Consider the following 144179-nt stretch of genomic DNA (forward strand, 5'->3'; position numbering starts at 1 on the left):
AGTCACAAGCTTGTGACAAGAAGGTCGCAGGTTAAATTCCCAGATTGGCAGGATTTAATCTGGGTGAGAAAAGGGAAATAACATTTACTCAAATCCACATCAACACCATTGTGGTACCCTTGGTGTGACTGTGTGATAAGGGATCAGGGAGTTCCTGTAAAAGAGAGCTCGCCTCTCAGTGAAACTAACCTGAATAAATGAAGGTTAAAAAAAAAAAAAGAAAATGATCAAACCTCTTTCTGTCTTCAAACTACAACAACAGCTGTTTTTTTCTATTCCAAAAAACTTAATGAAAAGTTGAAATGTAAAGTATCATCATTAATGGAAGTATTTGAGATGGGTACAATTAACAAAACATAAACATGGTAGAAAACAGGTGAGCTCTCAGGGGAGGCTCTGTGCTGCTTTGAACAGACTTTGTAAGCATTGTAACATTGCCACAAAACTCCTCACTCCTGCAACGTGTGTGTGTGTGTGTGTGTGTGTGTGTGTGTGTGTGTGTGTGTGTGTGTGTGTGTGTGTGTGTGTGTGTGTGTGTGTGTGTGTGTGTGTGTGTGTGATGGGCATAGGTGTGAAGGCCCATGCAGACATCCTGAGACTGGTGGCAACTCTTCTGGTTCTGCAGCTGATGAGGGTGGAGAAGCTGGAGGAAGGAGAACTGCTCTGCACCCTCTTCTGCCTGAACGACTCTCAGCCCAGGTCTGTCTTTAACCACACACGACAACACAACCATGGTGAAATGAATCACTTACGTTGTACGAACACGTCGACTGGGTGTAAACCTGAAGGCACACACTGCAGGCCAAACACATGTTCAAAACAGGGGACATGGACAAGTGTGGTGTCTTCTGTTAATGAAGCATTCAAAAATATGAGACATGATCAATCCAGAATGGAGCATAAAGTCTTGCATTGTCAGAGGAGGAACTGTCAGAGGAACCAAGCTATACATGCATCACCACTTTATACAAACATGACCTTGTGCAGATGTCTATATTAAGTGACATGTATAATTAGCTGAGGCTGTGCCGATTTTGTGATGTGTAAAACTTGATGATACTGTAAAGAATGACAACATTATTAGGCAAAACACAAACGTATGCATAAACGTAAAGCTCTTAATGTGAGTCTTTTCCTGCTTGTTTTCTGCTGTGGATGATTTCGTAAACCGCGCTGCCTCTTTTGGTAACGACTTGGTTTTTCTCTCAGGCCCGAGCGGTGGGAGAAGGTGAAGAAGGCGGTGGAGTGGGTTTGCTGGGGAGACAAGCAGTACCCGTGTGTCTACACCCGGCTGGAGTTTGGTCTGAGCTGGGAGTCATCCACCCGTCAGCTGCTGGGCTACGAAGGCCTCCCGCCCTTCTCACCTCTCTGTGGTCTGAACCTGCAGGGGACTGCACACTCCAAGGGTCCTTCATACAATTTGAGTGAAATTCAAACCAGTGTTTGAAGGGATGAGATTATCTTTTAGACTCAATTTACATAGATATGCCCTATATAAATCACTTTGAACTGTCTCTGTCAGTGTGTTTACAGGCACTTAAATAATGACATATAGTCGTCTTTCTGCAGCAAACTTATTTCTTAAACACCATTTCCTTAGTCTTGGTGGGAGACTGAAGATTTGACTCGTGAGATTTATCCTAAAGAAAAAGTGCTGTAAAAAATACAACAACTGAATATTTACCAACACAGTAAAAAAATTCATATGCAGGTGCCACACAGCAGCAGTGGAGCTCCAGACAAACAGGAACATCACCTCAACGTTCATCAAGACACGATGCCACCAAGACTTGAGGGGAGGCGCTACCCAGTATTAGTTTGTTGTTCCTAATAAAGTGCTCAGCGAATGTATACCGATTAACTGGGTTTCTAATCACCTTTTCAAAAGTTTCACTGACTAAAACTGAACCTAGAAGTCTATAAGGTCAGAGCAGTGGTTATCTGTGTCACCAGGTTTCTGTCTTTAAAATGCATGTACATGTACGGTGCACTTTAAAGGTATTTTTAAAACTGCCTTTCTTTCTTTACTGCATGGTAGAAGTTGAAAATTAAGGAAATAGAAATATAGAAAGGTACAGGAAGGATCATGTTTCTGCGTTAGATGTGTTTTAACAAGATTCCGCTTGAACAGACTGTTTTATGATCAGAAGGCTTCAATAAACACCTTCCTAAAAAAATTGTGAAATGTCAACTCTGCATGATAATGATCAGCAGATGGCAGAGCGTTTCAGATGGGGCTTTTTATGATCTGTAACTGTAATTTGGAGATCAGTGGTTTGCACAGGACATATGCAGTGTATATTCTGATAGAAATTACAAAAACTTAATTGCCTGTAACAGATTTGCACTATTAGATAGCTGCCTTCATCAAGTGTCACTCCTGTTCTTTGTGTTGGCTGTGGTTCAGATTGTTTGTATGTGTATGATCATGAACAGAATTAAAATGTTCCTCAAGTGTCTTATTATCTCTTCTTTTGTTTACCATTATATTAAACGTCTATTTTCTGCAGCTGTGTGGAAGGTGCGCGGCTGCTGCATGGGTCAGTAAGTTGATGTCTCTCTATTTAACATAATGGTTTAATTGGCACAATGTATGAGGGTCCAGCTTCACAACATTCACCTCAGATGCTACATGAGCTGTGAAAAGTCGGGAGAACACCACGGTTCATCCTGTAGGGGACATTAACGTCTGTGCCATCGAACAGCTGTTAAGAACACACTCAACCAAAACATCAGCCTTAGGGTGGTGGGGGAGGAAAAGTGTTAGGGGATTGACACTTCTGCTGCTGATCTCATTGTATAATAAAAAAAAAAGAGGCCAGTTTAGGGGGTATTGCCTACTTGCATTGACTTACTTGTGCTAAATGTAAATGTATGTTGACATCAGCCATTGTAGTCTTCGGAAAGTTGTGGAGTGACTCTGAAAATAATTTTGTCCTTTGTTTTATGGTTTTACCTCGTCCGCAGGTACTGAAAGTAACCGGATGTAAACATCCACGGCATTTAACTACTTCCGTTTTCGTGACGCGCAGCGTGAAAAGGGCCGATCACTATCTGCAATCTGTTTCCGCTCTAATTTTTTTTTTTTTTTTTGGCCCTTGACCGGAAGTTGATGTTCGTATCGTTCTGCCGCTTAAACTCTATTTTCCGGTGTTTGTCTGCTCGCCGCCATTGTAGACCCACAATGCTGTTTACCAATTGTGTCACAACTAATATGACTTGTTCCTTAGTTCATATGGAGTATTCATTTGGACATTGCTGTTATTTATTCCCGAGGTGCTATATGTGAGTGTTTTAATCAGAAAGTTAATTCGCAACTAACCAGCTAGCTCCGGCTCTGTTGTCCTGGTTGCAGCTGACTGAGTTAAGTAATGGTAATTTAAATTAATTTCAAGTTAAAAAAAAAAACGTACACAATACCGTATTGTGAAGAGCAGCCTAAAATGTCCTGTTTCCCAGCAATGGAAAGTTTATTTTATCTAGTGTAATTGTGTTTTCATAGGGATGCCAGAGCCCACCGCAGGCCAGTAGCACACTTTACCACAACCAGCAACAAATGGTAAGTCTTGCTGCATATTGGAGTCAAGAGGATTTTGAACTTGTAAAGTGATGTTGACAAATAATTACCAATGTTGTTGTATATCAACCTTTGTGAACCTGTTAAAAAAAAAAGTCTGCATGAGAAATTCAAGTTTGTACATGTGATGAAGAACTTTGTATTTGTTAAAAAAAAACAATGTGATTTAAAATTTGAACAAATGCCATTAGTGGTGAGATAACACAAAAAGAACTGAAACTGAAAGAAGTGCTTTTGTCAACATCTGTGTACATATAAAATGAAGAAAAACTGAACTAAGCCTTTCAGGATATGCTGTGGATATGAAGGAACAGAACCATCTGCCCTCTGATCGGACTGTCATTGTCCAGTTAGATTCAGGTGTAAAATATGGTCAAAATTCTACTTACAAGTTTATATATATATATATATATATATATATATATATATATATATATATATATATATATAAACTTGCTGTCTCTGATTTGTTTTTAAGGAACTTACTGTGATATAGTGATCAAGTAATGAGGAACTACTCGGTAGCAACTTTGATGTACCACTGACCAAAGCTCTACAAACTCAAAACTACTATTTAAACCACAACCAAGGAAAGGAAGTTTTAGCATAGCCTGCTTTATGCTGAGAAATGTGGTGTCAACATATGCACAGCAAAAATTGGGGAGTTAAAATTTCAGGGTTAAACATCTGGGAGTTGATTTTAACTCCGAAAGTGTAGAATGAACACATTTGGTTTAAAATGGTGTCCAGAGTCGGAGTTATATCAGAGAGTGAATCAGATCAGTGTTAGTTTAACTCTGCTAAGACGTAATTAAGCTCCGCCTTTGCTCCCTGAACTTCACTTCTTCAGCGAGAGAAGTGAGTCAGCGTCATTTTCCTACTAGCATCTAGCAACTAACATGCATCGCTCGTATCTTCGACACAGTTTTACCGGAGCTGTGATGTGAGGGAATAAACGATAGCGGCTGCAAGGCAGACTCAGAAGGCAAAACACACACCTAGCTCGGGGAGTGTCACCCACCTGGGGGAGGTGTCATCTCCCTTCATGACGACATCAAGGGAAAATCTCCAATTGACCTGTATGAGCACACATTTTCTGAAAGGTGGCGCAAGCAAAAGACGGAGAGGATGGACTTTTCTCATGTTTGGGGGGTTCGTAGACATGCCAGGGACACATATTACTGATAGAAAACCATGGAAAGTGCATTTTGCATAATATGTCCCCTTTAAGGTCACCAATCCAATCAGCTTCTCTATGATGATCAGCTGAAATCTTTCTGAAACAAGCATCAGTGCAGTGTTTATATTTAAAGAAAGTTCTCTAAATCTGTAAATTGAAATGACTTTACACATCTGCATCTTTTCATCTGACCGCTATTACACAGATGTAGAACAAAAACCAACGCCTGTGAAACCTGTGACTTCCTCAGAGGTTGAAATTGAACAGCAGCTTCATCGTTTACACTCTGTGTACTATAGTCCGTGTTGCAGCACTGAGCTTCCAGGAAACGGTTATCCTAATGAGCAATGGAGGAAATCTATAGCAATGTTCCACAAATGAAGCCTGTGAACCCAAAACCCTCAACAAATCCGACAGGTAAGAATAAACAGACTGAGCTGTGTATGGATGTATATTATCATCTGTCATTATACTGTTGTGTAGTTTACTGTCCTCTCTGTTCAGGTCCAAGCTCTGAGAGGAGATTTCATGGAGTCGTTCTCATTCTGGGCCTGCTGAGTGTTTTCCTGCTGGTTGGGCTCATCAGCCTCGGTGTCCGCTGTGAGTTTGGTTTTCTCTGAAAGATGCGCCTGGAGATTACCCCAGAAGAACATGTTTGCCTTTTGGAAGAATTCAGCAGTTACAAGGACGTTTTACTTGAAGAGTGAAACGATAAAAAAGGAAAAATTTTGAAAAAAAAAATGGCTGCGATCTCTAAAAACTTTCCCATCTCATGGCTCTCCTCATAACAATGTTAGCAAACCATAAATTATGTGCCATGTTTTCCTGTTTTTTTGGTGCTGCCTGCTACTGGCCAGCGCAGGTGTCATTGAATGTTACCATGGTAACATTGGTCTTAGGCCTGAGCTATCCTTGATAAGGTGTCTTAATGTTTTTGGCTTAAAATGAGCCAAAGTCTTTAATTTTATTAGACTCGTCTGTGAGCTCTTGACTTGGTGACATTCTCAAGGAAAAACCTCAAGCAGAACCAGGAAAAAGACGAGGAGATATTATCACACTAGATCAGTGTTTAGATATGTTGTCTCTCTCCTGATGACAGCTGTGCTGGATTGGTCCACTGATACATAACTGAGCTTCACTTCAGCTTCTGATGGATTGCTTAAACATAAATTTTGATTCTTGAACATACCTCTCATAACCCTGAGGCAAAATATGAAAATATTTTGACTTTGGACTAAAAGATTGATGCATTCATGTTGACACTTTGTTAGTGAATGCATTAAGTATTTCAGCATTTATCTCGATTTCTTTCAGTCCGTGACTCAGTACGTGATTCAGCCAACCTGACGGAGCGTCTCCAGGCCAGTGATGAAGAGAGAGACCTGCTGATTGCCAATCTGACTAAAGTGACTAAAGAGCTGACCAGGCTTCAGCGTTTGTCCAAACAGAGTGAGTGCCTGCCTGTGTGGTTTCTGAACAGGTGTCCCTTCATAAAAGGTCATTTATATATATGTATATATTTATATATATTTTATATATATTCATATAACACTGTCAGATCCTACTCTCAGCTCTGTAAACCATACCTTTCCACTCTGAATCTTACCAGCATCAGTTTCCCAACTAAAAACTCTGAAATAAAAAATATACAAGAATATAACATTTCCACTCAGCATCATGTTTTATTCTGCCCAGCAGCTGGTGTCAGTTACGACCACACAGATCCTCAGTTCTTCATTTTAAAGACTTTCACTTCCTCACAAGACTCTGATCTATTTAATGCAACTTCTTTACGTCCAAGCTGCATTTACCTATTGTTCTTCTGATGTGGATCCTTTGTTGTTAGAAATAGGTTCTTAGTCATTTGACCAACAGCAGCAAGTAACTGGTTCTGGTAACAGGTATTTTGTCCTATTCTGGGATATAGCTGTTTTGCTTCGTTGTACATTGTATAACACAGCTGTGAACTTCAGGTGCTATTGCATTGAAAACATTGTCATGTGTTGAACCCACACCACAACCTCTATAATGCCCTGTCTGATCTTTAGGGGCTTTTGTTTGACTCATCTTACAGAGAAAACGTGTCCTGCAGGATGGAGGATGTTCAGCGGTACCTGTTATCTCCTCTCCATTCAGTCTGCTTCTTGGGAAAAAGCCAGAGAGGACTGCAGAGCCAGAGGAGCAGATCTGGTGATCATAGACAGTCTTAAAGAACAGGTAGTGTGTGCTACTTTCTCTCTTTTATGTGGAGTTTTTCCTTGAATTAGTCTAAACTTGTCAAACTTGTCACCTTCCAGTGAAATTTGCTATTTCGAATAGGAACAAATTGGTGTATGGCGTGATTCCTGTGTGTCATATGTGCCAGATCGTCACTGTAAATGTCCTGGAAAACTCTTTCTGGAGAAGAGTGGGAACCTTGCCCTTATAGACGCTGTAACTGCAGAAAGGAGGATGATTTTCTACAACGTGGCAACCCATAAATTACTTACTTGCTGATAGATAGATAGATAGATAGATAGATAGATAGATAGATACTCTATTTATCCCCTAGCGGAAATTCATGTGTCAATTAGCTCATTGTTGATAATAATATTAAAAACAGTTAATAATAAATAAACAGTAATACTTAGATTAGTCCACTTCCTTTGGCTGAGGTGTTGTATAGCCGGATGGCAGTGGAAACAAAGGATCTCCTGAACCTCTCTGTTCTGCAGCGCAGTGAGATGAGAAGTTTGCTGCTTCTCTGTCCTGCCAGAATGTTGTGGAGAGGATGGTTGGTATTGTCCAAGATGGCCTCCATCTTACATTGTACGCATCTCTCCACAACAGTCCTGAGTGAGTCCAGACTCCTGCCAAGCACAGACCCAGCCTTTTTGACCAGCTTGTCCAGTCTCCTTGGGTTCATGTCGGACATGCTGCCGCCCCAGCAGACTGCAGCATTAAAGAGTACACTGGCCACCAGTCACTGATAAAACTTGTGCAGCATTTCACTGTAGACATGAAAGGACCTGTGTTTCCTGAGGAAAAAGAGCCAGCTTTTCCCCCTTTGGTAGATGGCATCTGTGCTATAAATAATGCCTCATCATTGCAGCCTTGTGACACTGGGCAGCGGTTCAGTGGCTCAGGTCAGGACTCAACACTATATACAATAGAAATCCAGGCTTTCTTTCCTTTATCTTGAACAGGAATTCCTCACTAAAGACATCATCAAGCAAGAAAGCTGGATTGGTTTGACCGACAGAAACCATGAGAAGACTTGGAAATGGATTGATGGAACTCCACTTACTCTGAAGTAAATCATACACTAGACTAACATCTCTACATGTGTACAACAACAATGTTGACGTGGGGAAAATTATGTGAAACTTGACTTTCTTAATAATCTCCTAGGTTCTGGCAAAAAGGGCAGCCGGATAAGGGTAATGGAAGTCCTAAGTGGGGTGAAGAGGACTGTGCAGTTATCCAACCAGGGATGAAAGCTGATGAGAACTGGAATGATCTGCGGTGTGATGCCTTTAGGCCATGGATCTGTGGAAAAAAGCTCTTTAGCATAAAATGAGTTTTGAAATAATACATGTGTTAATACTTTTTTTTACCATGTACATTAAGATTGTGCAAAGGGCCTTTGCTTGTGTGACTGAATGTGTGACAAATAAAGAGAGAGAGAGACGTACACTCACATTTACTGCTTTGGGTAATTTAGACTTTCTTACTTCATACCTAATAGCACAGTGAATCGATTTCCATGTAACTGTAAAGAACTTTAGACTGTTGTACTTTATCATTTCACTAAGCATCAAATTGTTGAGACCACAAATTTCCCGTTGCGGTTGCAAATCATTTGTATCAACCAACATATCAATATATATCTTATGCACTTAAATTGTACTCTAATCTTATGCGTTCATGTACTTAGTATTACAGCATATACTTGTGTTTCTTCCAAGTTCTGTGGAAACAGTGATAGAGGTGTAACTAGGAATGCGTTAACTCTGCGTACCAGAACTCTTATCATGAATAGGATAAGAGTTCTGGGAGAGGGGCCAGAGATTGTGAAGCATAGTTATTGAGAGACGGACTGCTTCCTGAGACCTTGATAATCATATTACCCAGGGATCAGAAATTCTTTGATCCACTCTACAAAAGGTATAAATTGGAGACATTCGGGGTTCAACTGTCAGCAGATACTTTGTTATCCAGCACTTGTGTTTAAATGAACTATACTCTGAATTGGCAAGACTATCTCAAAAATAATCTTTAAACTACTACACCGTTTTAAGTTGTGTGACAGTTTTTATCTGTTTTTTTTTTTTTTTTATAAACCACCTGTCACTTCCACAGAACTTCAGAGGAAATACTGAATCCAACAAGAGTTTAGTCATTTACATGCAGGATATCTCGTGTTGCAGCTGATCCTTGTGTAGTCGGTATCAATGGAGGAAATCTACATCAATGCAAAGCATGAGAGTCGAGAGTCAAGAATTTTAACAAATCAGCCAGGTAAGAATTATCAATCAGTCAGATTTGAGAATAAATTTGTGTAATCATCTGTTGTTACTGTATTTACTCACTGGTCTTTTCTCTGTTCAGGTCCCAGGAGCTCTGAGAGGAGATTTCATGGAGCTGTTGTTCTCTCTCTGAGTCTGCTGAGTGTTCTCCTGTTGGCTGGGATCATTGTCCTTGGAGTCCACCGTGAGTCTGGTTTACTCTGACAGATGCACCTGTTTCACCACAATGTCTTTTTGCCATTCTGGCTCTTCTGTGATCTATTGTTTTTTCGTGACTTTTTTTTTGCTTATTGTCCTTTTAACAGACTTTTTAGATCTGTCTGAGCACCACCAAAAAAAGAAGTTAGAAGTCAAAGTGAATTCATGATATAGGATGTTTATTCTGCTCTCTTTTTCTTCTATTCACCACCTACCTCAGTTTTCTCACATTTTTCAAAACGAATCCAAACAACTAAATCAAAACAGATTCTCATTTCAGCATTTAACCTCACTTCCCTTATTTCCTCACTGTCTGCCAAATGAGTAAATGTAAATGTAAGCATGAAGCTTTAGTTGATTTGTGATCATCTTTCATAATCACGGGGCAAAATAAGGAAATATGTGATCTAGTGAAATGCAGTAACTATGTGACATGAATGCAGGTGTGTCTTTGTATCTTGTGGTTCAGTGCATGGTTCGGCTGCAGAGCTCTCCATTGTCAAAGCCAACCTGACTGAGCGTATCCGGATCAGTGATGACAAGTTCTCGTCCCTGACTGAAGAGAGAGACCTGCTGAAAGCCAAGCTCGCTGAAACCACCAAAGATTGGGACAGGCTTCAGAGATTGTTCAAACGCAGTGAGTCCTTACTACTGTCTGGGATGTATAAAGCAAACGTTTTTAACTCAGAAATTCAGTTCCGGCACCGTGCATTGTCAGATTTAAATTAATGATGAAAATCTAGTCAATACATTGTTTTACGCTCTTCACCGCTCTTCAACCTTTAGTTGATTTGTGATCATCTTTCATAATGTCGGGGCAAAATAAAGAAATATGTGATCTTGTGAAATGCAGTAGCTGTGTGACGTGAATGCAGGTGTGTCTTTGTATCTTGTGGTTCAGTGCATTGTTCGGCTGCAGAGCTCTCCACTGTCAAAGCCATCCTGACTGAGCGTATCCGGATCAGTGATGACAAGTTCTCGTCCCTGACTGAAAAGAGAGACCTGCTGAAAGCCACGCTCGCTGAAACCACCAATGATCGGGACAGGCTTCAGAGATTGTCCAAACGCAGTGAGTCCTTACTGCTGTCTGGGATGTATAAATCAAACGTTTTTAACTCAGAAATTCAGTTCCGGCACCGTGCATTCTCAGATTTAAATTAATGATGAAAATCTAGTCCATACATTGTTTTACGCTCTTCACCGCTATTCAACCTTTAGTTGAGTTGTGATCATCTTTCATAATCACGAGGCAAAATAAGGAAATATGTGATCTTGTGAAATGCAGTAACTATGTGACATGAATGCAGGTGTGTCTTTGTATCTTGTGGTTCAGTGAATGATTCGGCTGCAGAGTTCTCCATTGTCAAAGCCAACCTGACTGAGCGTATCCGGATCAGTGATGACAAGTTCTCGTCCCTGACTGAAGAGAGAGACCTGCTGAAAGCCAAGCTCGCTGAAACCACCAAATATTGGGACAGGCTTCAGAGATTGTCCAAACGCAGTGAGTCCTTACTGCTGTCTGGGATGTATAAATCAAACGTTTTTAACTCAGAAATTCAGTTCCGGCACCGTGCATTCTCTGATTTAAATTAATGATGAAAATCTAGTCTATACATTATTTTACGCTCTTCACCGAGGACAGATTCTACAGTTTTTATACTGAATGTCAAATTGCCAAACTGCTGACTGTGCTATATATCACTTATTTGACCAGTTTTTGGAAGCTAATACCTGCTTAAGTATGGCCATGGCGATTCTTCCTCAGGAGGTTTATCCGTGATGACAAGGGATGGGAATTGATAAGACTTTATTGATAATGATGCCATTATCGATTCTGCTTGTCGATCCGATTCTTTATCGATTCCTGTGGATTTTCTTTGTTGTTGCTGGTGGTTCCAGTAAAAGCTGAAACTATCCAACAAAGTCATACCAACCAAATGAGCATCATTATTTGTGGCGTTAAAAAGTCTCTCATTGAAAACATTGACATCAGCAGAATTATCTTCAGAGCCAGAAGTGTTTTTGATCTTTGAAATGCCTCTTGTTGTGTCTCTTCTGCAGAGAAAACGTGTCCTGAAGGATGGAGGATGTTCAGTTGTACCTGTTATTTCATCTCCACTGAGCCCAAGTCCTGGGAACAAGCCAGAGAGGACTGCAGAGCCAGAGAAGCAGATCTGGTGATCATAGACAGTCCTGAGGAGCAGGTACAGTGTGTGTGTGTGTGTGTGTGTGTGTGTGTGTGTGGGGGGGGAGGGGTGGGGGTGGGTGGTGGGTGGGTGTGGGGGTGTGGGGTTAAACTCAAACACTGTATAATGTGGTTTGTTTATATTTACCAGACGTTTCTTTCTGGATTCATCTCTACATTCACTTGGATTGGTTTGAGTGACAGAGAGGAGGAGGGGGTCTGGAAATGGGTGGATGGAACTCCACTGAACCTGACGTGAGACTGTTTTTACTTTATTGACACAAGTAATGTAAACAAACAAAAAGGGTACAAGATGATCTGGATCGACAGTTACAACATGTGACAAACAAAATTTATATTTATTTTATTTTCACTTTAATCAGGAGAATGAGATCTATTCTTCATGAGAGACCTGAGAACAAAAAAAACATTCGTAATCAGACAAACACAGCCGGCAAACAGAAATAACACAAGACTAATAAAAACAACAGTGTTTGTTTGCACCTGGGTGAAAATAGTCATGCGGCAGCTATTCAGCTATTTACACCTGTATGGATCCCAATAAAAATCAGTTTGGAGTTTATTTATTTAAAAACAAGGGACAGTGCATATTTATGAACATATACATGTAAATATGCCAGATTATAGCCAAGCGGCTAATTTCCATCTGCAGTCCCTTTGGCAGGTTGATGTTAACAACGTGAAATAATAAAATCAATAAACAACAGTATATACAATATACAAACAATATTTTCCCAGTTTAAACGCTCATGTTTTTTTAATATCTGACAGTGATGGTACGTTTTCGTTTTTTTGTCTAATACTTTCAAAGCTTGTTTATAGACTGTTTCAATTGGCTTTAGTGTTGTCTTACTAGCCGACACCCAGCTTGTTACGCAATAGGACAGGTGTGACATAATCATACTGTCAAAATACATTTTAGCTGCCTCAGGGGTTAGGTTATTTCTAATAAACCTGAAGTTGGACAAGTTAAACTTAATTCTGTTCACAGTGTTTTTTATCTGTCGTTTAAAAAGAAGATGCGAGTCAAGAGTAACTCCAAAGTATTTAAACTGTTGTACCACCTCGATTGTTTTACCATGTACTAAAACTTTAGGATCGCTGTCAGAATTTGCTCTCTTTGAGAAGTACATACATACAGATTTCTCAAGCCAATTGTACACATTTGTCAAAGCATCCGTCAGTTCTTGTGCAGCATATATTTTATCGTTTGCATGGACATACAGAACAGCATCATCGGCATACATTTGGCAGGTGACATGCGAAGGACAAGAGCTTGGCAGATCATTTATAAACAAACTGAAAAGCAATTGACCTAGGACCGACCCCTGCGGTACCCCTAGATTGTTGTTACGTGAAGGTGACTTCATGTTCTGTATCCAACACACTGAGATCTTGCAGATATGTATGATTCAATCCATTTCAGAGTTAAACGTCTGTGAGGTTTGCCTGTACGAGATGAACAGTGCCATGATGCTCTTGTTCCCTGACCTCCCAGGTACTGGGCAGAAAAGCAGCCTGATAATGGTGGTGGAGACCCAAAGTTTGGTGAGGAGGACTGCGCACATCTCGGACATGATGGGAGCGCACATTGGAATGATATGCCGTGTGGTTCTGTCTTGCGGTGGATCTGTGAAGAAATGGCATGACACTGTCAAAAAAAGTTTTAAAGTGTGAGCTTTGATAATGCAAAGCTTTTTTAGTGAAGACTGCTCTTGTATGTTTGTTAAAAACGTAGCTCTGCGTATGTGTTTGACTCTGCTGAAGACTATACTTTATATATTCCAATGTCACACTTTTCACTTTCTAACATTGCAGCTTTAGGATAATAAAGAATAACAAAAAGAAAATATACATAATTATCCAAAGTAATGTTTTTGGCTGGACCTGCCACGGTGCAGCGCGACATCCTTGAATGTCCGTGAGAGAGTGTTGGAGGCCGTAACACCTTCAGAATGATTTGGCACGAACATTTTCTCTTACGTCATCAGGATTGTTTTACAGCGGATCCACAACAGTTTTTCATTTTTTCATTCTTCACATGACATGTCGCACTCCGAGGAAGGTCTGCGCGTCTTCTCTCTTAACTTGCTGCGAGATGAATTTGGGCATTAAACTGAAAACTGCTTCTAATTTGGTGTATTTGACAAGTAGATAACTTTTTGAATTCAGTGTTTGGATTTTTGTTTTTTCTCATAAAATATTTGTAGTTCTGTGAGAAATTGTGCATTTCCTGTTTAAATTTTCTGTTTCTGTGCACAAGAGGACGATGTTTAAATGGAAGTGAGCAGTTGATGGTAGATAAGCTATTCTGGCTCATCTGAAACTTCCTCAAAGGCTAAACTTCAACACACGGCCCAGTGTTTGGTCGTTATCCACTAATATAGGATGACTGCACAAAATTAAAATGAACATGCAGATTCCTTTTGTTTATTATTTTGTATTTCCTCAATGCATATTCATGACATTCACATTTTTTCAGTTCTTTTTCCTATGTCTCATTTTCATTTTCTTTATTTAAAACATAGTAAGTTATTGCTCTGTGCATGGCTGGAGATGGGGGGAATAAATAAGAAAAATAATAATAAAAGTTTTTATTCTGTAAAGCAGTTTGTGTCACAAGTTTTGTATGAAAAGTGCAGTACTAATAAAGTCTTATTGATTGCTCACCTGTTATGTTGTTATAACCACCTGTTATGTTGCTGGCTCGTTATCTTCCAGCGTATTGGTTTTACCAGCTGCTAAAATGAAGCTGCTTGTTCTTACATAGCTGATTTTCATCGACCGCTCTTCTGCGTTGATAGGTGTTTGTTAATAATGTTGGTTTCAAGGTCTGTGGCGGAGATTTGTTGCACACACCTCTTTGCACCTTTGTGACTTCCTCCTGAGTTGGTGAGAATGTGTCATGATTCAGAGCTGTCATTCTCTGAGAAAGTTGGACGCATTACGAGCGATGGAGGAAATCTATGTCAACGCTGAAGACATCAAACCTTCAATAAGTCAGACGGGTAAAAATGTTCAGACAATGAGACTGAGAATAAATCTGTGTAATCATCTGTCGTTACTGTATTTACTCACTGGTCTTTTCTCTGTTCAGGTCCCAGGAGCTCTGAGAGGAGATTTCATGGAGCTGTTGTTCTCTCTCTGAGTCTGCTGAGTGTTCTCCTGTTGGCTGGGATCATTGTCCTTGGAGTCCACCGTGAGTCTGGTTTACTCTGACAGATGCACCTGTTTCACCACAATGTCTTTTTGCCATTCTGGCTCTTCTGTGATCTATTGTTCTTTCGTGACTTTATTTTTGCTTATTGTCCTTTTAACAGACTTTTTAGATCTGTCTGAGCACCACCAAAAAAAGAATAAGTTAGAAGTCAAAGTCAATTCATGATTATAGGATGTTTATTCTGCTCTTAAAAGTGAACATGTTTCACATGGTTGCGTCGCTTTTTTTTTTTCTCTCTCGTCTCAGTTTTCTCACATTTTTCAAAACGAATCCAAACAACTAAATCAAAACAGATTCTCATTTCAGCATTTAACCTCACTTCCCTTATTTCCTCACTGTCTGCCAAATGAGTAAATGTAAATTTAAGCATGAAGCTTTAGTTGACTTGTGATCATCTTTCATAATCACGGGGCAAAATAAGGAAATATGTGATCTTGTGAAATGCAGTAACTATGTGACATGAATGCAGGTGTGTCTTTGTATCTTGTGGTTCAGTGAATGATTCGGCTGCAGAGCTCTCCACTGTCAAAGCCAACCTGACTGAGCGTATCCGGATCAGTGATGACAAGTTCTCGTCCCTGACTGAAGAGAGAGACCTGCTGAAAGCCAAGCTCGCTGAAACCACCAAATATTGGGACAGGCTTCAGAGATTGTCCAAACGCAGTGAGTCCTTACTGCTGTCTGGGATGTATAAATCAAACGTTTTTAACTCAGAAATTCAGTTCCGGCACCGTGCATTCTCTGATTTAAATTAATGATGAAAATCTAGTCTATACATTATTTTACGCTCTTCACCGAGGACAGATTCTACAGTTTTTATACTGAATGTCAAATTGCCAAACTGCTGACTGTGCTATATATCACTTACTTGACCAGTTTTTGGAAGCTAATACCTGCTTAAGTATGGCCATGGCGATTCTTCCTCAGGAGGTTTATCCGTGATGACAAGGGATGGGAATTGATAAGACTTTATTGATAATGATGCCATTATCGATTCTGCTTGTCGATCCGATTCTTTATCGATTCCTGTGGATTTTCTTTGTTGTTGCTGGTGGTTCCAGTAAAAGCTGAAACTATCCAACAAAGTCATACCAACCAAATGAGCATCATTATTTGTGGCGTTAAAAAGTCGCTCATTGAAAACATTGACATCAGCAGAATTATCTTCACAGCCAGAAGTGTTTTTGATCTTTGAAAAGCCTCTTGTTGTGTCTCTTCTGCAGAGAAAACGTGTCCTGAAGGATGGAGGATGTTCAGTTGTACCTGTTATTTCATCTCCACTGAGCCCAAGTCCTGGGAACAAGCCAGACAGGACTGCAGAGCCAGAGAAGCAGATCTGGTGATCATAGACAGTCCTGAGGAGCAGGTACAGTGTGTGTGTGTGTGTGTGTGTGTGTGTGTGTGTGTGTCTGTGTGGGGTTAAACTCAAACACTGTATAATGTGGTTTGTTTATATTTACCAGACGTTTCTTTCTGGATTCTTCTCTACATTCACTTGGATTGGTTTGAGTGACAGAGAGGAGGAGGGGGTCTGGAAATGGGTGGATGGAACTCCACTGAACCTGACGTGAGACTGTTTTTACTTTATTGACACAAGTAATGTAAACAAACAAAAAGGGTACAAGATGATCTGGATCGACAGTTACAACATGTGACAAACAAAATTTCTATTTACTTTATTTTTACTTTAATCAGGAGAATGAGATCTATCCTTCAAGAGAGACCTGAGAACAAAAAAAAACATTCGTAATCAGACAAACACAGCCGGCAAACAGAAATAACACAAGACTAATAAAAACAACAGTGTCCGTTTGCACCTGGGTGAAAATAGTCATGCGGCAGCTATTCGGCTATTTACACCTGTATGGATCCCAATAAAAATCAGTGTTAAATGTCTGTGAGGTTTGTGTAACAGGTCTCAGGCTTAGCACCGGTTGACAGATAAGGTTCCTGTAAAACAGGAGAAATAATGAGACAGGTGACTGTTGCTTCTCTTCAGTGCAGCTTCGCTCAGTAGAATTTATTTATCAATGTGCAAAATCTCTTTACCTTTCTCTGTTATCCCTTTTCTGTATTTTTATTTTTTCATATACAAATTTCATTTGACAATACAACATCCAGAATATCAGAAACAAAACCAAAATACATATAGGCTACCACACAATCCTCTTGCTTCTCAATCAAACACACATTTTCCACTTCTTCAAAAGGAGTCATCCTGAGTTCAGTGTGGAACTGTAGTAATACATCCTCATTCAATCAGTTAACTGAGCTACCATTTAGTTCACAACTACTGAAGACAATACCATAAAGACTGAAGACTTACAAAGTTTAACAATTTTAGCTGCTTACTATATTCAAATATACCAATATATGACTGTAACATTCAATTTACTTACACATTAACAAAATACTGTACCAACCGAACAGTTTTTAACCAAAAATATAATGCGCTGGAGCCAGAAGCTACGACGTAATTCAGTCACAAAAAAAATATATAGTGGTGCCATTTTGGCTCACCCGCGACACACAGAAAACTTGTATGGTTGCCACCTGTTCAGAAAACTATTCAAACACTTTCAGTATCCTTATAAAATCGATCTGACATCTTATTTAAATGTATAGTAACAAGTGTAGGTAGATATACAAATTTTAAAACACCACCAACCTGTAAAACAGGAGAAATAATGAGACAGGCGACCGTTGCTTCTGTTCAGTGCAGCTTCGCTCAGTAGAATGAGGAAGTAAACAAAAGCCCGCTCGCAAGGAGAGTGAGAGGAGAAGCAAACCGCCACACTGCCTCCTGCCAGTAACGCTAAATAGCTGTAAGTGCAACATATAAAGAACGCTTTTGCCCTTACCAAGAGATAATATTTGACCATTTTGGCACATATTAACATATTTCTTTCACTGAAATAATATTTTCAAAATAAAGCAAATAAAATTACTTAAAATGTGACCTGCATTTCATGAGTGTCACATTTGCCTGTACGAGATGAACAGTGCCATGATGCTCTTGTTCCCTGACCTCCCAGGTACTGGGCAGAAAAGCAGCCTGATAATGGTGGTGGAGACCCAAAGTTTGGTGAGGAGGACTGCGCACATCTCGGAAATGATGGGAGCGCACGTTGGAATGATCTGTCGTGTGGTTCTCTCTTGCGGTGGATCTGTGAAGAAATGGCATGACACTGTCAAAAAAAGTTTTAAAGTGTGAGCTTTGATAATGCAAAGCTTTTTTAGTGAAGACTGCTCTTGTATGTTTGTTAAAAACGTAGCTCTGCGTATGTGTTTGACTCTGCTGAAGACTATACTTTATATATTCCAATGTCAGACTTTTCACTTTCTAACGTTGCAGCTTTATGATAATAAAGAATAACAAAAAGAAAATATACATAATTATCCAAAGTAATGTTTTTGGCTGGACCTGCCACGGTGCAGCGCGACATCCTTGAATGTCCGTGAGAGAGTGTTGGAGGCCGTAACACCTTCAAAATGATTTGGCACGAACAGTTTCTCTTACGTCATCAGGATTGTTTTACAGCGGATCCACAACAGTTTTTCATTTTTTCATTCTTCACCTCTTCAAATCAGTTCACACTGTGGCTTCACATGACATGTCGCACTCCGAGGAAGGTCTGCGCGTCTTCTCTCTTAACTTGCTGCAAGATGAATTTGGGCATTAAACTGAAAACTGCTTCTAATTTGGTGTATTTGACAAGTAGATAACTTTTTGAATTCAGTGTTTGGATTTTTGTTTTTTCTCATAAAATATTTGTAGTTCTGTGAGAAATTGTGCATTTCCTGTTTAAATTTTCTGTTTCTTTGCACAAGAGGACGATGTTTAAATGGAAGTGAGCAGTTGATGGTAGATAAGCTATTCTGGCTCATCTGAAACTTCCTCAAAGGCTATAAATAAGAAGAATAAGAATAAAAGTTTTTATTCTGTAAAGCATTTTGTGTCACACGTTTTGTATGAAAAGTGCAGTACTAATAAAGTCTTATTGATTGCTTGACCACCAAAAATAAATGAGCAAATGTTTAAATACAGTAAGTTTAAAAATACTGGAATCAAATTTAAATGAAATAATTTATTGTAGATTTCTGTCTCCCCAAAGGTTGCGTAAGATACCCAGAAAAAAACGTAACCGAGAGGAAATGCTGTAGATGAAGCAACATGTGATTTGATTGGTCCACCATTAAAAAATATAAAGGATATTCATTGTGTAAAGAAACACCAACAATCAACCAGTCAGCACAAAACTGAGAAGTCGCGCCCTCGACCAAATCAATTTCAGGCATCTTCACCGGCCCTCGTGATAAGTCTGTATGAAGCTCGTGGCCCCGAACTCAGATTGAACAACAGAAGTTCTCACTCCACTGAGCGAACAGCCAGCGAGCGCTCGCCAGCACCAACTGCTCTCCTGCTCCGTCGTCACCATGACGACTCTGCTGTTGGCCTCTGCTCTTCATCTGCCGTCCCTGCTCCTCACCATGCTTCCTGCAGTTCCCTCTGGTGAGTGCAGCTCACTGTTGTGGTTCGCAGGTTTATACGTCTCTTATTTACCACGCAAGTGTCCAAACGGTGTCACGCTCTCTTCTTCCAGGCTCTTCACGTCACCTTGTGCTGAAATTAGGACCAAACTAGTGCCGCAGATCCCAGCCTTCAGCCCTCTGAGTGGCTGTGATGAGCGCCAGTATACGGTATGAACCAGTCTCCAAAATCTCTTCCAGTGAATAGATGTAATATATTTATCAGTGTCTCTATTATAATTCCTGTTCCAGCTTGTGTCAGCCACCCCTCTAACCATCCAAGCCAACCACAAAACCAGGACCACTTTATTTCAGATAGACCAGACTTGAAATGTGTCCTGCTCTGTTTACAATATGAAAATCAGTTTTTGTTTAGATTATTTATTTCTGCGGTCATACTTTACTTCAAAGTATAAAATTCAATTTATTTAGTTCATATGAAGGAATATTAGGAATTAATGTGTAACGATCTGATTTCCATCCACCTGTGTTTGTGAATGATTGTTTTGATTCTTGGAGCTGACCAATGAATGGGCTTGACTCGGCTACAGACTCTCCACCTGTAACACCTAACGAGCTCAGGTGCTGAAGTTACAGCTCGTTCAAAATGCCACTGTTTGTACCTTTCTTATAGAATAGTTCATAGTGGAACAGCGTCCTCGTTAGTCGTGGTAGTATTAATTGAAAACTGTTTTTTAGATTAGATTAGATTAGATTAGATTCAACTTTATTGTCATTGCACAGAGTACACGTACTAAGACAACGAAATGCAGTTAGTATCTAACCAGAAGTGCAAAAGAGCAGTTAAAGTGCAAGTGTGTGCTGTACAGGTATGTAAAGTGAGGGTGTGCATAAGTAAAGTGGAGATGTGCATATGTAGGGTACAATAAATTACACTGTGAATTACAATGAATTACAATGATGAGGTAGCGAATTACATGATGAGGTAGCGGGAATAAATACAGTGAGTGCTAGACAATGAGTAGAGACGGTTCAGAACAGTTCAGTGCAAGGTTAGGTGGCTGAGGGGGTTGGTGTGGCAGTCACAGTCTCTGGGTTGTGTGTGTGGGGGGGGGGACACCGGGGTTGTGAGTTCAGCAGGGTGACCGCTGCAGGGAAGAAGCTTTTCCTGAACCTGCTGGTCCTGGAGCGGAGAACCCTGTAGCGTTTCCCTGAGGGGAGGAGGGAAAACAGTCTGTGGCTGGGGTGAGAGCTGTCCCTCACGATGCTGCGCGCTTTCCGCAGACACCTCTTGCTCTGGACAGCCTCGATAGAGGGGAGGGGAGAACCGGTGATGCGTTGGGCGGTTTTCACCACCCTCTGGAGTGACTTCTGGTCCGCGATAGAGCAGCTACCATACCACACCGAGATGCAGTTGGTGAGGATGCTCTCGATGGTGCAGCGGTAGAAGTTCACCAGGATCTGAGGTGACAGGTGGGCCTTCTTGAGTCTCCTCAGGAAGAAGAGACGCTGGTGAGCCTTCTTGACCAGGGTTGAGGTGTTGAGAGACCAGGAGAGGTCCTCGGAGATGTGGACACCCAGGAACTTGAAGCTGGTGACACGCTCAACCTCCGTCTCGTTGATGAGCAGGGGGGCGGGTGTGTCACTCCTCTTCCTGAAGTCCACAATGAGTTCTTTGGTCTTCTTGATGTTGAGGGCCAGGTTGTTGTCAGCGCACCACTCTGCCAGATGCTGGACCTCTTCTCTGTACGCTGACTCATCGTTGTTTCTGATGAGGCCAATCACCGTTGTGTCGTCTGCAAACTTGACGATGGAGTTGGAACCATGTACAGGTGTGCAGTCGTAGGTGAAGAGGGAGTAGAGGAGAGGACTCAGCACGCAGCCTTGAGGGACGCCGGTGTTCAGGGTGAGGGTAGAGGAGGTGTGGTTTCCTAGCCTAACAGACTGGGGTCTGTTGGTCAAGAAGTCCAGTATCCAGTTACAGAGGGAAGCGTTGATACCCAGGTCGCTGAGTTTACTCTTGTAACCACCTGTTATGTTGCTGGCTTGTTATCTTCCAGCGTATTGGCTCTACCAGCTGCTCAAATGAAGCAGCTTGTTCTTACACAGCTGATTTTAAATGTGGCCTTGATGCTTGTACAGCACTTTGGTGAAGTTGTTATTGTTTTTAAATTGGCTTAATAAACAAATGTGACGGACTCTATCTTGTATCTAAGTCAACATTAGCAGAATAAACATGTTGCTATGAGCAACTAACAAAAAGCCCACATTTCCATCGGAGGATCATAAGAAATGAAACTTGTTGATTTCTAACTGCACTGTATAGGCCTCACAATGTTTAGTAACCTGTGTGGCAGGGGGGGGGGGGGGCACTAGGACCCATGAAGACCAATAGAAGAGCAGCAGCCAATTAAAGAGCATCAGCAAACTGATCATTAAGCCACCGGGGAGCAGGTGTTTCAGACTCCCTTCAGAGTCTGGACTGTCTGCTCCTCGTTGTGCTGCTCCCAATTTGTTTGTTCTGTGAACTGGTGGCTTAGGTCTTAATTAAATAAAATGTAAATTCAAATTGTAAAGGCAAAATGGCCCAAATATAAGGTTTATTAAACCATTTGATTCATGCAGCTCCAGAAATAAAGTAACAGCGTGGATACAGGTCCACAGAGAAGTAAAGTTTCTCAAAACGTCATCGAGCGCTCTTCTGTGTAGATAGATGTTTGATAATAATGTTGGTTTCAAAGTCTGTGGCAGAGAATTGTTGCACAAACCTCTTTGCACCTTTGTGACTTCCTCCTGAGTTGGTGAGAATGTGTCATGATTCAGAGCTGTCATTCTCTGAGAAAGCTGGACGCATTACGAGCGATGGAGGAAATCTATGTCAATGTTGAAGACATCAAACCTTCAATAAGTCAGACGAGTAAAAACGTTCAGACAATGTGACTGAGCTGAGAATAAATCTGTGTAATCATCTGTCGTTACTGTATTTACTCACTGGTCTTTTCTCTGTTCAGGTCCCAGGAGCTCTGAGAGGAGATTTCATGGAGCTGTTGTTCTCTCTCTGAGTCTGCTGAGTGTTCTCCTGTTGGCTGGGCTCATTGTCCTCGGTGTCCACTGTGAGTCTGGTTTCATGTTGTGTTGCCCTGCCTTTTATGTTCTTATTGCCCCCTTCAAGTACTCTTAACTGCTGCGTTGTTGTCACATCACAAAGTTACAGAAGTCCTTCAGCTGGTTTTAAGGTTCAGTGTCTGAATACAGGCTGTGTGCGTTTCTATGTGGACTGAGGCTTTGATACTTTCACAGTATTAATATAGAACCTAGACCTGATCTATAATCCAACAACACATGGAAATCTCACTTTATACAATATGGAACCTTAAGTGAAAAGTGTCATATAAAAAGTTCAATACTGATTTTAAAAAATAGGAATTTTTACCAAGGTAGTAGATATGCATATTCAAGCAGTTAAAACAGCAAATCTGTGTAAGTAGAGTTTTGTATCTTGTGTTAAGTAAACAAGTCTCTTTTGAGTATTCAAGTTTTTATTGGTACAAGGAAACAAACGACATCCATCTACATCCATCTACATACATATATATATTAATTCTGCATTAAAAAGGTGGCATTGCTTCAAAGTCATGGTTTTTCTAATATCTACTTTGAAATGAGGAACTAAGAAAACGAAGTACATAAGAGGAAATTCACATATCCAGACCATGTTTTAATCTAACGAGCGTGTACCCCATAGGATTCTTTTTGTCATGTTTTGCCATGGCAGACACTTTTTGTTAGTTTTGTTTTGGACTTTTGCACTTCCTGTTTTATTTTGTATTGGTTTCCTTGTGTGTCTGTGTTTTGCTTCTTGTCTTGGTCTCGCTTCTGTGTAGTAATTGTCTGCCCCGCCCTAATATGTTTCACCTGTGTGCAATCACCTTGCCTCCTGTGTCTATATAGTCTTTGTGCTCCCCTTTGTCTGGGTCGGTTCGCCTGTTATCTTCACGTTTTGTTCATGTCTGTTCATGTCACGTTCACGTCTGGATTTTTGGTTAAATAAACCTGCCTGCACTGTCTCCCAAGAATTGACTGCATTTGGGTCCAACTTACCTCAATACCTTGACACTTTTGTGTCTGGTTCTGTGATCTTGTAATAAACGTAAAGGCGTCTCTTGGTTTATTTCAGACCATAAAAATTCAAATACAGGACTCTCCGCTGGAGAAGCCAACCACACTGAGTGTCTTCAGGCCAGTGACATCAAACTCTCCTCCCTGACTGAAGAGAGAGACCAGCTGAATATCAGTCTCTCTGAAATGACTAAAGAGCTGAAGAGGCTTCAGAGTTTGTCCAAACAGAGTGAGTGTTTGCCTGTGTGGTTTCTGCACAGCTCTCTCTTTATATCTATGAAGCCTGAACGGATCCTCTGTTCTACAGTGTAAAGACTGTGATCTACTTAATGATGATGCAACTTGTGATATCCAAGTTACACTATTTTCACTTCCAAGGAACCTTTTTATTGTTCTGATGTGCATCATGTGTGTGTTAAGTTAGTAACTGGACTAAAAGTAAACAGCGAGGAGTCATTAGAAGCAGCATGACTTTGACTTTTGAGCGTTACAACACCTTCAAATGAGGAATTTGGAGTATTGACATATTGGACACATATGACTTTTGTTTGACTCATCTTACAGAGAAAACGTGTCCTGAAAAATGGAGGATGTTCAGCGGTACCTGTTATCTCCTCTCCACTCAGTCTGGTTCTTGGGAAAAAGGCAGAGAGGACTGCAGAGCCAGAGGAGCAGCTCTGGTGATCATAAACAGTCTTGAAGAGCAGGTACAATGTGTATATTTGGGCATTTTTAAATTTTTTTTAATCATTTTGTTCAGGGTTCAATGAAATACAATTCCTGATTGCTTTTCTGGTGAAAGTTATGAATGTGATTATGGATCTGTGAGACTGAAGATTGACCGTCGCTATGATCTCAATAGGAGGACTAATACCAAAAAGGTCTTAAAGGCAGAATCCAAATGTCCGAACCTCTGTGGGCAACAAACATTAGAACAAAAGAGCCTACTGTTTCTAAACAGGTCACATCCATTCTGTAAAGTTTTGCAAAGGCACATGGTGTTGTCCATGATGCTATGGCACAAATGTCTCCCAAAAGAACCCCCTTCAGTGCAGCCCATGCAGTAGCGACACTTCTTCATTGTTCACATAAGGTCTCGAGTGAAGGCAGAATGAAGGAACTAAGGAACAGAGTGAGGTCGAGACAGATCCACATTTAGCAGCGACTAAAGTAAAGTCGGACACCAGCATGTGTCGCATTGATCTCCTGTCTCTACCAGAGTTCCTGCACCGTGGTTTGGTAAACACATTTAGAGGATTAAATGAGCGCAGTGGTTTCATTTCAGTGATCTTGATTTTTGTGTTTGTTTGTTTGTTCTTTTCGGCTTGAAACAGACACTCCTTACTGGATTTGCTGCCGGAAAACGGTGGATTGGTTTGACTGACAGGGACGAGGAGGGGACCTGGAAATGGATTGATGGAACTCCATTGACTCAAAGGTCAGACTTGAATGTTTTTCTACTGAGTGCTTTTGGAGAGCGTTTGCTGTATAAGTGTGTAGTAAGACTGAAATACCTGTATGTTAATGTAATTTTAAATAATTATATATATCATATGACAGTGACGTAGCTCAATCACAGTGTTCCAGCATTTGGTGCAGACTTCTTTGACCACACCAGAGAGTGCTCTGTCCAAAGCACCATTTCATGTTTTATTTTAGACTGTTTTTTTTTTTGTTGTCCACACCAAATTGGAACTTATCACCAAATTTGATTTGCATCTCTGACTGGTGTCTTATCCAAAGCAATGACTGGTTAGGATCCTGTAGGTCTTTGTATTTAGAGTAAGAACAACTCCTTCAAATCAAACAATAATATATACTGTATGTTGTCAGTGCCCTATTTAGCAATGTTTGATTTTCTGTGCCTTCAAAATCCGTTGAAAATCACAGGCAAAAAAAGAAATCTGTTTTGCGGCAAATGCTTGAATGTCTTCAGGAACATTTCCAAACACATTCAAACGGGCTCAGGTAACTCCTCTGCTCGTAAAGCCCTCACTCGACCCTGCTCACTTGTAACTCACTTTGGATAAAAGCTTTTGTCGAATGAGACTCTGTTCATGTAAGAGGTTAATGTTGTTGTCATGCGCTTGTTCTTTAACCTTCTAGTTACTGGTGGGAAGGGCAGCCTGATAATGGTGGTGGAGATCCGCAGTGGGGGGAAGAAGACTGTGCACATATATACACTAGCAGGGATTTTGACAAAAACTGGAACGATCAGTCATGTACTGCTTCTATGAAATGGATCTGTGAGAAAATGGCTTAGCGCTGGTGTGTAATCTCCATTCATGCTTTTACAAAGACCTTTGGTATTGATTATCACTACTTCTCTACTTCTTTCTCATCAAAGTTTGGCATTGTTGAAGAACATTTCTGTGTAAACTTCTCTGCACCAGTGTGAGGATCCTCTTCCTCCATCTCTACTTTAATCATAAGTGTAATGTATATGTTTGATTGGTTATTAATGCAAGATTCTGATCATTCAACAAGTGGAAGTACACAACTGAAAGTTTCTGCCAGGCATCTGAAACTGTGTCATTTACATTGTCAATATTCCACTGCTCATGGTCTTTGGCCCACAGTTTACCACGATGCAAAAGCCACAACAAAAATACAAAAGACACAACACAAATACAAAAGATACAACACAAATACAAAAGCCACAATATAAATACAAAAGACACAACACAAATACAAAAGATACAATACAAATACAAAAGACACAACACAAATACAAAAGATACAACACAAATACAAAAGATACAATACAAATACAAAAGATACAATACAAATACAAAAGATACAACACAAATACAAAAGCCACAATATAAATACAAAAGACACAACACAAATACAAAAGATACAATACAAATACAAAAGACACAATAAACAATGCAAAAGCCACAACACAAATATAAAAGCAACAACCTGACTGCAAATCAACAACATGGATGCCACAACACTTTTGTATTTGTGTTATGGCTTTTGCACTGAGTTGACCAATCTGAGCCACCGTAGCTCTGCCCTTTTAAAGCTCTCTGTAACTCTGGTTTTTAAATTAGATGCTCACCCCTCATGGCAGAGGAACTTCATAAAGATATCAGTACATTGAAAAGTACAACAGACATTCAGTTTGTGTTTCTAATAAAGATTTATTGAAAGCTGAAATCTGTTTGAAAGTCCATCACTCTGGTTCAAGTGTTTTGTTTGAAAGCTGCTCCTACACAGTGTGACACTCGTAATTCAGTAAATTCTGTGTCTGTTACTTGACTTTTGGTTTGCATTGTGAGTCTATAAACTCCATGAAGGTAAACCAAACAACAGATCATAATTAAATATAATATATTAACTGCCTAATTAGGCGATAAAATATTTTCATTATCTTTTAAACATCATCGTGTGACACATTGCTGAAAACTGTGTTTTAAATCTAATAATCAACAAATTGTCAAATGACATAATGTTGTACAATGTGGGACCTTTTAATGTTTAGTGTAAATAACTGACAGTAGTTCAATCTGAAATATAATTGAGGATATGTAAACCTGCAACAAGCGATGTACTTATCCGATCAAAACCTTAAAACTGAACAAAAAACTTAAACATACAGACTTAACATGTGGTGTTAAAACAAGTTTGTGTCAGAATCAACAGCTGTCAGTATTTACCTTCTGCATGCTGCTCTTTAAACACTCCAAGAAAAGAGAAAACCACTGGATTTACAGAAGGAAATGAATATTTTATTTCGTTATTTTCTGAATCGTTAGTTGTTACTTTAACCAGTTTAGCAGCTACTATAAACTTCCAGCTGAGGTGAAGGCACACAGTCACATCAGGGTATTTAGAAAACCATAGATATGCTTATCCTTCTATACTTGAACACAACAGAATAAAGCATTCAACAATCACTTTCTATGTATCTAACAGGGACCTCCTGTGGCCAAGTGAATTATAACTGTTGTCTGTCAAGGACAAAAGGCGTTGTACACTCCACCTCCAACTATCATGGTCACTCCAAACTGTATTTTACAAATGTAGACTAGTTGTATACAAGCATCATTTGTAGAAGATCATATTAGACTGTTGTAAATAAGAAAATTCCTTTATAATATATAATTTTGCCATCGAATTTCTGGTTGACTAACTTACTCTGACTGTAGCTGCCTATTATCTTTGTAGCAGAATAACATTATATATGTGAACAGAAGGTGGTGCTAGTGTGGTGTCATCATGTAATGTATAGTGCTGTCCATTCAGACTGATGTGATGCAGTTACTGAGACATATCGCCAGTGAAGTGTGACTTTCATGTTGAGAAAGGAGGATGTAGTATGCAACACTTCATATGTAACTAAGACTAAGGGTGTCTTTGTTAAATGTTGAGCAGATGCAGTTAGTCCAGTCCAATAATTATGTTTCCTTCCACATTGTTGGTATCCATTATGTATTCACAGTTTTTAATTTATTATTAAATAATGTCCTAAAACAAATGATGGATAGACAGATGGAGATTTAGTCCTTTGTAAATGTAATTTAGTTTATCTGATAATAATGCTGCTTCAAAAAGTGTGGCAGTAATTGTCACTTAAAATATTCATGACTTCTTCAGAAGTTGAAGGTGAGAAATAGAAAAAAAACAAAACTTCAATCATTTACATGAACTGTGCTGCAGAGCTGTCATTCTCTGAGAAGGCTTGACATTCAGAGCGATGGACGAAATCTATGTCAACTTTGAACCCATCAAACCTGTCGACCCAAAACCTTCAACAACTCAGACAGGTAAAATTGTTCAGACATTGAGGCTGAGGATAAATCTGTGTAATCATCTGTTGTTACTGTATTTACTCACTGGTCTTTTCTCTGTTCAGGTCCCAGGAGCTCTGAGAGGAGATTTCATGGAGCTGTTGTTCTCTCTCTGAGTCTGCTGAGTGTTCTCCTGTTGGCTGGGCTCATTGTCCTCGGTGTCCACCGTGAGTCAGAAATCATTTTTGGAGCCTTATTCTGCTCATATTTTAATAAGATGCGTACTTTAGTTTGTCATCTATATTGTGTTATCCTGCCTTTATGCTTTTATTGCCCCCCCTCATGTTTTCTTAATTGGTTTCAGGCGTTTTCTCCGTTTTGTTTGTTTGTTTTGAAACTCAAAGCAGCTTTTTAATTGAAAAAGTTGAATACTGATGATTTATATCAATATATTTGCTGGGGAAAAGACAAGGTCCTATATTAAAAAAATGAACAGTGGTGTACCATTACTTGTATTTTACAATTTGATGATATGATTATTTTTATTCTACTTAATCAGAGGTGTTTGGATTTATTATCCACTGTGTAATACCTACTGTTCTTCAGGTGCTAATGCACTGAAAACATTTTCACCCACAGAAAGTGTTTAATCCACAACTTCTCAAGAAGGACATGCGTCTTTTCTGATCTTTAAAATCTTTTGTTGACTCATCTTACAGGCAGCGGTCAAGAGGAAGTCTGCAGCTCAGAGGCAGTTGTTCCCTCAGCCGGCACCTCCACCTACATCTGCCACATCGCCTGTTGTCCCCAACCGCGGCCCTGTCATCGCTCCATTTCTATTTCTAACCCCACAAGTACCTGGAGCCCAACAGATCGCTCCTTCTGGTCCGCCTCCCTCCCCACCACCTGCCGACAGGGCTTACACCCGGACAGTTGAAAAGAATAAATGTAGTCAGTGCCACCAGCCCAGTCAGTATTATGTGTTCGCCAATGCTGGATTACCAAGATGCCCACAGACCCCAGATCCCTTGGGGCCCCAAATGCTTCAGGCTTACTACATATAATTTGTGTCTACATAATTTGGCCTAGTTTGCTATCTTAAGCACATTGGACGTTAGACTGTCATAAAAACTACAATAAAAGTGTCCTGAAATCTGAAACAGAAGAGAAAACAATGGATTTTAATTTGAAAGAAAAGAAATCTGTGTGCCCTTCTTGAAGACCTAATAATTTTGTCTCTTGTTAAAACAATGTTAGAGGCCAGTTGTCATGTTCTGAGCACTTTAAAATCTTTGTCTATGTGATCATAAAAATTAAACTCAAAATCAAACCTTGCTGACAACTCCAGTACTAAATGAACCTTGAGGTGAGATTGTTTGTCTATATCTAATATTCATTGTGATTTTTAAAAGTTCTGTTAAGAGGATTCCTGAATTTATTCTGGTCCATCTTGAATAAACTGGTGCTATTTCACATGAATGCCACTAGATGGAGCTATTGAAAAGTGAAACATGTAGTGCCACAAAATGAGTTTGTGTATTTGCACAGAATAGGGAAGGCGTCCTGTGAACAATATTTACTGATTATATTGAATTTTGTGTGTTGCACTGGAAGTTAGCAGTATCCAGTGTCATGTTTACATGTCTTTGTGTATATTTGTGTTTGTATTTATTCTTGCCTTGCTTTATTTGTGGCTGGAGTTGATTTGCTTGATTGTTTTAATGATCTATATTTGCCTTTGTTATGTTGTTGTTATTAGGGCCTTGTGTTTTCTTGTCGCTTCATCCGTGCTCAGTTGTGCATTTTATGTTCATATTTATTATGCTCTTATCTTTTTGCCAACTGTTGCATATGTTGGTGAGTTTTATTTTTTTGCATTTGTGCTTGATTTGTATTTGTGTTTGCACTTTGCACTTGTATCTGTGTGTGTGTGTGTATGTGTGTGTGTGGGTGTACAGGTGTACTCTGTGGCCCTTGTGGACCCTCGACATGATTAGGGGTCCAGCAGGAGTCTCAGAGCAGGGAGCAGGAGCGCACAGGAGCTGATGGAGTCTTGAGCCTGGAGCTGGTTTCTATTGTCCCCAGTAATTGGATTTGGTCTGGGAGGAGAGATGACTGCCAGTGAGAGCCTGCGATCATTAGGTGTGAATGAGACGTGTGGTGCCAAGGCTGAACACACACACACACACACACACACAGACACACAGATTGGTATTGTGCTGCTCAATAGACACCAAATACACGCACACATGTGTCCACACTGCTCTGGTCCAAACTGAAATTGCTGTATTTATGTCAAGCAGCAGTCTACCTGTGTTTTCAGATATTTCTTTTAGAAGCTCACCTCCTCACTAAAACATTATAATAAACAGGACAACAGCTGAATCTCTTCATCATCTTCTTATGGTCACCTGCCGTAATAATATAGTAAAACCCACTGTATTTCTGAGTGTTTCATGAAGCAAGACAAGGAGTTAAGACAGGCTTACAGTACTTCAGTTAAATAGGCTTTTTAGCACAAAACTCCGTTTTTTTTTTTCATAGCAGTGGCTTTGTTCCTTCACCTACCTGCTGAGTCAATTTGGGACTTTACTGTTAACCTGAATGTTCGGAGTTGTCGTTCATACACCTGTGTGAAAGTACCGAAAACTTCTGCTTGTGTTGTGCTGCAGTTGAAGGTGAAGTTTGTGTCTGTGTAAGTGGGTCTTCATGAGGAGAGGGCAGGTCAAAATGTGCTTCCTCACAGGGCTGGCTGATTGTACGGCAGGTAAACAGTGGCTGTGACGTTTGGAAGAGAGAAGAGAGGATAAGCCTTTTGATTTATGTGACAGTCTGAGATTATCATTGATAAAATCGTAAGAAAAGGAGGGTTGGCAATTTTTTACATATATAAAGGGGTGCACAATGAGCATTGAGCTTCATGGAGTAATGCTTTTTCTTAAGCAGTAACAACAGCAGCACTCTTTCTCATAGACATCTTTAGCATAACACTTAGGCTACTTGTGTTAGTGTTTCCTCCTATGAAACCTGTCAGGTCATATAACCGACACGCAGCAGTTGCGTTGGAGGAGAGCAGATTATTTGCACGTAAAAAAAAAAAGAAACAGCTTTTGTTTTTGTATGTGCATGTCCAAGTTAATCAGTGAGGGAGAAACATTTTACTGAACACACACATACACGTGCAATGTTTCCATGGGGACCAAGCAGCCACTCTGTTCTTCAATAGCGGGTGAGTGAGTCGAGGTAGACGGCTATTGTGTTGTGTGTGTGTTCGGGGGGTCGGGGTGGCGGTTCGAGAGGGGTTAGGGGGAGCAGTATTAAACAACACACTAGACAGATGAAAGCACTGCACATCCTTAAATCTAATCATAATTTAGTCATCACTAGAAGATGGTATGATCAAAATAAAGCAGGAAATAGGCAAGACTGACAGGACAGAGAAATAGCTGAGTGCATGAGTCAAGGGAAGGGAGCTGTGAGATTGCTGTTTGATAGAAAATGATGGATCCTCATGGACAGAGATGGCCTTATTCCTAAAGCTGATGCTTATTTGTTGCATCAATCCCTATATCCAGGCAAAGGCACTTAGCCTGAAAGGATTTCTAAAGCTCAGATGTGGCTACACTGCTACAAAGACAGTGACTTAGTCTGAACCACTAAAATCTGGACTCCATTCATGCCTTTTATATGTAAAATTATGACCAAACAAATTACAAAAGCTACATGGAAATAGCAAGTAAAAGGGCCAAAATGTAGCAAATTTTCTCCAATAAGCAAAAATGTTTCTAAAAACAGAAAATTATATGTCCATTAAGAATTTTTGTGTTGAACAGAAAGCATGTTAATACTGGAATAAGATGTTCCTCCTCCTGTTTTTTTTTTTGCTTCTGCAAAACATGTTTCCAAACATTACAAATTCTGAAAAAAAAGGAAGAGAAACATCAGAAGATCACCAGGATCTACCACTTCATATCTGAGACATGTAGGACCATTATTGTGCAACAATGCTACAGACAAAGTAACACAGTAGAGCCCATCGGGGCGACATGACCCTCCTCGCCTCCACTGTGCAGAACTATTTAGACAAAGAGCACTCAGAGAAAAGATGAGGAGATGGGGGTCCATCTGGGGTTTTCTCAAATGGGCCTTTGAAAGCCAATAATGATATTTCTTGGATTAGACCTACTGTTAATAAGTAATTGGGGCTTTCAACTACTCAAATTTACTCTCTCCCTGATAAAACATCCAGATAATGATATTTTTGCCTTATTTTCCTGAGACTATTTTGTATTTTGTTTGTGAAACAGGATTGATTATTTATCATGGAACAAAGTTTAAAAAAAAGTGTGTAAAAGTATTAATTAAATTATTTCATTTTCCAGGACTGGGGCCCTGTTATGTTTTCGTAAATATATAACTAACTTGAATGATTGTTGATATTTTGGCACAAATCTGGTCATGGTTCACTTCGTTCATTCTCAGTTCAGTGTTCTTGTTTACAGTTTAATTTTCTCATTTATGAGTTCTTTTTAAATTCACGGTTTGTTATTTTTTTCTTCATCGATATTACTTGAGTTCAGTCACCAAGTAATTGATTTGGCGCAGATTTTTATGACAGGACTGCGTAATATTCGTAAACACTGGGTCATGACCGGAGTTACTGATGGTTAATTGGTCTGATGTTTCATCTGCAGCCCTAGTTCGCAGGGACGCTCATCATGTCCTGTGGATGCCTGTTGAATTAAGCAGAATATCAAAATTATGCCTACTGAGCAATTAAACAAATTAAAGCTAAATTTGACAGGGCCTTGAGATTATGTGGAAAAAAAGAAAAAAGAAATTCCTTTTTTTGTGTATTTGTTTGCATTTAAACAAACAAAATTGCAAAGTAATTTTTACCTTGGCCTTTGGTTTCCATGAAAGTCTTGGGGCACTTGTCGTCTTTGCATAATGAGCAATCCTGCCTTGTTCAAGCTTTTATATAGACAAAAACACAACTGGCTTGTCTGTGGAATTCAGAAAGAGTCTGTGGATAACTACTTTCCCTTTCACACTATTCAACAACTAGGTGGAAACAGGCCTCAAACAGCATTACAAAAAGGACCATGCAGATGCTCGGTGCAACATTCACCCATACGTACTCCCTCTATTTAGTTTTCTTAAAGTCAGCTACACCTGCAAATAGCGTTAATACAAGTCAAATTATTAACGCTGCCTATCTGTGATAACAGTCACATTCTGTTGATTTACAGATACATGTTTTGAACATCCTTTCAAAGTCCTTTATTGGCCCCACATATCAGTTTAGCTGTAGTTGGAACACAGGTTGTAGGAGGATTACAGTGTTCCTCTTGAATGATGTTTCTGTCTGTCGGACTGACACTTTGGGTGCTGGGGCAGCTTCAAGCAGCCCATTAGGGAGAAACTATTCTCCACCTCTGCTTTGTCCTCCACTCTCCAGTCCTCTTGCCATCTTGGTAGGATTCTTCTGTCGAATGTGTTGGGGCAGACGTAAACCACAACCTTTCTTTGTGAGACTAAAATAGTAGGGATTTTTTTTCATTATCCCATTTCATGATAATGAAAATAATGGAGATGTCCTTCGCATAAATCCAATAACAAAATTGGCTTGATGCGTAATAAGAATGACGAATATATATATATATAATATAGTCATGAGCTGAATGAAACAATGGTAATGAATGCTGTTGAGTTGGTAGTGAAGTATAATTTTGAGGTACTTGTACTTCTATATAGGTTATTATATACTTTTTACTCCAAAATATGTATTTGATAAAATAAATTATGATTTACTATTAAAGGCTAAGGTTAGATAAGACTGTATTGACAAGCTGCTCAGCAGTATATAAAGTAATTAAAATTAGACCCACCTTAAGCTGCACATTATGGTGATGTATAACTTAATACATCAAAATCTTCCAATAATTTCCAATACTATTTATTTATATATATACTATACTTTTCTATTTTTACATGAGTAAAACATCTAAGTACTTTCCACCACTGGTGCATATTGTAAGTAAACAACATTGTGTTTTATGTGTCACACGGAACCTTTATCATGAAGCCTCAGTTTCATTCCGGGGGTTTTATCGGTGCTGGACCGTCAAATGACATAATGGTAAACACAGTAAGGTGAGTCTCGGTTTATGTTTTACAGCTTGTGCACGGCACCAGTTTCACCACAAGACAAATCCGGTCCAGATCCACGGATACGTGGTTTTAATTTGAGCGAGCGACCGGTTTTTTATCTTTTGTTGAAACGACATTATTCGAGGATGGAGAGATGCTAGCGTTAGCTGCTAGCTAACTAGCCCCGGCTCACTTCACATTAGCTGGGGATAAAAACAGGCCTTGTTCGGCCAGCTGTGGGGACAGTTCCCCGATTTTACACATGTATACACGGCGTGTGTGTGTGTGTCGTGATAAACCGGGTCTATCAGCGAGGTAGCACATATAGCAGAGGTTGATGTGGCTAATGTGGCTGACCGTGGCTTCACCTCTGTCACTGTTTACTGCTGAGATGCTGACTATGTGTTTATAGATATTGGAGCAGAGACACACACACACACACACACACACAACAGTGCCGAGGCTTGAATGCGGTTGTTTTTCATTTCTAAATTGCTGCTAGCTTCATTATTATCATCACTGTGTATTTGTTTAAGGATTTAAAGAACATTATAAACAGATAATCCGCGTCAGAGCTCAGGACCAGTGATGTATTCAAAGTCTTAATATGAGCTATCCACTTCCTGTTTAAAAAGTTCTCATCACATTTTGTGTTGAAGTTCAAATTTGTCATTCCAGCTGTAAAAACATAAAAAAAAAAAAAAAAACATCTACACGATTTCAGTGCTTTAAAACAGTAAAATAACATATGAGTTTGGTGTCAGGTAATGTGCATACAGCTCAGTAAATACATACATTTATAGATTACATACATATTTACATAGTTCGGCTTGGTACACTTGTGCATCGTTTTTTAAGGCACTGGGCAGGTAGGCTGTTAAAAGCATCTTGGAGAGCTTGTCACGGTTCTTCTGGGGATTTAGTCTGTCTCAGTGTCGTCTGTCTTTTCATTTGATCCCAGACTGACTCCATGATGTTGAGATCAGGGCTCTGTGGGGCCCAGACCATCTGTTGCAGGACTCGTTGTTCTTCTGGTCTCTGAAGATAGTTCTTTATTAATCTGTGGCTGTTTGTTTGGGCTCGTTGTCATGATACAGAATAGATTAGACACCGCTGTGATTGTACAGCGTGATGGATACAGTTCTGTAGTAAACAAATTTCAAATAAGAAAGTGATCAAATGGTAGTTCAGTCTGATTGTCACTCAGGCTAAATTATGTGTAACCAATGCCATGTACAGATTTAGGCAACAGTGGCGAGGAGTGGAACTTGCGCTAAGTATTTATTGGACACGATCTGATTTGTCGAGTCCAGTGATTTGGCGGTTTTCCTTGTGATGAGCAGAGTCCAGGTCATTTTTTTGTCATATTTTCAAAAATCATCATTTGAAGAGAGAATGGATTCATGCTTTGAGTTTACCTCATCACTGATCAAACTATATCCGTCCCAGCTAATGTTGACTGTATTGGCCTGACAGCATGAGTGAGTCAACAGGAGGTTAGTGGGAAGATCGATGAGTAACTTACTCGATGACGATGCTCAGTGAGTTCAGAGCTGTATCTGCCGGCAGATGATGTCAGAGTAAATATGAACAATTTGTCATCTCGGGCGCAGTGAAGTTTTTATTTTATTGTCACTTTTTTCCTCAATTTTGTTTGTTTATCATCTAATGGAAATTAATGGGAAATATAATTTTACACAAAAGTAAAAAATGACTTTTAAATAGAAATTGATTCTCAACAAAATTCATTTGAGTGGTTCAGCTGCTTCATTGTAATGTTGGTACTGTTTACAGGCACAAAATGCCTTGGCGCTATGCCGCAGTCGATTGTGTGCTTTTGTGTGGTAAGCTTAATGCATGCAGTGTAAGCTAATAAATCCCCAAATAAAACCCATAAAGGCCATTAAAATCACTGTCATATCTGCGTTAATATCCTGTTTTTTTTTTTATTAACATGATAAATTGTAAGTATTCAATATGTTGGCCACCTGACGAGAAATTCAATTTCAGTGATGTAATGGCCTTTAAATAATTGATATGTGGAGAAAAGTAAAAGAGGCTGCGCTTTAGAAGAGAGGAAAATCAATGAGGAGGAGAGAGCACAAATGAGAAAGAGAGAGAGAGAGAGAGAGAGTGTGAGTGAGTGAGGGAGAGACAGAGACAGAGACAGAGGAGCAGAGAGAATCAGAAGAGACAGGCGGTCAAGCAGATGGATGGGAACCCCACCCAGGCCTGTTTCCTCTCTGCCTGCCCAGTCCAGTGATAAGCAGCAGAGGAGGAAGTCAAGTATTATTTCATCAGGACATGTGAGGGAGGATGATCATTTCTATTCGCTGCGGAAGAACCTGTGAAGCTGCAGTGTCAGTGTGAGGAAGATGCTGCAGGTGGGTAGGTAGTTCGACGCTTAAACTTGTTAAACTTGAGGCTTCAAAAACTGTCCAACTCTTAGCACAGATTTAAGGAAGCACCTGGAGCATGAGCTGGTTTTATGTATAAATTAATCACAGTATGTTTTTCTATCAGCTGTGTTTCCATTCTTTGTGTTTATTTCAGAAAGCTTCCTCTTTACTATTTCCTCATTCTCTCTTCCCTTTGTTACAGCCAAGCCACAAACAGTGTCCATCCGATGACCTCACAGCCACCTGACAGGCCAAAAGAGTGCCACTAATAAAGCTGACAGTCAGTTTTGGCTTCACATCCTCCAGAATTTGTCTCCGCTCCCTGAACATCTCAGACAGAGCAGAGGGATTTCACTGTTTTTGTAGCCCGAAGTGTGTGTATCTGGCTAAGTATCCTTTTGCCGTCCAAGTTGGCTCGATTTGGAGACTCTCAAGCTGCTGCCAGTCTTGTTTACCTCTGGCATCAAGCCGCAGTAGCTTTCTCCCTTGAGGTAGACACACACCATTGAAAAGGAAGACTAACCCTGGACGAGGGCCCTATCTCGAGGCGAGGAGCAGGACTTGGCTTCAGACATCAGTTTGTGAAGCCTGCAGACTGCTCGGATCTTCTTCACCCCTTCTTAGCTTGTCAGCATTCCTTAAACACTTGTATTTGTCCAGCTGACAGCTAGTTTGCTTTGTCGGACATGTGCATGCTGCTAACAGGGTTTTTGCGGCCATTTTGGAAAACTATCTAGTTGTGAGATTTACAGCTCAGGGGAAGACCGAGCCATGGAGGGTCTTGAGCAGCTTGACATGGTGGGTGATATCAGCCCAGCCTTGGAGGCCACAGAGGACTTTATCCACTGCATGGATGGGATACAAGGCCAAGGTCCGAGCCAGGCTCAAACAGGGAACGTCCAGCCTCCCAGGCAGCCGAAGCAGCTGCAGGAAGTGTCCAGTGCTGCGCTGGGGAAGCTGAGCTCCAGCGGTGTATGGAGCCTGCTGGCGGGGGAGCAGCCAGAAGTCGGGCCCTTGGGCCTGGCGTGGGCCGACAACTTCAGCGTGTTGGGTCTGGGGATGGGCTTGAGGCACGGCAAGAGAAGCCGGGCGCGCTCCACCAACGACCTGGCAGCCCACACCAAGGAGTGCACCAACAACACCGCCAACTCCTCGTCCAACTCCGCCTTCAAGAAGGGACACAACCGGTCCAGATCTGACGTCAACTACCGGCCGTCTGCCTACACTGACAACGGACTGCCCACAGTGGACTGCAACACCCTGAAGAACATGATCCTCAACCACCAGCAAGAGGGTGAGTACACATACACATGACTGTGAAAAAATACCTTGATTGAGTATTTTTTTTGATTGAATCAAGAAATGTATCATATCACGACACATATTTATGTCGCAATATAAAATGACATATACCATGATATAAGATTTTATCCACATTCCCTTTCCCTATTGAAAAGTATTTGATGTTAAAGGTAAGAAAACTGAAAACTTGTCACTGTCACATCTCTGGTTTTCACTGGTCCAAAATGTTTGACCAAAAAAGTTGTAATTTAGCAAATTTTTATTTATTTATTTATTTTTTTAAAAGTATATTTTTTGGGCTTTTTATGCCTTTATTTGATAGTATAGTGGAGAGAGACAGGAAACGGGGAGGCAGAGAGGGGGAATGACATGCAGCGAAGGGCCGTCCGATGCGGGATTCGAGCCGGGGCCAACTGCAGCGAGGACTGTAGCCTCTACACATGGGGCGCCTGCTTAGACCACTACGCTACACGACGCCCCTTTATTTTTTTTTTTATATTGGTCACTGATATCCTGAAATATCTTCTCCTGTGGCTGTCATGACATACCATGTGATCAGGGCGATACAGAGTACACGCTGATGCCGTCAGATCCATTCAGGTATAAAACATATTGACACACCCATCGGAAGCCTGTGGTAGTAAAATGAGACTGATGTGTTCTGATGTGTTGTGTGATGACGTCTCCTGGATTATCTAAAGTAGCTGTGTCACAGTTTCAGAATTTTTCAAGTGCAATATTTCACTGCTGTGGGCACCACAAACAAACATAACCACCGTGGCAGAAGTCTCAGCGGCAGACACATCAAAACCTTTAAATGAAAATACGACTTTCTGCAAAACTGGCACTAAAGAGAAGTGGGAAAATATGTTCATCTTGGGTGAACAGACTCTTTCCTAACTGGGCGTTTATGGTGTAGAGAGCTGTTGTTGCTTTGACTCATTAAACATGACGCCATGTCCTCAGGTGACGAACTCATTAAACCTGAAGTATTCCTAATTCAAGCCAAAAGGGCCGGCCCCTACCTGTCAGGAATATGTACACCTCCTCCTTGCTGCAACGCTCTGATCAACTGTCCATTCACTGGAAAGCTTTTCTCAGCCTTTGAGAGGCTTTTGGAGGACAGAAGTCCTGGACTATTTGTGCTGCAGATCGGGGCGTATGCTGTACTTATGTTGAAGCATCCTCAGAGAAAGCAATAATGACAGAAGATGATGATAACTTGAAATGACACAGCTGTGCTATGATAGTCAGTATTCAGGCAGAGAGCTCAAACACACACACACACACACACACACACACACACACACACACACACACAGACACACACACCATTTGTTTGTGTGTTTTGGCCATCTGAAGGCCTAAGGAGATCCTAAGGGATCCTGAGGGATAATAGCCTGTAATCCTGTCAGCAAATGGACTCAAATGAGGCGAGAGAAGAGGCAACCCAATTACCCGGCTCCTAACACTGGCAGGATTATTTAGTATTAGCATATGTGTGAAAAGGCATCAGGTTATTTAGTTTGGCTGGATGTGTATTGAAAGGAGAGAAGTAGGAAAAGGATGGTAATAAGCAGAAGGCAGAGTGATTTGGCTCGGCCTCGCTATGTCTCTTCATTCACACCGAAGAAAGTGGCCTGTTTGCCTTTCCATTAGTGACAGCTGGGGATGTTTAGATGGTAAATGGAAATGATGATGATTATTATCATGTACAGAATGTGTATATAAGACCAAACAGTATTTATTAAAGAACTCTGGGGGCTGCATTAATCTGATTTATATATTATGATTTTTATAAATAAAAGGTCTATTGTGGCTGCATGTTTAGTAGCAAGTAATTTTATTTTCATTAAAATTCAAGGTTTATGCAACAGTTTTGTTGGCAGCTTTAAATGTGAAATGATGCACCTGTTAATCAAACTGAAAAAGCAAAAAAAAAAAAAAAACAACTAAGGAGCTCACTAAGTTGCATTATGAGCAGGATTTAATACACCAGACGCCAAATGTTAACAGGAAATCTATTGGTAACGCACACTCTTTTCCAAATGAGAGTATATGGAAGAATTAAAAAAAAGTAATACAATTTTACATTCACTGATGCTACTTGTGCTGAAGCAGTTATTTAAATCAATCAACCACAAAACATTAATCAAACCATTTTGATAAATAATTTATTGTCTAAGTCGACAGTAAGAAACTATTTGAAGATGTGACCTTGGGCTCTGGTGATTGTGGCATTTTTCATTATTTTCTGACATTTTAAAGACTGAACAATTGAAAGTTTCAGATTGTATGACACACAAAAAGTTTGAGAAGCTCTGGCCTGTCAGACTTCCCAGCTGCAGGGGTGCAGACTGGTAGTTCAGCAGGAATGCATAGAGAAACAGTTATCTTTTCCAAGAGTCTTGTGCTGGCCTGAAAATGTGGTATTGCGGGATCCCAACACTGGTAACCCAGTGAACTAAATAACTAACTAATACAATGTTCAGATACAACGTGCAACAAATATTACCCTCAAAGTATTCAAGCAAGTTTGACCACTGATGTTTCTTTGGTCTTTGTTTATTATCTGCAAATAACCAGTAGACATGTGCCCTGACTAACAGTATGAATATTTGCCAAACAACACACACTGACTGCTTGTGTGTGTCTGTGTGTGTGTGTGTGTGTGTGTGTGAAGTTTCCGTGTGTACACAGAGCTTGTGCATACAGTAAAGTCTCATCTTGAGTAATTTTTAGTCATCCAAAGCAGGTCCAGTTGTTTCGCTTATTTTTCCACAGGTCTGTCTCTGTGTTGTTGCCTCTGGCTCAGTACAATAATTAAACGTAGTGGAATTTTCTCTGATTATGAAACATAAGTTTGGGACAAACCTGAAGATGGACTGAAACATGCAAAAACTGGACAAACCACATATACATATGGAGGTGGTTTCCGCCAATTTTTTTTTTTTTAGTTGGTTAGTCTTTGACGGTTGCGGAGGAGCATAAACTTATTTATATATTTGATTAAATCATCTGGAAACTCACGACCTTCTAGGCCTTCAGAGAAAGCCAAACTAATCAGAATTTTAAATGTTATATTTAATTTCTTTCATTTAATAATTATTCTCTTCTAATTTGAATTTTAGACTCATTTTCCATAAAGTTTGCTTCAGAAATGAAAGGGTTACTGTCCTGATGGCCGCATGTGTTTATTTAGAAAGTGGCAGGTGAATTAACCAATCACATTTTGAGTTATAGTGCATGGGATCAAAAATCATTGCCCTGGGCCCAAAGGCTCAAAGCCAGAGCTCTCTCAAAGAGTTTAGATTTAGTTTAGATTGGTGACTTCAGTCAGTCAGTCAGTCAGTCAGTCAGTCAGTCAGTCACAGCAGAGATGACGAAGTGATAGGACAGTCTGTGATGGGATTCATTTGACAATATTAATTTGGACCCTTACAGATTAAAGGAATATAACTGGCTCTGAAGCAGTCAACAGTGGTAGCGTGTTTCCCCCGCCGTTAAGGTCGCATCTTCATCATAGTTCATTTGCATCCTTATGCTGACTCTGCATGCATTCATGCTTCCTGTTTATTTCAGTGGATGAATCTCATTCATCCATTCATGAGCGTCACTAATTAGATGTCAGCAATTGGCTGGAGAGTCATAGTCACAGAATGTGCTGTATTTTCCTACAGACACATCTGTTGTTGTATCAGAAAGCACGTAACACGTCACTCATGACACGCTTCCTTTTTCCCAATAATTCTGACCTTACTCAATATGCTGATTTACCAATGTACTTAGTCCCAGATGATGTCCTCTCTCACTCACACACACACACACACACACACACACACACACACACACACACACACAAACAGCTTTTTCTATATTTCTTTATTTCTATATGTCTCTATGCATTTTGTTATCCAGGTAGCCGCTGCAGTCTGTAGGATTTGAAAACAGCATGTAATATTATGATTGGCTCCCCCATCGGTGGGTGAGGCTGCTTGTTTAAGGCTGAAGCGGAGGTTTGTGTCCCGATTGACTTGAGGGCAGTGGCACCGGAGAGTTAGTTCGCAGCACTGAGAGAAAAGTGTTAATTCTGGTAGAAGGCTTGCGTGTATATATTAGACTATTACTGTGAGTGTGATGTCAAAACCTACCAGGTGGAGATGAAGGCTAATTGAACAGAGCAGTTTTTCTTGCCACAATGCCTAATTCTCATCTCGACCCTCCCAAGCGTGGCGACTGCCAATCAGCCAGACTTGATTCCTGCTAAACTTATTAGCATATTCATTTGCTCCCTTTAGCAATGAGGTTTGTTAACATGCAAAGTCCGAGACATGGAGTGACACCGTGTCTGCTGTTGTTTTGATAAGATTGATGAGGCACTTGACTCGCCACCCTTTAGTTAACAGGAGCTGTGGCGGATTTAGCTTTTCCTTTTCCCTCCGTGAGTGTTTCAGCATGTGAAAGTAACAAAATGCAATATCTGTCAATTAGGCTGCTTCTGGTCGGGGTTTACAATTAAATCAGAATGGCTGAGGGGGAGGGTATAAGTGATTGTTGTTGTTTTTAAGTGAGCCTGTCTGCCCAGTTAGCACTGATGTGAAGATTTGCAGGTCAGAATATGTCTAGGCTAAACTTGGTTGGAAAGTGAAAGTTTTTAGACATCTAGGTGACATATAACCATAGTTTAGATTAGTTATAGATGAAATGCTGTCTAAACAATAGCTGTGTATAGCCTGCAGGTCTGAAAAAACTGTCACTGTATAACCAAATTTATCTCAGACTTATTTTAGACACCTACATATCTTTTGACAAAGATATGCAAATCACCAAATCAGTGAATTTGCAGACAGCTCATAAAATAGTTTTGATTATCAACACTCAGTTTTTTTTCTGTCCCATCTGAAGTCCTAAAGATTCATCTGTCTGTCACTAGCTTCATCCTGTACCTTGTAGTTTTTTCTGGCCTGTTCTGTGTAGCAGTTGCTCCTCTCTCTTCCTTTCTTGTTTGTGGTGATTTGAGAGTGAAAGAAAACAGGACCTTTTTAGAAATGATGAAATCTCTGTCAGTGTTTGGGTTTATTGGGCAATGTGAAATGCTAAAGTATGACTTGAGTTCTCATATATTCACCCGCAGGTCACTGGCGTGTGTTAAAGTTTGTTTTTCGAAAGGATTTGGCTGTCTGCCAAGCTGAATCATTGCTACATCTCCAGTTGATATAACTGAGGCTTGCAGGAAGTTGATCACTCAAATGTGAAATCTCTTTCCCGCAGCATATCTATCATCATATCTGTGTTTTTGTTGAAATTATGTTTGTATTGCCAAAAAATCCAGTATCTATCAAGCTGTAATCATTATTATTAGTCTGATCTTCACCTTTCACCTTCACCAGTCACATAACTAATTTGCATGTTGGCTATCACGGAGGTGAGGTTTTGCATTGTTGGTGATTTTACCAAAAAATAGTGTATATGCTTTGGATATTTTCATTCAGCATTATGCTTATTTATTTATTTATATATTATGCTCTAATTAAAATCAAATGTTAAACCCTGTTAACAAGTCCATATGGTGTTTTTTATATAATACAGGACATATCATGGCTGAGTATCTCCACCTTGCAGTGAACCAATGACAGCCTCAAATACACAGATTCAGACAACCAGGGTTTCATACGTCACAAACCTAAGGAACTAATCCTCTCAACTTGCAGGCTGAGGCAAAGATACCTGAGACATCCAGCGCAGAGCAGACCTGTCAGTACAGAGAACGAGGGTTTGCATTAACACAACCACAAACAACGTAAACAAATAAAAAAGGTGCTAACAGCGCTCACCGTTCTGATATGTCTGCTACTCGCAGGTTCACCGCAGACTCTTCATCTGAGTCTGAGTCTGACTGAGGCTCAAACATGTGGCTGAGTCTCTCCGATGTTTCCTCTAATGCTAGCCATCTTGATGCGCACTGTTCTTCCGCTGGTCAACCTAACACAAGCAGCGGTGGTGGGTGAAGAAATGAAGAATTTTTCGAAGCGTGGATGTCTTCTTATCAGAGTTTCTTTTAAAGCGGTTTATGTGGGAAAACTGTGTTAAACTAAATATCTAGAGTTTTTTTTTTTTTTAGATACTTTAAAATGCGTATGTTTAAATTTCTAAACACACACATCAGGAGAGTGCGTCGGAGAGTAACGACATAAATGAGGGTAAAACAAACCTCCTGAGCGGCGGACTGTGGTAGATCGGAGAGGAAAAGCCAAAATAGAGTGAGGGTGTGCCTCCGGCCCCTTAGATTAGGAGAGTGGGACAATTTGCCTAGTGGCCCCTTTAACAATACTGTTTCTTCCGGTTTTGGTGACGAGAAACATTTTCAGAGAAGCTCATGTGGACTGCTATCTCTTACCAAAATACAAACGCTCAGGTCTGAGCTGCTAGTCTCTGATAAGCTACCTTACGTAGGAAACTGGCCCATGTAGATAGATTGAAGTTCCTTTGAGGTGTGAGGATTTAGGCAAAGTGGGAGAAAAAACTGTGTGTGCAAACCAAGAGGAGAAAGTATGCAGTTCACTGCCATGGATTTATTCTTGAAGTCAAAAACTCTCAGTACCAAAGTGGGATTTTTCAAAGTGGTACAAACGGGCGAGTTTTTTAAAACATAAATAAGAGTATGTGACCTGTGATTTGTGCCCGCAGAAGATCACATGAACTGTATCTGGTTGGAAGCTGTTTTGTTGTCGCAGTTGTGTTCAGCCTGAACTGATTAACCATTACTCATCCGTGTATCATTTCCCCCTTTTCCCTTCTCCTCTGTGTCTCTGTCCAGCTGATAAAAGCAGCAGCAGCAGCAGTGTGGTGAAACAGGGTGAGATGGAGCAGCGTGAGGGGCCCCGGGGCCGTTGGACACCCTGCCATGTCGAGCTGACACCGTGCGAGCTCCGGCTCTACACTCTGGACAGCAGTGCCAACCGCCAGCTGGGCACCGCCTACTCTCTGTCACACTGCCAGAGCGTCATCTCACCAGCACCCTGCAGCCAGCCCGGCCAGATCACCCAGCCCGCCGATCAACGCACGCTGCAGGCTTTGTTCTTCAACAGCACGCGTCTCCAGCTGAGGGCGGCCAGCCAATGGGAGGCGATGGAGTGGAGACGGCTTATGTGGGAGAAGGTGCAGGCAGCCAGACCTGTGAGGCAGGAGAACCGCCAGCTTAAGACCGGAGTGGAAAACCAACAGGTGGCTAAGTTTCCTGCACCCATGTCGCCCTCCTCGTCGCCCTCTCCATCGGGACTCGACACCAGGCCTGATGGGGAGAGTGACACCACCACCTCAGCGGAGGCTTCACTCTCTATTCAGACTAATTCTGGCATCTTGAGCAGACCCACCACCCTTCCTCTGTTCACCCAACGCTGCCAGGACGTCCTCAAAGCCGGTCTGCTCCACAAGCTGATGGACCAGAACAACTGGCGGGCCTTCACCGTCGTCCTGACCAGATCTGCTCTCCAAGCTTTCCCTACTGAGGGACGCGGGTCTGTGTCCCAGCCTGTCCTCCAGTACTCCCTGGCTTTCTGCTTGGCTGTGCAGCAAGATCAGGAACCAGAGAACGGAGAGCCGTGGATGGATAGAAGGGAACGTTTCCAGGTAGTTTTCCCCAAAGAGGTGCTCCGACTTCGGGCAGAGGATCACCTTAAGGCCCAGGAATGGGTGGAGACCCTTCGAGAGGCAGTGGGAGCACAGAGGCCTGCACAAGAAGGAGGTGTGTCGGGAGAAGGAGCTCCAAGCCTCCAGGGAGTGCTGCTGAGATCAAAACCGTCTCGTGAGAGGAGGCATCGTGAGGCCCAGAGAGCCAAGAGGCAGTCGGTCACCACCAGCTTCCTCAGTATCCTCACCTGTCTGGCTGTGGAGAAAGGACTCACTGCTCAGAGCTTCAGATGTGCAGGTGAGTGGTCTACACACACACACACACACAAACACCTATGATGACACGTTGTATGAGACTGAAACAGTTAATCGTACCTTGACCCTGATCCATGGTCTGCTCACAGTCTTTTTGTTAGCAATGTACAAAGCAGAGCAATTCCCAGAAAATAAGATTCAATTTGGTTAATTAGTTATAATCTATGCAGAAAAACTAAAAACTGTATATGGCCAGATGTGGCCACCAGGCCCCCAAGGTACAATGCCCCCAGGTCATGTGATGCTCACTCAGCCAAACAATCTCATACAGTCATTACAGAGGAAAGGGCTGTAAAATGATAAAACATCAATGAATATAGTCCCAAAGTACACGCAAATAGGTGATGTTGTGAATGGTGAATTGACCCTATACAAATAAAAATTGGCTTGACTTGAATGTCACATAGAAATAATAAAAGCAGCACCCTGCTTTCACTCCCATCCTACAATAATATTGTGTTGCATCAAGTCAACTTGAATGCTATTCTCTGCTTATTCATCTCCCGTTTTTTGTCATCAATGTGAGAATGACACTAACGATGTGATCAAGACCGTGTGATGTTACTTTTCTTCAGTGGAAAATTGAGTTTGACTGCAGGTGAATACAGACCAACTCATTTAGGAGGCAAAAACAAGCATCACATTCACTTAAGTAAATGAACAGTTCTTTCAAAGCTGCCTTTTAATAATAGTTTCAGTGACATATAAAATATTGAACATAATATTTAAGCCCAACTTAGAGTATGACAAATTTCCCAATGTTTAAAACAAAAGTGAAACATTTGGTCACATATGTTTATTCCTTTGCATGTTTAGAGTTTGATTAGAAGATCGACACCACTCATATCTGAATATTAAATGTGAGGCTGCAGCTAACAGACTGTTACCTGGGCCTAGTGAGCTTCAGTGTTGCTGGTTGGCAGGTTTTCTTACTGTTTGACACACCAAGACTAGCTGCTTCCAGTCTTTGTGCTAAACGAAGCTAAGCTAACTGGCTATAGCTTCATATTTACTGTACGGACATCAGAGTGATATTGATCTTGAACTCTCAGCGAGGAAATGAATGTATAATATAATAAATATGATTCCCAAAACTAATCCATCGAGGCATTTGATTTGATATGATATGATGAGCAAAAAGTGATCTCAAGTTGTACAATAATTTAAATAATGCATATATCCCGTTGAACAGATATATGAAGGAGGCTGTCTCCTTGAATGCATCTACCTTTTCCTGTCAGTCAGCGGTTCTGGGTGTTTTTCCATTTAGTCTTCACCCTTTTTCATACCCAGGACCATTACAGCCTCTCTCCTCCTTTATTATTATTCCTGTTAGTCTCCATACCGGGCCCTTGCACAGCCCCATAAATGGCAGGCGGTGCTTTTACTCTCCCTGGGTGTGAAACGTGGGCTTCCTCTCTCTCTCTTAGGAGGGCTTTGAATAATCACCGCTCACCTCCCTTTTTATTTGTAACAACTGGCTTATTAATGCAGGGCTGTTTGAAAGGCCAGCTGAAACAGGAACAAGGACAGAGGCCGTCTGGGGGCAACTGATGATAATTGGTAGGCTTAAAGCACCGGAGGAGAGGAAAAATGGATGAATGAATGAATGAATGAGAGCGAATGAAAGCGGCCTGGGGATGCTGCAGTGGTCAGGCCTGATCGCAGTTGTTTGATTGAAGGGTTTCTGGGTAGATCTGGATGGGAGGGACAGCTGGATACGTCCATTTTCTATACAGAGCACACCTCTGCTCACTCAGTCCGTTTATTTCCCTCCTTTTCCTCTCTTTCTTTCTTTTTCCTTTCACCAGTTCATTCAGACTCACAGCTATTCCCTCTTTTTGTCCTCTTCCTGCCCCTCTTATTTATTTGACTGTATCCCTTCTTAGTCTCCTGCAGTGTTACTTAGCAGGTCTTGAAAAAGTATTTTACACCATTTAAATCCAATGCATGAAATCCTTAAGGTATTGTTAGAGCTCTTGTGCTTCTATAGATTTATACCCTTATTTTCCTGGTTTTTTTTCTGTAGCAAAATTGGTCTTAAAATCTCATTCTCACCAGCTTTACAGTGAGAATCTTAAATTTAACTTTAGACATCCTATCTCCCCTCTTTACTGTTTTTCTATCCACTGCCCTCCCCTGGCTCTCATCTCTCATTGGTAGCGTGCCAGTTAAATTTTTATTGAGATGTGGCCAGTTTTTTGTATTACACTTCAATTATTCTGTGCTATACAAATAGACACAGTCTCTATTACACTGTCAGAGGTAATGCTGGAGAGGAAGACTGATAATATTGGGTCAGTGATACATTTGCAGTGAAATGTCATGCACCTGTCAATCATTGCTGAAATGATTTGTTTATTAATTCTTTACTTATCATCCAAAAGTGCCGAACACTTCTTGATTCCAGCTGCTGAAAAATGAAGAATTGCTGCTTTTCTAGGTTTGATAACATTGCACGTTAAATATCATCAGGTTTTGGGCTGCTGGTCAGACATCAACTTGACCTCTGGGAACTTATTAATTGATGACAAAAAATAATAATTGTTTGCAGCTGTAGTGGTTAGTGAGTGACATCTGCCTTTGTACTGATGCCTGCATAATAAACATTACATATATGTACAATGATTTTTACACTGACTTAGTCTTGTGTAGAATTGAGTTGAGTACTGAAATAATTAGTTAATTGTTGATTTTGATCTTTTCATGGGATTTGTTGAGAATAAGGAAAATACAATCATATATTGAATCAAATCATTGAATTATATCAGCAGCAACTGAATACCAATTTTTGAAATTGTGCAACTTCAAATTGACTGTTCAGAACTTCACAAAGTGAAATTCAGGCCACATAAACTTAGAAAGATGGTTTTCAAAGTCAAATATTTCAGGACAATAAATTCAGTGGTATTTAAATTTCAACGCTAAGTAATCAGCAGTGATTAAATGCCTCAATTTGGTCTCCAGTTGCTAATATGATTCAAATTATTATGGCAGTGATTTGCCTCCATAGCTTTATTCTTTAACTTAGCATAATATTCGTGTCAGTGACCTGCAGCTATTACTGTTGTAATCAGTTCAATTCTGCGAGTATTCATCAAAGTCAACTTTGCAAAGTTTGGCATGAGTTGACAATTTAGCTCTCGAAGAAGAAAAAAAGGAACATTGATCCAAACAGAATATCATCTGACCTGTAGACCTGACCATCTGTGGTAAACACTTATATTGGCCATCAAAACCTCCATAAGACTAATTCATCAAACGCATGCATCTGCTGTACTTAACCTGAGAGCATATCTGATTATTCATATATGAAGCCACTACTCTAAACAAGATCTCTTGATGGTGGCGAGCGCAATGCCTAACGTTCAGTATGCTACTTTAGTTTCAACTGATCTCTCTTTGAACTTGTTTCAAGTCTGCCCTTTGCATATGCATGTTACATCTATACATATCGAGTGATTGGTTATTTAACATCAAAATGTAAAATGTATTCAACTAATTACACATGGGAATCGCCGCGTTTTTGATTCCTTTTGAAGGAAACGGTTTGTGTTCGTTTGAAGACTGTGATTCCCCCATCACCCCTCACCACATACGCATACACACACGCGCGCACACACACACACACATTGTTCAGAGTGTGTCCTCAGGTTTGGTGACCCCTGTCGTTGCACCGGAGCACATTCTCAGGCCCCCAACAGACTATGTGAATCTGGTGGATGTGTGTGTGGGGGGGGGGGCTTTTGGGTGAAATAGGTGGGCTCACATCAAAAGATAGACAGTTTCTCTCTCTCTCTCTCTCTCTCTCTCTCTCTCTCTCTCTCTGTCTCTAAAACTCACACACACACACACACACACACACACACACACACACACACACACACACACACACACACACACACACACTGTCTTACCCATAGTACTCCATTTGCCCACATTTTCATTCGAGTGTTTGGTTGGTGTGAAGGAGACACATCAAAGCTCAGGCCTTGCTCGTCTTTTCAGTTTTAATTCACACACATGTACATAACACGCGCACACACACACACACACACACACACACACACACACACACACACACACACAGTGTCCTCTCAGAGGTGTGGTGGTTTGAACCAGTGGCGGGCAGATGAAAGCGTGAGCCCCTTTTTGCCCTGATGTCATCTCTCTTTCTCTCTCTCTCTCTGTTTCTCTATGTCTCTCTCCCTCTCTCTCTCCACCGTACACCCACCCTGGGGAGGTCAAAGTGACCCTCTCTCACTACAGAGAGCCGCAGTACAATCGGTAGACCTTTGAGCTACGTTTGAATTCCCATTCATCTTTCCCTCTGTCCCTCTTTCTCTTCGTCTCAGAGAGATCCATAAAAGATCAGAGATGAGAAGAGAAAGCAGTTGTTACTCTGCACTGATAATGGAGGAGCTAGTTAGCAGCAGAAAATATTAATAGTTACTGTAAAAATTAAGAAAATAACATTCATGAGAGTTGTAGTACTTGTCTATTGGTTGAAAGTGGAAAAAGCAGTGGAAGAAAATCTTGAAATGGAGAAAAAAGTTATGTCTTGGGTACAAAGTGGTTGAGGAAGTGTTTTTACTTATTAATAATAATAATAATAAATAATTTCAATATAAAAACAACCATGGTCCAGTCACTATTTGCATTTAAACTATCTTACGCAGTCAGTCTGTACATTAGATGTGATATCATCAATTTCTAAATATGAGTCTTTGGTCGCTACAGTGACTCGGTATCGGAAAGTGATGAGACAGTCAGGCCTGTCTGGGGCTAGTTGGTTAGAAATCTAACTGCAGTAATAAAAAGAAGTGATAGAAAGTGATAGCAAAACATTAACATAACAACTGTTACTGGTTTATATAGCTAAAGACTGTAAAACACCAAACGCTTGTTGTAAATAACATTAACATTATTTTTATCGGAGGTTCAGGTCATAGTTTTCACCGTTTTTTCTTTTCTCTCCTCTCCTATCGAGCTTCTTGATACTGAGAGTCAACTTTTTCATTCAGTATTTGTGTATTCAAACTTTATTCTATAGTGCCATACTGTAAATGACTCAACCCTCATACACCTTCTGCTCTGACACAGTCCGATATCAGCACACTCCCGTCTCGGTCGGCACTGTGTAGTCACTGTGGTCGTCCTGGCCAGGTCCACACCAAACATGCTGGACTCCATCGGATCCAAACAAATTTATTTTGGTTTCATCTGACCAAAGAATGTGCTGCCAATATTCATCAGGCTTCTTTTCATTTCTTTGGCAACGTTGGCATCTTGCAGTTTTATGCAGTTTTTTCAGCAATGGTTTTCTTCTGGCAATAACATGCAAAGCAATCTAAAGCTTACCTCATTTCACCTCATTTTTATCCTTAGAGCAATTTAAACTGTCTTATCACTTCCAGCTGTTCTTGTTTTAGTTGATTCATCTGTTTTAAATTTAAGTTGCTTTATTTGCTCTTAAGGTTTTATTATTTTACTAATTTGCCTTTTTTATTACTTTTACTTTATATCACCATTATTATATTTATTTTTTACTCAGCTATATTGTAAAAGAGGTCTCTACCCCATTGTCTTTTCAAGTTGAAAGATGAATGAACTTACATTTTCTTTTTATACAGCCTTTCTTACAGTATATACTGTATTCACAACAGTAAATCACCTAATCGGCTTAATAAAGCATACAATATTAGTTGTGTTTGGGAAAAAATATTGTATTTTTTTATTCATACAACAGAACATCACAATCTGTTCTTATAAATGGCCCCTCTGCTCGTTGGTGAGAGTTCTCGCTGTTTTCAGGTTGTTTCGTTGCTTGTTGTTTCGGTCCGCGTCAGATTCATATGCTTGGTGTTATTTCTTCTTCCATAGTCCCACATTATCTGTTCAGACTTTACTGTGCAGAGTACATTATACACTGCCCCTGCTGTGGTAGAAGTACTTTTGCCCCCATGTGTGTGTATGTATGTGTGTGGGTGTGTTCTCTTCTTGTCCTCATGATATAGAATTTGAGGTTAAAGTTGTTTAAAGTTTGGTTTGCGAGTGTTTTCAGGCTACATACGTATGTGTCTTTGTACCTCTGGTCCAAACAGCAACACACCAAATTTAAGGCCACAGTTGGCCTGAACGCCTGCCTGGTGGTCAGCTGTTTCCGCGAAGTGACACAGTGTTTCTCTGACTGTTGACCGTCCCCTCTGCCTGCTGGCTCCCAACCAGTGGACTGTGGTTTTTTTGAAAGCGCATCCACCCCAACAACAGCATGAGCTCACTTCTGTAATTAGCCTACCTAGATCTGAGTTACACACATGTATTCGATCAATGGATGGTCTGGAGATGGACTCGCATTGTGATCAGAAGTGTCACCGGTGTAAATGCTGTTTGTAGAGTTTAGGCACATTCTTAAGAAAAACGGTTTAAGTTAAATAGCCACCTAACTGAAGAAGCCTCATGGCAAAGGCAAAAATAAGCAGAGCTCAGACAGCAGCAGAGCTCTGCAAGAGTCTTGAGGAACCAATATGACGTGCAAGACGAGTGTCATGTGACTGACGGGTTACTGAGTTAGCACAAGTGCTGACAAACCTTCTGAACTATAATTAATATTAGCTTTTGTTAGGAAGTGCTACCGAGAAGAAGCTTACAGGTGTGTTCGGCTCTTTCCACCTGTCCCTCATGATCCTCGCCCTGCACACCGCGGCCGTCTCTCAGGTGCAGACAGTAGCTTCCCCTGATCTGAGGTCACCAGATCACACCGTGGGCAAACTTGAGATGAAGATAACGCTTATTAATCCCAGGTGTAAATATGAAGCCGGACAGACAGAATGCCGACACTCATATATAAATAGTCTTCTTGTTTAATATACAAGAAGACAATTAATGTGCATTGTGTTTGTTCTGTTTAGACAGCAACGTCCGTCCACCCAATTTATCGCTGGAGTATTTTGGAGTTGTGCGCGCTGCTGCTGTCTACTGTAAATATAAAGCCACATGATCTAGTGTCAACACGAGCGGGACATTTTACTCTTAAAAAATAAACTTCAATTCACTGTGGTGGATTAAATAATGTAATGTAGAGACTAAAGTGACACTGTTTTGAAATGATCTCAAACATAGTTCAATTCATCGTTCAGTTTATTTGCGGCTGCCAAACAAGTTTTTTTCTTTCTCTTGGTCAGATAAAGCAGGATTCCTGATAAGACCGTTCTGTCTTTCAGACGTCAGATTCTTGTCTATGACAGAAAAGTAGGTGGACTAACTTCCCTTTATTGTCGGTCTTTATCTGTCCTGGTTTGAGCTCACGCTTCTTCTCTTTCATTCAATTCATTTCCTCCTCTGATCCCTCGATAGTCTCCTTCTTTTTTTTTCTATTTCCCCTTTTTCAGTCTGTTTTGTTTCTTGTGTTGAAGCACCACTGACAAACAGGCTGACACACGTCCCTCTTCCTCTGTCCTTCTTCTTTTCTGTTTCCTATATCTTTCCATGCCTCTGTTTTCGAATACCAAGATAAAAATCTCCCGTTTCTTTTCTTCTCTTCCTCTCTTCTCTTGCTGTTTTCCTCTCCAGGCCTCGCGTCCTCTCAGATTGCGTGGATAAGGGACACCTGTCACAGTGCAGTGGCATTCATCTATTGGTGTGTGTGTGTGAGATGATAGACCAGGCCCGGGTGTTTGGGTGAAGAATGAACTTTAAAGAGTCTGTCAGACAAAGCAGACAGAGGGGCAGTGATCAGGTTGAATAGAGCAGAGGATTTGTTGATTTTCTTTTCTTTTTTAGGTTCTACAAAACACTTTGGTTTTGAAGTCTGCTGTTGTGACTACTACAAGAACCAAATCTCTGTTATCTAAGAGATTACTTCAGATGAATTTGGCAGGTAGATTCTGGCAGACGTGGGTATTAATATTATAGAATGCTACGGTGGCCCTGAGAGCTCAACGCGCTGCAACGTAAGAAAGCACATGCAAAAAGACAAAAAAAAAACAAAAAAATTATTCAGAAATCATTTTTGTCAGTTTGACAACATGTTCTGCAAATACTCACAACACAACTTAACTTCAGTGGACACAAAATAGTGATGGGGGGGGGGGCCTGGTGAGCACGCCACATACCATGAAGGTGTAATCCGTACCTGAGGCCCTTTGTTGCATATCATCCTCTCTTTATCTCTCACTCTCTCATTATCACTATCGGAATAAAGCAAAAAACAACTTAAAAAAAAAAGAATTGATGAACTCAGCTGGGATGAACTTGTATGGATGTATTATGATACATTCATGCACACTTGTTCAGTGCTTTTAATTTCAGTCACAAAGTATTGAACGAGTGCATCCCAGCCGGGTTCATCACTTTTTAGTTTCCCCTGGAACCACTTCCGTTGCGTTGTGAGTATTTGCAGCACATGTTGTCAAATTGCTGATTTGTTTGTGTTTTGTCTATTTGCATGTGTTTTCTGAAGTTGCAGTGCGTTGAGCTCTCAGGGCCACTGTAGGATGCATCAAGTATCAACTGTCAAATGTAAAATATTGTACACAGTTTTGGGCATCATCAAAAATATTGTTATATATTATTATTATTATTATTATTATATATTATTATACTGAAGGACATACATGTGAGTTGACAGAATAAAATCAGATCAGCTTCTCCTTCTAAAAAACAAAAGTTATGTTATTGCTTTTTTGTGCATCTCCAGCAAATGACACATCATGATAAAATTGCTCATTGTGGAATTGGTCATTATAGTCTAACATAACAAGAATCATGCAGGAACTCCACAAGAACACCACATCTCGTTCTGTGAATACAGATCTGAGATGTAAAGATATATCATTTACTTGTACCACAACTTTAACCCCAACAATATGGCATGCCAAAACTTTAAGACTTAAATATAGTTTTAGTCACCAAATGTCTTTGGTGAATGAGTGACAAAAATGTTTATAGCGCTTCCTAAAGGTCAAACCCAAAGATGGGGTGAAAATCCAGCTGTTGTGAAGAGCGGCAAGATGCAGCAGCAGTTTAAATACAGTGATAATGCAGCATACTTCTCTGCTGAAAGAGTTGCACTTGCTTGTGTGTCTAGCTTGAGAGAGATGTTCAAACCCAGGTTACCTTTTCACCCCTATAATCCTTGTGTGCTGGATGCAGTGACTCCAAGGCTGCAAAGCCAGGAACCTGCCAGACAGTGTGCTGCCTTCAACAAACTCAACCCATGGTTAGGGCATGCTTGATTTTGTAGGCTGAGCAATAAGAGAATCCTTCTTAGAGTAACTTAGGTAAGTTTTTCTAGAACAGTAAATAGAGAGTAGAACATAGAAAGTTCCCAACACAAAAAAAAGAAAGGTGTCAGTGTCACTCATCTGTGATGAATGTGGAGCTTACTGACCGATGTGCATGTTTTCTGTCCAAACTGTAAAACTTGAAATTAGGTTGTAAGTTATACCCTTGATGAGAATAAACGCCTCCATCTAAGAATTTATCAGCAGTTCAATAAAATCAGCTGTTAACACTCTGTTAACACCGTTTAAACTTAGACTATCTTGTTTATTATCTACAGGTTTATTCAGCTGGATTAGTTTGGTATTTAGTGAGGGGCAATAAACTGACACATATTAACACCAAGTTATTTCGTCCACAACCTTTGTGTTCTGCTGCAACAGACTGTTGACACCAAAAGCTGACTTGTGCAACACTTGGGGCTAATTAGCCAGTTGGAACCCATAAATGGACATAAAATGTTTTATATATGGATCTCTTTATTGAAGCCATGGTTTGATTACCTGCAGCGTGTGCCATAACTCTGAGATAACATGCACTTGCTCCACATTATAATGGAAGATTGTTATGTTGGTTTGAATCCCACTTTTCACACTTTGTTAAAAGTGGTTTAAGTGGATTCCTCATGATTACAGAGACTTTCAGGCACCCTAGAGCATCATTAAGTACCTTAAATGTGTTATTAAGATGTAAACACAGACACACACACACACACACACACACTCTAACCCAATGACTCTCTCATTCCCTCAGGTTGTCAGCGTCCAGTCGGTCTGTCCAGAGGAAAGGCAAAGGTCTGCTACTACAGTGGCTGGTATTACTGCCAGAGCTGCCATCAGGACAACTCCTTCCTCATCCCAGCTCGCCTGCTGCACAACTGGGACACCAGCAAGCACAAGGTGGGAAAGCACACACACAACTATATGAAAATATACATCATGGCAATACACTTGCTGTACCAGATTTAAAAGTATGCAGTTTCTTTTTCTGAGTGACTTGAATGGCAGATCCACTGTTTTCCAGTAAGTGACAGTTTTCCGGGATGTTCAAGTCCTCATATCATCTGGTCCTCAAGAAAGTCCATCTATATCCCACTTTACACTCTTCAAATAAAATTTTTATGTAAATGTGAAATATTTGTTTTTATTTCAAATAAAATTGCCAGTGATGTGAGATGATTTCAAAACGTTTCCTGAACAAATCACCTGAGGAATTTTCTAAGATCGTGCTCATTTTAGCCCAGTGTGAAACGAGACTAGGTCAAAACCTAATACATGGCTGGCTGGCGTATGGTCAATGTGCGAAATGTGGAACAGCTGTAAACAACTGATGTCATCCTGCACCTCACGAGCAGCAGGGAAAGCTCATTAATTAACACTTTACATTTGTCTTGTTTAATTCATGCAAAACCAGAGGCTTTTGTATGGGCTCTTAGCCCCACACCATCCATTACAATAAAACATACAGCTTGTCTGGTATTATCTCTAATGTATCCGTTGCCCTTGGCGCAGTGACCCTGATGTAGACTCTGATGTGCTCCTGCAGGTGTCTAAACAGGCCAAAGAATTCCTGGAGTTTGTGTATGAGGAGCCTCTGCTCGACGTCCAGCAGCTCAACCCTTGTCTGTATGAGCACTGTGAGCCTCTCAGCACTGTGCTACGTCTCCGCCAGCAGCTACAGTCACTGCGGGCCTACCTGTTCAGCTGCCGAGCAACTGTTGCCGAGGACCTCCGACGAAGGTATGCTGGTTGTGAAGTCAGTTTTGATGGGTTGGTGTATTTCTGCATCACTTTTCAAAAGAAACTTGTAAAGTACTTCTTAATTTTGAACGCTGGTTCCTAACGATCCGTCATCAACCATCAACCATCATCATATCTTGTTGTGAGAAGTTCAACCTTCATTCCTAACTGTAGCTCTTGTTACCTGCACACAGGGTTGTGGGGAACTAAATGATTATTATAAAAGGGACAAAGTGACTGGATCAATAATCATGTTTGTGTCATTGTATGGCAGTATTGTTCACATGGGAAATGTTGTCAGATAAGACTACTAAATACCCTGAAGTGACCACAACATGGTGTGATTAAAGGGCCATGGTTGGATGCGATAAGGAACATGTTCAAGGCCAGTTTGATCTTGTATGATCCCACATTTAAAGGGCCAGTTTGCAGAAATCACACAAAAAACGAGACATGGCGATCTGCATGGTTAGATACTAAAAAAATCAATTTGCATTTTGGATGAATTGACCCTGTAAAAAACAAAACAATGGGCTGTAGAGTCATTTTTTTACACACAGGAGACATCAGCTATTATTTTTATGTTTAAAATAAACAGTCTCTGTCATCAGTCACACTGACGGATGAACTTAAATATTTGTTATATTGCTCTGTTGACGAGCAGACACTTGATTACACAGACTGTTAACATTTCCTTGTATGATCCGTGCATGTGTGTTTATGTGTGTATGTCGAGTGCATGTGTGTATATTGCCATAACTTTTATCTGCTTGCATTCCTGCACACATAAAAGATGTGTGCCTGTGTGTATATGTTCATGCGTGTGATGGTCCGGGGGGGGGGGGACTGTTTATCTGAGTGGAGTCCCACACTGAAAGCCTTGTCTGTGAGCTGATGGATGCTCCTTGCCCTGGTCCAGGTCACTAATACACTCTGATCTGATGGGCCATGTCTGAAGGAGAATCATCCACCTCAGCAAACAGACTGGAATCTAATTAATATTCTATGATGGTCATTTACAAAAAAAAAACCTATCTTCTAACATACCATCATACTCTTTCTCTGTTATTTGTGCTTTGAGTTTATTTTTGATACACTTCACAGTTATAATATACAGGTTAAGATGTTATCATTTCACTAATTTGACAAGGAAAGTATACATATGAGACAAAAGACAAAATGGCAAGGACTACAGATGTCCGATGCTAGCCATGCTAGTGTTAGCCTAACTATCTTTGGTAGGTAATGGCAAAAAAAAGACATTAAAGGAAGTGTTGGAGAGGAGTGTGCTTTACAAGCCAAGTATGTCTACAGTATAATTCAGACCTGAGTTTCCTACCACTCACCACTCTCAATTATTTAACAGCTGACACTAGAAGATGGCTACAAAAAATGCTAAAAATATATATTTTCTCAGGCTTGGCTAGTAGCTTCAAACCCAAACTACTGTTAATTTTATCAGCCTTTTAAAAAAAAAAAAAAAAAAAAACCCATATTAGTCGTCCCCTGTTGCAAAGCAAAGCAGGGCAGCATCGTGGCGTTCTGTGTTTACTTCTGTCCCATTAGCTCGTGCCGGCTAGTGCCCCGCCACTTCCAAACACTGCAGGATTGATGAGGGCCATGGCGCTAAAACCTTCCCCTAGTCATCAGTCTACTTCAGGGGGAATCTGAAAAGAGATGTCTGTTGCGTACAGGCGGAGAGCTGTGGACACACAGTCGCACACAAAACCACATGAGGCACCAAAGGCTGTAAGTTAGAGAGCGCTGTGTTTATGGCCCCGTGCAGCAGTTCTCAAACACTATCAGAGGTTTACATCTTTGATAACGTGTCGCAAAGGATCTTTGACACAGGGTGCAGACTAAAAGCTGTTTTCTGTTGTTTTATGGCAGCGTTCAATGAAGGTGTTTGTGTCGAACGAGGCCGTCCTGATATCCATATCTTTATGACCGGAGCTCATATGCTTGGAAAATACAACAAGATTATCAACACTCTGTTTGTGGTCAGGCTCAAATTGTTAACTTGACCTTTTGCTAAGCCCTTGTTGCCACACCTGTCAAACTGAGGTTGTAGCATGGTACATAATGTTTACAATGATAACAGTGGCAGTTTTGCTGCTACAAATACATTTTCGAAACAGTGGGTTCTTGATTTAAGACAGAAGCGGATTTTTATTTCTAGTCAGCAACCATGAATTTTGTTGGCTCAAATTACAATTGTATCAGCTTTAGTAGGCTAGCTAATAAAGCTAATTGTAGCTATATGGGTCGGTTAAAACATGTTTTCTGAATTATTGTTTCTAGCTGGCTTGTTCAGTCAGAACAAACTCTGTAAGACGATCTTAAATATGCACTTGATGGCTACCTACATGATATCATGCTATCATTGCCACATGATTTCATGTGGATGTTAGGTTGTTATTGTGTCTTTTTGTAAATTTTATTTCATGAACTCAGGGACATTATTCTTGCTTTTTTGGTGGAATTGAATTTGTATTGAGATGTGTATGTATCTCATTCATACATCTGAGGAAATCTTATTTTGGCTTCTTTGCAGAATAATTGTGAGCAAAACTAGTACAATCTGTGGCATAGTACTAAATGTATGGTGCATTATGGTGCTATTTAGAGCTCTTAAGTCCTTGGACTCTCTGGTCTTCGCTAGAGTGTACTCAGTGGTTCCCAGTGTGCCCTAGATGGTTGCTTGTGTTTATCCGGAGGTCATCTTGCAGTGGTAGGAGCAGGAGTAGCAGCAGTCGTAGTGGTGGTAAAAGAACAAGAAATTGACGTTGTGTGGCAGATCACTGCTGTACTTTCTGGTTCAAAAACGTGGTCCTTATCCACCTTGTGTATGTAAATGAGGGCTGACAGGTCATTAAAACATTAACGCCCCAAAAACGCAGCTTCTAAAAAGTTGTAATCGACACTTTTCTGACACTGTGTCAACATATATACGTTTGAAAAAGATAAGATTTATTGCAGAGATATTTTTGGGGTTTGCATTAGATTGTAATGTGTTAGTTTGTCCATCCCCTGTACACACACATTTGCAGGACTTCCTATATCTATGTGTACACACACACACACACACACACACACACACACACACACACTGAATCAGGTCTAACCCTCCTTCAGTAAATGATCATAATCTCTGAGTGATAACAGAATTTTAATGAAAGGTGTGTCTCCTGGAGAAAGAAGCATTGGGGATTGTGAAATAAAATATGGAATTAAATACTATCAGGTCATATACAAATATTGTCAGTTGTTGACATGTGTGTGCGTTTGCATACATGCATGGACCTGTGTGTCTTCTGTTTGTAATCTAATCCTAAATTGTGTTGTTTCTCAAGTGCTTTTATCAAGATCAGCACACACTTTAAAGGTGTGTTCATCTGGGTACTGACTACACAATCAACAAGGAGTCTGTGCGTGTGTGTGAGTGTGCGTGTGTGTGCGAGCTTGATTATTGGACCCGAGTGTGTGTCACCTTATGAATGCTGATGTGGTAACCATTGGTAACGTGCCAAACAGAGTAGTTTATCAGCGGTGCTTATCACCATAAGGCGTCTGGATCACACACACACACATACACATATGAATACGGACACATACTTGTGATTTGGTGACACTCATCACAGCTTAGACAGGATTTAACATGGTGCCATCCATCTTACAGTGGTCTGAGAGGAGGCCACACACACACACACACACACACACACACACACACACACACACACACACACACACACACACACACACACACTACACACACAACCACCAGAGCTCTCCTGTCTGTGTTTTGTCACCTAACTTTAGACGATGGAAAGCTTCTGACTCAAGATTAACATTATGACTTTGTTTAGCACAATGGACTGAAAGGCTGGTGGTTAAACATTAAATCAGTCTAATGCTCATTTATTGTAATGTGTGATTATATATTTGCAAGATTGAACCTATTATTTAAAACTGGCCAGCACTCTGGACATTAGGAGCCAGTTTCACTTCATATTAAAAATAAATAAATACAAATTTAAGCTTGAACTAATGTTTGTTTCAGTTTCATTTGTGTGTAATCAGAGTCAGAACTAAACTAGACACTTTAGTCATGAGATTAAACATCTGCTGCTGTTTCCTGATGTTCCAGGCAGCAAACAGGGACTCAGTGGCAATCTCAGGCTCCCACGTAGTGTGTGTAAAAGATATATGTGGTTTTTGTGATGGTGCAAGACACACATGTGTCCGTTCCACAGTAACATATGTCTACAATCAATGTGCAAAAAGGGAAATAAAGGAGAAATGCTTAACGAGAATATAATGGTGATGTTTCTCTTATGTGTGACCACAGTTAACTATCTTTGATTAAAAGTGAATCTCATCACACCGGCTTCTCAGAGACAGATGCATTAAAACTTTTTTCTTATGTGTCTTTTCACAGGATCTTACCCAGGGAATACCTGCTACAACATATTCACCTATACTCCATGGCAGACCTGCAACAGGTACACACACACACACACACACACACACACACACACACATCCTGACTTGCTTTCATGTATACAGTACATACACTAATACCATTAATACTGACTTTGGATGGCTGTTTCGCTGGTTGGAGAAACAATCACAGTCTTTGTGATACTGAAATTGGCAACATCTCAAACATAGTGGCAGTTACTAGTTCAGCTAGCTGCCTTGCAAGTGTTCGCCAGCCATAAGGCACCATTGTTGTCCGAAAACTATTAAAAAGTCATCAATGAGCCACACCGTTGCACTGGGTGACATGTTCCCTCATCACTATGAACACACACATTGTAGTTTACTGTGACTCAGTTGCACATACACTGTCCTGCTGCCGGAAATACTCACAAGAGCACCAAATGTATATTAATCCTCTGCTGAAAATAGTCCCCACCAAATGCACTAATCTGCCCTACAACAGCAACTACAGAGACAAAGGGGTCTGAAGATTAAAGAATTTAACATTCAATGGTAAGGTGTCAAAAAGTCAGATTCCTTCTTTGTTTGTTTGTCTACCAGTCTAGAAAAAACCCGTCTCGTCACTTTCTGATAGCGACTCACCGTAGCCTCCAATCTGCCCTGAAGACGTAGCGCTGCTCATCGGACGTATTATAACCTCTTGTCTTGTAAACGCGATGATGGCTGAAGCTCTTATCAAGCGTCAAATCACCACCAGCTGCTCCTGGAAAGAAACCATGTTCAGCAGCAGAGAAAACTTACAAATAGTCCCTTTTAAGGTTTTTTCCCCTTCAGTAGGAATAAATGGGCTAAAAGCCACAGAAGTGTAGTGAAGTAGCGGACCAACACATTGTTGTTTCTTCATTGTATTTCTTGACAAAAAGAAAACTATAGGATTATACTTGTTTTATCCTTTAAGTAAGCACAATATCTCCTTTGTTGTTTTGGCAAGTGTCCATGTCATAGCAGTGATAAGAGCGGTTAATACCCTCTAATAGTCCTATTTAAAACGGGGTTCGCTCTTTCAAGGGTCCTGATCCAGGAAAACAATGGTCTCAGTGGAAAGAATTCAGATCTGGCGTTGTGGAAACCTTTAACACTGCTTCGTCTATTATTTTCCAATATGAAGACACCTCATTGTGCGTTATGTTAATTAGCAGATATTCTTATCAAATTGCAAAAAACTGTCATCATATCTCTACCAGTTAATACAAGCTTAACGTCACAAATCTGGTCTAATCTTAGTCATGAGTAGAAATGATTCGGCCGAATGTAAATGTATTCGCTTTCATATGAATGTAGAGACATTTTTTTCAGCAGGGATCATAAAAAAAGGAAACACAACCTGGCCTTTCAGCGGTTCAGTATCTAGTCGTTGAACTGAGTTGGGGGGGGGGGGGTCAGAGGAAAGCGACCACAAATGACTGAAAAGTTCTTTTGTTTGTCATTATGTTCATTATGTTGTACCCTGCCCCGTTTTTTTCTTTCACCCCTCTCTGACTAAGAGCTCGGCCACAGACTCTCACGGTGAAAGAGATTGGACACCCCCCACCCCACCCCCCCCACCCCCCCCACCCCCCACTCCCACTCTGTGTGTCTCTGCTTCACTAATTGGTCACATTCAGAATCAACAGGCAGAAAAACAAAGCGTGACATCCCTCCATTTTTCCCAACATCCCCTTGGCCTCACACACACCCGGCACACATGTGTTTTATGTGTGTGCGTGTGCGTAATCTCTGGGATTTAACTCATAAACCACAAACTGGCGATTTAGTACTAATTTCAACAATAGGTGTCTTTGGTAGAGTCTGCACGGATCCCTCTTCTCTTTTCCTCCCCCTCTAACCTCCCCTCCCTCCCCCCCTCTTGGAGATTCTCAAGCACTCTGCCTCTTAATTGGTTTTCCATATTAACAAGCTTGTTTCTTTTGATTCTCCTCCTGAATAAAATGACGCTCTTAATCAAGATGGCTTTTTTTGTTCCAGCCCAGAGGTCAGTGAAGGCTAAACTCCCCTGGCTCAACCGTGGACCACACTAGTCTATTCACCTCCCGACAAATAGCCTCCACCCATATCCCCTATTAGGAACCAGTTCATTTTGGAGAAACCATATGTGTTTGTTTAAGGCCACTCTGCCCTTTTCCTCTGCTGGTTTTAAGGATTGTTTCTAGGGTTTTGTGTGAGGACTGAAGTAGTAGGGAAGTAGATGAGTGTGCATGTGTGTGCATGTGTGTGTGTGATGTTGTGTGTGTGTGTGTGTGTGTGTGTGTGTGTGTGTGTGTGTGTGTGTGTGTGTGTGTGTGTGTGTGTGTGCAGCAGGCTTCCCACAGTGACACCCTGGCATTCCCTCTATGCCAGGCATGCCTCTCCACTCACACTTGTCCAGACACACAGAGGCCTCTTAAGTAAATGTTAAATGTTCTCAGAAAGATTTCCAGTTTCTTCACATTCAGATAGAGCTTTTTCCTTCAAATGCACAACACTGGACTGTATGATAATGTCAAATAAATGGTAATAGTAATTATAAAAAAAACAAAAAAAAAAAACAACCCCCCCCGCAGTGGTCATAATGTATAAATACATTTTGGAGGCAGTGCATGTCAGCTACAGCACTGAAACCTACACATGGCCACTATAGGTGCAGTGTAACCCCTTTATGCAAGAATATAAATTAAGCTTCATCCATTAAAAAGTTCAAATGTTGTGTAATTTGACTCTTGGCTCTGGCTCTGGTTGTACCGTTGGGGCTGATGTTGGGCTGGAGAATGACTGAAAAACTGACTAAAAAGCTGTGTGCTCTAGTTTTCCTCTGGACTCGAGCAGCCATGCGTCCTGTCCTCTGGACACCGGTCCACAGGCCAAGGTACAGTATGTCAAGACAGACATTGACGTATCGTTCCTGCACCTTCATTTTATCTTACACATGGTTTCATTGTGTTGAAGGGAATTTTATGTCTGTTCATTGTGGAGATTCCAAAGTACACAATTAAATAAAATTCAGCTACTGTTATCTCACCCAGGTCATTAATGTACATTTCATCTGGATTTTGGAAATGTTTGCTTTTTATTAATCACCTGTCAGCCAGAAAAAACAGGTTTTGGGAACCCCCTGATATGACGGACCCCACCCTGCATACACTGACAACCGACATACATTAAGTCTTCTATGTGTGTGTGAGGAGAGGGTGTTATCCAAACAGAGCTCACCCTGGTTTCTCCAGCCATGTCCATGTATGTATGTGTGTGTGTGTGTGTGTGTGTGTGTGTGTGTGTGTGTGTGTGTGTGTGTGTGTGTGTGTGTGTGTGTGTGTGTGTGTGTGTGTGTGTGTGTGTGTGAGACAGAGAGAGGGAGAGAGAGACAGAGAGAGAGAGAGAGAGAGGAGGGCAGGCGAACGGCTGTTAAACAGCAGTTTTAGGGGATTAGGAGGTTTTGGAGCACAAAGGCTCGGCGTGGAGCAGAGAAAGAGGCTGAACTGGAGGGGGAGGAGTTTAAGTGGATGGATGGGGGAGAGGAGGTGAAGTGTGTGTGTGTGTGTGTGTGTGTTAGTGTGTGTGTGTTGGGGGGGTATTTGGAGGGAAAGAGGGTAAAGGATGTGAATACATCTGGAGGGTTTGTCCTGTAGGCTGCTCTGGAATCATATTGTGATCATAGTCATGTGAACAGTAATTTTCCACTTTTGCAAATTCATCATTGTTGTTTTTAAAAAAAAAAATCTTGGTCCAGACATGTAACACTGCTGGCTTCATCAAGCTGTTTAAGAGTTACTTTACTTCCTGTGCAGGAAATAGAAAGGTTAGAAAAAAAGTGAAGTCTGACAATATAAACAATTTTGTGTAACAAAAATAGTTGTTCTTATCTTGTAAATTATATCAAATCTCCTCCAATTCATCTCACGTCAACAAATTTTGTCTGTTTTAGAGACAGAAGTAAGTCTGACCCAACCGACCCTGTCAGTCTGGCTGCTGGTTGACCCACACTCTCACAACAGCCATCAATATTTGGCTTTATTCTTGTCTTTACTTGATGTGTGCGACAAATTAAAAAGGGTTGAGGCTGGAAGTTCAGGTCTGGCTGGCCAGTGCTAAAATGGTAACTGTTGTTGTAAGCAGTAACAGCGGAGGCACAGGCGTTTTAAGAAAATGGAGGAAAAGACCAGTGAATTTAGAGAAATAACTGATCAGATTTTTTCTGAGTAATTCAGTGTTTATTATGAAAAATTGCATGCGGGCATCATACACTTACAAGAAGCCGGATTTGATTTACTTGTTGTTTTCTTTATAGTGCCCTTTCCCTCTTTTCATCCGTCCATTTACTTGTGTCACTCTCCATCCATCTTTCTGTGCCTCCCTCCGTCTTTCCCAGTGTCCCTCCAGAGTACCAGTCAGCTACCAGAGCTGTGCTGCCAGTCGTTTGATTCTGCCCAGTCCAATTATAGAGGGCCTTAATTACTGAGGCTGTCAGCCTCCATCAGTAGAGCCATTCGTCATGTGGACTGGGCTGGACCGGACTAAGCAGGTCTGCGTAGGTTTGGTGTGGGCTGTGCTGGGCGCAGGGGGACACATACTGTATCTGCCACTGTCTTTCACTTTCAGTATCTACCTGTCTGTCTACTAGGAAGCAGTTTTATCTGTCCTGGACTGAGTTTGTTCTCCCTCATATATAAAGAACATTAAATTAGCGACACTTACAGGTGCAATGTCTTTTCAGCAGCATTTTTTGGCTGGACGGCATCAGAGAGGCCAGCCCTAGAAACACGAATGTCCGTGATTTGGCTGTTTCTATTAAACAGACAGACAGTAGAAACTTTGAATTTTTTGATGGCCCACTGGTCCACCAATGCAGTGGGATTTCTCCCAGTGTCCCAGAGAGAGAGAGAGAGAGAGAGAGAGAGAGAAGGGCAAGGAGGTGCTGAGCTCTTCAATGAAATAAGATTTTACCTTTCTCATGTTGGTCTGAGACTGATAGTTTGATATCATATAAGGGCACAGTATGGGTTGTTAATGTAAAAACCTTCAGTCGAGGCCATTCATCTCAGTGTAAAGTGCAGCACTCTTTGGCTGTGGTGTATGATTTACTGTACACAAGATTAGTATACCTCAGTGCACTATGCTTCCTCTGTGTGTGTGCGTGTGGTTTCTTCCTCCTCTCTCCATCTCATGTCCTCCTCTTCTGCCCTTGTCCTCGTTGTCTAACAAACAGCATGAAGGAGGTTATAATTGGGAGGTCCAGAGCTCTGCCAGGTGGAACCACTTGTATCTGAATACAGGCTCTCGCTCTCTCTCTCAAGATCTCTCTGGTATATTGTATCTCTACCACTCTTTCTCTTACTTTATACTCTGTTTTTCTCTGTTACATTCTCCCTATCTGTCTTACATACCTTCTCTCTCATTACAGTTATGGCTATGACTGCATTATTAACATCATACGGCAAAGCTTATTGGCCATGTTTAGTTTTTATTTGTGAAAGTTTCTGCACAGCTTTTCTTTTCACTAACTGTTTCTCTGTGAGTCATCCACTGTCTATTCACTACAATACAACTGCAGCCCCCCCACTGCCAAAACCCCCCACCCTCAGTTCTTTAAGGAACCTGCCAAGCGTTGCCATTAAAAGGCATTCACCTCATTTACTGTCTTCCTCCTTCCTTCCTTCAGTTTCCTCTCCTCCTGTTTTCTCAACTTTTCTGCAAGGCACAGAGGATACTATACTGCTTTCATGCAGTCATTTTAAAGTCAGTCTTTAAATTAAGTGGTGGAAGTACTCAGAACCTTTTCCCAAGTAAAAGAGGCAATACCAAATGCATTCTGTTTTTAGTGAGAGATTATGAGGAATTCATTGTTACAAGTAATTTTAATTTTGTAAAAGTACAAAAGTTTTAGCATGGAAAGATACTATAAAAAGTGAAAGGACTAATCATGGCCCATTTCATACTAATTTGTATGTTAAGTATTTATGCATTTAAGTCTACATCACATTAATGTTGCATTTGTTAAAATTGGAGTTAATTTAAATTATTTGATTTTCCCCCCAGGGATCAATGTTTTATGTTACCCTGTCTAGCCTATAATGATACATCATGATTGTTAATTATAATTTGTGTTATCATCTTAAATTTCAAAGTAACTTAAGCTATGATTGTAATGGAGTAAAAAGTACAGCACTTACCTTTGAAATGTAGTGGAGTAGAAGTATAAAGTAACTAAAAATTTTACAAAAAACACTGTACTTGAGTAAATGTGCATAGCTTCTTTTCAACACTGTATCTTGTTAAAAACATTTACAACTGATCTCAGAACCTACCACGAACTCCATTTGTAATGGAGTTCCAGTTTCTGTCCTTTTTTCCCTCATGTTTTTTTCTCACTGTCATGTCAGTGCAGAGATTCTTTTTTATTCTAAAAAAAGTTCTGATATTTAACTCATGTTTTTTATATTTTCAGGTTGCACAGACAGGTCTTTATCTCACTTGACACTGGCTCAAATGAGCGTGTGCTCACAAACTGTTGAGTGGTGTGCCACAAGGTTCTTTACTTGGTCCTTTTTTGTTTGCCTTTTATATACTTCCGTATTTGTGAGGTTTCTTTTCTTCATCTTATATGTCCTCAGTCAGAAATCTTGGTGTCGTGTTTGACAAGGCACCCACTCTGGACCAGTATGTGAAGTGTTTTATTCTTACTTGTTTTTATCAAACAAGGAATATTGCAAAACTTGGGCCTATTGTGTCTGAGATGGAGATGAATATTCTTATAAAGCAGTTCAAGGCCCATCTTCTTAGACTTGCCTTTGATTAGCGTTCTCTCTCTATTTTTATCTCCTTTATCTATTGTTTTACACTGTCTCAGTTTTTTTGTCTTTCTTTTATAAATGATATATAAATAAATTTATGTACAACAAAGTATCAACTGCCTAAATTACATTAAAAAGCTAAATAAAAAAAACACATCAGATCAACGTTGCCAGTGGCCACTTCAAGTCTTTATTGTTGTTGACCGTGTCCTTCTGCTTCTTCTCTACCCCTCTTCTTAAACCCTCACCCCCTTTCCTCCTCTCTCCTCACCCTCCAGGTGATCGATGGAAAACTGGCTCCCTTTCTGTCCAAGGTGATCAAGTTTGCCAGCTCCCATGTTTTCAGCTGCAGTTTGTGTCGAGAGAAAGGCTTCATCTGCGAGCTTTGCCACAACGGACAGGTCATCTATCCCTTCCAGGAGAACGCCACCAAGAGGTAGGGACCCAAAGACAACCTTTCAATCGATTTGAACATTTACTTATTTAAAGGAATCTGGGCTGGTCATCATTTAACAGAGCAGTGATCCAGGCTAACAGAGATCTTTTGTGATGCTTTGTCAAGGAAACATCACAGAACAGAACAAGCGCCATTGTAAAAGACAAAAACACATTAATCACTGTTTGACGCAAGACCTGTTTCAATGCCATCAAGAACCTGGTGTTGATTTATTAACATTACACTCTCGGGAAGAAGGTTCAAAAAGGGTAGATGTTAGATTAAAAGGCTCAGAAGGAGGTACGTCATGTCACACAACCAACCAGTGGTTACGTATTCTTACATACATTTGTAGACATTGCTGAGCTTAGGAAATATGATCCTTTGTGGGATCTGAAATTATAATACTCATGTAAAGTAGCCACAGTTAGCCACGGTTGGAGGAATGCCTCCTTTGCCGTGTTTCTGTTGTCCTTGCTACTATAATTCTATCTTATCTTAGCATGAAGCAGTATGGTCCAAAAGTCTGAGTGGTCTACTGTATGTGGATCTTAGAATTATAGCAATAGTAAGCAAATTTAATTTATTTACAGAATGTAACAGTTGTTTTACAATGCTATAATAATATATAATGGGCCACTACTATAGACAGTGTATGTACATATTTCACTATGTGTATAATTACTATAATTCTAGGATATTTACAGATGAAGCGTTACACATCTATCATTATGTTTTGTGTCAGAAATGCTGCTTTTAGTGTCAGTAAAGAAAAAGACTTGTGAACACAGAGAGATGGACATTTCATATCAGACTGTAGGGCCTCTGGGCTGAGTGTTGTGATATTATCAGAATGCATTAATATGATCATGAATGTTACTGGAGTTAAAGTCATAGTGTAGGATCATATTGAATGTGCTCTCACAAGAAGCCATATTTGGAGATATTTGTCTTGAGTACAAAATGTTTCAAACATCAGAGCTGAAACATGATAAAGTGAAAAGACAAAGTCATCTCCATTACAGTGAATCATCAATAACATTATCTACATAATACAACTTAAAACTTACCATCATTGTAGAAACTTTTGTCATTGCTGAGTCATTTCTTTAATTTCTTGGATCAGTTCATCAGCTTCTTGGTGAGAATGGCAGATATAAATGCAGGATGTCAGAGTCGCCACCTCTGCCATGAATGTGATGCGGACATATTCGCTGGTTGGTCTGAATGTGAACCATGAACTCACTGAAACAGCCAATAGCTTAAAATTTTTAAAAAAATTTTTTCCCTCTCCTCATGAAATGAAGACAGACAGTGAGGATTTTTGTGCCCAATTTTAAATATTTTTAACTCAAGTTGACTATTCTTTGCTGTATAGATTGAATCCAAGCCAGCTTGTGTCTATTGCCACTTTTTAAAATTTGCTTCATGTTAACTGTACCATGAGAAATCCTGTTGTGCTCAGAAGCTTCTGGAGAGGTTCTTCAGAAGGCAGTGAGCTGAGCGAGAGTGTACCTAATGGCAAAGCATCTGTATAGAAAAGGCATCTTGTGCTTCTCTGGAGAGTGATTGACTGTTCATTTTAATAACCCACCAGTAAAGAGTCATAGTAATGTCACTGCTTGAGGCGGAAGTTAGATTTATTGTTGTTCATGTCCCTCAGGTTTAGCATGTTTCTGTGTTTATATGTGCTTTTGTACCTTTACCTATGCAAGGACCAATTAAGTTTGAGACCTTGAGAGTGAAATTGTTTTGGCCAGTCCTGACTTCTTCAATGGGCTAGTTTAAGCAAAGTTATAAAAGTATGGAGTGGAGTATTTCACACGTCCCTCTTGTGCTGCTCTGTCGATAGTTTTAATTTTCCAGGTTTTGAAATATCTGCCTTCAAGATTTCTGCCATGATTTTATTTCTGGCACTCAACAGAAAACACAAAACAGACTACAGTGAGGTGTGTTGATTATCCAGAGCTGAGCTGAGCCTGCTGCTTGTTAGTAACACTGGGTTGCATGAAAGCATTTGTGCGCGTGTGTGTTGGGTGAGGGGATTTTCACGACATGAGCAGTTAACACAGTCCAGAGCTTTGTCTTCGCCCCCTCAGAGTGACAGACAGCATAGTGATAAGAGCAGATCAGGACTGATTCCTAGAAGACTGAGTCGTGGAGGGAAACACTTATACACAGTCTGCTCTATAACACATGCACACACCTTCCTTGTTGAGTTGTGTTTTATGACTTGTAAAGGAAGTGTTAAGTGTTAACTGATAATGGCTGCATCTACTGTACTTACAGGAACAGAGCGGTAATGATTCACTAAGCTTATTCAGAAAGTGATAATACAGGAAATGAGCAATAAGTGGATTAATGAAAACAGCCAGCCATGTTGCAATCAAATATGTGATGTAGTGTGTTCTGTTCGTTGTTTTGTCCCATCATTTCAGTCAGTAATAATGACATCACCTATTCACCATGTGCAATAATTTCACAAACCACATCTGTGCAATATGCTTTATCTGCTGCTACTTTTTGTCATTGTATATCATTAAAACGTCATAAAATAGAATATAGAAAGTCATAGAATGGTAGGTCATAAAAACATCGTACTATAGAAAGGAATAAAAGGTCATAGTATACTACTATACTAAACGTTGTAATATACTATGTCATAAAACGTCATAGTATAAGGCATTTTTGTCTTACTATACCATGAGGTTTTAATTCCTATGACTGACATTTTATGACAATTGATGCGATACTATACTGTGACGTTTGTTGACATTTTCTGAAATTTCCATGCCTTACTATACAATGACATTTTATGACAATTGATGCCATAGTATACTATGATGTTTTTATGAAATTTACTGCCATACTATACTATGATGTTTTTATGACATTTTATGCCGTACGAGACTATGATGGTTTTTTGACATTTTTATGGAATTTAATGCCATACTATACTGTGACGTTTTTTGACATTTTTGGATGATTCCATGCCTTACTATACTATGACATTTTATGACAATTGATGCCATATTATACTATGACGTTTTTATGCCTTGCTATACTATGACTTTTTTTTTTTACATTTAGTAGTATACTATGACGTTTTTGTAACAAATGATGCCTTATTATACTATGACATTTTATGACCTTTTTTGCAAAACTATACTATGACTTTTTTAGACATTTTTATGCTATACTATAGTGTTTTTTTGACAAATAATGCCATAGTATACTATGACATTTTATGACTTTTTTTTGCCATGATATATTATGACTTTTTTGACATTTTGTGACGTTTTTTATGCTATAGTATATTATGACGTTTTTTGGCGTTTCTTATGCCATAGTATACTATATTTTTTGACATTTTATGCTATAGTATACTATGACGTTTTTATGCCTTTTTTTTGCCATGACGTTTTTATGACATTTGCCTTATTGCCTTTATGCCTTACTATATTAAAATGTTTTTTTGACAAATGATGCCATAGTATTCTATGACATTTTATGACTTTTTTTGCCATACTATATTATGACGTTTTTATGACATTTTATGCCTTACTATGCTATAATGTTTTTGTCTTTTTTTGCCACATTTTACTATGACGTTTTTATAACATTTCATGCCATAGTATACTATGACATTTTATGACGTTTTTTGACATTTTTATGCTATGACATTTTTTTGGCATAGTATACTATGACTTTTTGACTTTTTTGTTATACTACACCAAAACGTTTTTTGATGTTTTTTATGCCTTGCTGTACTTTGACGTTTTTTTGACAAATGATGCCATAGTATACTATGACATTTTATGACGTTTTATATGTAATAGTATTCTATGACGTTTTTTGGCATTTTTTATGTCATAGTATACGATGACTTCTTTATGACCTTTTTTGCCATACTACACCAAAACGTTTGACATTTTTTATGCCTTGCTGTACTATGACATTTTTTTGACAAATGATTCCATACTATACTATGATGTTTTTATGTCTTTTTTTGCCACATTTTACTATGACGTTTTTTATGCCATAGTATACTATGATGTTTTTATGTCTTTTTTTGCCATATTATACTATGACGTTTTTATAACATTTCATGCCATAGTATACTATGACTTTTTCTGACTTTTTTTGTCATACTACACCAAAACATTTTTGACATTTTTATGCCATAGTATAATATGACTTTTTGACTTTTTTTGTCATACTACACCAAAACGTTTTCAATGTTATTTATGCCTTGCTGTACTTTGGACTTTTTTTTTGTCATGACGTTTTTTATGTCATAGTATACTATGTCCTTTTTTGGCATTTTTTATGTCATAGTATACTATGACTTCTTTTGCCATACTACACCAAAACGTTTGACATTTTTTATGCCTTGCTGTACTATGACATTTTTTTGACGAATGATTCCATACTATACTATGATGTTTTTTGACATTTTTATGCCATAGTATACTATGATGTTTTTATGACAAATTATGCCATACTATACTATGATATTTTTTGACGTTTTTTATGCCATAGTATACTATGTCGTTTTTTGGCATTTTTTATGTCATAGTATACTATGACTTCTTTTGCCATACTACACCAAAACGTTTGACATTTTTTATGCCTTGCTGTACTATGACGTTTTTATAAAATTTAATGCCTTAGCATACTATGACATAAAAAACGTCAAAAAATGTCATAGTATAGTATGGCATAATTTGTCATAAAAACATCATAGTATGCTATGGCATTAAATTTTATAAAAACGTCATAGTATACCATGGCATATATATGGCATATGATGTTTTTATGACATAAAAAACGTCAAAAAATGTCATAGTATAGAATGGCATAATTTGTCATAAAAACATCATAGTATGCTAAGGCATTAAATTTTATAAAAACGTCATAGTATACTATGGAATCATTTGTCAAAAAAATGTCATAGTACAGCAAGGCATAAAAAAGGTCAAACGTTTTGGTGTAGTATGGCAAAAGAATATAGTATACTATGGCATAAAAATGTCAAAAAATGTTATAGTATACTATGGCATGAAATGTTATAAAAACGTCATAGTATAATATGGCATCATTTGTCACAAAAAGTTCATAGTATACCATGGCATAAAAATTTCAAAAAACATCATAGTATAGTATGGAATCATTTGTCAAAAAAAGGTCAAAGTACAGCAAGGCATAAAAAATGTCAAACGTTTTGGTGTAGTATGGCAAAAAAGGTCATAAAGAAGTCATCGTATACTATGACATAAAAAATGCCAAAAAACGTCATAGAATACTATTACATAAAAAACGTCAAAAAATGTCATTGTATAGTATGGCATAATTTGTCATAAAAACATCATAGTATGCTATGGCATTAAATTTTATAAAAACGTCATAGTATACCATGGCATATATATGGCATATGATGTTTTTATGACAAATTATGCCATACTATACTATGACATTTTTTGACGTTTTTTATGCCGTACTATACTATGACATTTTTTGACGTTTTTTATGTCATAGTATACTATGACGTTTTTATAACATTTCATGCCTTAATATACTATGACGTTTTTTGACATTTTTATGCCATAGTTCACTATGACTTTTTTGACTTTTTTTTGTCATACTACACCAAAACGTTTTTGACATTTTTATGCCATAGTATACTATGACTTTTTTGACTTTTTTTTGCCATGACGTTTTTATGACATTTGCCTTATTGCCTTTATGCCTTACTATATTAAAATGTTTTTTTGACAAATGATGCCATAGTATTCTATGACATTTTATGACTTTTTTTGCCATACTATATTATGACGTTTTTATGACATTTTATGCCTTACTATGCTATAATGTTTTTGTCTTTTTTTGCCACATTTTACTATGACGTTTTTATAACATTTCATGCCATAGTATACTATGACATTTTATGACGTTTTTTGACATTTTTATGCTATGACATTTTTATGCTATGACATTTTTTTGCCATAGTATACTATGACTTTTTGACTTTTTTGTTATACTACACCAAAACGTTTTTTGACGTTTTTTATGCCTTGCTGTACTTTGACGTTTTTTTGACAAATGATGCCATAGTATACTATGACATTTTATGACGTTTTATATGTAATAGTATTCTATGACGTTTTTTGGCATTTTTTATGTCATAGTATACGATGACTTCTTTATGACCTTTTTTGCCATACTACACCAAAACGTTTGACATTTTTTATGCCTTGCTGTACTATGACATTTTTTTGACAAATGATTCCATACTATACTATGATGTTTTTTGACATTTTTATGCCATAGTATACTATGATGTTTTTATGTCTTTTTTTGCCATATTATACTATGACGTTTTTATAACATTTCATGCCATAGTATACTATGACTTTTTCTGACTTTTTTTGTCATACTACACCAAAACGTTTTTGACATTTTTATGCCATAGTATAATATGACTTTTTTGACTTTTTTTGTCATACTACACCAAAACGTTTTCAATGTTATTTATGCCTTGCTGTACTTTGGACTTTTTTTTTGTCATGACGTTTTTTATGTCATAGTATACTATGTCCTTTTTTGGCATTTTTTATGTCATAGTATACTATGACTTCTTTTGCCATACTACACCAAAACGTTTGACATTTTTTATGCCTTGCTGTACTATGACATTTTTTTGACGAATGATTCCATACTATACTATGATGTTTTTTGACATTTTTATGCCATAGTATACTATGATGTTTTTATGACAAATTATGCCATACTATACTATGATATTTTTTGACGTTTTTTATGCCATAGTATACTATGTCGTTTTTTGGCATTTTTTATGTCATAGTATACTATGACTTCTTTTGCCATACTACACCAAAACGTTTGACATTTTTTATGCCTTGCTGTACTATGACGTTTTTATAAAATTTAATGCCTTAGCATACTATGACATAAAAAACGTCAAAAAATGACGAATGATTCCATACTATACTATGATGTTTTTTGACATTTTTATGCCATAGTATACTATGACTTTTTGACTTTTTTGTTATACTACACCAAAACGTTTTTTGACGTTTTTTATGCCTTGCTGTACTTTGACGTTTTTTTGACAAATGATGCCATAGTATACTATGACATTTTATGACGTTTTATATGTAATAGTATTCTATGACGTTTTTTGGCATTTTTTATGTCATAGTATACGATGACTTCTTTATGACCTTTTTTGCCATACTACACCAAAACGTTTGACATTTTTTATGCCTTGCTGTACTATGACATTTTTTTGACAAATGATTCCATACTATACTATGATGTTTTTTGACATTTTTATGCCATAGTATACTATGATGTTTTTTATGTCTTTTTTTGCCATATTATACTATGACGTTTTTATAACATTTCATGCCATAGTATACTATGACTTTTTCTGACTTTTTTTGTCATACTACACCAAAACGTTTTTGACATTTTTATGCCATAGTATAATATGACTTTTTTGACTTTTTTTGTCATACTACACCAAAACGTTTTCAATGTTATTTATGCCTTGCTGTACTTTGGACTTTTTTTTTGTCATGACGTTTTTTATGTCATAGTATACTATGTCCTTTTTTGGCATTTTTTATGTCATAGTATACTATGACTTCTTTTGCCATACTACACCAAAACGTTTGACATTTTTTATGCCTTGCTGTACTATGACATTTTTTTGACGAATGATTCCATACTATACTATGATGTTTTTTGACATTTTTTATGCCATAGTATACTATGATGTTTTTATGACAAATTATGCCATACTATACTATGATATTTTTTGACGTTTTTTATGCCATAGTATACTATGTCGTTTTTTGGCATTTTTTATGTCATAGTATACTATGACTTCTTTTGCCATACTACACCAAAACGTTTGACATTTTTTATGCCTTGCTGTACTATGACGTTTTTATAAAATTTAATGCCTTAGCATACTATGACATAAAAAACGTCAAAAAATGACGAATGATTCCATACTATACTATGATGTTTTTTGACATTTTTATGCCATAGTATACTATGATGTTTTTATGACAAATTATGCCATACTATACTATGATATTTTTTGACGTTTTTTATGCCATAGTATACTATGACGTTTTTTGGCATTTTTTATGTCATAGTATACGATAACTTCTTTATGACCTTTTTTGCCATACTACACCAAAACGTTTGACATTTTTTATGCCTTGCTATACTATGACATTTTTTTGACAAATGATTCCATACTATACTATGATGATTTTTGACATTTTTATGCCATAGTATACTATGACGTTTTTATGACAAATTATGCCATACTATACTATGATATTTTTTGACGTTTTTTATGCCATAGTATATTATGATGTTTTTTATGTCATAGTAAACTATGTCGTTTTTTGGCATTTTTTATGTCATAGTATACTATGACTTCTTTTGCCATACTACACCAAAACGTTTGACATTTTTTATGCCTTGCTGTACTTTGACCTTTTTTTGACAAATGATTCCATACTATACTATGATGTTTTTTGAAATTTTTATGCCATGGTATACTATGAACTTTTTGTGACAAATGATGCCATATTATACTATGACGTTTTTATAACATTTCATGCCATAGTATACTATAACATTTTTTTGACATTTTTTATGCCATAGTATACTATATTCTTTTGCCATACTACACCAAAACGTTTGACCTTTTTTATGCCTTGCTGTACTATGACATTTTTTTGACAAATGATTCCATAGTATACTATGACGTTTTTATAAAATTTAATGCCTTAGCATACTATGATGTTTTTATGACAAATTATGCCATTCTATACTATGACATTTTTTGACGTTTTTTATGTCATAAAAACATCATATGCCATATATATGCCATGGTATACTATGACGTTTTTATAAAATTTAATGCCATAGCATACTATGATGTTTTTATGACAAATTATGCCATACTATACTATGATGTTTGTATGACAAATTATGCCATACTATACTATGACAATTTTTGACGTTTTTTATGTCATAGTATACTATGACGTTTTTTGGCATTTTTTATGTCATAGTATACTATGACTTCTTTATGACTTTTTTTTGCCATATTACACCAAAACGTTTGACATTTTTTATGCCTTGCTATACTATGACATTTTTTTGACAAATGATTCCATACTATACTATGATGATTTTTGACATTTTTATGCCATAGTATACTATGACGTTTTTATGACAAATTATGCCATACTATACTATGATATTTTTTGACGTTTTTTATGCCATAGTATATTATGATGTTTTTTATGTCATAGTAAACTATGTCGTTTTTTGGCATTTTTTATGTCATAGTATACTATGACTTCTTTTGCCATACTACACCAAAACGTTTGACATTTTTTATGCCTTGCTGTACTTTGACCTTTTTTTGACAAATAATTCCATACTATACTATGATGTTTTTTGACATTTTTATGCCATAGTATACTATGACTTTTTTTGTCATACTACACCAAAATGTTTTTGACATTTTTATGCCATAGTATACTATGATGTTTGTATGACAAATTATGCCATACTATACTATGACAATTTTTGATGTTTTTTATGTCATAGTATACTATGACGCTTTTTGGCATTTTTTATGTCATAGTATACGATGACTTCTTTATGACTTTTTTTTGCCATATTACACCAAAACGTTTGACATTTTTTATGCCTTGCTATACTATGACATTTTTTTGACAAATGATTCCATACTATACTATGATGTTTTTTGACATTTTTATGCCATAGTATACTATGACGTTTTTATAAAATGTAATGCCTTACCATACTATGATGTTTTTATGACAAATTATGCCATACTATACTATGACATTTTTTGACGTTTTTTATGTCATAGTATACTATGACGTTTTTATAGCATTTCATGCCTTTATATACTATGACGTTTTTTGAAATTTTTATGCCATAGTTTACTATGACTTTTTTGACTTTTTTTGTCATACTACACCAAAACGTTTTTGACGTTATTTATGCCTTGCTGTACTTTGACCTTTTTTTGACAAATAATTCCATACTATACTATGATGTTTTTTGACATTTTTATGCCATAGTATACTATGACTTTTTTTGTCATACTACACCAAAATGTTTTTGACATTTTTATGCCATAGTATACTATGATGTTTGTATGACAAATTATGCCATACTATACTATGACAATTTTTGACGTTTTTTATGTCATAGTATACTATGACGTTTTTTTGACATTTTTTTGACATTTTTATGTCATAGTATACTATGACTTCTTTATGACTTTTTTTTGCCATATTACACCAAAACGTTTGACATTTTTTATGCCTTGCTATACTATGACATTTTTTTGACAAATGATTCCATACTATACTATGATGATTTTTGACATTTTTATGCCATAGTATACTATGACGTTTTTATAAAATTTAATGCCTTACCATACTATGATGTTTTTATGACAAATTATGCCATACTATACTATGACGTTTTTATGACTTTTTTTGCTATAGTATACTATGACGTTTTTTTGACATTTTATGACATAGTATACTATTATGTTTTTTTGACATTTTATGCCATAGTATACTATGACGTTTTTATAAAATTTAATGCCTTACCATACTATGATGTTTTTATGACAAATTATGCCATACTATGCTCTGACATTTTTTGACGTTTTTTATGTCATAGTATACTATGACGTTTTTATAACATTTCATGCTATAGTATACTATAACATTTTTTGACATTTTTATGCCATACTATACTATGATGTTTGTATGACAAATTATGCCATACTATACTATGACATTTTTTGACGTTTTTTATGTCATAGTATACTATGATGTTTTTATGTCTTTTTTTGCCATATTATACTATGACGTTTTTATGCCATAGTATACTATGACTTTTTTGACTTTTTGTCATACTACACCAAAACGTTTGAGATTTTTTATGCCTTGCTGTACTTTGATGTCTTTTTACGTTTTTATGACATATGATGCCATATTATACTATGACGTTTTTATAACATTTCATGCCATAGTATACTATGATGTTATAATGACTTATTTTGCCGTACTATACCAAGACGTTTTTTATGCCATAGTATACTATGACGTTTTTTTGACAAATGATTCCATACTATACTATGATGTGTTTTTACGTTTTTATGACATTTCATGCCATAGTATATTGTGACATTTTATGACTTTTTTGCCATACTATACTATGACATTTTTTATGGCGTAGTATACGATGACATTTTATGACTTTTTTTGCCATACTATATTATGACAAATGATGCCTTACTATACTATTACATTTTTATGAAATTTAATGCCTTTACCATACCATGATGTTTTTATGACACATTATGCCATACTATACTATGACGTTTTTATGAAATTTAATGCCTTACTATATTATGTTTTTTTTGCCACACTATACTATGACATTTTTTAAAATTTTTTCTTTATTTAAGTATATTTTTGGGGGCTTTTTATGCCTTTATTAGACAGCACAATAGAGAGAGAGACAGGAAATAGGGAGGCAGAGAGAGGGGGAATGACATGCAGCAAAGGGCCGTCTTTTGCAGGATTCGAACCTGGGCTGACTGCAGCGAGGACTGTAGCTTCTACATATGGGGTTCCTGCTCAACCCACTGCACCACTTTACGCCCCTACTATGACATTTTTTGACGTTTTTTATGCCTAACTATACTATGACGTTTTTATGACATTTTATGCTTTACTATACTTTGACATTTTTATGAAATTTAATGATTTACCACACTATGATGTTTTTATGACACATTATGCCTTACTGTATTTTTATACTACCCCAGAATCTGTGCCAATGCACAACTGTTGCTTCTTTTTAAGTCTTTTTATGTTTATGAGTACTTTCATGCGTATGTTTGTTTATATGCATGAATATATCAATGTATATGTGTGTGTATGCATGTACATGTATGTGTGTGTATATATATATAAATTTCATGTATACATTGTTTATTTTTGTTTGTGCTTCTAAATGTTTTTATTTGCTCTACTTATTGTCCTGAAAAGCGCTTATAAAAAAAATGTATTATCATTACTATGATGTTTTGTATGATGTACTACTCTACTATACATAAAATGTCATAAAAACATCATTTGACATTTTTTTGCCAGACTATACTATGATGTTTTTGACACATTATGCCTTACTATACTATGACATTTTAATGTAATTTTATGCCTTACTGTATTTTTATACATATATACTACTATCTCCTCCAGAGTCTGCGCCAATGTACAACTGTTGCTTCTTTTTTATGTCTTTTTATGTTTATGAGTACTTATATTTGTATGTTTGTTTATATGCCTGAATATATCAATGTAAATGCGTGTGTATTTGTATGTGTATCTACATATATGTTTTTTTTTATTTTTTTTATTTCATGTGTACATTGTCTATCTTGTTTGTGCTTCTAAATGTTTTTATTTGCTCTATAAAGTGTCCTTGGGTGTCCTGAAAAGTGCTTATAAATAAAATTTATTATCATTACTATGACGTTTTTTGACATTTGCCTTAATATATTATTACATTTTATGACATTTGATGCCAAAAAATGTCATAGTATACTATGGCATAAGAAAGTCAAAAATGTCAAAGTATGGCAAAAAATGTCATAAAAACGTCACAGTATAGTATGGCATCATTTGTCATAAAAACACCATAGTATAGTATGACATAAAAATGTCAATAAACATCATAGTATAATATGGCATCATTTGTTATAAAAATGTCATAGTATAATATGGCATAAAATGTCAAAAAACCGTCATAGTATACTATGGCAAAAAAAGTCATAAAAACGTCATAGTATAGTATGGCATAAAAATTTCTAAAAACAACATAGTATACTATGGCATAAAAATTTCAAAAAACATCATAGTATAGTGTGGCAAAAAAAGTCATAAAAACGTCATAGTATAGTATGGCATAAAATGTCCAAAAAATGTCATAGTATGGCATAAAATGTCAAAAAAACATAATAGTATACTATGGCATAAAAATGTCAAGAAATGTCATAGTATGGCAAAAAAAGTCATAATAACGTCATAGTATACTATGGCAAAAAAAAGTAATAAAAACGTCATAGTATAGTATGGCATAAAAATTTCAAAAAACATCATAGTATACTATGGCATCATTTGTTATAAAAAGGTCATAGTATAATATGGCATAAAACGTCAAAAAACGTCATAGTATACTACGGCATAAAATGTCAAAAAAACGTCATAGTATAGTATGGCAAAAAAAGTCATAAAAACATCATAGTATACAATGGCGTAAAAATTTCAAAAAACATCATAGTACACTATGGCATAAAAATGTCAGAAAACATCATAGTATACTATGGCATAAAATGTCAAAAAAACATAATAGTATACTACGGCATAAAATGTCAAAAAAACGTCATAGTATACTATGGCAAAAAAAGTCATAAAAACGTCATAGTATAGTAAGGCATAAAAATTTCAAAAAACATCATAGTATACTATGACATCATTTGCTATAAAAAGGTCATAGTATAATATGGCATAAAACGTCAAAAAACGTCATAGTATAGTATGGTAAAAAAAGTCATAAAAACGTCATAGTATAGTATGGCATAAAAATGTCAGAAAACGTCATAGTATAGTATGGCATAAAATGTCCAAAAAATGTCATAGTATACTATGGCAAAAAAAAGTCATAAAAACATCATAGTATACTATGGCATAAAAATTTCAAAAAACATCATAGTATACTATGACATCATTTGTTATAAAAAGGTCATAGTATACTATGGCATAAAATGTCAAAAAAACATAAAAGTATACTATGGCATAAAATGTCAAAAAAACATAATAGTATACTATGGCATAAAATGTCAAAAAAACATAATAGTATACTATGGCATAAAATCTCAAAAAAACATAATAGTATACTATGGCATAAAATGTCAAAAAAATGTCATAGTATAGTATGGCATAAAACGTCAAAAAACGTCATAGTATAGTATGGCAAAAAAAGTCATAAAAACGTCATAGTATAGTAAGGCATAAAAATTTCAAAAAACATCATAGTGTACTATGGCATAAAAATGTCATAAAAACGTCATAGTATAGTATGGCATAAAACGTCAAAAAACGTCATAGTATAGTATGGCAAAAAAAGTTGTAAAAACGTCATAGTATAGTATGGCATAAAAATGTCAAAAAACGTCATAGTATAGTATGGCAAAAAAAGTTATAAAAACGTCATAGTATAGTAAGGCATAAAAATTTCAAAAAACATCATAGTGTACTATGGCATAAAAATGTCATAAAAACGTCATAGTATAGTATGGCATAAAACGTCAAAAAATGTCATAGTATACTATGGCAAAAAAAGTCATAAAAACGTCATAGTATACTATGGCATAAAAATTTCAAAAAACATCATAGTACACTATGGCATAAAAATGTCATAAAAACGTCATAGTATAGTATGGCAAAAAAAAGTTGTAAAAACGTCATAGTATAGTATGGCATAAAAATGTCAAATAACGTCATAGTATAGCATGGCATAAAAATGTCAAATAACGTCATAGTATAGCATGGCATAAAAATGTCAAATAACGTCATAGTATAGCATGGCATAAAAAAAGTCATAAAACGTCATAGTATAGTGTGGCAAAAAAAGTCATAAAACGTCATAGTATGGCATAAAAATGTCAAAAAACGTCATAGTATAGTATGGCATAAAAATGTCAAATAACGTCATAGTATAGCATGGCATAAAAATGTCAAAAAATGTCAAATAACGTCATAGTATAGTATGGCATAAAAATGTCAAATAACGTCATAGTATAGCATGGCATAAAAAAAGTCATAAAACGTCATAGTATAGAGTGGCAAAAAAAGTCATGAAATGTCATAGTATAGTAAGGCATAAAACGTCAAAAAACATCATAGTTTAGTATGGCAAAAAAAGTCATAAAAACGTCATAGTATACTATGGCATAAAAATTTCAAAAAACATCATAGTATACTATGGCATAAAATGTCAAAAAAACATAATAGTATACTATGGCATAAAAATGTCAAGAAACGTCATAGTATAGTATGGCAAAAAAAGTCATAATAGCGTCATAGTATACTATGGCAAAAAAAAGTAATAAAAACGTCATAGTATTGTAAGGCATAAAAATTTCAAAAAACATCATAGTATACTATGGCATCATTTGTTATAAAAAGGTCACAGTATAATATGTCATAAAAACGTCAAAAAACGTCATAGTATAGTATGGTAAAAAAAGTCATAAAAACGTCATAGTATAGTAAGGCATAAAACGTCAAAAAAACATCATAGTATAGTATGGCAAAAAAAGTTGTAAAAACGTCATAGTATAGTATGGCATAAAAATTCAAAAAACATCATAGTATAGTATGGCATAAAAATGTCAAAAAACGTCATACTATACTATGGCATAAAACGTCAAAAAACATCATAGTATGCTATGGCATAAAAATGTCATAAAACGTCATAGTATAGTAAGGCATAAAAATGTCAAATAACGTCATAGTATAGTGTGGCATAAAAATTTCAAAAAACGTCATAGTATACTATGGCATAAAAATTTCAAAAAAACCTCATAGTATACTATGGCATAAAATGTCAAAAAAAACATAATAGTATACTATGGCATAAAAATGTCAAGAAACGTCATAGTATAGTATGGCAAAAAAAAGTCATAATAACGTCATAGTATACTATGGCAAAAAAAGTAATAAAAACGTCATAGTATAGTATGGCATAAAAATTTCAAAAAACATCATAGTATACTATGGCATCATTTTTTATAAAAAGGTCATAGTATAATATGGCATAAAACGTCAAAAAACGTCATAGTATAGTATGGCAAAAAAAGTTGTAAAAACGTCATAGTATAGTATGGCATAAAAATGTCAAATAACGTCATAGTATAGCATGGCATAAAAAAAGTCATAAAACGTCATAGTATAGAGTGGCAAAAAAAGTCATGAAATGTCATAGTATAGTAAGGCATAAAACGTCAAAAAACATCATAGTTTAGTATGGCAAAAAAAAGTCATAAAAACGTCATAGTATACTATGGCATAAAAATTTCAAAAAACATCATAGTATACTATGGCATAAAATGTCAAAAAAACATAATAGTATACTATGGCATAAAAATGTCAAGAAACGTCATAGTATAGTATGGCAAAAAAAGTCATAATAGCGTCATAGTATACTATGGCAAAAAAAGTAATAAAAACGTCATAGTATTGTAAGGCATAAAAATTTCAAAAAACATCATAGTATACTATGGCATCATTTGTTATAAAAAGGTCACAGTATAATATGTCATAAAACGTCAAAAAACGTCATAGTATAGTATGGTAAAAAAAAGTCATAAAAACGTCATAGTATAGTAAGGCATAAAACGTCAAAAAACATCATAGTATAGTATGGCAAAAAAAGCCATAAAAACGTCATAGTATAGTATGGCATAAAAATTTCAAAAAACATCATAGTATAGTATGGCATAAAATGTCCAAAAAACGTCATACTATACTATGGCATAAAACGTCAAAAAACATCATAGTATGCTATGGCATAAAAATTTCAAAAAACATCATAGTATAGTATGGCATAAAATGTCCAAAAAATGTCATAGTATACTATGGCACAAAAAAGTCATAAAAAACGTCATAGTATACTATGGCATAAAAATTTCAAAAAACCTCATAGTATACTATGGCATAAAATGTCAAAAAAAACATAATAGTATACTATGGCGTAAAAATGTCAAGAAACGTCATAGTATAGTATGGCAAAAAAAAGTCATAATAACGTCATAGTATACTATGGCAAAAAAAGTAATAAAAACGTCATAGTATAGTATGGCATAAAAATTTCAAAAAACATCATAGTATACTATGGCATCATTTGTTATAAAAAGGTCATAGTTTAATATGGCATAAAACGTCAAAAAACGTCATAGTATAGTATGGCAAAAAAAGTTGTAAAAACGTCATAGTATAGTATGGCATAAAAATGTCAAATAACGTCATAGTATAGCATGGCATAAAAAAAGTCATAAAACGTCATAGTATAGAGTGGCAAAAAAAGTCATGAAATGTCATAGTATATTAAGGCATAAAACGTCAAAAAACATCATAGTTTAGTATGGCAAAAAAAGTCATAAAAACGTCATAGTATACTATGGCATAAAAATTTCAAAAAACATCATAGTATACTATGGCATAAAATGTCAAAAAAACATAATAGTATACTATGGCGTAAAAATGTCAAGAAACGTCATAGTATAGTATGGCAAAAAAAGTCATAATAACGTCATAGTATACTATGGCAAAAAAAGTAATAAAAACGTCATAGTATAGTATGGCATAAAAATTTCAGAAAACATCATAGTATACTATGGCATCATTTGTTATAAAAAGGTCATAGTATAATATGGCATAAAACGTCAAAAAACGTCATAGTATACTATGGCAAAAAAAGTCATAAAAACGTCATAGTATACTATGGCATAAAAATTTCAAAAAACATCATAGTATACTATGGCATAAAAATGTCAGAAAACGTCATAGTATAGTATGGCAAAAAAAGTCATAATAACGTCATAGTATACTATGGCAAAAAAAGTAATAAAAACGTCATAGTATTGTAAGGCATAAAAATTTCAAAAAACATCATAGTATACTATGGCATCATTTGATATAAAAAGGTCACAGTATAATATGTCATAAAACGTCAAAAAACATCATAGTATACTATGGCAAAAAAAGCCATAAAAACGTCATAGTATAGTATGGCATAAAACGTCAAAAAACATCATAGTATACTATGGCATAAAAATGTCCAAAAAATGTCAAAGTTTACTATGGCATAAAAATGTCCAAAAAATGTCATAGTATACTATGGCAAAAAAAGTCATAAAAACGTCATAGTATACTATGGCATAAAAATTTCAAAAAACATCATAGTATACTATGGCATAAAATGTCCAAAAAACGTCATACTATACTATGGCATAAAACGTCAAAAAACATCATAGTATACTATGGCATAAAAATGTCCAAAAAATGTCATAGTATACTATGGCAAAAAAAGTCATAAAAACGTCATAGTATACTATGGCATAAAAATTTCAAAAAACATCATAGTATAGTATGGCATAAAATGTCCAAAAAACGTCATACTATACTATGGCATAAAACGTCAAAAAACATCATAGTATGCTATGGCATAAAAATTTCAAAAAACATCATAGTATAGTATGGCATAAAATGTCCAAAAAACGTCATACTATACTATGGCATAAAACGTCAAAAAACATCATAGTATACTATGGCATAAAAATGTCCAAAAAATGTCATAGTATACTATGGCATAAAAATGTCCAAAAAATGTCAAAGTATACTATGGCAAAAAAAGTCATAAAAACGTCATAGTATACTATGGCATAAAAATTTCAAAAAACATCATACTATACTATGGCATAAAATGTCAAAAAAACATAATAGTAAACTATGGCATAGAAATGTCAAAAACGTCATTGTACAGTATGGCATTAAACTGTCAAAAAACATCATAGTATACTATGGCATAAATTGTCAAAAAAACGTCATATAGTATGGCAAAAAAAGTAATAAAAACATCATAGTATACTATGGCATAAAAATGTCATAAAAACATCATAGTATAGTATGGCATAAAAATGTCAAAAAACATCATAGTATACTATGGCATAAAAATGTCATAAAAACATCATAGTATAGTATGGCATAAAACGTCAAAAAACGTCATAGTATAGTATGGCATAAAAATGTCATAGTATATTATGGCGTCAATTGTCATAAAATGTTATTGTATAGTAAGGTATAAAAATGTGAAAATATATTTCGTTGTATTTCATATTCACATTTTTCTGTTTTCCTGTCTTTGTACTGTCCATTCTGGAATACTGCAAATGTCCCCACTGTGGATATAATAAAGGATTATCTTACCTACACTCAACCAGGTTACCTGTTGGGATCTGGGAACACGGTGATGTTGTGGCAAAGACAGATCCAAGAAACATAAGCAGTCAGATGATTAAACAGGTTGTAAACAAAGCAACAGATTAGCTCAACACAAAAGTTGAGCAATAACTTGACTGTTCACCCTCATTTTGTCTTCAAACTAAGTTGTTAGCTTGTTACCAACCTTTCTGACTGCCTGTGTTTCTTGGCTCGTCACAGTAGTTTTAAGCAATGTTGTCACATTTCCGATCACAGCAGTTAATTTGATGAGTATGATGTTATTGCTACTCAAAGGAGTGATGGCCAAACCTTCAAAAGTGTTGGAACCTGTTCATCACCAGGAGGAGGCTGCTGTTTCTTGGAGCTGATAAATTAAACATCCCTAAGCTCTGCAAACTCCCTCATGTAGCTTGTACAAATTTTTAGACAGTAGTGTAAATAAAAGCTGAAGTAGATGATACTTTGTCAGAGTCAAAACAGATCTTTGGGAGCTCTGGATGGTTTGTAAATTTTGTAAGAACCAAGACAGTGTTGTGAAATATGCTGACATTTGAAAGTATTTAAGGAAGACGCCTTTATGCTTGCCAAGACTTAAATGACAAGATTGATGCATCTTGCATATTTGTTTGGTAAATAATATGAAACTGGTTAGCGTAGCTTAGCAGACAAACTGGAAGCAGGAGGAAACAGCTAGTCTGGCACTTTAAAAGGTAACAAAATCCACCAACCAGCACTTTTGTATAATCCGTGCAGGGTATAAAAAACAAAGTTTGGTTTTGCAGGGTGTTAATTGTGCTCTACTATTTCTTGGCTAATGTGCTAAGCTAATCAGCAAACCAGCAGCTGGCAGTAGCTTTATATTTGGCATACATACATGATAGTGGTGTCATTCTCCTCAGCAAGAAGGAGATACACATATTTCCCAAAATGTTGAACTATTCCTTTAACCTGCCCTTTAACTTACTGGTTAGGCAGAGGTGCATTGTTTCCAAAGTTAGTGTTTAAAGGTGTCGCTTACCTCTGTGAGAAGTCTCATGCTCTGGTGGCAAACAAAACATTTTATGGATTGTACAGGAAGCTGCAACTCCTTCACAACAAATGGCTTACCCTGTTTTAATTGTGAAACAATGATATGGAGGTGAAACACTAAAAATAGAATCATCATCGACTAGAAACAATTGGAACTGATCAGATCTAAACAAAAGCCAGTTGATGACCGGCTGCAGGGAAGCAGCAAGTCCCAAATACATACTACATAGTCAGAGTTAACTGTTTTAATAACTTATTTACAAAACAAAAAACATATTTTACCAGTTTTATTTAAAGAGATACTTTTTCTATTTGGAGTATGAAACATGTAACACATTTCTATTTAGTTTATATTTTACTGTAATTTTTAATCCTAAAAAAAAAAAGTTTACATTGACAAAATAATCACAGGTGCAGTATGGAATTGTGACACTCTGACCTGTGTTGTGATGCTGTTGTGTGTTTGCAGATGCGACGGCTGCGGGGCCGTTTTCCACGCCGAGTGTCGACAGAAAGCTCAACCATGTCCTCGCTGCGTTCGCCGAGAGCTGCACCACAAGAGGCCGTCCTCCTTCTGGTCACCTGATGACGATAGCCCCGGGTGTTTTCACCTGCCCTACCAAGACACCTGAGACACACGCACACACACACACACACACTCAAACACACACACACAGACACACACACACACACACTCAAACACACACACACAGACACACAGACACACACACACACACACACACACACACACACACACTAAAGCAGTAACAATTAGGGCGCTGCCAGGCCATGACACTGGACAAAGTGCCTGTTTTTTCTGATTTGTGTTTTTCCAGGACAAATTCTGTGACAGTTTTGGCCGGAGGACGAGCTCAGAGAATCTGATGCATCGCCAGGTTTGTGTTTCTGTGTGTTTACCTGCTAACACACACACCTGAGCTGCGCCCCCATAGTCCCTCTGTAAAGAGCAGGGAGACAACCCACTGAGGAACTGCTGCACCAGGCTTTACAGACTGAACTACTTGTATTTTGTAGTCGAACATCTTCACACATGTCAAAGTCGTCCTTTGCCATCTTCATCCCGTCACCACATCACTATCTTCACTCATTTCTTATTCCAGGATTTATTTGGTTTATTCTAAGCCAAAGTTTTCCACCTGCCCTTAAAGTCAAGCATGTGTTTAGTGACAAAACAGTTTGTCAATGGACAGAAAATTAATGATCAATTTTGGCAATCAATGAATAATTTTTCGAAAAGGCAAAACATTCACTGGTTCCAGCTTCTCAAATGTGAAGATTTTGGTTGGTCAAACAGAATAAACAAATGGCGAACATCATCTCAGCCTCTGGGAACGTGATACATTTTTTGTCTTCGTTTACAGACTAAATGATTACTTGATAGAAAACGGATTAATCTATAATGAAAATAATCAGATTCTGTTATTTGCAGCCCTTCTCATGTAACTCATGTAGCCTTGAGAAGTGGCTGTAAAATGTTTGCAGCAGCTGTCGAAAACTTGGATTCATGTCAGTTATAACAATGGAATCAAATATTAAAGCACCGGTTCATATTTTTTCCAAGTCCGTCTTAAAACAATAATCATGTGCTCATATAAACATTGAAGTCGGTTTTGCTTGCTGCGTTTATACTGACCAATAAAAGACGGTAAAATGATTTTGGTTGAAGTGATGGTAGACAATATCCACAGTCCTCTTTCTGTGCTGCAAAAATACATTCCACAGTTTATCTGAAGTTTAAATGAAGCTGCAGTGGTGCCAGTCAAATGAAGCAGGTATATTCCAAAGTGTTTTTGGTGTAAAATTTCTTCTTTGTGTCACATGTGTCCCTCTGCGACATCTCAGCACGGAAACACTGACTAGGGAACCAACAAAACAAAAAGGGAATTCTGTACAAAAAAGACTTTGGAGGATATCCACTTGATTTTTGCAACTCGGCCTGCTGAAGCTCAAAATTAACTTCAAATAAACTTTAGGTAGGTTTATACAGACTTTCAATTTGTGCTTGTCAATGTGACATGCAGTGGAAGTGCAGTGGAAACTTAGTGAATTGATCACAATGTACATGAAGCATTTGATTTAAACGTCCACTGAGGAGATGAAAACATCAGAACTGTGTGGAGCGATTAGGAGACACAAACTTTCTTTAAATTAATACATGAATCAAACATAAATTTCAAGTTTTCTACCTTGTTTTTCTCCATTTGAGGTTTGACTGTGCTCGTCTGCATTAAGAATTCATCTTTTAATGGCCAGTATGAACAGGAGGATACATTTTCAATGTAAATATGGGCATGTGAATACTGTGTTAAGCAAGATCTGGAAAAATGTGAACCCTCCCCTTGAATCAGTCATTTGAAAAGGATTGAGATTGTGATGGGCCTCTCAACTGTTTTCTTAAGTATTAGAGATGAAGCAATTAAACTATTTATCGAGTAAATCAATCGATAATAAAAAATAATTGTTATTTAAAACCCCAGTAACATTATTACTTAGTGGTCATTATTCCAGAACCGCAACATCGCCCCTTTTTCTACAACTTTACCCTGTCAGACAAACTGCTGCATCATTCTCACAGACTGTTTACACACTGAGAGTCATGCTCAGATTTTATCACCCACATCAGCTCAACAGGACTTAAACCGAAGCCGTGTATTTAATCATATTTTGGAGGAAATATGAGTGTTTGGAAAATATGGATCAACAGTCGGGAAGTGGTTTATGCTGTCAGTAGTTCCATAATTTCCTGTGGATGTTTTGTTTTGTTTTTTTTGTTTTGTGGATGACAACTTGAAATCCATTGTAACAGACTAAATCCAAACTGACCACAGCTGCTGTCTGTGAAGAAGAGAAACACAAATGTTTTACAGTCATATTCATGTATTAAATCAGATTCTCGACTTATTTGAGATTTAACCGGAACCATTAGATTTGGATGTTTCACCAAATAATAATAATAATTTTAATAATAATAAAATGATAGCTGTGATTGATGTATAGAAATCCCTCCATACTTCCTCTATCCTTCTGTCACATCTCATTCTCGTTTTCCTTAAACCGAGACAGTTTAACCTCTAGATGTGGAATGAAAGACGTTTGTTAACTCACTCATTTTATCATGTTCCTTTATGTAAAATGTAAACAGACTTTAATTTAAAAAGGACTCTGTCACATCGTCTGAGCACATTCTCCTCCCTCTATCGGTCTAACTGTAAAATAACAGGGGCAATAATATACTGTAACTTATCTTTCATTGTTGCCTTTTCCCTCCTCTCTTCCTCTGTGATTCTACTTCCTGTTGTGCTTTATTCATGCAGAATCTATCAAACATGATAGCAGCTTTAGCTTTTAGTATCTCTATGCAACCTAGATGGCCTTTATAACCCACTGCTTTCACGTGTAAAGGTCTGGAAATACTATTGTTTACGTTTTCTTACATTTTACAACAGCTGCGTTTCCATCTGGTTTTAAGGGCAATTTTAAAAAAGATTTACTGAAATGTCAGAAAAATAAACGTGATTATGATTATTAGTAGTATTTATATTTGTTTATGCTGTTTGAACATTAAAATGAAAGGAAAGTTTTTGTCCAAAACTTAATTGAAACTGAACGTGAAACCAACATATTACATAATTTTTAATTTCTGTCTTTTCTATTCGAATTTATTTTACAATTTTACAAACAGAATATGTTGCATCTTTAATCCAAAATGAAAACCTTTTGCAAAAGGAATAAAAATTAACATTGCCTTCACTTAAAGCTGCACACCCTGATTTTATTGCGTGTCCACTCCCAGCTAACGGCGGATACTTGAGTTTCCAAAACGTCGACAGCAATCTTTTTGTTGGAATTTTGGGCATTGTAACAAATTCACAGATCGCAGCTTTAAAGTTCAACGACTTGTAATATTTAGGATGGAAATGCAGCTGTTGCTTCATCCTGCGACTTGTTTTCTTTTCTGATTTCACTTTAATTTCAGATTGATTCTTTGCTCTTAAGTCCGCGCTGAGGCTCGTTCTCCTTTTCTCATCTTTTTGAGCAATAAAAACATCAACTTTTAAAAGGGAATTTTTGTGTGAATAAGCCACTGTAATCAGTACCTGACCGTCAAACCCCAGTTCCGGGTTTATTCGGAAATATGTATTTTTGTGAAAAGCAGAGATCAGACCGACAGTAATTCATGTTTGTGAAGCATGTAGGACACTGTAGACTGAAACTAAATAACCCAGTAGTTTAAAATATGCCAGGGTTAGTGCACTGATGCGTCAGCTGAATTACACTTGTTTTGTTTTTACTTTGTTTTGAAGGAGAAACCTGCAGCCGTGTCAGGTGATATCACAAGTGAAGTGTTTAAGTTATTGTTGAGTGATTGTGCCTGCTGCATAATAAAAAAAAAAAACTAGTGAAAAGGTATGAAAGCCTTTGGTACAGTATTTTTGATATGTATTTTGTTTGTGTTGTTTTTGTTTTGTTTTTTTATTTGGTTGCTGTGTTATAATTTTTATTTCTGTACTTTTTTTTATTTGTGCACACAGATTAGAGTTCTGCACAAACCTAACACAGAGAACTGACCCACCTTAACCAGACTAGTTCTGCCAAATTTGAGACCCCAAACTCAACCCACAACCTGAAGCTTGTCTTCATGTCATTCATTCCCATTTGCTAGACTGTGCATTGTGTATCTACTTGCAATACATGTGGCACACTGACACAGGCGGTCGCCATGGATCCTGTCCAAGTATCCGTTTCAGCTCGCAGTACTCAGATTACTAATGCGACAATATGAATAAATAAAATACGTCTTAAAACAAACCTGTATGTAAAATATGTTGAAGGGATGTTAAATGTTATTTAACTGCCTAACTAAAGTCTGTACATCAGTTTTATCTCCAAATGAAGTGGTTTAGATTAAGTGGAAAAACATCCTGAGCTTTTCTGGGAAGAAGTTACTATTTAGAATTTATGTTATGTACTCAATAAGATGGAGACAATAAGATTGTGATAGGCTTATTAGTCAGTAATTATTTGGTATTAATTACTGTACTAAACAGTTTGGGGAAGATACTTCCTGGTGCTTATTAGAGAACATGAATTACTCATTTGTGTGCACAAGTAACCAAAAACAAATTTACACCTAATATCTGCTGGACTACATATTTTGCCTTTATGTAGCTACAGCAGCTGATGGCAACTGATCACTTTATTCATTTCTTTGTTTGTTTCATGCAGTATGTCTGTGTGTTCATACCACTTGGAAGTATGTGTTTAGTCAAAGTTTTGTTTGTTTGTTTAGTTATTTTTTTTATGTCTTAAGCATAAATGTGAACATTGTATAAAATCTGAGAATCTGTTTTGTATGATGTGTTCCAGTTGTGTTTTTTTTTTCCAGGTAAATTCAAAGCTAATTTACCTGTTCCATGCTAATTTCTGTTTTCTTTACAACCTCTGTTGGAATCTTAAGGCCATTTTATGACTAAAAATGAACATCAGTGTTTTCAGCTTGAGTATGTTGTCCTGTGTTTACAGGTTGAATGAGTACGGGACTGGAAACGTTCTTTATGTTGCAGGCACATTATGATCATCGCAGTATGTTTTACTTGACGTGCTTGGAGAAGAATATATTGTACAGTATTTAAGCAGAGTAACTGAACTGAAACTCTTCTCTCTTTTGCACATTTTAAGTTATTTTTTATTATCAGTTTCTTTTCATCACAGCCAAATTCTTATGCAAGTACAGGGAGTTGATTTTTTTTTTTTAATTTAATCAGTCCTTTCTCATGTCTGGTTTTGTTCAAATTTGTCCGCTAGCCACTGATGCCAATAAAGACAAACTTCTTAAAAGAGAAAGTGTTTGAATCCTGCATGGAGAAACGTTCACTTTGTTTTGGTTGATATATTTTATTTTGCAGGTTTGATTTAGTTAAATAGATATGATGTTTGCTTGCATCGTTGAGCTAACAGCGCTAGCTACAAATAGAAACTGTGTACAGTATTTTGTCATTACTGCGAAGGCAAAGATATGAGTGAACATACTTGCTCATGAATGGACAGCAGACAATTGGATTTTGTTGCAGGAGTGACTTGACATTTGAACTTGAATCATAAAACTGGATTGTGATGAATTCGAGCTGTGAACACCTGCCGTCCTCTACGAAGATACCAGCGCACTCTTCGTCAGCAGGTGGAGTTTTCTCAGTTGTTATGAAATTGTAGATGTAGGATCAAGAACAAACTTTTAATCTCATTGTAATCCTTGACATGGACAGGATGTCCTTAAAATGCTCAGAAACATCAAAAGGTGAGCAACTCCATCTGTGAATTGCTACAGACCATACGCATCATTCACCTGCAACGAAGGTTGAATCTCTACCAAAAGTAAATCACTCACCTTAACATTCACTGTTAATACAGGCTGGACGTGTAGCGTGTCCCTGAACACCTCCTGCCCCATTGATGTTCACATCACCCATCAACACTGAACCCATCGCCTGTGCTGGTCCAAGTTTTGAATCCTTTCTGCATCCTTTGCTCCTCGTTTACACATCTGTAACAAAAAGAAAACAGGCTGTTAGAATAATACAATCACTGGAGCACAGGGATGTTTAAAGTCCCATTAACTGCTAACATTACGTCCATAGTGTGATGTACCTGAGACAAGAGTTTGGGGCAGATCAGACACACTAAATGATAGGACACGCGAAAAGGTGGGATGGCTAAAAAATACCGCTTCAGGAACTTCCCTCATACCTTTCTGACGTCGCATCAGGGGGGTGACGATCCGACACTGACTTCACGCTGGGATTGGTCAGCTGTCCGGGGGTGAGAGAGGAACCTAGCTCTGTAAACACCAACATCGCTGACTGACTGAGTGATTAAGTTACACCATTGGCCGCTATGAATTTGTCCTGTAGAGACAGGTTTTCACCCACCATCTCCAATGTTTGGACAGCACACCTTACAAACTAGTTCTGACAGACCACAAACAGAACCTCACACCCACCAGGTCAACAAGAGTTAATACTGAAGATTAATTCCAGATGTTGAGCTGCCTCTAGATGATGAAACCTTTCAACGTTTTACTGCTGTTGTTGATAAACACACCTGGAGTGATGACGCCCCAGCATGACCCTGGTCCAGTCAGTCAGTCAGTCAGTCAGTCAGTCCAGACTGAAATATGTCTACTGGATTTTGGTAAAACTTTGCAGACATTCAGGATCCCCAGAGAATGGATCCTACTGACTTCAGTGTTACTCTTGACCCTTCATCAGGTGCCACCATGAGGCCGACATTTGCGGTTTTGAATGAAATATCTACATAAATTGCTGCAGAATTTGGTAAACATATTCATGTTGCCCTCAGGATGAATTGTTTGGTGTTCCTTTAATTTTCACAGCCATCATCAGGTCAAAACTTCACCTTGTCTAATACTTTGGTTTATGACCAAATACTTGCAAAACTAGTGACATTCAGCTGTACTTTATTTTGAGTGTTAACTCGCAAAGCATGTTAACACACTAAACCAAGGTCTAATAATGTATCAGTTACAGAGGCTATTTTTGCTGTATTTTTTACTTTGCTGTATCAGTACTTTTATTTAATACAGCTATTTTCCTCCACTGATTATATCACACAACATTCCTCAACAGATTTAGTTTTCCCACTTGTGGAATTTTAGTGTTTGCATTTTTCTGAGCACTTTAAGGACTTCTTCTAGAAATTCAAACAGATATTTTAACATCTGCAATTTCATCACAACTGGATAAACTCCATCTGCGGAGGAAGATTGTGTGATGTGATCGAAAGTTCCAGAGGAGCCACTAAATGGATCTTGCCGTGAGACTATTTTGTCATCTACTGGTTCCGAGGTCAAGAATGAACTTCCAAACGAGTTCACCTGCCTGAGTGAATATGCATATTGTCTAAGAGAGCAGGGAGCTCAGAGGCTGAATCATTTGCCTGTGATGTATGTTGAGCAGCGGGCAAATTGAAGCTGAGTGTCGACCGCGCTTAATTGTCATCGCCAATTAGTGCATTGTGGGACGCCCACAATGGATCAACTGTAGCGAGTAGAACTAAGTCCTTTGTGCTTCTCCAGTGGCCCGCGGGCCAGTCAAGACTCATTTAGGGCCCGAACAACGACGGAGCAGAAATGCCAATGAAAATGAAAACAAAAGACAGTTTAAGGAGGAAAAGAGGACGGAGGAAAGAAAAAGAGAGGAGGAGGAGGAGGAGGGAGGTGGACAACGGTCACAGAGGAGGGAAGGACCGGGCCTCTGCTCTCCCAACATGAGAGGAGAGTGTATGACTTTGACACACACACACACACACACACACACACACACACACACACACAAACACACAAACACACGCAGAGTGGCCCCCTCCCTCCCCTCGACATTTAGCGAGCTGCTACACAAAAGCTGGCAGGGCCCCAGTGTTCCCAGTGACCTGGTTGTTCAGAGGCTCGTTTGGCCATGTCGAAGCTTTCAGCAGGTTTGAGCCAAGCAGATTGTCTGTGTGCTTTTGTCAGTGTTAAAGGGCAGATTCACAGTTTCTTCTACTCAAAACCTTATTAAAATGTGTTTTTCTATCACTTGTAATTACACATAAAAACAACTTCCTCACCAGGCTTTCACACTACCTAAAAAAAAAAGTCAGACTCGCTGCCAAACAGACTCCCTATAATTGTCTGTGTTGTTTAAAGAAAATCTTAAACTTCCATGATTTACTTCCGCTTTTTAACTAATGCTATTTTAAATCATTTTTGATTTGTTCCAGTAAACAAACAAATTATAAAATACTGTTTCCAAATAATGAGAATCAACAGAACAGAATCAGCCTTTAAGATATGAGTGCATCGTAAAGTGTAAACTCCTCTTCGCGGTATTAAACCCGGAAATTTCCAAATATTTCCAAGGTCATGACCTCTGTAGCTACGTCACTGCTCACGGCACAATCTGTCGTGTTTATTTGTTCAACTGATGCAAAGAGAAGAACTCACTTACTCGATTAGACTGTCAACAGAAAATCAACCAGCAACAATTTTGACAACTGATTCATCATTTATGTTAATTATCAAGCAAAAATGACAAACATTTGCTGCTTTATAACAGCGAAGACTGAATAGCTTTGGCTTTTGAAAGAAAAAGATATAAGAAAAAATATAAGATATATGAATTTATATGAAGAATAAGCTCTAGTTGCAGCCACAGTCACAATCGTTCTCGTTGATAAAGGTTTACTGACTGAATTGACTGACTGTATCGAAAAATGACATTGCAACCTGATAAAATTAATGTTTCCACTTTTCCACTTTCTTCAAGAGATCAACACCTGAGTTTTTTTGTGGACTTTTTATTTATGATAACGTTCATTTACATCAGTTATGATGGTAAAAACAGCAGTTCCTCTTGTGCTATACAGTACAGTATTATGTAAACATACTTGTACAGATAAGTATAGAGGAACATAACAAAATACTGACTGGCCTTTAAATCAATGGACAGACTGGCGCCAGATTATTTCCATAGAAGAACCGACTGTATTTAAACAGCACTGAGTTCACTTATCCTTGATGTCAATATGGCTCCACCTTTGTTGGAAAAAAAATAAAAGTCCAAACGATAAACTAAAATCCAAATAGAACAGATAACATTAAATGATTCATGAGAGATTAAATCAGTTACAATTAAGCATTTGTCACTGCGTATCAATAGAGAGACAAATCTGTGAGTGTGTGTGTGTGTGTATGTGTGTGTGTGAGAGAGAGTGAGGGAGTGTGTGTGTGAGGACAGAGGCTTTGTGCAGACACCTGTATGAGCCGACAGGGAGGAGGAATAAAACCACAGAGGAACAGATGTTTTTTCAAACAGGCTTTGACACTAAACAACTCTCGTATCTGTGGACTGAAGCAGACAGTAGTTTAGTTTTTGTCCTGATTAGCAATCTCTTATTTCAAATGACATTTTACTCTAAAACAACTGCACATACAGTGTAACTCTCAACACCAGTAAGACCTTACCAGTAACAATGCTGAAACTGAATTCAGCAAAATCCAAAACATGTTTTATCATATCTCACTTTTCAGCTTTTTTCCATGTATGTATATCACAGTATCTAAATCTAAACACTCGCCCCATGCAGTTTTTATTACTTCAACGATTATTATGACATAAATATATTTGTCTTTGACCCTAAAACAAGATGAAAAGTAAATAAAAAGCAATTTGACAATGAGATAACTCACATTATTCATTTCTGTCAACGAATAAAAACTGGATGACAATGAAGACCACAGCCGAATGTACACACCAACCAATTACTATTTTAATGCAGATTTTATTCTATGCATCTGCAGAATCACAAACTGCAGCTTTTGATTAGTAAAACAGTTTCCGCCAAAATCCTGTTCAGAAGCTGATTTAGCTGTTTGACGTTGCTCTACTATTATTAAAAAGCAGTTTGCATTTGTAGCCAATGTGACAGCGGTTTTAAGCAACAAGCATATTTTTGAGTTTAGCATCAACAACATGGACAGGAAGTCCTTAAAGCTGCTATAATCACTATTTTTATACCAACGTATCAATTGACAACATGAAATCAATGTGACACTGTGAAAGCAGTAATGAACAGATAGACCTTGTTTTGTCCAGAGACTAAGTGCAGCGGCAACTGTCCTCTGTACTTAAGCCTTAAGTTTTAGCATTAGCCGCTATAAGCTACAGGCAAACGTAAGGCTGTGGCAGCAAAAAAACCTGTGTACTGAGTGTAGTGAACCGAGCAAGAGTGTATTTCATTGCATATGAGATCAACTTTCCATCATGAAAAGGAATGCCGTTAATTTTTCCTGCCAAAACTAGTTCGACTTTAACTTGTTGATCTGGGACAGGATGTGAACTATTGCCTCTGGTGTAAAAACCACATCAATCAATCATCCAACTGAGACCTCAGCTTGGAATACTTTTTCACCTTGGTGGTAACGATCAGGGTCGTTCTTCCTATATAGATGATATAAGGGATGAAAATGTGCATCTCTACAGATTTTTCTTATTTTTTATTATAATCATCTGTGTGGTGGAGTTTTGTAAAAACATATGAACCATGACAACTAAAGCCAGATACTCTCTCTGTACTCTGCTGCTGAAAATCACTTGTCCTGTCTTTGATGAAAAAGTCAATAAAGTCTGTTCAAAACATAGTAAGATGTCTGTGAAGATTCGCAGTCATCCAGCTCATGGTTGTCCAAGAAGAGCTGAATCGAGGCTCTGGACTCGGTTGTAGATCTTGAAGACCTGTCACCTCTCAAGACAAGCAAGTCCAGCTGTCCCTGATTCAACTCTGCTTGGATCTGTTCAGGACAGATTTTTGTATTTTTAATGAATCTAAATCAACAACACGAGCCCAGTACTATCATAAATCAAAATGACCAGAACAACATCTCCACGTGCAGAAACGTACTGATCCCAAGCAGCCTCATTCACTGTAAACCACAGGTGTGTCACTTTGGTGTTTTTATTTCCCAGCATGCAGCACTGTTTCAGGCTTCTTTTTTTTTTTTTTTTTTAAATGTTTTTTTTTCTCCTTTCCATGCAGCGGCTGATTTCCATCCAGTCAGACTGATGTAAGAAGTCTCAACTACACATCGCCACACAACAGCAACGTAACTCTGACAACAAAAGCAGATGTGATGTTTGTTCACTATGACGGATGGCCTCACTCAAACAAGCTCCAAGTCCCTGCATGTTGATTTCCATGCAGTGCTGACATGAAAGTGGGCTGCCTGGGAGGGGTGAAGAAAACGCAACCTCCAGTGCGCTTTGGAAAAATGTTCTGCAGTGCAGTTACATCATTTGTAAGTAAACAGCCTAAAGTGTGTTCAGACTGGGAACAAAGCAGAATTTAGAGGAAGCACGACTGCGTCAAGTCAGTAGACACGGATTTGTCTCTTCAGTCAACCATTTAATAAACGCCTGTGGAGAATAACAATATAAATCACCAAGTGCTGTACATCTACTTTACTATTTTTTTATGCTACTTTATATTTCTACAACTTGGAGTTTTAATGCCAAGGCTGAGAAACTCCTGATTGCTCCTTCAAACACTTCACGTGACTGTAGAAGCTCCAGGCTTCTGTTGCTGTGTATAGCTTTTCTTTAAATGTAAATACAGATCTTTTATCTTAATAAACCATTTGGTTGACGGCATTTAAAAAGTCCTCTTTCTTTTGGAGGGGTGGCAGGATTGTTGTGTCGCTACCAATGCTGAGACCAAACCTACGCCCTCAGTGTTCACCCTGTACCTCTCTGTGACGACCAGCTTTACAGTTTAACAGTGAAGACGTTTGTGTTCTGGTCTTCTTCAGACGGCTGTGTGAGGATTAAAGTTTAAATTAGTCTGTTAAGTCAACAGATGAGATGATTCATTATGCCAATCAATAAATATAGAAGTGCAAGTGTGTGTGTGTGTGTGTGTGTGTGTGTGTATCCCATGGTTACCTGATCACCAGTGATGCAGGTCACGTCTCCTTGTGTTCTCGCTTAAGTCTTAGTCAAACAGGCCTGGCACCTGGGAAAATCACCACGGGTTAATCACATATGTGTGTGTTAGTGTGTGTGTGTGCGAGTGTGCGAGTGTGTGTATGTGTGCACGAGTGTGTAAGTGTGTGTGTATATGCGTGTGTACACAAGATATTGATGCCATCCAGGCTTTACACATGAACTCCTCGCTGTTTGCTTTCATTTATCAAAGTAACCTGAGTGGAGGTGAATCAGACCGAGAAAGACTTGTCTTGGCTGATATGTTGAGCACACACACCTTCACCACCTAACACACACACACACACACACACACACACACACACACACACACACACACACACACACAAACAAACACAAACACACCCTATGAGACCTTTGTCCCCCAGAGAGTGCTGTGACCTTTGTTCGATGTGGGATATGGCTTCATGTGTGTGTGTGTGTGTGTGTGTGTGTGTGTGTGTGTGTGTGTGTGTGTATAGAGGGAGAGAGACGGAGCAGAGTCGTAAGATCACCACAGATTTTTTTTCCAATCATTTTTGATTTTGTTGTATTTAAACATCAGTGATTTCATTCTGAACATGCCTCAAGCTTTACCTGCCAACAATAACTCACATCAGTACATGTTGTGAATTGATTGTGACTGGATATTGAACCTTTATACTTTTTTTGATACCGACTGAAATCTGTCCTGTAGCTTCACGCATCAAAAACTGTCTGAAAGCTGACATCCAATGTCTGATCATCTTCTTGACATATTTCATCAAATGTCCTGATTTAAATGAAAACTTTTAGTATTTTATTTACAGAAGTTCTTGTGCAGCTGCTTTTATATTTCTTAGAGTTAAAAAAAAAACAGTATTATTGTCATATTGCTACAAAAACTCAGCAATCATATTGTATGAAATTGTCTCTGTGTTAAATAACCTGCTATATGAAAAATTGATTAAGTGAAATTGATTATTAACGCTTGAAACGGTTGTAAGTTGCAGGAAATATGGTCACAATCTTCCCTTCCCGAGTGACAGCGTTGAAGTTGACCTTTGACAATAGGGTCTAAAATGTCATCATTTTATCTTTATAGACACTTAAGTAAAATTGTGGTATAATTATTGTATGAATTTCTGATTTATGCCCAACATTGTGTTCACAGTGACCTTTGACCTGTAACCACCACATTCTAATCAGTTCCTCCGCGAGTCCAGCTGCATGTTTGTGCCAAATTTGAAGAAGTTCCCTCAAGGCGTTGCTGAGGTATCGCGTTCACCAGAACGGGACGGACAGACAACCCGAAAGCGTAATGCGTGTTAAAAGAGAAAAGATGAATTTACAAAACATAGTAACATACAGGTTTTAATGAAAGTTCAATTATCTGTATCGTAGCTTTGTAAACTCGTTTTCACTGCGCCTTCAACAATGCTGGAAAAAAGAAAAAGGTGTAGTATGTTGTAGAGCCTGTAAAATCTGGAGTTTGGGTCAATACAAATAAAACTGAGTTGAAACCAGCTTCGACATGGCAGCGGTGAAATGACAGAGGAAGGTGAGGATGAAGAAGTACTCTTTACCTCGTTAACAGCGAATCTGTTTGAAAATACAGTGTGTTGGCTGTAAACAAATCATTCAGCCTGGTACGTGTGCACATGGTTTAACGTCTGTTGATTTACACATGGTTGTATATGTTGCATTAAATGTGTCAGTGCTTCATCTACTGTTAAGTGTGTGTCCTGGAGTCACCGTCAGTGTAAGCAGAGAAAACGGGGAGCGACAATCAGACAGACTGACTGACTGACTGACTGACTGACTGACTGATTGACTGACTGACTGACTGCACACGTTAATGACAAACTGAGGTTAGAGGTCCGTCAGAGGTCAGGGACAGTGTATGTGAACAAAATGCATATTAATGTTCCTCTATACGTGCATCTGAACAAGTATCATGAAAGGACTGATTTAAGGATAAAGGAGGATAATTTGGTCCTCACGGGAACACGGTAGTAAGAAGAATTTAGACTGAAATCAGAAAGACTAAACAGAAGTGAGTGTCTGAGACCAACACATAAGAATTATAGTAATGTGAGGAAAAGACGATTCACAAAATCAGAAATAAACCACAAGTGAGAAATACAAGTACAATACTGTGTGTGTGTGTGTGTGTGTGTGTGTGTGTGTGTGTGTGTGTGTGTGTGTGTGTGTGTGTGTGTGTGTGTGTGTGTGTGTGTGTGTGGTCGTTTGGTTGAGTTGTTAGTGGGTGGAGAGAGCTTATCCATCATCTGATACCTTCAAGTTCCCCTGGTAAAGTCCTACCTCCTAATGCAGGAAGTCATAAATACAACTCACCGATGCGTTCAAGTGCTGTTGGTGGGAGATGATCACAACATGGGCTGAGCTTTTAGAAATTAGGCTTCACTGCAGAGCTGCAGAATAAAGAGGAAAGAAACAAACCAGGAAGTTCACATTTGCAACTTGTGTGGATTGTGTTAATGACAAATCCAGATTAGGACAGAGTTTAGGATTTTTTTTACTTAAGTAAACAAAAGTAAATACATTATAAAATACTTCAGCATTCAAAACTAAAAAAAAAAGCAGTCTATTTAATAACGTACAATAGTTCATTATGTAGAATTGCTACATTCAGAGTGATACATTATTGTACATTATATTAGGGGTTATCACAGGTTTATTATCAACGATGCATTAATGTGCAAGCACCATTTTAATGTTGTAGATGGTTGAGGTGGACCTAAATTGGTTGATTAATCCATCAGGTTGATTTGCAGAAAATCAATTGACAAAAAGTGGAAAAACTGACTGAACTGAGTCCTGCCTCAAGAGAAACTGTCAATACTATATAAAATAAGACAGAAACATACAGTTGTACAGTTCTGGAGTAAATAAGAACACTTGACGTAATTGAATCACCATAGCGGTGCATTCAGGACCACAACTGAAACTATAATAAACTGTATTATCTATTATTTTTGTATTGATTTAGTTCGTTTTTTTTAAATTGTTTTATTATTTTACCCTACTTTATTTTTCCCTTCATTGTGTCTTTAATTGTTGTCCTGATTAATTTATTTGCCTTATACAACGCACTTTATACAGTTGAGTTTATTGTCTGTGAGACATATGTAATAATTAACCATTAAACACTAAGTAAAAAATATGTGAGCAACATTTTCATCGTTTTATCCTTCATGGCAAAACTGTTGGTTTGTTTTGGTTTGGTGCTTGTCTTTATAAAATCAACTTGGGGGAAACCGTATCTTGATTTTCATGTTCATAGTCCCTCATGGTGGAATTGTGACATTTCCGACACGCCCTGAAGGCGGCAGTCCCTCAGCGTGATGAGGAGCCGCTGCAGCTTCGGAGGGACTTTATTCTGTCCTGGGGCTCAGAGAGCGCTGCAGCCGCGCACCGCTGTACATGACAACACCGGAGAAGTTTTGATCCTGAAGGACACTTCGTATCATCATCGTGTTCAATCGTGTTTTCCCGCAGAGACGACACTTGTGTGAAACTTTCAAAAGAAAAGGCAAACATGTGCCTATAAGCTGTTTCCATGTTACTAAAGGAATAAACCGACCCGAGAAGGAGACGTCAAGTGGATTTTACGCATCGGGGTCCGGACGCAGAAACTGGACACTTTTTTCATTTTGAGAAAACAGAAATCACCATTCAACTGTTCATATTCTCCTGGACAGATTTGACTCTTTTTCCACCGACCGTGATTCTCATGATGCGACTTTTTCTGACGGTGACGAGCAGTCGGGAACAAACGGTGCTGGTAACAGTGTTACAGGGCTGTTAAATTTATTGGAACGTGACCACCGGAGATGAACTTTCTCCATAATGATTGCGGGAGCTCTGGTGAATGATTGACAGCAGAGGCTCGCCTTGCGCTCTGTGGACCTTTATGGACGAAGTGGATTTACCGTGAGGAGTTCAACTTGTTTTGTTTTAACCATTAAGAGGCTGAAAGGTGATTTTTTTTCCCCTCCTCTTTGGGCAGAATGAAACTCTGGTGCTGATTTAATCAGCAGAGGAAGAAAGTTTCCGAGATGAACTCATGAATCAAGATAAGCAGATTGGCCCTCTCCCTCCACTATTCTTATTTCCTTGTCTTAATGACCCTGGATTAGTAATTGTAAAACTAAATTAATATTCATTCTCTATATGGCATCAACGGTGAGGCCCGCGCTGTGCAGCCGGGTGTTCCCGCGGCCCCTCGTGCTGCTTCTGCTGTTGTTCCGGTTTGCTGGTCCCACGTTAGGAGCCTCCAAGGACCTGGTGTGTGAGCCCATAACTGTGCCCATGTGCAGGGGCATCGGCTACAACCTGACCTACATGCCCAATCAGTTCAACCATGACACTCAGGAGGAGGTGGGGCTAGAGGTGCACCAGTTCTGGCCCCTGGTCCGGATCCGCTGCTCTCCGGACCTGCTCTTCTTCCTGTGCAGCATGTACACCCCGATCTGCCTGCCGGACTACCGCAAACCACTGCCGCCCTGCCGCTCTGTGTGTGAACGGGCCAAACGTGGCTGCTCCCCTCTGATGAGCCAGTATGGCTTCGAGTGGCCCGAGAGGATGAGCTGTGAGCAGCTGCCCCAGCTGGGTGACGAGACCCTTTGCATGGACCAGAACAACAGCGAGACCACCACCTTGGCTCCTCCATTTCCTAAGCCCACCACTAAAGGCCGGACCAGACCCCCAAGCCCCCCACTGTGCGACAGGGAGTGTCGCTGTCTAGACCCACTGGTCCCCATCAAGAGGGAGTCCCACGCTCTGTACGGCCGGGTCCAAACCGGACCCCTGCCCAACTGCGCCCAGCCCTGCCACCAACCCTACTTCTCAGCCGATGAACACGCCTTCACCAGCTTCTGGGTGGGACTGTGGTCGGTGCTGTGCTTCATCTCTACTTTGACCACTGTTGCTACCTTCCTCATAGACATGGAACGCTTCAAGTACCCAGAGAGGCCCATCATCTTCCTCGCTGCCTGCTACCTCTTCGTCTCTTTGGGTTATATCATCCGCCTGGTGGCAGGTCATGAGCGAGTGGCATGTGGTGCCAGCAGCAATGGAGCTGGTGACCATCTGCACATCCTCTACGACACCACTGGCCCGGCTCTCTGCACCCTCGTCTTCTTGTTGGTGTATTTCTTCGGTATGGCCAGCTCCATCTGGTGGGTGGTGCTGTCCTTCACCTGGTTTCTGGCTGCAGGGATGAAGTGGGGTAGTGAAGCCATCGCAGGATACTCTCAGTATTTCCACCTCGCCGCCTGGCTTATCCCCAGCGTCAAGTCCATCGTGGTCCTGGCTCTCAGCTCTGTGGATGGGGACCCTGTGGCTGGAATCTGCTATGTGGGGAACCAGAGTCTGGAGAATCTGAGGGGATTCGTACTTGCTCCTCTTGTGGTTTACCTCTTCACTGGTTCACTTTTCTTACTCGCTGGCTTCGTTTCTCTCTTCCGCATCAGAAGCATCATCAAGCAAGGTGGCACCAAGACAGACAAACTGGAGCGTCTGATGATCCGCATCGGACTCTTCACAGTGCTGTACACCGTCCCCGCCACCATCGTGGTGGCATGCCTGGTCTATGAGCAGCACTACCGGCCGGGCTGGGAGCGAGCCTTGGCCTGCTCCTGCCCGTCTGAGCGCCAGCGCTCAGGCCTGGGCCCGGACTACGCTGTCTTCATGCTCAAGTACTTCATGTGCCTAGTGGTGGGCATCACTTCAGGAGTCTGGATTTGGTCAGGAAAAACCCTGGAGTCCTGGAGGAGGTTTGTGGCTCGATTCTGCCCCTGCTGGCCACAGAAAGCCACCGCTCCACCCTCCATGTACAGCGAGGCCAGTACTGCTTTGACTGGACATACTGGAACTGGGCTGACATCAGGGATCTATCATAAAGCTGCTCCATCCCATATATAAACTGACTGGCACAGTGAAACGTTCTCAAAGGAGTGATGTTCACACACATGCACAAACACCTGCAGGACTGTGTGCTTGTGTATCTCTGAATATCAGCTCTAGCAAAAAGGGAAAAAAATAAAATAACCTGGTTAATTAAAAATTTAGAGAATATTTAAAAAAGAGTCTTTGTGAAAACTGATTTAAACAATTGATTCTCCTTTTCTAAGCGACAGAGCTGAAACAGTCGACCAAACTTGACATTTACTGCCATTTACATGGATCCACAATAAAAAGACACATACTTCTTCCTATCTGCTTATCCTGAGCACTGAGAGAGAAAAACATATTTATTTATGTATATATTGTATAAATTTTGCTGTAAAAAAGAAAATTAGGTGTATAGTGCGATATGTTTAATTTGTAACCAACCAATGCCACTGCCACATGTGTGAGACACCAGAGAAACAAATCTTGACTGATTTGAATTGTATAAAGTTGTACATATCAGTGTTTGAATGTGACTGTGAATGTGTTTTGTATGATGACAAACTGAAACGGCGCTGAGAAACTGTCTTTGCTTGGCTTTTTCTCAGACTTGGAAATCATCTAGGAATCAAACTAAAACTAGTCCAGTCGTTATAACGGATGACCCTAAGCTCTGTCGTCAGGTCACATCACACTTGAGAAGTCTGTTTATGAAGCATGAACTAGTTCTGTCCGTGCCATGTGAACTAACAGGCGGGGATTGGGTTAATGCTGCAGGATGAAACTGACCGTGGCCTTTAACCCCACCTGCTGGTTCACAGTGGAACTGCTCCACCACCAGGGACTCAACCATGGACCCCCTAACAGATTAACATGAGACCACAGACCCTCAGTTAAATAAGATTTTCTACCAAAACTGTCTAGAAAGGCAGGGACTACAAAAAAATGGTGGTTGCAGGAAAATCTACTATTGAAATAATTATTCTTATGCATTATCAATTTTGATGCAACTTGCTGATACCATCTCAATGACCCCGAGAGGTCCCTGGACCTCACTTTGAGAACCATTACTCTACTCTTCTAATGATTTGCATTCTGAACAGACAGATGTTAGGGTCACAGATGAGTTTGGCTTTGGCAATCGACCAATTATAAAAGATTCAGCTTATTAGCTTAGCCTCCCTTCTCAAATTTATAACACTGTAAACTGAATATCTTTTTAGTTATGGATTGTTGGTCGGAGGAAACTTATGGACATCATTTTAGGATCTGGAAAAATGTGACGGGCATTTCCACTGTTTTTGGATCTTTTAAAGACCAAACAAATGATCAAGAAAACTAATTAGCTTGATAATTGCTATTATATTGTGTTCTAGTGGTGAGAGTCAAGCATATGACATTGGGACAATCTTATTTAATTTTTAGTGATTTAAAACCAAGTTAAATTATTCTGTATTTGATTGGAAACAGTGCTAAAATATTTAGTTTTATTCATGGATAAATGCTAAATGGTAATTATTTTGAATCTACAGAAGAAACACAAATGATTCACTGGCTCCACCTTTTAAAATATGAGTTGCAGCTGTGTGGTGTGTCTCTGATTTTTAAAACCATTGTAAATTTAATATTTTGATGGTTTTGGACAGAGTAAGCACTATGAGAAGTTCACTTTGACCATCTGTCATTATGTTTGACAATTTATAGCATAAACAAGCACTTTTGCTGATAAATAATCATCAGTCATCTGAAGAACTTTTGGATGATACTGCTTTTTATCACAACTGATAAACCTAACATGTAAATCTGTGCAGTTATTATATGTAACAACAAAGCTCCTCTCAGTCGTCATTCCACAGCATTATCTTATCAGCAGGGATCTGTGGTCTTAATGTGCATCATCTATTTTTAGGGGCCCTGACAACAGAATCTGAAGGAACATCCCGTCTTGTTTCAGAGGTCGCATCAAGTGTTTCTGTTAGTTCAGGTGTACAAATTAACTGCCTCAACGTAAACTTAAACTGAAAGAAACAAACTACAAAAAGAGAAGCTGTCCCACAGAGTTCAGTGCAAACAGCCACTGAATAACAAACCAGAATTTGTGTATTAAACTGAAGCTCATTTGAGCTTTTTGTTGTGTTTGTCCCTCCCTGCTGTGATGTTGTGTGATATCTTCATTCAGTGTTTGTTGGCCAGTCGTGTTCTTTTTAGACTACTGTGTGTCCACATTAGTAATTTATTAGTCTGATTTGTGAGTGAATGCGATTGTGTGAATGAGGATGAAATAAGTGTTGGTAAAAACTGGCATTTAGTCATTTGCTGAAGTGTAAATCTGCTTTGACACAGAGAAAGACTGAAAAAAATATTGTAGATTTTGATTGATATTGTGGAATTAAAACTGAGTTGATCTCGAGTTTGGTTCATGTCTCATATACATCTGTGTCTCTGTATATCTGGCATAATATACTGTATGTGTATTGGTTTATACTGAAGAGCACAACAGTTTTTTTTTTTGTTGTAGTTTTAATGGCTCAAGTGCACAAGAATAAAGATTTAGATTTCAGTTTGTGCTCAGAGTCAGTTGGAAGAAAATGATATAACTTTGGGGCAAAATGCAAACACATCTTTAGTTGTAGCCTCCACATAGTTAAACTGTTGCAAATCATATTTAGGCCACTACATCATTTCCAGTATCAAGGCATTAAAAGCACTGAAAAACTTTGTTCTTAAAAATCAACAAAGTCTTACCTACTTCACGCAGGATCTGTGTTGTTGCTTTCTGGACATGTGACATCACACTGGTCGTCGCTTGCTCGTAGAACCGTCCTCCATCTTTAAATGGCTGTCTGACAGTAGCTTCACAGGCCAGAATACAATGACAGTCATTCACTAACACCTATTATTTCCTCTATCGTGAGCAGTAAATCGTGATTACATCATCACTCACAGATCAAGTGTTGCAGAGCCGTAAACTACCGGCTGAAATTCCATTTTTTAATACAATACTGTACATGTTATGGACACTGCGTCTATAGATTCATAACTCACAAACTAAACTAAAACAGCAGGGGGGATAAGCATCACCACAGCAAGATGATAATGATGATACTTCATCACAACAATGGAAAATCAGGTGTGTTGGGTAACAAGAAACTCACTGAGAAGAAACTTGAATTTCCACACACTGTCAGTCCCTTGTACTTAACTTCAGAGGTCAGAAGCTAAGTTACCTGAAGATCTTAAAGACCAAAACATCATCATCATCATCATCATGTGTGGGATCCTCTGGTTCCTTCACCATCTGACTGGTAACGAGTTTGTATCATAAAAGAACCATTTCGAATTGATAGAAGAAGATAGCCTATTTAGCTATCATCATACTGATACTTACATCTCATCCAAGGAACTGTTCAGCTGAGCTGGTAGAATCCTGCGGCACCATATTGTAAACGATTTTGTTAAGGAAGATGCAGTTGTCAATATAATGGCTTTATCTATGTGAAATAGCGAATCTTCTTTTTTTTCCTCTTAAAGATTAATGTTACATTTCATAAAAGCATATCCCTTTTCTTATGGTGTTGGTGGAGGTGGTCTCCAGGCGAGGTGGCCCAGCTCCACTACAACACACCACAAGAAAACCTGACACTGGGACTGGTCGCACTGGTTGTACAGGTTAAATGAGCTTTGTTCTGCGACAGCACCGCTAGTCATGCATGCACGCATCACCTCACATCATACATACAACACATTTGCAATTACCACAACACATCTTTGTTACACGATTAGTGTTTATTTAAAATACTCCATCTGCAAATGTTTCTTTCTTTTTTTTTTTTTTAATTAAAAACAAGACAAGTTTCACAACTAGTGGCCTACATAGTAAGCAAAAAGGAGGGGGAGTATCCATCAGTCTCTTTTCTCCCCTCTGTATCTATGTAGTTTGATCGAAAGCTCTGGTCGGGGCCTGGGACAAGCAGGGGCTTGGTAATCTGGTGACCAGCTCTTTGAGGCGGAGTCAGGATGGTGGGATTTGAGGGGCACAATACTGAGCCTGGACAGAGTGGACCCAATCTACATCATGTCATTACATCGACCTAACTGCTGCATCGGGCCACTCGGTAGCAGTACTGATTCAGAATCTGTAAAGTCGGTCCCTTTTGTAGTGTATCTTATAGTGAAACTGATCCCAGATTGGCACTCCTGAGACCCTGACACACACACACACACACACACAACAGACAACAGCTGACTGAGGGTGTGCTTACTTCAGCCAACTCCTGTAGAATAATTATAGTGTAATACTTCTCATCTGAGACATGCTGTATGCTAAATCCAAACGGGTGGATAAACAGAATGCAACACCACTGGTATTAACAGTAAACAAGTTTGATTTACATTCTCCAAAGTAACTTTTGATATTAATTCTAATTTACAAGAAAGAGCATTTTGTATTTGTTGTGCCTATTAAAAAGAACAACTCTGGTGATATTCTACATTTCTTTTATTGTCAACAAAACCCACGAGAAGACCAAAACCAGCAGTAAATTGATCTAACAAGGATTGTGTGTGTAGCCATGGAGCTCCTTTGCCATCCAGAAACAATTAAAAACACATCAACAAGCCACACTGTTGCAGTGGGTGAGATGTTCCGTCCATTTAATTACCATTAACACACATACACTGTAGTTCAATTTGAGTCAGTCCAACATTAACTGTTCTGCTGCCAGAAATAATCACTCAGATATTACAAATATATATTAATTTACTGCTAAAATAGTCCAACAAATTTACCGTTTCATACTGTTTGAGTGACATTTGATAAAAAACTACTACAGCAGCTGCTTCAGGAAATTCTGAAGCCTTGTCTTCAGTACAAACCACCTGCCCTGTGGCTGAGTGCCACAGACAGGTAGGGAAATCAGAAAGTATTAGGACTAAAACAAAATCAGTTTTGGTCTTTTCATGTGGTTTGGTGAGTAACAGAATAGAGACTAACACCAGTCTCACTCTTTAAGGCTGTATGGAATAATTCAAACATGTTTTTATGACAATCCCGAGATTGACCGCATCACAGCCAGTCCTGTTTAACTCTTTACCTTGGAAATGACAGACAAGTAAGAAATAAATAAGGGATTTGTAAAAACAATGGTAAAGTTTTAGGTTTCACAATCATGCAGCTCTACAGCTGTAATGCAAATTAGCGTTTGGGCAGGTCATACAGTAGCATTTCTAGCCCGACTCCTGCCTGACGTGGCTGTGTCGACCCCGTGAGGTGGCCATGTTTGTCTGGCGCTTGCTGTGGATTAGCTGGGCTTTGGAAATCAGAGGGCAGATGGCAGCGATCTGGCCTATGAGAGCACAGCGTTGGAGCGTCTTATACCTATCAGGTTGTCTGCGCTGAAGGATCGTCTCATCGCTGCTCGGCTCAGGTCCTTATACTTGTCCTCACATAGTCTTGAAATGGCCTGGGCAAAACACAACAAACACACTTATTGAAAAGTTCTCAAAGAAGAAGTAAATACAACACTATCTAATCAGAGGTGTTTGAATTCAAAACTCCTGACCTTGTCAAACAGCATAAACCCACTTGTAAACATTCAGCTATTGGAAATAGTTAAGCTAGATAAAATAAATTTCTTTTCACTTTGGGGCTTGCTGCAGAGAAGAGAAGTAACTACTATAATTAAAACATAATGAGACAAACTCAAAGTCCAGACATGACAAAGGTCTGAGGAGGGAGGCTCACCTCTAGTTTCTGGGCACGCTGGTTGTTGAGAGGCTCCAGAGGGAAGTTGAGGTTGTTGTCATCAGCCAGCTGCCGCAGATCAAAGTAGTACTTGGCATAGACACTGGCTGGCACGTTGATATTGAACTGGAGAAGTTCCAGGAAGTGACGCTCCATCTCATTCCTGGAGGGTGGAGAGACACCTGAGGGTTATTTCGGACAGCCAAAACTTCTGAACAGTCTTAACTCTACTCTAAAGCTTAAGCTGGTAACACTACAACATTAAGTGCAACAGAGGAACAGAGGATACAGCCCAGTAAAAAACATATTAGAGACCCGAGGACATGGTGAATAGATGCAGGAAGGTACAGTACAGCATTTATCAATGAATACAACTGAACTGAATTTTTTTAATCTTGTGGTGACAAGAATTAAAACAGTCCCTGCATTACTTCTAAGAGTTCACAATTTTATTCACTCATCTCAATAATTCAGTGTAAAAAAAAAAAAAAAAAAGAGTGAATCACTGTCTCCATTATTTCAATTCAGATAAATACAATTTAGGAACCTACACATATGGTAATGCAAGCTCCAAAATTCAAATCTCAGTAAACCCTTTCTAAGTTTCCAGCTCAACTGAACCACATCTGAGCTGCATTTCTGAGCTTTTACTACACATTTATTCAAAAGGAAAACAGGTGCTCTAAATGTTGTAACATTAATTCTCTTAGTTTAAGTTTTAATTGTGACCTGTGATGATTATCTTCACAGTTATTGGGTTTTCTGCTGTTCATTGTTAAAAACAATTGTTAAAATCCTGATGAAACTTAATAAATTAAAAGCGCATTATGTCAGAGGACGACGACGCTGACTGTTCAGACTTCACAACTCTGATGAGAAGGGACATGACTGTGTGTGTGGATTTTGATCAGCCAAGATACTGAGGGTGAACTGTTGACAGCTATTCAATAGATGAAAAGTTATTTCTATTTTTATTTCTCTGAAAATTTTTCTTTATCTGTGGTTTTTGATCTGAGCAGCACAGAAGAGAAAGATATGATTTCTACAAAGGAATGATCACACTCTAAAACTCAGCAGCTGTACATCAGTTATTTGTGTATCAACTAAAAATTCAACACTGGAAGCTTATGCTGAGGGAGATGGAATCAAATCTCATTCACATTCACACTTGCAGGTAACCCCACATGTCTCTGCGAGCACCCAGCTGGAGTATCACAGTTCGTCTTTTTTCCAGACTACAACCTCCATCAGCCTTCCTCATCATCATCACAGCCATGAGAAAAGCTAAGGGAGGTGGTCGTCAAGGAGACAGCATCCAGGATGCTTTGTTGGTCAGCAAAGGTGGTGCGAGTGAGTGCGAGTGTGTGCGTGTGTGTGTGATGTCTGGTCTCCCAGGGCAACTAATGGAGTGGGCGAGAGCCTGGGCCATTATGTAGAAGCAGTGAGAGCACTTGAGACCCTCCCCTCCATTTCCCTCTCTACTCTTCTTCCCATCCCTCCATCCAGGCCCGACCAGGCTCACAAAGACACTTCAATGGCAGCAATGAAAACAGAGCAGAGAGTGTGTAGGTCAGACGTATATGAGAGGAAATAGAGGAAGTCAGAGAGGGATGGGGGCTCACGGATAGAGAAGACACATGCAGGCAGTGCTTGCACCTTTTCAAATCACAAAAAACAAGGAGGCACTTTCAACCTCTTTTACACACACGTACACACACACACACACACACACACACACACACACACACACACGAAAAGCAATTGTAGGAAATAAAGCCTGGGTGCTCCAAGTGCAGCCCCTGGCCTCTTCACCAGCTTATAGCAACAGCAAAGATGCTACAGCTTCCATCTATCCCAGCACTGCTCTTGAAGTGCATCTTTGTTGTTGTGTTTCTTTTATTAGGGGGGTGGGGGGCATCTAGTCTCAGAACCCTGATGTATTTGTTAGGAATCTCCTTTTTATACATCTAAAGTGTCTGGAGCTCAGAAACCCAAATACTCGCGGTCGCCAAATTCAGAGATGAACTTGAAAATCAAGCCACAGCTCAAGAAACAACAACTGAAGATCTGTTTTTTTATTTTGCCGCATTAGTTAAAAGACATTACCCTGATTAACAAACAAGCTCAACATAATAAACTGCTAAGCCATTACTCAACTGTGCATCCAATCATTACAAAATGGATCCGTTTCAATAGGAGCCTGGATGTTCTTCCTAACCACATCCTCCAGCACTCATTGGGGATTCTCACCCTGTTCCCGGGCAATGTAGGGCATGTAAAGGCTGCGGCGTGTTCTGGGTCTTCCCTGGAGTTTCCTTCCTCCTCGACACATCTCCACAGAGAGCGTCCTCAATTGGTTCCCTATCAACATACGGGAGCAGTGGTTCTACTCTGAACTCTTTCCAGATTCCCCAAAGAGTGAGACCCAGCGCAAGAGAACTAATTTCAGGTTCTGGTATCTGGGATCTAATACTCGCATCAGACAACAGGATCCTGGAACTGCTTCAGCTGAAGCAGAAACTTGCTCCTAAACCAACATGGAAAATACCACTCTCTCCAACAAACCATAAAGGAGATGCTAAAGAGGACACTAAACTCCACCAGAGCTGTTTGTCAGACAGATTTGGAAACCCCCCCCCCCCCCCCCCCCCCGAGATCATTGAATAATTAACCTCGTCACCAGCGGACACCAGACAGATCAATGAAGAGAAAAGTGTTGGAGCAGCATCAGCTTCAAAGTCTGACTGTTCAGTCTCAGACTATAAACAATGTTTATGATGCTAGTTAAAAACTTGCTGCTATATTAATTGTCTCATAATAATTAAAAAACCATTTCCTTTTATTTTAAGCTTCAACCTGCTCTATTTAGCTGCATGATGAGATTATACTACGTGGCAGCCTGTGGTGTATAGACTATGATTGGAGGTAACTGGGAGCTAAAAGAACTGCTTATTAAAGAATAACTTAGCACCAGGCTGAAAAGCAGAGTGTTTCTGCTTCCTCTGGTTGAAAGTTTTAACTCTGTTTTACCTCCAACCTTTGAGTGTGGTCCAATGTTTGCTTTGTTGCCCCTCTAAACACATCGGCAAGCGATGTCGGAGGGTAGAAGGGTTCGATAGCATGGATGAAAAACATAAAATGGCTCATAGTATATGGTATTTTTTAAACCTACTTAAGTGAAACGTGTTGTCTACAGACACCTCCCTCCACAGAGGGGCTGAAAGCAGTGATTTCATTTCCATGTCCATCATCCTCATTCTCAGTTTGTTCTCCTCAAAGAAAAAAAGAAAAGAAAACAACTCACATGTCCTCCACAGTGATGTCTTTAAGGATCTGGCAGTAGTCGACATTCCACACAGCCTGGTCATCCCAGACTTTGGAGGCCAACAAGATGGCTCCCAGGACGATGCGCTTCCAGTTGGCGGGGCAGATATCCAGCTCAGCGTAGGTCAGCAGCCGTTCCAAGTACACCTTGAGAAAAGAATGTTAAAAAAAAAAAAGTCAAAATTTGAACTGAAACTGACTTAATAATTCCCTTATTAATTCTCTATATACAACCTGGGACAACAAGTCAGACTGACACTGAGCTGCGGCAAAGTTCACGTGTTATTTACCAGCAAGTTTCCCTTTAAAAGTTGTAGGTGTAATACTGTTACATATGTCTTACCCCTAAAAACAGGCAGTCTTATATCTAGTGAAACTGCTTTTATTCTTGTAAAAAGGGAGCATGACCTGAAGACAATGGTAAAGTTATATTTTTCTTTCAAATCAGTTTGTTTATTTAAAGGCGCTGCTGCTGTTGCCTTGTTGAGAAAATAAATGTTACCATGTTGGCTGCCAAAAAAAATCAAGATATTGATTCAAAAATAAATGATAGTTAGGATCCGTAACAATCCTTAGAGTTATTTAGGATCAAAGATCTTACTCCCTAAAACACTGTGTGAATCCTTGAGGGCTATCGAACATGATTCCTTCCTCATGAATGGTATTAAATGTATTGATAATTATTAACCAATTAATTAACCAATATGAAAAAAAGGTGATAATATTTTTGGCCATATCCTCTGATATACACTGGTATAAAATCTGTGTTATGAGACACTTGTGTGTTATTTGGGACATGGCTTTACTGCCCTCTGGTGACCAGTCAATCTAACATCACACTATTTAACCACATGAACACATTACTGAGCTTGTGTTTTACACCACTGTTGTGGACTTTATTAAATCTAATTTCAATAATCTCTTGTGAAATTTGGCGACAATGGTTAATTAATGATTAATATCCAAGACATTATAGACAAGAGCATGTTTAAAAAAGTGCCTCTCATTTGTGCCAACATATAGTGTTAATAAAAATAAAAATTTATACCAAAAACCTAGAAGTAGTCACTCTTCAAATATATGTGTGTAAACAAGTTAGGAGTTGTGAATACCAGCGAATTATCGAGACAAACACTTACAAGTGTGACGATGGCACATTCTGCAGTGAGCTGTGCAGCACTGAAGAGCGTCCTGACAAAGCGGTAGATCAGTTTGTGTTCTGGGTCGACACGGGAGTAGTCGTCTGGTACTGGCTCTCTCTGTATGGGATGAACACAGACACACACACGTCTGAGGGAAGCAAGTATGATGTGAGGAGCCTTGTCTGAAAGCCCCATGGTTGTTCTGGAGATGGATCTAATCATCTAGGTGGGTTGCTGCCTGGGCAGATTGTCAGGACTAAGATACAGAGACAAGCAACCATTCACACCTTCAGGCAATTTAGAGTCGGCAGTTAACCTAACCTGCATGTCTCTGCGGGAGGAAACCGGAGAACCTGGAGGTACAATACATTACAATGCGCTTGTTGAGTCGTAAACCTTTCAAAACTTTCAAAACTTTGGAGGAAATGGATGGAAGCTGGTCAAAGGCAGGTGTGACGCCATGGCAACATTAAGTATATTAAACATGTGAGAATTAGCCTGTTTGATTTCATTGTTAAAATCCATTAATCGTGGATCATCTTAAAAAAACGAAACATGGAACATGGTTCATTCGCCACCACTGCAAGCAAGACATCTGGTTGTTTGGATGTTTGTTTTGTCTGCGTGTGATATCATTTTACTGTCATCTCCAGTTTGGAGTGTCCCTCCAAAATCTAAGCCAAGAGGTTGGGCAACTTCACTGTGGAATGAGACACCATTCGTGCCTCTTTATCTAAAGTCTACATCTGAATGGAAACCATTTATAAAAGCACTGCCAATGAGGACGAGACATGACAATTTTTTTCCTTCTTCTTTCTTTTCCTCCTCTTTTGTTTTTTTTTGTTTTTTTTTTAAACCAGTGAATCACATCCTGTTTAAATGATTCATTACTCTTCATCTTTTTTCTTGAACTGTTCACAAGGTGATGTCTGGCCCCTGATGCCAAATACAGTGCTGAAAAATGTCAGTTTGACAGGAGAGGTTGTTAAACTGTCACTTCAGACTAAAGTCTTGTATCATGACATTACTGCGTTTTTACATAGACGTGTTATTAGAAAAAAGCTAAGAAACAGGAGATTTTCATCTTAGAGGAATGTCTAAAAATTATTGAACATTTACAACCATTTTTTACTCAAGGGTTAAAGGATCGGCTGACAGTTTTTCAGGTCTTTCATACAAAGATTGAAACTAGTTTTTCTTGCTGTAATCATTTCTGCCAGTCATACTGGCCATCCACCTCAGGCACTTGCAGTGTAAGTGACAACGGACAAAACCCACAGCCTGACATCTGACGTAAAATGCCCTCGTAGTGTTTCCCTGTCAGGCTGCAGTGGAAGAAGAGCAGCAAAAAGAGATTTTTGCAATGAAAAGAATATAACTTTGGAAGATATCCATTTGATTTGTCAGACTGCTGAAGCCTCAAATTAGTTTCAGATACTCTAGAGTATATTTTATGCACAGACGGAGGACTCGGGATTTAGTCCCCTTCACTTACACTGAAAGTGCATTAGGAATGGATCTTTAATACTCCACATATACCACTATCAAAAGGAGGAATAATTACAGCAAACAAGAACTATGTCAGTGTGTTCATCTGGGAACCTGACCATTGTTTTAAGGCAAACCTCAAAAACTGTGAAACTATCCTTTAAGTCACCAGATCCAATCCCATCGCGTATGGTTTTCTAGCTGTTGGGTTAAGAGTCAACATGCAAGTAAATTACAGCAACAGCTCAGACTGGTTGGACAGATGGATTAAATATCAGTCATTCCTTCAAGCCATTCATTCTGATTCATCAAGTCATCTGTCTGTCTACTTTATTGACAGGCAGCAGGCAACAAAGACTCTCTGACTGTTTATGAGTTTGTGGAAATCTCTTCAACATACTCACTGATAAGGGGTGCAACTTCTCATCAAAGATGTCCAGTGACTTGTCTGAGTCCCTAAACAACAAACAATACATCCGTTAAGACAATCCACATGCATACTAGATTTAGCAACATAAAGTTCCATATATTACATAATAAAGATCAAATTAAAGACGTGAACTCACCTGTTTTTGATGTGGTAGTATATTGCTAATGTGACACTGGAGACAGAGTAAAATGAGAGAAAAGACAAACTGATTTTCAGTCTTGTAGCTTAAATAACAACAATCTCAATGGGAGAATAATATAATGTGTCTGTGTGAGTGTGTGTGCGTGTGTAAGTGTGTCAGAGCTTACGGTGTAACAAAACATTTGCACACATTCAGCAAGAAGGCTAACACACTGAGATAATCCTGATGAAATGTGATTATCCCGAGTCACTAAAATAATGCCATAAATTAGGCGTAAGAACATCTGTTTTAGTCACGCATCCATTAAGTAATACTTTAGGATTACCACGCTGTGACGCAACAGGATTTTCTCATGTGAAATATGTGACTTTTGAACAACACAACATTGTGCATTTGTGTGCGAGTGATTTCCTCTCTCACCATTTGATTGTGCTTTTGAGGTTTGGCTGGCTGACAGTGCTGTCATCTATGAAGATTGTGGAACAGGAGCTGTATTTCTTCGACAGTGGACCAGGAGATACCTTGAGACATTGAAATCACACAATCAACAACTTGGGACAGGAGTTATTTCTGATGGCTGCATTTCTTTAGACTGGTGTCAGACGTTCCTGGATTAACACTGAATACTTGATATTCCGGATTAAGCACAAAAATGTTAACATACAAAATACTAACACAAAAATATCCACCATCACGGAATCAATTCATTTGTAAAATCTACTTATAATCAGCTCAGCAATCACATTTATGATCAACATTTAGATTGACACTTACATGACTGATATGATTAATGTGGTTGCTTTTCCTCTTGTCTCGCACTGTAAAGGAAGAGAAATGTTCAATACAGCAAAGCTGGACGCAGAAATCAGCGTACAGTACACGCTACTCTACACTGCACTGCAAAGAAGTGAGCATCAAATATGGTGTCACAGCTGAAATGTTTTAGTGACTGTTTACTTGCAGCTGATGAAAGACTTCTACAGAGTATACAAAAGGCCTGTTCACTCCCAAATTAATCAATCTCCAGTGAAGTAAGTGATGGACAATTTAACGTCATTGAGAGGATTTGCAACAACTGCAAAAAACAGAGCCTAGGATTAAAGTAAGACAATTGCACAAATATTAAAACGTGGTACAGAATTAATACAGCAACCCCTACATCATGCGTTTCAGATGTGTGCATTTACTCTTCTAAGGATCTTAGGGAATACTGTTCATGTGAATCACCGCTGAGTGTGTGTGTCATGGTAAGATTGCTCACCGTCTGTCTGAGATTTGCTAAGGAAGATGGTGCTCGCTCGGGCGTGGTCCGACGGGTTAGACTCCAAGGCCAGCTCTGGTAAAACAAAAAGTGTGTAAGTGCATTATACTGACAATCCATCAATCAATGCATCTCATTTGGAACTGGGAGCGAGCTGGGAGTGAGCTGCTTATCTCTCACTCCTGGGTAGTGACGAAGCCCACGGGGAGATGAAGAAAGTTATCAAACATACTGGTAAGAGCACACCGGAAAACTCTGTCAATTGTAATTATCCAACATTTAGAAGGAAGGCAATATGAACGTTGTGATCAATCCCACAACAAATAACCCTGAGGACAAGCAGGAAGGGAAGGTGCCTGCAGTACAGATTTGAGCATCGAAGCGTCACTGGGGAAAGTCCTGTCTGACTGTGTCTGTGGGTTGAAGACTGTAAAAGATTTGACACCAAATAAGACTTGAGACAAATAAATGTTAACCTTTGCACTGACTGCTGAACTTTGTATAAAAAAAGGGCTACATTTCCTCAACTGTTCACTTTCTACTGAAAACTCATATTGACTGTTTCATTTGAATGCGGTTTACCTGAGTGTGAGAAAAAACAGCCAAAATTGCATTTTACTGAACATTTCACCAATCACTCAGTGTTGGCACAAAAAGCAGACACTGAAGATCTACCAGAAACATGTATGATTTTTATATCAACGTTTTCATCTCCCTGTGGGAACCCGTATTTGAATTAAAAAAAGTCTGACCAGTCTTTTGTCACCTCGAAAAAACAAATTCGAGGGAGCAAGTATTTTTCAAAGGCTATTTAGTATGACAAATATACATTAAAAAAATCAGTAACTTAGGCTGATAAAAAACTACACTGTAAACCGCCTCTGGAAGTGTTCTATTGTTTGAGACTGCACACGGGGCAATGAACGGACTCACTAGTAGCAACTATAGTAAGCTATTTGTGGCTATTATATTATATAAGATATTTTACAGATAGAACTGTAAATTCATATAACCAAGAGGGCACTGCTTTATACGTGATCCTGATTTAGAGAATTGTGTTCGTCATCCAGATCCGTGCAGACAGCACATTACATAAAAGACAGGGGATTAGGCGATGGCAGCATTTGTGACGTGAGGACAGCAAGAGGAGACGTGAGGAATGTAGGAAGAGCTGCTGGACTGATTCTGACCCTCACCCTGCCAACAGCTGGGCTCACCAAACTGCACTCTTGCACTGTAGTCCACAATAACATGAATGGAATGAACTGTGTGCATGTCTGAGGAGGAGTGGCGACATGAGGACCTGTAGTGCAAAACTGAGCTGAGGCCTACATCTGAGATGCACTCACTGATAAACCATAAAAATAAAACTGAGGTTGGTAAAAGGATTGACAATAACGTTAAAGGGCTTGTGTTCATCGTTCATGTGTAAGTGGTTAATGTCGAGCCAAGAAGATGAATGGTTTGTTTTCATTCTTAATGTCTGACTTGGTAATATGACACCAGTGTGATCAATTTGATGCAGAGCCCAGCTAAAGAGAGCCAAGAATGTCATCATCATCATCATCATCATCATCATCATCATCATCATCACCAGTGCACTGTTGGCAGTAGGATGGCGATAAACAAGTCTGGCATCTTGGCAATAGCTGCATTTGTGAGCATTAAATGCGCAGGGGAGATAAAAACTGTTGAGTATCGTTACACTAAAGAGTGAACTTCTGTGTGGCACTAGTAACTGAGTGCGTGCTCACATGAAGGGTGGATAGAGTTAATTTGTGTGCTTGAGAGTCACATGAAGTTCTTTCTCCACTATGACAATGACTGGATTAATTTAAGATCCTCCCTGTTAACAAACAGAAATACACAATAGGAAAATCTGGTTTAGGCTGTCTGATCATCACAGGTGAGCAGGCTTCAGGTATAGTCACCTACCGTCAGGGACCTCTCTGTCGCTTATGTGCTGCAGGTAGGGCACGGTGTTGTCATCGCTCACTTCGGTGCTGGTCTGGATCTCCTCCAGCCGCTCTGCCGGTTGTCTTGAAGGTAGTTTGGGGCTGGACTCGGGAGAGACGCAGCATGACACCGTGTTCCCCATTCCAAACCGTGTGTGAGCTTCACACTATTGCAGCCAAGTCCCAGTAGTGCAAATATTTGTAGCTAGCTAAAGTCAGCTTTCCCCAGCCTCATAAACATTACCAGGCTATAGTCAGTATTAACACCACACTATCTTTGTTTGCTAAATCGCCGCTGTCCAACTCCCAGGAATCGCATTCCTGTCCATTTGTGGGTATATAGTGTTTGGTTTTTCAGGAAAATTAGTGTCGTCTGATAGTAATATTCGATGTGTCCTTGTAATAACAGCAAGTAGCTGCTAGTTAAATCCAGGTGGTCGCCAATTCATTCATTCATTCATTCAACATGCAAGAGTTTCACTGCTAAGTAGCTAACTAGCATTACAGCAAGCTAGCTAACTAGTTAACTTTCTTCTACTCCACAATGATTCCACCTTGTGCTGTCGTGTAAACACAACTGACTATTCAGAATAAATACGTTACGACTTCAAACCGCTAAATTCTTGCAAATACATTGTATGACACTTTCCAAACAATCCCTGCACTGGGCTCGGTGTGTCGCCAAATCTAGCCCGAGGCTTCGAAGGCCTCAAGTAGAGAACCAAGGTAGAAAGAGTAAAATCCAAGACTGTATGTAAGAAATTCTCAGTGAGGTCGGAATGACTAGGCCTTCTCCTGGTTCATCATTACACAACCAACTCTGGTAGCTGGTCCGAACTCCTCCATCGGTGCCTACACCCCGTCAGATTTGTGCTGGATGTACTAGCCGCCACCTCCGCCATCTGTTGCCGGAGCTCACAAACGGCACTACTTGGCACGGAGATGTTGTCGCCCCGCCTACTCAGGAATTCCATTCACTCCCGTTGGCTGAAAAATCTAAATGAGGAGCTTTTAAAGCCGCTCATTGGTTGAAGGAGCTGCCTGTTGGGGAAGATTTAAACCGATGAAATGTATTTACAACGCTGCTATTTTTGTATCGTCACCGATCCACACCCTTTTTTGACAGTGAAAACTGAAGCCGGTTCCCTATTGCACTACCTTCCCGTCAATCAATGCATCCATCCTCATTCATGCAATATGCGAAAGGGGGAAACAAGGGATGATAAAGTCTATGGTTATAACACCTCATATTTTCTTAATATCTGCTTGCTCATGAAATATTTTAAAATATGGTCGATAACATTTATACATCTGTGGTAAAAAAAAAGTACATTAGCTCAATTGCTGTTGAAATTTACCGCATGTACGTACAGGTTGGTACAGATTTGGATTTCATTAAACGTGTGAACAAATGGTAACCCGGCTTTTCAAAATAGTAACAGTAATAGTAATTAAAAGAGTTTTTAAAAATTAGTTTCTGTACTTGCAAATAAAAGTAAAGTACTTGTAAATGTAATTTACACCTGTACTTAAACTATAAGATATTAGAGGTACTTTCTCCTCTGCACATCACTGAACTCTCTACGGTATATCTTCAAAAACACAACATGACTCTTAGGAGCACAACAAACACATCATGGGAGCTGTAGTTGGTGAACACCTGGAAAATAATTATACTCATGTTTGTTAAAATGATGGGATGCTCACATTTAACTTGCCAGTAGAGGAGTAAACACTGCAATCATTCATAATAAAACACACAATTGAATACTAAATTAATACTAAATTTAAAAATGACCCCTTCTTGGTTCATCAGTATGTCACTGAATGTTCTGATTACTTCATTGACAGTAAAATACATAATCTTCAAGAGCAGTTTATTGCAACATAGCAAGTGTTTACAAAAGAGTGATGTAATGTCAGTTAACAGCACTTTCAATTAATGGGCTGGTATAGTTTTATAATGTGACAGTTGTGGAAACAAACAGTATGTAATGCATCATTGGGTGATCTTGTCTCTACAAGATACTGTACAATACATGGCATTTTAAATTGATAACTTGTAAAAGTGGCAATATATAAACTGATCACATTAAAAGTTAGAAAAAATGTAATTATTACTGTTCTAGAAATTCTCTCTATATATACTTTTACAGACAAGGATATCAATCTGTTTCATGCAAAAATGAGGCCTGTGGGTATAAACTATTCTGGCACGGAAATGAAAACACTGTTGGTATTGTAGGAAAGATATTGTGTAATCACATCACAAAGTTGAGCTTACTATATCAAATCAACAGAAAAAAAAAAGATTATTACTGGATTTTTTTTCAGCACCAGCACTGGATGTGTGAATTACAACAGGTGGAAATGATTTAAGTTTTCATCTCAGTAACTCAGGTATTGTAACGGCACAGGTATCAAATGTGCTGCTCCCTCTCCTCCAGATTAAGCTTTGTGTGGCTTGTCAGACTTCACTTCTTCCGATGAAACGTATTACAAAAAGATTACTTCTGCATTTCGTTATGTCTCTACACCAGTTTGTCTGAACCACAGTGTGACAGGCAGGAGGAGGGTGAAACAGGGGAGACATGTACAGCTACAGCACATGCCACTGTGTTGTGGGTCAATAGGGGAAGATTCATTCAAAGCCTTCTGATTTAGTATGAAGTGCTGTGTGATTTCTTTAGCCAATTCAACTCTTTAATCTTCTATACATTACAAGTACGTACTGTATGCTGTACAATATCAAAATGTTTTAAACTAGAAAAATAAAACTGGAAGAGCTACCATGAACTGTTAAAAAAAGAAACAAAACACATTTATATATAAAAGATAAAAATAAAAACACACACCGATTGTTAGAGCCACCGTTAGTGCCCCCAGATTTCCTCTTAGCTCATGACTGAGATTTGGAAACTTATTTGTGAAACACAGTAATAAATATGCAGTCAAAATAATGTTATGTAAAGGTCCACTTATTAGCTCCCGGAGCTTTCAACCAAATAAATCGAAGACCATCTTTGAACAGAGACGGGGATTATTACTCGCACCCATACGCCATCACCTGTTGTCACCAGACTATAAAGTTCTTACATTATGACAACTGAGCAAACTCCATCCACTGATGAAGCCTGAGAAATGCATCCGAAAGCTCTGGAAAAAGCTATTACGTGGACCTTGCGTTAAGCTGATGTCGTGAAACCCCTGTTTCCAAGGCAGAGAACGAACTTTGATGCCGCTCAGAAATAAAAGTCATCAGTATGAACTCTAACTCTTGAGTATGTTAAGTTTCAAACATCAACAGTGAGCTAGAGGAAACTTTACAGATTTTCCATAAGAAAATCACAGTGTATGTCTCTCCCCAAAATATCAGATATTTTTGTTTAGAGAGGATTCAGATTTGTTTCCAGTTGAAAATAATATCAGAGCTGAGGATTGATTAACTGACATGTATCTTACCACTGCAACCAATGTCAATAAAGGGAAAAAAAAAAAAATTCATGTAACTTTGTTGTAGAATAAACGCAGTCAAAGAACAATAAAATAAAGATAAAAAAGGGCTCCAGTGGAAAGAAAATGTGTGCTTTCATATGACGTATTGGAGGATATAAAAAAAAGGTTACTGATGGAGCCGTTTTTGTTAAGGTCTTTGAGATAAAAACATATTTACAGTTAAAAACAAATGTGTGGCTGAGTTTGAAGCCACGACAGCTCTGCTGTGCAGTTTTCCAACAAACTAAACTGTTCATTTTGTAACTGATACAAGTTGTTGACCCTAACTGCTCTCAACAGACTCGCTCTTCTCTACAAACAAACACTGTCGATCCTAAACAGTACAGCACTCCAAAATATAACATCTCCAACAAAGGCCTTTTTTTTCATACACTTAGCTGCCATGATGGTGATAGGCCTGGTTGATTACATGAATACACACATACATTATCTTCTATTATACATTGATGTATGTTACAAATATGCAAAGTTGTTTCGTACAAGCCATAAGAACATTTTTCATATCAAATAAACAGAAATACATGAGGTCTACACATGCTGTAGAGTCTATGTACAGTAATATAAAAAAATAAACAGACATACGTACATGTATCTTCTCAAAAACAGTCGCACAAACGTCATCTTTTATCAACAGAATGCACATTTTCATGGATTATTTGAGTTAAACTCATGTAACCGTAGCCAATGTCATAGAGATTCCAATGTGCTACATATTCAAAGAAATGGCTGCGTAATCTCACGTTGTTGCAATCCATACACTACCACCATTTAACAGACACTGCAAAACAGACACAATATTGTAAAAACGCTGAAAAAAACTAAATATCATGTAAAACTGATAACTTTGATCACGGTGGTCGTTTCAGGCAACAAACCGGCAGTTCACTGTGGCACAATGAGATGGTGCTTGACCTCTAATTTAACGGGTTTGGAAAACATCTACAACTCTGGTTTTAGAATTATTCAGTAAATGTGCATTTTTGTACAACCTGGACCTTTTTTCTTTAAAAGTCTTTTAGACATCAGTCTCATCTGTTAAGAACATTCTACGCATCAGTTAACTGGTGAGTTGTAAACAAATCCCTGGTTATCTAAACCACCAACACGTGAATGTTTACAGTATTAAAACTGCTCTTTGCCTTGAAAGACTACTTGTGCACAGAAAAGCAGCCAATCAAAGTAAAAGTACCGCTGCAAAGTTTTCTTTGTCATTTCTTTAGGTTTGTAATAACTAACATTCAGATTTGTTTTCACTTCTAATTTATTTAGTTTAGATAAAACAAATGGCCGCGTCTGTTGCTGTCCCACTGGACTTAAGGTAGTATGATGTAATTGTTACCATAATAGGAATATTGGCCAAAGCCATCAAAGTGACACCCCAGGTTATGAAAACAATTATCTTTCATTAAAACTGTGCTTTAGCCTGCTAATCATCTCATGCTGGCAGCTCTGTAAACCGTCTGTTGTGGAGAAGCAGACAAACAATGAGTGAAATGAAAAGTGTGAAGTCACATTACAGTACCTCCATCTTTAACAGACACGACTCTCTGACACACACACAGTTCCACTTCCTTCACGATCGGCAGTTGGTAGCATCTTTAAAAGCAATTAGAAAAAAATTACTTGTTTGTGCCCAATTAGTTGTAGAGTCCCGACACGAGTGGCCACGTTTGTTGAAAAGTCGGTTCACATCCGGATGTGGGTCAAGTAGGGATTCACAATTCATTCAAAGCCTTTAACTGTAACTGACTGAGCGTGCCTGAAAAGGTCAGGTCCTGAATGTATGTTCTCAACACGCAGCAGGCAAAAGAGTTCTGTGAATCACTGTGTAACTGTAATCATACCAAAATCATTTTTATAATTGTGTCTACAAACTTCTTGCTGTAGCTGTGGCCAGTACACGCTTTAAAACTGAACTCGCCACTGTGAATGTAACGTTACACTGTGGCAGCAGAAAATACTCATTTAGGAATATTTGGCAGGAAAATCATAAATGAGACCTTAAATGTAGATCTGGCCTACAGTTTAACTACTGTTCTATATCAGAGTACAGGGTAAATTAAACTGCAGCAACCACAGCAGCATCAGAAGAAATGTTTGTTTTTGTTGTTGAAAGATGATTTAAGGATAATAATTGACCTCATTGGACTCTGTTGTCAACCTTTTCCTGTGAAACATCTCCACACTGAGCGTGGTGAGTTCAGTCTTATGCTAAGTTATACGGGTACTGGCCAAACTATGACAGTAAGATGCAGCCTCACTGACAGAGCTGTGTGAAGCAACATGTGAACTGTTGTCAGCGGCCGATTCGACCATTTTAATGATGTTGCACAGGATTGTAGCTGCTGTCGACAGTGTGACAGAATGCACAGGTTTTCTCAGTGCATTTATACTGCAAAGATTTTGTGTATTTTAGCATTATTTGATATGAAAAACAGCCAGCCGTGTGCAAACTGGAAGGCCAGACAGGCAGAATCAAACAGTCAAAGTACTTGAAAGGAACTGAAATGCTACTTGGCCCAGCTCGATGTTCAGGACACGAGCTACTCAGATTTATGGCAGTAAAGGTCTTTAAGGGCTTTAAGTTCTTCAATTAGCGTCTTGTTTTGGTTCTCCAGGACGGCCACTCGGTTTTCCAGACACTTAACATACTCCTTCTTCTTCCTGCGACATTCACGGGCTGCCTCTCTGTTGGAAGGATAAGACACAATTTGGGTTTTTTGTTTGGTGTTTATGGTTTTGGAGGGAGTTTGGAGTGTTAGTTCATTTTAGTTTTGGTCACTGTTCCAGACGACAGCAGCTGTGGATGCTGGGAAATCGATGATGCAAATATATTATCAACACACAAAGACACAGATTCCCCCTCTGTTCATACCTGTTCTTCATGAGGCGGACCTCCCGTTTGCGGGTGACCTCCTCAGTGGCACCCTGGGTGGGGAGAGCAGGGGAGGAGGCCATGACCACCCCAGGGGCGATAGTGCTTGCAGGGGCTGCTCGGATCTGATAGGCCTGGACGTCACCGGAGGCAGCTGAAACGTACAGACAGTGGATGTTTAATTTTACCTCTTGATGAAACTACTCTTGGCTTTCAACAACAGAACATTATCCTGATTAGGCAGAAATAAACAAAAATAAGTATTAACAAAGATAAAAGATCCCCGCTCTCACCTTGGACCACCACCTGGTTACTGGGAACCAGTATCTGCTGGCCGTCGCTGGTCTGTGCATACTGGAGGATGGTGGCTCCAGGCTGGGTGGCCGCTGCTGCGTTGGTCATAGTCAGAGTCTGAAGACCTTGGACTCCATCTGTACCGTTGTTAGCCAGCTGAATGGCCCCGCCCTGCGTGATCGCAACTGTGTGAGAGAGCAACAGGTGACAGGGAGAAATTTAAGTATTATGTTCATTCATGAAGAAACATTCTGATTAAACTTTTGTTCGATCAAAACTTTTTGTTTTACTAATTAGTCCCATGAAAGCAGCAGAAACATCTGCCACACAGCCCAGATTTTAGGCTTTTAAAGATTAATTTATCTATTTTTGTCCACGAGGAACAGGCAACACTGCACAACAGCTTTTTACAGCCTTCACATGTAAATATAAATATATGTTACATATGTATGTTAAAACACAGCGATATTCACACTCATTTTCATTCTGCCTTGCTGTTCACCAACGCTTGAAAAAATATCTGGTTCTTTAGCTGTTAAATGTTCCACTTTCTTCACCAGCTGGTTGCTGAAAATAGCTTTAATCCGTCCATTATAACATGACACATACTATCCTTCTACCCAATATGTCTCTACGTGGTTACCACTGATCACTGACTTGTGCACTGCTGCTAATAGCAACTTTTCAATGTTCAGACTTTTCCAGGTGTTGCATAACAGCCCTGAGCTTCTGACCTGAGGGGATTTAAGTGGAGAAACTATGTTTTACTGTTTCACACTGTGACCCAAACCGTAATGTTTGAACAGGGTGCGACAGCTGGAGTTCACCACCTCAACAATGGTGTTTGAACTACATGAACCTGCAACCTGAGATCCACCTCCATTGAGCCAACTATCACCTACTGTATTGGCCGCTGCTGGTCTGGTAGATGGGTGTGGGGACAGTAACAGTGGTAATTGAGGGTGTGGCAGCCGCAGCAGATGAATCCTCCTCGGCCTTTTCCTCCTCGATACGAGGGACAGCCGGCACGTCGGATGAAAGATCGTTCAGGATTTTCCTGTTGGGAAAAAACAACCGTGGGAGTTAGTCACAAAACCCACAGGGCAGGGTTGGTGGGATGTCATGATCTGAGGCTGACATGAAAGAGAAATTTCACATCTCTTCATGTGAAATAAAACATCAGTTTTAATATCACCATCATCTTTTGATGATCATTTCCAAAACCCCAAACACATAATCTTCATTGTTTTTGGTTTTCACGGAAAATAGCCAGATTTTTAAGAGATGTTTCCTGCTGCAAGAAGATGATCATCATTACGTATCATGCAATTCATTCACCCTCTTTCTCTCTCTCTCTCTCTCTCACACACACAAGTTACCTGTATGAGGGGCGTCGTGACAGAATCTCTCTGCGTTTCTGAGAGTCAGTCACACTGTCTACTGACTCCTGTGAATCCTCACTTTCTGCTATAGTGGAGATCTGGAACAAACCAACCAACAGACAGAAATACATCAAACAAACCTTCAAACTTCAGGTTCTTTATGTAGTGGCTGTGTGTGTGTGTGTGTGTGTGTGTGTGTGTGTGTGTGTGTGTGTGTGTGTGTGTGTGTTTTACCTGTACAGCCTGGACCTGTGGGGACTGGATAACAGAGGGCTGTGCAGCCTGGATGACACCGTGGACTTGAACTGTCTGTCCATTGGGAAGCTGGACCAGCGTTACTGTGGGACCTGTTGCTGATGCGTGGCCTGTTGTCATGGATACCTGGAATTTAGAGGCAATGTGACCATGCTGTCTGTCATGTGCAGCTCAACATGAACTATTTGTGACATTCAAAACTGGTATTTTTCTATTTCTTGAGCCGGGCACAACTTGCACCAACTGGAAGCAGTGGTAGTAGCGTAAACATCATCTGTTACCTGTGCCAAAGTAGCGATCTGTGCCGAAGTGATCTGCTGGTTCTCTGTCTCCGTCACAGCAGTCTCCACCACCTGCTGAGCCTCCACTGCTGACTCCATCTTCATTGGCTGAGCTGACGGTGGAGATTTGAAGCAAAGCCGTTAAAACTGAACTATTGAGGAGCTGCAGCCACAGACAACAGTCAGGTGCCCTTACAAACATTGAAAAGCTTTTGAATAGTGAATATATTCCAAAGTTATTCCCCCCTTTTCTCACAACCCTCCGTCCACTGCAGCGAAATAGGGAAACACTGTTTGAGGAAATGAGTTTTGCTTTAAGACAGACTTGCGAAATTAAGAAGCTGTTCCTTCAGTGTATTTCTCGCAATGTCTGAGGGTTACTTTAATTAAAAAAAATTTAAGTTGTTGTGACACCCTATTGGCTAATTAATCCGTTATCAATAAAATGACGAATCTGTGTTTTCCACTGTTAGCAAATGAACTCTAAAAGCTGTTATGGGTTTTAAAACATTATTACCGTACTGTGACCGCAACTGTGATGGCTAAATTACTATAAAGGGACAACAAAAGGAAGTAAAATAAATAGATTCATTCATTTCAGAAACTAATTAAAGAAAATGAAAATAACAATCATGTGTAAAGGAGCGATACAGGAGGTCATTCCTGCCGGGTGCTATCAGACTTTACAATTCATCTGCAGGCTGTCAGGCCCGTTGACTGTGAACTGGTAGTGGATCTATCTATTCATAAAAATGATGGGATGGAATGAGATTTTCTGGGATTCAACTCTGTATAACTTCACATTAAAAAGGAGAAACTAGTTACATTTCTGGAAGCTGCATATTATAAAGGCGCTTTTGAACCTCAGAAATCTAGGCCCAACTTTTAACACTGAAAAAAATGATAAAAATAAGACATATTTATCATATTATCAGAGATACAGACTGAGTCCACATTTACCATAATGTAAATTCTTTTAAAAAGTCCTTATAGTTAATTCAGTGGTAACATATATATTTAGATTTTTTTTTTTTACGTTAATTTGCGTGAAATAGGGATAAATAATAGGAAATTGGCTTAAATGGAAACAAAATTCAGACAATGAAGATGATCTGTTATTGATTGCAAATCAAATCAATGACAAATTTATTCTTGTTAGTTGTTTGAAGTCCTAGTAAAGGCCAAGAAGAAAGAAAATGATGTTACCTCCTTACAAATCTTCAAATGAAAATATATGACTAAAACGACTTTATTCTTAACTACATAGCATCAGCTAATGCATTATTATTATTTTCATCATTAATATTATTTTTCAACCCTTAACCAACCTGGAGCTCTCTTAAGGTTTAAGGGCATTTAAGGGCAAGTCAAAATTAGTCTGATAAATTGCTTTATTTTTTAAGTTTGTGAGTACGAGTAAAGTTGAGGGATTTTCTGCTTAACTTCACTTTTATACTTTTATTTCTCTGATGAATCCGTGCCCCCGATCCCTGGCTGATTTCAGGCCGTGCAGTGAGTGTTGATCTGGGACGTGTTCACCGAGCTCAGTGATCTCACACTGTGCGTAGCTTCTCTGCGCTGCATGATTGGCTTTACACATTTCTCCCTCTGCTTTTCAAAAATCACTTGGATGCCGTGTGTGTGTGTGTGTGTGTGTGTGTGACAGCAGAGACACATGGCCGGGCAACGCCCCCTCAACGCACACCGGTCACATCCCCGGAGATAAGCGAACAATTCAAACCCGATCTAACCGCAAGTACAAGACGTGTGTTGGTTAAATCTCCAGGCCTGAGTTCATGTTTTCAACGTGCAACCAAACGCGACGGCCTGCAATGGCCGATTTCTATCAAGACCGAATGAATGGAAAATAGGAGAAACATTATTATTGACTGGGCAGTGGTTAAATGAGCAGATGTAGTTAAATAAAATAATTTAGATGATATCAAACATATAAAATTAAGTCGAGTAAGTTGCAGAAATAAATGAAAATTTCGCGGCTGGTGGTTTCAATGCGCCGGGAAATCAGCGCAAATCTCTGCGCAGAAATCTCTCTCCACTTTAGCATCATTTGACAGCTAAGCGTATTAGAACCGCTAAAGTCCTATCGCAGTTTCTGATGTTAACACATCCACACACACACACTGTCCCTCCTGGTTCACTATCAAAGCTACACATCGGCTCCGTTTCTCCCAAACAGCCGCAGCCTCCCCTCCCTCCATCCTGCTACAAACGCACCGCGGCGCCATGATCTCTTTGTTTCCTTCGGGCCGAACCCGACCAGACCGACACTTTCTACGGCCGCGTCCCGTCTCTCTGAGCCCCGGACACCGCTCCGTCCTTACCGATACAGACTCCCTTCGTCACTCCCGGGCCTCCGGAGCTCCACTTTTATTCTGGCCGACACGTAAGAGCCCGCGTCAGGCTACACCTCCGCCGCGTCACCGGGAACAACAACACGGAGATTGGAGAAGGACGAGAAAGCAGATGGCGACACTGACCGGAAATGAACGAAGTGCGAACGGAGACAGCCGGAAAGTACCGAGAAGAAGCGGATCATTACGACACCCCCCTGCCTCGTGGAGCGTTTGGCAAAAGGATAAAATTTTTTACAATAAGCAGTTTAATAATTATGTAACAGGAACAACAATAATCGTTGGTCATAAAAGCTTTTAGGCTGACTATGAACCAGAACTCAGAAGGTTCAGCGGAATCGCATAAAGCAGATTTATTTATTTTATTTCTAGCTGAATATAATCGTGAAGTTTTGGTTTGAGACGAGTAGGAAACTTGAATTTTCATTAAAAACCACTTTCTGCTGGAGAAATACACTCACACAGAGCACTTTATTAGGAACACCATGTTAATACTGGGTATACGGCTTCTATTTGCTTCTCTGAACATGGATTCCACAGTATGTTGGGAATGCTGGAAGTAGCCATTAGAGGATGGTAAATTGTGGCCATAAAATGATGCACATGGTCAGCAACAATACTCAGACAGGCATTGGCATTCAAATGATGATTGATTAGTATTTAGGGACCCAAAGTGTTCCAAGAAAACATTCCCCACTACCATTGCACCTCCTCCACCACCAGCAGCAGCCTGGACTGTTGACACGAAGCAGGTTGGGTCTTTAGATTCAGAATTTGGCTGTCGATGCCAAATTCCTGACCCATCTGCAGGCCTCAATAAAATCCAGATTCATCAGACCAGGCTACGTTTGTCTGGTCTCCAGCTGTCAAGTGTTGGTGAGCTTGTGCCCACTGCAGCTTCAGATTTCTGTTCTTGGCCGACAGGAGTCAAACCCGATGTGGTCTTCTGTCACAGTAATAAAGAGTGACTATTTTCCCCTGACCTCTCATATCAACAAGACCTTTCTGTCCATAAAACTGCCACTCACTGGATGTTTTTTTTGGTTGTTGTATGTTTTGCTTTTGGCTCCATTCTGAGTAAAAACTCCAGAGACTGGTGTGTGTGGTAATCCCAGGAGATCAGCTGTTTCAGAAAAACCCAAACCAGCCCGTATGGCACCAACAACTATGCGTCAGTCAAAGTCACTGAGATCACATTTTCCCCCACTCTGATGTTTGATGTGAACATTAACTGAAGCTCCTGACCTGTATTTGCAGGATTTAAGCTTCAGCTCCTCCCAAGAGGAGGAGGAGGCTCTTTACCCTTTGAGACTTCAATGAAGAGCTGGTTTTGCTTACACAGGTTGCCAGTCTACCACAACACGATTATTCACACATGGGTCATTAAGTCTCCAGTTAACCAGCATCTGTGACATTAACCCGAATTAAGTAAATAGTCTCTACACAGATACTTCTGCTACACCAGTGTTATCCATTCACATCCTTCCACATACACTTGTAGTTGTCAGCTGTTTTTCACACAATATTTTGACGCCACAGTAGAAAAAGCACAGTTGTAAACAATAAAATGATCGATGGCCGAACTGCATGAATGGCTCTCTCTCACAGTCGCACCTCACTGTGACATGGAGACATTGTTGATGTTATTAGTAACACCCGTGCTTTTGATGGTAAGACAAGTCAAAATGTCTGCTGCATGTGAAACAGGTCTATGTTTGCTGAAGCCATTCTTGCTGTCACCACCAGAGGGCAGCATAAGACCGATTTAAATTGAACACAGTGGTGGGATCTGCAGGTATTCTGTACAATGGAATACACAGTGCAAGTATGAAATATGAAAATACAAAAAAAGTTTTGAAGAGATAAAACAAAAGTTAGACACGTGGAAGGACTCTGGCAAAGACTTGCAGGTTTTCTGACATGCGGCATCGTGATAATGAGGAGACCGAGTTGCTCGTCTAACCTGGGACTCCAGCCAGTTTTATGCAAACTAATCTTGGATTAGGATTTTGAGCACCAATATGTCTCAGGATGGGATACTTGACTAAACCTTGCTACAATATTCTCCACCACACAACTGAGGAGGATAAAAATACACATATTTTACTCCTCATTAAAAAAAAATACTCTACCGGTCCACAGCTGACAAACTAAAACACCAAGTGGAATGAGTTTGCACTGATACTGAGAAATCAATCGATTCAGTAAATCCTGAAAATATAGTCAAGGAGCAAGAAGTATCCATTTGAATTTTGTGTGTCCTCTCTGTGTCTCATGAAGCCTCACAATTGAAAACATCACATATAATCTGACAGGATGTTCTTCTCTTTCCCTGATGGAAGCAGAGCTCGCCACAGGCCAGCGAGGCAGGCTGGTTCTTATCTCCACAGATGGTGGCACTGTAGAGCTGTGTAAACCCTCCGACCATGTGCTCCTCGGTCTCTGCCTCCTCTCCTCCTCCTCCCCAGCGACAGCCGCCGCTGCTGGTGTGTCACCACGCAGATATGTGGAGTTTATCAAGGCAATTCCTTTTATAATCCTCCTGATGCTCGTTGTCGGTGTTTTATCTGTTTAATAGCATTTTACTGCTACACGCCATAAAAAACACCCTTTTTATTGTGACACCAACACATTGTTTGGGGAATTGACCCTGCCTGGGTAATGAACAGCAGTGATTTTGCAGCTAGTTATAAAAAAAAAAAAAAAAGGAGGGGAGGAGGGTGGAGAGGTTTTTTTTTTGGGGGGGGGTTAATTTTGACCCAAAGAGAAGAGGAGGAATATTTTATAGAAGGGTCATTAGTCAACATTCACTTAGTTATACGGGGGGAAAACCATCACGCTTAAATGGCATTTTGTAAATATATATTTGAAATGACATTAACTGTTGGAATACAAAGATGAAAAATATACAGACAGGGAACAAATAAAAGTAAAAACCTAACACATACAGCTCACTGATTGTTTAAAAATGATGAGAATCACATGTTGTACAACACCACCATCACAACACCAAATGAGGAAATATCTTGGGGATGGTATTCATCCCTCCATTATAGTTCAGACACTTGGAGAGTTTATGTAAGGAGCGCTGAAGCCGTTCTGGATGACTGTGGTAAACCAACACTTACTACTTGCTCGGGTTTGCCACTGTTCTTTGGAAGAGTTCCTGGAACTAAATTTGGGCACCGCTTAGAAGGTGATACTTAATCCAGTTCCAGGTATTTTCAGGGATTGCTGGCAGTGCTTTCAATCGTATTCGGCCAAGCAGATGAGTCATCACATCACAACAAGGACAGCCAAAACAACACAACGACAATAATCACCATTTTACTTGGTGTCTCTTTCTATATAAAACAGGTCAACCAATACTTTAAGAAAGAAAAGAAGAAAAAAAAACAGAAGGACAATGAAGGATGCTTGTTGGACAAATGAAGACGTACCGGGTCTCATTAGTTTTTGGGGAGAGTCTGAGGGAGCTAGAGTCTCTGCCTAGAGACCAAAAGATCTATCAGGGCCAGAAAACGCAGGGACACGTCACGCAGCCAAAAAGTGCACAGAAAGTAATAAAAGGATGAAATGAGATTATAGGAAAAATAAAGATATCAATGCACGGAGTGGAGCAATCAGTTCTAATAGAAGCACTTTCTGCATTAAAGGAACACACACCGATTTTTCACATGGAGTTCAATTTACTTGTCACAAGGAGCAGGCTTCTACTAGGCCTGTGGAAACAGTTGAATAATGCCTCTGCAGCTCTAAAAGGGAAAGATGGAAAAACAACATCAGGATGTAATGAAAGATGGTACCCAGTTGCATTATGGGAAGCGTAGGATTTAATGTTTCTGGAACTTGATCCATACGAGAGACCAGTGGTGAGGCTTCAGTTTTGGCCTTTCTTTTTCAAATGTGTCTCTGGCACATCCGCCAGCTTTATGGAAGGGCAGTGCTAAATCATTGGAGTTGCCCTTTAACAGATCCTATATTCAGATACACATCATGTGTTTATAGCAGGTGGAAGTGCAGTATACTAGTGTCCATTATTGCTGTGACAGTTGGGAGTCGACATTTCCATGGCTGTTGTCGTAGAGTTATAAATATATCGCCTATAATTTGGATCTTGCTTTTGAACAACCGTAGGAGCAGGGAGTTAATACAAGAGCAAACAGGTGAGTGTTCCACTGCCAACAGGATATTTCACAACACATTTTTACATTTTTACTAAATTCAAACCCCTGCTGCTCAATTTCACAAACACTTAGAGTGTTTCTGACACTTGCACAAGAAACTGTGAAAGGTTACCTTCCTGGCAAGATCTAGTAAGTGTGTGTGATCAGCATGGCCCAGAATCTATGAGCATTTTATTTTTGGTCATGTCATTTTAGTTGTTCGTGTTTAAAATAAAGACAGAGTGGAAATTACTGTGGAAATAAGACTTCTCTAACTCAATACTACAATACAGTGATTAGCTCACTAAGATGGAGAAGTAGTACATTTTCTGACCAAAAGAGGAAGAGGAATATTTTAAAGAGACAGAGAGAAGTGTGTTCTCCATGTAGAAATAAAACTGATTCCACACACACACACACACACACACACACACACACACACACACACACACACACACAGAAAGAGAAAGAATCAATAGAGGCATTTGGTCTATTATCATAAACACACAGTGTGTGTATATGTGTGTGTGTGTGTGTGTGTGTGTGTGTGTGTGTGTGGGAAGAATGGTGTTTTTATCTCCAGATGGTTGACTGAGACTTGGCTGGTTGGTACAGAGAGTCAGGGAGAAAAGCAGGCAGAAGGCGTCTTTTCTACTTGAGCTCGACTAAATATGTGTGTGTGTGTGTGTGTGTGTGTGTGTGTGTGTGTGTGTACCATGTCTGCCAACCTGCCTGCCTGTGTGTGTGCACATGTGTGTGTGTGTGTATGTGATTGACCTTGAGAAAGGAGGCTCAGTTGGAGGAGAGAGGGATGAGAGCCTACCTCCCCCGTTCACCCCCCTCACCCCCCACTGTGCCTCCCCCCCTGGGTAAAGGACGACTGGCTTCTCATTCTCCGTCTGTCCTCTCTTTTCTTCTTCTCGTATCCTTTTCTTTTCTCTCTTCTTCTCTGCTCTCCTCTCCTCTTTTATCTTTGCATGTGCCGGTTCCCTATTTTCTCTCTCTTCTCATTTTTTCTCCTTGTTTCCTCTCCTCTTTTCTCTCCCTCTCCTTACATCCACTTGTCTCCTCTTCTTTCCCCTTTCATTTCCTCACCTCGTTCACTCTCATCTCCTCTCCTCCTTTGAATCTTCTCCTTTCCAATTGTTTCCTCTCTTCTGTCCTTGTTTCATTTTTTCTCCTCTTTTCCTCTCCTTTCCTCCTCCCACATCTTCTACCGTCTCTTCCTTTCTCCTTGTCTCCCCTCCTTAACCACTCCTCTCCTACCCTCTCTCCTCTCCTCTTTCCTCCTTGTTTCCTCCCTTATTTCCTCTACTTTCCTATTTATTTCCTCTCCTTTTCTTTTACTTTCTTCCCCTCTTGTCTCCTTGTCTCCTCTCCTCTCCTCTCATCTCCTCCTCTCACATGTTCTCCCCTCACCTCTCCTCCCATCCTCCTCCTTTCTCCTCATCTCCTCTCCTTAATCCCTCCACTCTTCCTCTCTCTTCTCTCCTCTCCTCTTTTCTCCTTGTTTCCTTTCCTCTCCTTCTTTATCTCCTCTCATTTTGTATTTATAACCTCTCCCTTTACTTTACTTCCCTCTCCTCCTTTCTCTTTTGTCTCCTTTCCTCCTCTATTTTGTTTTTCCTCCCCTCTTTCCTTGCTCCCCTCTCCTCCTCTCTCCTCTCCCTGCGTGTCATCTCCCTTCACATTGAATAAACGTGGACTCCTCTAACACTCGCTTTCAGCAGCCAAGGTGCTCTGCATGAGAGAGAAGAAAAGAAAAAAAGAGAAAAGAAGAAACACAGACACGTCTAAAGAAAAGGAGAGCTAGGGAATCAAATGCCAAACTAAAAGCTCTTTGAAAAGCTTTGGAGACGGCAGGATGTCCGGGGGGTAATTTAAAAAACCTGCCACGGGAAACGGTCAAAGAGAAGGTGTGACGCTCTATCTGTGATATGCTTCATATTCACAAAGGGTCCGAAAAAACAGCACTTTGATTCCTTCACGACACTTGTATCAGCATGTTTCACTGTGTCACAGACGGTGTTTTCTCTCACATGATTTGATTTTTTGTTCTGCTGGCCTTTCGAATAATGCCGTATACGGTGTGTTGACTCCTCACAGTGTGTCCATTTGCTGCTTCACATCCTCTGCTTTGTCTCCGGTTGAACGGCACGTACAGTAACTTGCCTTAATTTGAATCTGTCTGTCGTTCTTTTTCCGCACTAGCTCTTTCATCCTCTCTCAAAAAATCACACGGCTCAGAGAAAACACGGAGGCAATTTAAAACTGTGATATTTTTACATACGAAAAGAGACACCACTTTAATTCACAGCATCCCATTCATTCTGAACAAAATGGAAACCATTCAACTGGTCCCAGTTAGTCGGTGGTAGCCATTAAAAAGCACTGAAAGGTTTTCAATCCAAGGGACCTGACAAACAAAACTCAAGGAATGAAAAAACAAAGCGCCAAAGCCGACTGATCAAACGCTGTGTGTCGCCTCATGTCTTCAATATTTTTGTGATCAATTTTTTATTGTGTTTTGTCTGCAACCAAACAGAGCAAAACAAACCGAACGAGACGACAGAAGATTCAGACGAGCCAAACAATATCATCTAATAGCATTATAAAAGCCTGATAGTAAAGCAGTCTGTGAAAAATAAACAGGTTTACCTTTAATCTTCCCTTGACACACAAAAGAAGCTATTATCAGATATTCTGGTGAGAACTGCTTGAAAGTAAATCAGTAATCACTGTATTTAGAAACCTAAAAAAACATCATGGAAAGTCAAAGCAAGTAAACTAATCAACTCTTTTTACACACATGGATCTGTTTAAATGATGTAGTTATATGGTTGGAACGAGTTGGAAGTTTGTTTCGATGTCTGCATTCGCAAAGCACAGATCAGCCTGATGTTAATTTCATCAACTCGTATCCACATCTGTATTATGAAGCAGACAGGGGTCATGCACACCAGTCCGCATACAACATACAGCACTGAAGTTCAAAATATTGTTTGAATGCAGGAAAAATAAAATTAATTTGACTGTGTAAAAACACAACAGGCCATACTTTGTGCTCCAGGGGGTTGCGTTCATTAAATGCACGGCGACTCTGACCTATTGCACGCCCTGTTGCCCTAACAAAAACTAGACTACTGTTGCTCTCTTCATTGCCGGATAATGGAGTAAACTAATGAGTCATGCTGGACAGGTAATTATGAAGCCGAGTGGTGGAAGCATTTTTGCATTCAGCACCACAGATAGCCTGTTTGCTGCCTCTTAAAAACACAACTGCCTTTAAAGTCTCTTTATGGCAACAAAAATGTGAGGTCACCTGTTGAACAGTGAGACGCTGGAGGCACAGCCAATGAGCAACAGTTTAGTTCAGGATTAGACTCTGTGGAGAACATCTGAATTACTATACGTTGAATAAATGACCTGTTATGTCTTATGTGTTAGAACTTGAGTGAAGGTCCGAAGGCTAATGTTTGTAGTCTGCATGAAATTTATGTCACACAGACCGGTTTACAGCCGCGCTCATATTTACAGTAAATATAGTGCTGCGTTACTAGACAAAAACATTCGAAAAACACAAGTTAGTGACAGTTTGAGGAGCTCGAGGGTCTTTATTTGTGCGACAGACTCTAAACTGAGAGAATAAGAGCCAAGACTGTTCCCTGGAAAATGATAATAAATAAACTGAAATACTGTGAGCCTAAGTGAAGGTGCACACCGAGAGAAGAGTGGGTCACTTTATGAGCGGTAACAGACTCAGCGATAACACATGATCATCTATAACATGCTGTCCATCTTTTCAAAATGTTGTCACCCTGAAAGGTACCACACCATGAAATCTGTGTCTCTGGCTCAAAGATTATCACTCTCTCTCTCTCTCTCTCTCTCTCTCTCTCTCTCTCTCTCTCTCTCTCTCTCTCTCCTACGTGTAGGTCAAACAGTGGCAGACAACACACAAACACACTCAACTAGACTCTAGTGGAAACCTCTGGGGTTGAAAAATGAAGCCAACACAGAAGTGCTAAAAACTGCGGTTCTTTGAATGACCACTAGAGTCTGGCTCCAAAAGCGAGTCGGCCCCCCCCACCCCCACCCCCCCCGACTCCCATGTTAAAAGGCCCAACTTTACAGCAGAAATAAAAATGTTTACAGCCTCGTACAAAAATGGTTTTGTTCTCTGTAATTCCCTCCTTCATGACAACTGTACGAGGGGTGAATTCTTATATAACTCGCCGTTTAAATTTTTATGGTAGCAACATACCTGAAGTCACAGTCTGACGTTCACTGTTTCGTGCTGTGTGGAGTAAATCCCGTGTGGGGGGAGCGTCACATCAAACACCTCTTCATTACGGAGTACAGGAAGATGTTCCAGTAGACTCGTTTCATCTGCTTCATCTATCTTTTCCCTGTTTCCACTGTGACCTTTAAAAAAAGGAGGCGAGGAGGAGACACAAGAAGAAGCAAGACCTTTATCAATGGAGTGTGTTCTCATCTTATAATTTTCCACTTTGTCTGTCTCCTTTAAAATCAGCTGTGACTGTTCACTAACTAGACTGGTGTTCCCTGCTGTGTAAAAGCTGTTAAATCCCATTCACAGTATAAATAGCTTGTCGTTTGCGATATCAAATCTTAAGTAAATTCAGAAATCTGTGGTAAATGATCCATGGAGGAGATTTATGAGTTGAAGATAGAAGCATCAAATATAAATCTAATTTGTGGAAAACTATTCCCAATGACCCTCCTTTGCTAAACCATGTTCCCCTTAGTTACTCTTACTAGTGTTGATCCAGCGTTCATGATGCATGCCCCAAGACATGGAAATGGAGGAGGCATCGTTCTTGAATTACAAAGTAGCTGATTGTAATTGCTAGTGCAGTATTATAAAAAGATATTAGACTGTTTCTTTCAGTAAGGCTGTTAGGATGTTTAATGTACTCATACACAAAGTTACTTGGACAAACAAAACAAACATTTTAGGCTTTATAGTAAATATTTAAAAAAAAATAAATGTTCTACTCATACATGACAATAAGTACGGTGCCCCAGAAAAGGTCATGAACAGATTTATTTTCTCTCCTGAAATTCTTTTAGCTTTCTATTTATTACTTTGTGATATTTTTACATTCCTCCTGATCCATAGCAACAGTCCAGTTACAACACGCTGCCCCTGCAGAAACGACAGAAAGAAGAGATGATGCGACACTTCACATGATGCATTTATTCCTGATTGATTCCTGAAATGGTTAACAGCTGCAACTGTGGTTGTATCTATGGTGCTATGGGTCTCTCTTTACTGCTCATGTAAAGCATTGTTAAGCCACACAGGATTTAAACCTGCAGTGCTTTTATCAGATATGACAAATGTGTTACCGATACACTGCGGGAGTTTGGGAATACAGCTCATCATGTCAATTCACTGCACACAAACTGCCACTGTGTGTATGTTACACTCCTTAATCATATCAATGCAAAGCCATGGCTAAAGCCTCCATCAGCACCCCTGACATATTTAAAAATTACACTAACAGTATGCTAACTCTTGGCTTTGGCAGTAACATAAGATTACTTCTGAATAGTTAGCCAGGAATGCTAATGTTGATTTATATATCTGGGAAAATGCACGTTAATTGCCATTTTTATTCAGCTGCTTTTCATTAATGAGATATAAATTAACCTGACTAATATCTATATCACAGTGAGCTCGACACACTCCATTTACTGAAGAAAAATGTAGAGAAAATTAGTTCACATTGGTTTTTCATATCTTACATCCCTGATGAATACATCCAGGTAGCAACAAGGAACTTTATCACTGCTTTGCATCCACCGAGAAGAAGCTGGCATCCATTTTTCTGTCTGTGCATCCTAGTTTCTACATTTAATGTCTGGGCAGAGCAGCTCCTCATTTCCCCTGAGCAGAGACTGAGTGCATGCAGAGGAGGAGTGGGAGGTGAGGGGAGGCAAGAGGCGGAGGCCTGAGCAGGGCTATTTTTATGAGGCACATAATAAAAATATGGAGATGAAGCATCTATATGCTACCTGAGGACCTTCTCCCTGCTCCCAGTCTGGCCCGACAACCTCCTCTCTTGTTTCTGCTCCCCGCCTTCCGTGGAGGATAGCGAGAACAGGCTGAGATG

General features: G+C 39.1%; 8 protein-coding genes across 11 annotated transcripts; 6 read left to right on the forward strand and 2 right to left on the reverse strand.

Annotated features, from left to right (window-relative positions):
- The first annotated feature begins 1453 nt into the window (after positions 1-1453).
- LOC130177584 (CD209 antigen-like protein E) lies at positions 1454-8438 on the forward strand. 2 transcript variants are annotated; one of them, XM_056389461.1, is made up of 8 exons: positions 1454-3374; positions 3503-3559; positions 5057-5174; positions 5262-5357; positions 6072-6206; positions 6832-6974; positions 7943-8049; positions 8148-8438. In XM_056389461.1, the coding sequence occupies exons 3-8, from the start codon at positions 5105-5107 to the stop codon at positions 8314-8316; spliced, it is 720 nt and encodes a 239-aa protein (XP_056245436.1). In that variant the 5' UTR covers positions 1454-3374; positions 3503-3559; positions 5057-5104; the 3' UTR covers positions 8317-8438. The 2 variants fall into 2 exon arrangements, with proteins under 2 accessions (XP_056245436.1, XP_056245437.1); XM_056389462.1 differs by having other exon boundaries at positions 1454-3285.
- A 630-nt stretch (positions 8439-9068) lies between these two features.
- Positions 9069-14366, forward strand: LOC130177650 (asialoglycoprotein receptor 1-like). The gene is made up of 8 exons (XM_056389549.1): positions 9069-9257; positions 9348-9449; positions 9933-10100; positions 10365-10532; positions 10797-10964; positions 11525-11667; positions 11800-11903; positions 13168-14366. The coding sequence occupies exons 1-8, from the start codon at positions 9191-9193 to the stop codon at positions 13316-13318; spliced, it is 1071 nt and encodes a 356-aa protein (XP_056245524.1). The 5' UTR covers positions 9069-9190; the 3' UTR covers positions 13319-14366.
- A 1533-nt stretch (positions 14367-15899) lies between these two features.
- LOC130177783 (CD209 antigen-like protein D) lies at positions 15900-18290 on the forward strand. Its single transcript, XM_056389735.1, has 3 exons — positions 15900-16255; positions 16353-16456; positions 17925-18290. Exons 1-3 carry the CDS (start codon positions 16139-16141, stop codon positions 18073-18075), a joined length of 372 nt encoding a protein of 123 aa, XP_056245710.1. The 5' UTR covers positions 15900-16138; the 3' UTR covers positions 18076-18290.
- Positions 18291-19580: 1290 nt separating this feature from the next.
- LOC130177737 (CD209 antigen-like protein A) lies at positions 19581-26664 on the forward strand. The gene is made up of 6 exons (XM_056389664.1): positions 19581-19590; positions 22392-22493; positions 23558-23728; positions 24064-24206; positions 24834-24937; positions 25606-26664. Exons 3-6 carry the CDS (start codon positions 23686-23688, stop codon positions 25760-25762), a joined length of 447 nt encoding a protein of 148 aa, XP_056245639.1. The 5' UTR covers positions 19581-19590; positions 22392-22493; positions 23558-23685; the 3' UTR covers positions 25763-26664.
- A 7693-nt stretch (positions 26665-34357) lies between these two features.
- Positions 34358-94851, forward strand: plekhm3 (pleckstrin homology domain containing, family M, member 3). Of its 2 annotated transcripts, none has more exons than XM_056389458.1 (8): positions 34358-34394; positions 36993-38084; positions 44910-46019; positions 56072-56217; positions 56864-57057; positions 61496-61559; positions 68603-68760; positions 89437-94851. In XM_056389458.1, the coding sequence occupies exons 2-8, from the start codon at positions 37562-37564 to the stop codon at positions 89597-89599; spliced, it is 2358 nt and encodes a 785-aa protein (XP_056245433.1). In that variant the 5' UTR covers positions 34358-34394; positions 36993-37561; the 3' UTR covers positions 89600-94851. The 2 variants fall into 2 exon arrangements, with proteins under 2 accessions (XP_056245433.1, XP_056245432.1); XM_056389457.1 differs by lacking the exon at positions 34358-34394 and adding an exon at positions 36108-36779.
- Positions 94852-104186: 9335 nt separating this feature from the next.
- fzd5 (frizzled class receptor 5) lies at positions 104187-109823 on the forward strand. Its single transcript, XM_056390125.1, has one exon. The coding sequence runs from the start codon at positions 105695-105697 to the stop codon at positions 107444-107446; it is 1752 nt and encodes a 583-aa protein (XP_056246100.1). The 5' UTR covers positions 104187-105694; the 3' UTR covers positions 107447-109823.
- Positions 109824-111180: 1357 nt separating this feature from the next.
- ccnyl1 (cyclin Y-like 1) lies at positions 111181-123553 on the reverse strand. The gene is made up of 10 exons (XM_056390060.1): positions 122879-123553; positions 120944-121018; positions 120457-120500; positions 120103-120203; positions 119677-119712; positions 119515-119566; positions 117620-117739; positions 116461-116627; positions 113157-113319; positions 111181-112875 (listed from the first exon to the last, which is right to left on the reverse strand). Exons 1-10 carry the CDS (start codon positions 123039-123041, stop codon positions 112759-112761), a joined length of 1038 nt encoding a protein of 345 aa, XP_056246035.1. The 5' UTR covers positions 123042-123553; the 3' UTR covers positions 111181-112758.
- A 1205-nt stretch (positions 123554-124758) lies between these two features.
- creb1b (cAMP responsive element binding protein 1b) lies at positions 124759-133987 on the reverse strand. Of its 2 annotated transcripts, none has more exons than XM_056389957.1 (8): positions 133844-133987; positions 131502-131614; positions 131200-131346; positions 130963-131063; positions 130486-130640; positions 129583-129768; positions 129290-129443; positions 124759-129102 (listed from the first exon to the last, which is right to left on the reverse strand). In XM_056389957.1, the coding sequence occupies exons 2-8, from the start codon at positions 131604-131606 to the stop codon at positions 128958-128960; spliced, it is 993 nt and encodes a 330-aa protein (XP_056245932.1). In that variant the 5' UTR covers positions 131607-131614; positions 133844-133987; the 3' UTR covers positions 124759-128957. The 2 variants fall into 2 exon arrangements, with proteins under 2 accessions (XP_056245932.1, XP_056245933.1); XM_056389958.1 differs by having other exon boundaries at positions 133737-133987.
- Between the last annotated feature and the right edge of the window lie 10192 nt (positions 133988-144179).

The sequence above is a fragment of the Seriola aureovittata genome, chromosome 11 (assembly GCF_021018895.1).
Source record: "Seriola aureovittata isolate HTS-2021-v1 ecotype China chromosome 11, ASM2101889v1, whole genome shotgun sequence".
NCBI classification, from domain to species: domain Eukaryota; kingdom Metazoa; phylum Chordata; class Actinopteri; order Carangiformes; family Carangidae; genus Seriola; species Seriola aureovittata.

What these genes read in the sequence shown, in the direction of transcription:
- LOC130177584 (XM_056389461.1), top strand. Translation starts at nt 5,105, where the DNA reads ATGGAGGAAATCTATAGCAATGTTCCACAAATGAAGCCTGTGAACCCA. An exon ending in ACCCTCAACAAATCCGACAG is followed by an intron (nt 5,175 to 5,261) that starts GTAAGAATAAAC and finishes CTCTCTGTTCAG; the next exon opens with GTCCAAGCTCTGAGAGGAGA. An exon ending in TCAGCGTTTGTCCAAACAGA is followed by an intron (nt 6,207 to 6,831) that starts GTGAGTGCCTGC and finishes CTCATCTTACAG; the next exon opens with AGAAAACGTGTCCTGCAGGA.
- LOC130177650 (XM_056389549.1), top strand. Translation starts at nt 9,191, where the DNA reads ATGGAGGAAATCTACATCAATGCAAAGCATGAGAGTCGAGAGTCAAGA. An exon ending in AATTTTAACAAATCAGCCAG is followed by an intron (nt 9,258 to 9,347) that starts GTAAGAATTATC and finishes TTCTCTGTTCAG; the next exon opens with GTCCCAGGAGCTCTGAGAGG. An exon ending in TCAGAGATTGTTCAAACGCA is followed by an intron (nt 10,101 to 10,364) that starts GTGAGTCCTTAC and finishes CTTGTGGTTCAG; the next exon opens with TGCATTGTTCGGCTGCAGAG.
- LOC130177783 (XM_056389735.1), top strand. Translation starts at nt 16,139, where the DNA reads ATGTTCAGTTGTACCTGTTATTTCATCTCCACTGAGCCCAAGTCCTGG. An exon ending in TAGACAGTCCTGAGGAGCAG is followed by an intron (nt 16,256 to 16,352) that starts GTACAGTGTGTG and finishes TATATTTACCAG; the next exon opens with ACGTTTCTTTCTGGATTCTT. An exon ending in GGAACTCCACTGAACCTGAC is followed by an intron (nt 16,457 to 17,924) that starts GTGAGACTGTTT and finishes CTGACCTCCCAG; the next exon opens with GTACTGGGCAGAAAAGCAGC.
- LOC130177737 (XM_056389664.1), top strand. Translation starts at nt 23,686, where the DNA reads ATGACTAAAGAGCTGAAGAGGCTTCAGAGTTTGTCCAAACAGA. An exon ending in TAAACAGTCTTGAAGAGCAG is followed by an intron (nt 24,207 to 24,833) that starts GTACAATGTGTA and finishes GGCTTGAAACAG; the next exon opens with ACACTCCTTACTGGATTTGC. An exon ending in GGAACTCCATTGACTCAAAG is followed by an intron (nt 24,938 to 25,605) that starts GTCAGACTTGAA and finishes TTAACCTTCTAG; the next exon opens with TTACTGGTGGGAAGGGCAGC.
- plekhm3 (XM_056389458.1), top strand. Translation starts at nt 37,562, where the DNA reads ATGGAGGGTCTTGAGCAGCTTGACATGGTGGGTGATATCAGCCCAGCC. An exon ending in TCAGAGCTTCAGATGTGCAG is followed by an intron (nt 46,020 to 56,071) that starts GTGAGTGGTCTA and finishes TCATTCCCTCAG; the next exon opens with GTTGTCAGCGTCCAGTCGGT. An exon ending in CAGGAGAACGCCACCAAGAG is followed by an intron (nt 68,761 to 89,436) that starts GTAGGGACCCAA and finishes GTGTGTTTGCAG; the next exon opens with ATGCGACGGCTGCGGGGCCG.
- fzd5 (XM_056390125.1), top strand. Translation starts at nt 105,695, where the DNA reads ATGGCATCAACGGTGAGGCCCGCGCTGTGCAGCCGGGTGTTCCCGCGG.
- ccnyl1 (XM_056390060.1), bottom strand. Translation starts at nt 123,041, where the DNA reads ATGGGGAACACGGTGTCATGCTGCGTCTCTCCCGAGTCCAGCCCCAAA. An exon ending in CGACAGAGAGGTCCCTGACG is followed by an intron (nt 121,019 to 122,878) that starts GTAGGTGACTAT and finishes TTGTTTTACCAG; the next exon opens with AGCTGGCCTTGGAGTCTAAC. An exon ending in CTCAAAAGCACAATCAAATG is followed by an intron (nt 119,713 to 120,102) that starts GTGAGAGAGGAA and finishes CTCTGTCTCCAG; the next exon opens with TGTCACATTAGCAATATACT.
- creb1b (XM_056389957.1), bottom strand. Translation starts at nt 131,606, where the DNA reads ATGAAGATGGAGTCAGCAGTGGAGGCTCAGCAGGTGGTGGAGACTGCT. An exon ending in CACAGGTCCAGGCTGTACAG is followed by an intron (nt 131,064 to 131,199) that starts GTAAAACACACA and finishes GGTTTGTTCCAG; the next exon opens with ATCTCCACTATAGCAGAAAG. An exon ending in GACCAGCAGCGGCCAATACA is followed by an intron (nt 129,769 to 130,485) that starts GTAGGTGATAGT and finishes TCTCTCACACAG; the next exon opens with TTGCGATCACGCAGGGCGGG.